The 143,196-nt window shown below is 39.4% G+C and overlaps 12 protein-coding genes across 14 annotated transcripts; 7 read left to right on the forward strand and 5 right to left on the reverse strand.

Annotated features, from left to right (window-relative positions):
• Positions 1-4,675: 4,675 nt before the first annotated feature.
• LOC104427309 (G-type lectin S-receptor-like serine/threonine-protein kinase SD2-5) lies at positions 4,676-7,192 on the reverse strand. The gene has a single exon (XM_039305128.1). The coding sequence runs from the start codon at positions 7,190-7,192 to the stop codon at positions 4,676-4,678; it is 2,517 nt and encodes an 838-aa protein (XP_039161062.1).
• A 1,520-nt stretch (positions 7,193-8,712) lies between these two features.
• LOC120289779 (protein trichome birefringence-like 43) lies at positions 8,713-23,142 on the forward strand. Its single transcript, XM_039305129.1, has 5 exons — positions 8,713-8,868; positions 21,456-21,626; positions 21,732-21,907; positions 22,513-22,708; positions 22,804-23,142. Exons 1-5 carry the CDS (start codon positions 8,713-8,715, stop codon positions 23,140-23,142), a joined length of 1,038 nt encoding a protein of 345 aa, XP_039161063.1.
• Positions 23,143-28,889: 5,747 nt separating this feature from the next.
• Positions 28,890-32,231, forward strand: LOC120289549 (protein trichome birefringence-like 43). Its single transcript, XM_039304600.1, has 5 exons — positions 28,890-29,434; positions 30,584-30,755; positions 30,861-31,036; positions 31,583-31,741; positions 31,828-32,231. The coding sequence occupies exons 1-5, from the start codon at positions 29,151-29,153 to the stop codon at positions 32,132-32,134; spliced, it is 1,098 nt and encodes a 365-aa protein (XP_039160534.1). The 5' UTR covers positions 28,890-29,150; the 3' UTR covers positions 32,135-32,231.
• Positions 32,232-48,522: 16,291 nt separating this feature from the next.
• LOC104427311 (G-type lectin S-receptor-like serine/threonine-protein kinase SD2-5) lies at positions 48,523-50,793 on the reverse strand. Its single transcript, XM_039305130.1, is given in 3 exon segments — positions 48,523-49,164; positions 49,167-49,568; positions 50,107-50,793. Coding segments are annotated over 3 exon segments (1,731 nt in total).
• A 3,331-nt stretch (positions 50,794-54,124) lies between these two features.
• On the forward strand, positions 54,125-63,108 carry LOC104425022 (actin-related protein 2/3 complex subunit 1B-like). The gene is made up of 15 exons (XM_039305446.1): positions 54,125-54,541; positions 56,108-56,193; positions 56,959-57,035; positions 57,142-57,236; positions 57,895-57,964; positions 58,654-58,723; positions 59,842-59,915; positions 60,024-60,062; positions 60,831-60,916; positions 61,362-61,450; positions 61,551-61,636; positions 61,830-61,893; positions 62,331-62,437; positions 62,704-62,762; positions 62,872-63,108. Exons 1-15 carry the CDS (start codon positions 54,472-54,474, stop codon positions 62,934-62,936), a joined length of 1,137 nt encoding a protein of 378 aa, XP_039161380.1. The 5' UTR covers positions 54,125-54,471; the 3' UTR covers positions 62,937-63,108.
• Positions 63,109-64,118: 1,010 nt separating this feature from the next.
• Positions 64,119-69,072, forward strand: LOC104427312 (glutamyl-tRNA(Gln) amidotransferase subunit A, chloroplastic/mitochondrial; the record flags this gene model as incomplete). Its single annotated transcript, XM_010040421.3, has 10 exons — positions 64,119-64,712; positions 65,999-66,310; positions 66,514-66,693; positions 66,803-66,897; positions 67,140-67,215; positions 67,369-67,446; positions 67,728-67,821; positions 67,912-67,961; positions 68,305-68,418; positions 68,581-69,072. Coding segments are annotated over 10 exons (1,686 nt in total), but the record flags the coding sequence as incomplete, so codon positions are not given.
• Positions 69,073-70,144: 1,072 nt separating this feature from the next.
• LOC104425025 (V-type proton ATPase subunit D) lies at positions 70,145-72,717 on the reverse strand. The gene is made up of 2 exons (XM_010037587.3): positions 72,556-72,717; positions 70,145-71,358 (listed from the first exon to the last, which is right to left on the reverse strand). The coding sequence occupies exon 2, from the start codon at positions 71,344-71,346 to the stop codon at positions 70,561-70,563; it is 786 nt and encodes a 261-aa protein (XP_010035889.1). The 5' UTR covers positions 71,347-71,358; positions 72,556-72,717; the 3' UTR covers positions 70,145-70,560.
• An 18,920-nt stretch (positions 72,718-91,637) lies between these two features.
• On the forward strand, positions 91,638-100,540 carry LOC104425026 (integrin-linked protein kinase 1). Its single transcript, XM_010037588.3, has 12 exons — positions 91,638-92,201; positions 92,515-92,589; positions 92,816-92,911; positions 93,792-93,877; positions 93,980-94,100; positions 95,134-95,213; positions 95,785-95,847; positions 96,070-96,188; positions 96,484-96,569; positions 98,039-98,160; positions 98,676-98,787; positions 99,798-100,540. The coding sequence occupies exons 1-12, from the start codon at positions 91,884-91,886 to the stop codon at positions 99,891-99,893; spliced, it is 1,374 nt and encodes a 457-aa protein (XP_010035890.2). The 5' UTR covers positions 91,638-91,883; the 3' UTR covers positions 99,894-100,540.
• A 984-nt stretch (positions 100,541-101,524) lies between these two features.
• LOC104425027 (ATP-dependent DNA helicase PIF1) lies at positions 101,525-103,060 on the reverse strand. Its single transcript, XM_010037589.3, has one exon. The coding sequence runs from the start codon at positions 103,058-103,060 to the stop codon at positions 101,525-101,527; it is 1,536 nt and encodes a 511-aa protein (XP_010035891.2).
• Positions 103,061-104,230: 1,170 nt separating this feature from the next.
• Positions 104,231-109,174, forward strand: LOC104425028 (zinc finger BED domain-containing protein RICESLEEPER 1). Of its 2 annotated transcripts, XM_010037592.3 has the most exons (3): positions 104,231-104,456; positions 106,181-108,207; positions 108,477-109,174. In XM_010037592.3, the coding sequence occupies exon 2, from the start codon at positions 106,204-106,206 to the stop codon at positions 108,193-108,195; it is 1,992 nt and encodes a 663-aa protein (XP_010035894.1). In that variant the 5' UTR covers positions 104,231-104,456; positions 106,181-106,203; the 3' UTR covers positions 108,196-108,207; positions 108,477-109,174. The 2 variants fall into 2 exon arrangements, with proteins under 2 accessions (XP_010035894.1, XP_010035893.1); XM_010037591.3 differs by lacking the exons at positions 104,231-104,456; positions 108,477-109,174 and adding an exon at positions 105,198-105,486 and having other exon boundaries at positions 106,181-108,292.
• A 9,339-nt stretch (positions 109,175-118,513) lies between these two features.
• Positions 118,514-127,961, forward strand: LOC104425030 (amylo-alpha-1, 6-glucosidase, 4-alpha-glucanotransferase). 2 transcript variants are annotated; one of them, XM_039304034.1, is made up of 9 exons: positions 118,514-118,677; positions 118,996-119,241; positions 123,214-123,295; positions 126,017-126,078; positions 126,164-126,263; positions 126,369-126,410; positions 126,707-126,760; positions 127,098-127,306; positions 127,729-127,961. In XM_039304034.1, the coding sequence occupies exons 2-8, from the start codon at positions 119,012-119,014 to the stop codon at positions 127,293-127,295; spliced, it is 768 nt and encodes a 255-aa protein (XP_039159968.1). In that variant the 5' UTR covers positions 118,514-118,677; positions 118,996-119,011; the 3' UTR covers positions 127,296-127,306; positions 127,729-127,961.
• A 4,088-nt stretch (positions 127,962-132,049) lies between these two features.
• On the reverse strand, positions 132,050-136,080 carry LOC104425031 (trifunctional UDP-glucose 4,6-dehydratase/UDP-4-keto-6-deoxy-D-glucose 3,5-epimerase/UDP-4-keto-L-rhamnose-reductase RHM1). The gene is made up of 3 exons (XM_010037595.3): positions 135,935-136,080; positions 133,019-134,601; positions 132,050-132,918 (listed from the first exon to the last, which is right to left on the reverse strand). The coding sequence occupies exons 2-3, from the start codon at positions 134,588-134,590 to the stop codon at positions 132,466-132,468; spliced, it is 2,025 nt and encodes a 674-aa protein (XP_010035897.2). The 5' UTR covers positions 134,591-134,601; positions 135,935-136,080; the 3' UTR covers positions 132,050-132,465.
• Positions 136,081-143,196: the final 7,116 nt, after the last annotated feature.

The following is a 143,196-nucleotide window of genomic DNA, read 5'->3' on the forward strand; positions in this document are numbered from 1 at the left end:
GTTTATAACTTTTTTCGTTCAATTAAGGCCGGGATTATCTTTGGTTGCAAATTTGGGAAGCAAGGTGGATCTAGAGGTGAGGAAAAATGCCAAGATGATCAATGATAGGTCAATTGAATTTATGAGGGCCAATTGAGGCTGAATTGAAGTGAAATAAGTGACCAATTGAAGCCATCTCTTTTAAAATTTGTGTGCCCCCTTCCCCTAGCCATTTTGGACCATTTGAGAGGTTGTGGAGAGTGCATTGGTGGCTAATTAATAGCCATGGAAGGCTAGCTTGATGGATAAGCTTGTAGGGGACAAGGGTGTGGAAAAATAAGGCCAAAGGGCCCTCCATCTCTCTCTCCCTCATCCTCTCTTCATAGCCGTCCACCCCATCCTCCTCTCTCTCCATTTGCTTTGTGCAAAACTAGCAGACCAAGGAGGAGTCGCCGGAGCAAGCTGCCAGCTGCCGCACACCAAGCCATCACCATCTTCGCCGTGTGCGCTGCCCACGCCAGTCGTGCTGCTGTGCTCGCCCAACTGCCCCTACTCCGCCTCCCTCACACCGTTCCAGGGCTGTTCCGAGCCTAGTCGGAGCTGTCTTTAGCCGTTTCTTCTCCAGTAAACCCCCATCTAGGCCAGGTTTGGCCTATTCCTTCATTCCCGAGCAATTCCCACCTAAACCGAGTTGATTTCCCTGCATTTACAGCCAAGAACAGCAACTATTTTTGTGGGTTTCCAGCAGCTTCCCAAGCCCTTTTTGAGGTGTTTCTGGGCCACGAACCTTAGGCCTGCTTTGGAGAAAAATGTCCCCCGCGGCGTTTCCGATGTTTCAATCCTAGCGGATTGTTAAATGGGTGAGTTTAGCTCACTAATTCTCACTTAGTTTACTAATGATGCTTAAGGATTGATTAATGTTAATTAAGTAGGATTAGATGGTTATATTAGTTTAGATAAATTAAATTAGTGCCTTAATGATGCATGTTAGACAAATGGTTAGTGCTATTAGCTAGTGAATAGTCTATAGTATTTATTGAATGCATTTCGGGATTTTTCTCGGCTTGTCTCGGCCTCCAACTATGCATTACGGGCCTAAATTGGATTTCTTGCAATTATTAATTAATTTTTGTAATTATTTATTAATTATTTATCTTTCGGAAATTAGACCGGGATAGTCGACCACCGAAATTTTATACTGATGATCATGGTGCAGTCCATTTATTTATTTGAGCTTTAATTTGTGTTGAAGTGTGGAATTTTAGGAATTATTCCTAAATTGAATTGATTTTGAGTATTTAATTGATGAATAATCGGGTATCGGTTGTTAGTGCCAAAAGTGTTTTGGTAGACTACGGATCATAGTAGAAGTTGTGGAAATGAAAGTATGTATGATGTATGCGACTCGATGACTAGGCATGTCATCTAGGGGAATGGGCATTTTGTATAGTGGATTCATAGTAGGATATATATCACCTCGGAGAAGGCACGTGGGCTCAGTTGGTCTATCACCTGAGAGAATGCACGTGGGCTTGGTGATTGAGTATAGCATCTTGAAAGAGACACGTGCACTCGATGAATTGATGCATTACCTCAGAGAATGCACGTGGTCTCAATGAGTAAATTTGGCATCTTTGGAAAGACATGTGGGCTCGATGACTTGATGCATCATCTTGGAGAATGGACGTGGGCTTAATAAGTAGGTATGTCGTCTCGGAGAATGCACGTGGGTTCAGTTACTAGGAGAGTTAATTTAGAGAATGTACGTGGACTCGACGACTAGATATTCCATCATGAGGAATGTTTGTTATAAATTAAATGACCAAGTTGGTGGTCGAGTTAACATGTAATCGACTAGGTCGATTGATCAATGATTTGATTTGTTGTCATGAATTGAGTGATTGATATGTCGTGATCGTGTATATTTAATATATATACTGACTTGCAGGATGGAACTGAGGCCAAGGTAAGTCTTCTGACTCGTGTTGTGCATAGACAATTCTTTTGGTGTATTGGTTGCCTAATCGAGTCTAAGGAGGATAGAACTCGCTGAGATGTAATTCCACTAGTTATTGTATAACTATTTCAGGTCCCTAGATGGCCACTCTTGAGTTTTTGGGACGGCCTAAGAAGATCACAGAGCAGACCTCTTACTTTCTGTTTCATGGGTGCCCTAGGGGCTAGACCTATGAGTTGGTGAGGTCTATAATTTGGGTTGATGTGGGTCTCACCCACAAGGTGCCCCATCGATATAGATCGTGGTACCGCTAGGCTCAAGATGGCTAGAGAGAGGGCCCCCTATCGGAGTCTGAGATACCTCTGTGTGTTCTGAAGGCTGCCTTTGGAAAAAACATTGTAGATTGCCCTTCGAGCTTGATCGTAGATGTAGCAAACCTGAATTTTGAAGATCTCGGAAGTTCGATGCGGTCTGCTGAAGACTCCAGTTGGAATATGGAGGATGATGATGAGGAGGACGAGGACCCGTAGTTTGTGGAACGCCCACCCCTGCTTGTAGACCTTATTTATGAACTTGTTGAAGTTGAACCCGACTTCGTAGTTTGCCCTATATATATGTACACTGGTTGCAATTGTTTGTAAAATTCTAAACACAAGTGAACGTGTCGAACAAGTAATATAATAATGAGAAAAAGTATCATCCCACACAGATCGATGATTAATAAACTAATTAAATACTAAAATAGATTAGTTCTAAAATTTATCTAATAGATCAAAATATAATTGAGAATAAATTAAAAACAAAATTTGGAGACTAAATGTAGTAAATCAATCAGATAAATATGTAAGAGTATCCGATTTCACCATAACCACTAGATATGAATTTCAGATTATTGTGGGTATAAGAACGATATCAAACATGTGATAGCAGAATTTCCTAACCTATTTACTATCTTATCTCTAGGTATAACAAACCTACTAAGCTTATTAGTCCACTATATCTCTATGTGAATTAAAATAAACATAAGTGCATTAAAAACTATGAATATTCTCAGCTTACAATAAGTCTTTTGGGTGACTTTATTACCAAAAGCTATACAAATAACGCAGTATATTTCTATCCACGTTTAATTCATGGTTATATATTATAATGAATAATTACATATTATCATTTTTCAGTCTCAAACATGCACATCAGATCATTCAAGTTGTAGCCAATCACTCAAAAGTATTATGCACAATAATATATAACTCACATGAATGAAATTAATAGCAAAACATAAAAATTATGAAATTCACATCATCATGGTTAGGCTACGTCGTAGCCTTAATAAAAAAAATTAGAACATAGTAGAATAAGAAATATAAATATAAATCAAACTCAGTATCTTGAATCAAACAAGTATTCTGTCACCACTTTTATCTTCTCTTCAAAATACTTGAAAAACTCTTAGAATAATGAAAAACGATCTAACAAAAACCTATATGCTCTTTCTCTCTCTCAATGTTCTCCCATTTAGAGGACATATCCAAGCTCAAGCAATTGCGCATAAAATCAAGGAGTAAATCAGAGGATTTTGATTTGATATCTTTCTTCCACTATTTCTTGATTTGAATTCCTGATTTTTTTTGCCATTCTTTTCCTTATCTTCTCCATATCTCATTATTCTGCATAAACAAGGAAAATTCAAATAATCAGAAGAAAATCAAAATATTTTCTCATAGATATTGCATTAATTGTTGCCTAAAATAGGTAAAATAACTCTATATTTATAGAGTTATCAGCAATGTATATAAGTGTGGTTGTTTTTTAAAGTTCTGAATTTGGCATTGCTTTTCTATCACATTATTTTATTGTCTAGGATTTATAATTACCCACATGTGCTTATTAAAATAAATAAGTCGGCGATATGTCCTAGGATATTGCTTTTAAAATCGACCAAGTGAATGATGGGTACGTGACTGGGGATCGGGGCGTGACATCGGCCTTACCGATCAAGTGAGACGGAGCCTCCCCATAGGCCGGTGAGGCTCCAGCTTTACTCTAGCCAATCATTAGCCATCGATGTGGTTGGCGACTTGGCAATGAAGAAGAAGAAGAAAAAGAATAAAAGAAAAGAAAATAATTAAAATAATTAAAATCGATTTAAAAAAATTATTGAAAGGGGTGCTTGTAGGAAAAATAAAATAAAAACAAAAACAAAAGTAAAAATAAAAACTGAATCAAACCGAACTGAATCGAATCGGAATTTCGATTCGGATCGTATTTTAGTTTGGTTCAATAAATTTCCTTATCGGGTTAGTTCAATTCGATTCGGTTTTTCAAAAGCCGAATTGAACCAAACTACGTACAACCCTACTTTTAATGACAGCAACTTCAAGGCCAGCCACTTGGAATGATTTTTCATTAAATTAATGCCACATTGGATTCTTTGATAAAGGAAATCATTAAAAATACTCAAGTGAATGTTATATTAAAGTTTGTAACCCTCAAATAATTTATTGAAAGATTATGTCATTAAAGTGATCGTCGTATGAAATCATTTTTTCCAAATCTAAATGCAATATAAGAAAGTCCATTCATTTGCAAGTAAAAGAGAAAATTAGTATCATGCTAATGAATTTATTGGGCTTGAAAAGAAAAGGACATGCTAGAGCATTCAAGATCTGAAAAGCTCAATTGCCTACATAATTTTACCCCTTGCATATAGAAATAAAAAATTTATATTAATTTACCATGTCATCGCGGACCACTTAGAATCGAGGGTGATAATGCAGTTGTAGTATTGAATTCTTGACCAAATTTTGCGGCTCCGTTAGTGGAAGGTTGAGTAGAGAAGTTGTAATCCAAGTTGTTTGGAACTTCCATAACACCCTCTAACACCTTGATGACCATTGACATCGAAGGCCTCTTTGCATAATTTCCTTGTAAGCACCATGCAGCAATCCTCATCATATTCAACACTTGTGGCCCAATTAGTTGCATATCCTGGTGATACTTATCCACAATGTCCAGTAATCGTTCCTCTTTTCCCTTTCTTTTAAAAAGGCCCAATAAATGCATATCTTCTTCATCTAGAGAGCAATCGAAGACTTTTCTCCCACAAACTATCTCCAAGATTACCACGCCGAAGCTGTAAACATCAACCTTTTCGGTAACTACTGCACTCAACCACTCGGGCGCTAAATAACCAGGGGTTCCTCTCATGGTTGTGATGACTAGGCTTTGGTTCCTATTGACCAACTTAGACAATCCAAAATCAGCAACCTTAGCATTGAAATTCTCATCCAAGAGGATATTGTGGGGTTTAATGTCTAAATGCAATATCTTTTGTCTGCAATCTTCATGAAGATATTTCAATCCATTCGCTATATCGAGAATGATCTTCCTCCTTTGTGGCCAGTCGAGAACATATTCATTGGGTTTACGAAAGATCCATCTATCTAGAGACCCATTCGGCATGTACTCATAGATCAGGAGCCTATGGGATTTCTCAGCACAAAATCCCATGAGTCTTACCAAGTTGATATGATGGATGCTACCAATAGTCTCAACTTCAGTTAGAAAGGATTTCTTGACCTGCCCAAAATCATTAAGGTGCTTTATTGCAACTTTTGTGCCGTCAATTAGAGTACCTTCGGAAACAGAACCAAAACCACCTTCGCCAAGCTTTTTATTGAAGTTGTTTGTAATGGCTTTCAAAGCATCGAATGTGAATCTTGTGGGCATTCCAAGCACTTGATCAAGGTTTATTTCCTCTGCTTCATTATCATCTCTCTTCCAAACAATTGAGACTATGACTACAATAAGAATCATCATGCCAAAGAGCACTCCGAAGCTGGACCCAAGTATTATAAGGAAACGGTTGCTCCTTTGGTTGTCGACCGAAGTATTAGGAACTTCCTTGGCAGGAGGAGCTTCAGGAGAATGAGTCGGAGATCTTGCAAAGTGCACATTTTGTACCTTTAGGTAAGTAGTAGAATAATAAGAAGTCGTTGTCTCACTAATATTCATAAGTGAAAACACTTGAGTTGGCAAGTAACAACTGCCATTAGTAAGATTTGAATAATACTTGAATATAGCCGCTTTGCATGAACAATTCTTTCTGCAGGCCTCTTTACAACTTGTAGCATCTATGTTCTCGAGATCTGAATTGAAAACGAAGGACATGACATCTATGAGCTCCAGAAGACTTTGATTTTGTGAATCCCCACAAGACAATGGAATATTCTCAAAACACCCAATATTAGGATGCTTATAATTTACTGGCTTGAAGTAGCTTGTTCCCCCAATCGAAGTAGGACAACTGCATTGCCCATTGGAGCAAATTCCATATAGTCCACATACTCTCGGACCACAGTCCGCGAGATAATCCATAAGATCAGCCGCTGCTACCCAGTGTGCAGGGCTAGGTCGAGTCATATATCTACGTTTATCTTTATAATAATACACTCTCAAATGCCCATCTGAGCCCAGCTTTATGTATTGTAGAGAAGATATTTGAGGGATAGAAAGCAAACTCACATTTCGGATATAATTTGAGAAGAAAGCCAAGCTTCCATTTACAAACTGAACATATGGAGATTCAATACTGGCATTCTGATTATCAATCAAATACTGGTAATAGATCTGAGGAGGACGAGTCTCCAATTGAGCTGTTAAACCGTGGCCATTCATGAATAGCGTAATCATACCGTCTACGGTCCAGTTTGTCTCAGAAACACTTGGCACCAATCTTTGACCTGCCTTCAACTTTTGTCCGAGGACAAGCGAGTCGGTTGGATGATCAAAAGACTGCCAAACGGTCATATTATTCTTATCAAACAACATGAGGTTCCCCAAATCTGTCAGGGTCAAGCCTGCAACGGATTTATAAGAAGTGTTAGTGGACCAAGCAACAGTACCATCAGCATCTTTCAACACCAGATCGCCTTCAGATGTGAGTTCTAACGTCGCGCCAATCTTTACAGGATTGTGTCGATTGGCAGACCATACTACTTGGGGACTGGCAAAAGTGGATTCATCATCTAAGCCGTAATGGTGGACAATGACAATTGCAAAGAGGTAAGTATTGCAGTAACCATCACAGTAAAAGCCGCAAGCGTAGGCAAGATTTGAAGCTTCTTTGCCTCTGCGTAGAATTAATCGCACAGTGACATCTTTATATTGAATGGAGTGATTAGCTGTCGCCTTAGTCGTCCACTGTGTCGAAAGCGTCGCCGTTGGATATCCAGAGTCTTGAGCTTGAACATCCATCAAATTTGAGAATTTCAATAGAAAAACAAAAAGAAAATGAAAGAAGAAAAGAATAGAGAGTGCAGAATGAGACCATGGCCTGGAGTGAAAATGTGACCAGAGAGAATATTGAGGAAGGAAGTGAGGAGGGAAGATGATGAAAATTAGAGATTGAAGTCGAAAGTTGAAGGTTTAAACGGAAGCGTCACGTTCATGCAAACAACAAAAAAGGGCAGGTCAACTTTTGAGGAATTGGGTTGCTAAGAAAATGGGAGATGTCGTGTTTCTGGGTTTGTGTTGTTGCTTTTCAAAATCAGAAGGCAAAACAGCTTTGGACCCCACCAATGTTTTGTTGCTTCTCTGAAATATCGGACTTGAGTTACTAAATGAAAGTGAGCAGAGTACATTGGAAGGAAAAACAGGACAACGCTCAAGCGAGTGGAACAGTGCCCATTGGTTATCTACACCAGAGGACCATCTCGGTATCCAGCATTTATTTAACGTAGTAGATCAATGGTCAGTTAATAGAAGTGGCATTTACACGTACTAGAGAGTGTACTTCCAGAGATTCAAGAAGAAGATGCATTTTTTATACAGGAACCATGTCTACATATTCATCTTGGAAACTTTAATCAGATTATAAAATCCTATCTACTTGTGCAGCAACTAATTATTTTCGCTCTTTCTTCCTCCCTTCGCTTGATAGAACATAAAATAGGGGAGTCGACCAACACACTCATTGAAGAGGTTGATAGACAACTTCTTTGAGAGCAGTACTCACTCGTGCTCTGCAGGATGAGCACAAGCATCAAGCGGCATAATTCTTGCAATGCTAACTGGATAAAGCTTGGCATAGAACTGTGCTTAAGCAATTTAACTTTGATATAAAAAATGAATTAAGCTGATCCTTTGCTCGATCACGTCATTTGTATGCTGTATGTGAGCTTTGACTGAACTAAGCAAACATAAATCTAACTATAGAGCCAAATTCATAATGTTAAGGGAAGATAATATTCAACAAATATTTAGGGAATATTTGTTATTCAGTTACCTTTAGGATCTTATCTCTTAGAGTCCTTTATATACATTGTATTTACAACATAATTATATACAGAAAAAAGGAATAAATTTTTTTAATTCGTTATCATAGAGTCTTTGGCGAAAGCCTCACTAATCCATGTCTGAAGAAACCTCATTTTCTTCATTTGCACCGACGCTACCATTAATGTCATCATCAACCGTCTCGAGTAACCCCACTCTCATGTCACCACCAAGTATGGGGAGAAGTTGACCGGGATAAACTTTCTGATCTAGAAAGCATAGATCTCGCCGTATTTATGAGCTGCCCGCTTGCTGTCCATTCTGGACGGCACTGAACCTAAGCTAGAGGAGACTATTGAGGAGATTGCACCAAGGAAGGCTGTTACGTAGATAACCAATCCAGCGTTTGAAAACTGGAAATTTTGAGAGTCCATTGCTTGGCTTTGAACCTCAATTTGTCGACCGCTTTGATAGTTGCCCAATCAATGGGTCACGCATTCATGACAAGTGTTTGGAAGTATCTTACGGACTTGTATGCTGCTCAATCAACTGCTTGTGTTAAGATCATATATCAACAGAGAGCAGATGATGCTGCTGAAACTGCTGAAGTTAGAACAGAGGATGCTGTGAAGGCTGATAAAGCAAGAAGAAAAGAAGTAACTGTGACTGATATCAGTGGAAATGAACGGCTAAGATAAAGAGTAATGAAGTTTGTGATCAACGATGGAAAATCTGTCAAAGAGGATAAACAAGGATTGCGGATTACCTCTATGAAGATATATGGAGTCGTCAGTCAGTTATAACGTAAAAAAACAGAAGTTAGTTTGTTCTGTTAGTCTTCATCTTCCTAAATGAGGAAGGTATATAGCTTCGTAGAGATAGAGAAGAGAGGTGTGTTGCAGAAAGATATAGAGAAAGATAGATGAGAGAATAGAGATTTTTCCTTTCAATTGATGTAAAAGATCTTGAAGTACATTGAGATCAAGTACAGAAGAGAATATACAGAGTTCTTCATTGATCAATCTCAATCTCTACATCTATATCTTCCTCTTCCTGCATTCTTCAATTCTTCTGTACTAGAAGCTTCAGCATTGTTGATTCTTCTGTATGAATGCATCATCTTCACAGCTTGCACATCTGCTTTACGGCTCCAGCATCAATCACTCTCAAAAGGTCACTGATCCGTCACGGAATTCCTACAAGAAGCCACCAGCCTCACGAACCGGTTAGCTACTATTGGTGAGCCTTTATCTATTAATGAATATCATACTCAAGTGTTTCATGGTTTGGGTGCTGAACTTCAGGGTCTCGACACCGCAATTTCCATTTTGACTCAAACCGGGTCTTTGACAATGGACCAACTTCATGCCTTAATTCTTAATTAGGAGGGAAGGCTGAAGCTAGCATCGGTAATGAATAATCAGCCCCCACCGGTGGCTTTTCATACCAGCCAAGGACTTCCTCCTTCTCAATAGACCCGTCACGAGTCCAACAACTTCCATGCAGATTTTAATCAATTTGAGAATTTTTCTGGACTATTTCATGGTCATGGCTCACATTATGGAAGTGTAAATCGCATAAGACACCGCAACGGAAGAGACCCATTTTGTCAGCTTTGTGGCAAGCAAGGCCATAGGGACAACACACGTTACCACTTTGTTGGATCAATCCAGCTTGCATAAGCCCACTTGACGGGTCTAGACTCATTGCCATAGTATTTGCCACCATCAAGTCTGCCCTCTACTCTCACATCTTCGATGCGGTTTGTTGATTAAGGTGCCACGCATCACATTATGGACAATTCTGCAGGATTTACAAGTGTCACTCTATATTCAAGTCAAAATTAGCTTGTCGTGGGTGACAGCGTCTTCTTATCGATCACCCACATAGGTACACTCGTGTCGTCTTCTCCATCATTTATACTTTGTCAAATTTTAGTTGTACCTAGAATCACTAAAAACTTACTTTTCGTGTCTCAATTTGCTCTTGATAACCATCGTGTTTTCTAATTTGATTCAAACTCATTATTGCCACGTCTATTAAAATTGGTCAGGAAATCCTCCACAGAGAGCTTGACAATGGGCTCTACTGCGTCACCCTTCCGTCCAGCCACTCTTTCACATCTTCTGCATCAGTTACTTCTCTCACTCTATGGCATAACCGCTTGGGACATGCCATCACCGATCGGCTTGTGTGTCTTCTCAATTCATCCAACATTAATTTTAGTTGTTCATTACCTTTAGTCTGTATGGCGTGTGCTATGATTAAAAATCACCACCATAGTCATTATCCTCCTTTGTCTAACTCAAAACATTCTTTGGAATTAATTCATTTTGACATTTAAGGTCCCTCTCCTGTTATTTCATTCAACGGCAATAAATATTATATTTGTTTTATTGATGATTTATCACATTTTAGTTGGTTCTATTCATTCTCATCTCGCTGTCAATTTTATTCCATTTTTAAAGCTTTTCACAAACTTGTTGAAAATCAACTTAACTGCAAAATTAAGTCTATTCAGTGTGACGAAGCACTTGAATTTGTTACACCCACCAAATTTGTCCAATACATTAGAAAGCATGGCATTCACCAATGGGTTTCTTGTCCTTATGCACCCTTTCAAAACGAGGCTGCGGAATGAAAACATCGACATATAGTCGAAACTGGATTGACTCTTCTTCATCAAGGTTCTGTTCCACCAGTGTTTTGGGAGTTTGCTTTTAAAATTGCGGTTTGCTTGATTAGTTGCATGCCAACACCAGTCATTGATAATATTTCACCTTGGGAGGCTTTATTTCACACTAAACCCAGTATTACGCATTCACGTGTTTTTGGTTGTGTAGTGTATCCATTTCTTCGCCCTTACTCGCCCAATAAGCTCGCACCAAGATCCAAGGTTTCAATCCTTATGGGCTATCCTTCGGGATATAAAGGATATCATTGCTATTGCCCCAAGGATAAGCATTTTTATGTTGTTGCGGATGCCACTTTTGATGAGGCTACTATCCTCTTGCTACCACGCCAAACTCCTCTTAAAATGCCTCAATACTGACACGTGTAGAACTATTTTTGCCTAGTGATTTGTCCCTATCAACCTCGACACCTACTAGACAACTTGAGTTTCCACAGGTTTCTCTACCAAAACCGGATGTTCCGCTTGTTAACACCACTGAAACTGCAACTGAACCTGTTGAGATACCACAAGAAACTCCTGTCACGATACCATCATCATCTTCACATCCTATGATGACTCGTTTTCAAGATAGGATCATAACTCATGGAACTTTAAAAAAAAATCACACCTCGACTCTTGTGGTTCAGTCCAGTATTCTTGAAGAACCCACTTCTTTTTCCAAGGATACAAAGGATGAGAAATGGTAGCTTGTAATGCAGTCCGAATACAAAACACTAATGTAGAATGGCACATGGGATCTTGTTTCGCTTCTCGCTCATGCTTGACCCATTGGATGCAAATGGGTGTATAAGATTAAACTCCAGTCCGACGAAACTATTGAATGGTATAAAGCAAAATTGGTCGCCAACTGTTTTCATCAACAAGAGGGTATCGATTACATCGAGACGTTTAGTCCAGTGGTCAAGCCCATTGCCATACGCACGGTCTCGTCTTGGACATATTCTCAACATTGGTCCATCCGACAGTTGGATGTCTCTAATGCGTTCTTACACGGATTACTTGAGGAGGAAGTTTATATGACTCCACTGAAAGGTTTCGTTGATGCAAGTAAGCCCGACTATGTTTGTGACCTTCGATGCTCATTATATAGTCTCAAACAAGTGCCTTGCGATTGGTACACCTGCTTGAGTTCCTAGTTGTGCGACTTGGGATTTGTCATATCCAAGGCCAACACCACCTTATTTGTCAAACACACAGCTAATTTCACCATTTACTTATTAGTGTGCATTGACGACATTATTTTAACTGGTTCCCCAAATGCTCGATTACATGATCTCATGCAATCCCTTCGGTCGGAATTTGCTATCAAGGATTTAAGGGACATTTGTTACCTTTTGGGGATTGAAGTGCTTCATACCAACGATGGATTACTTCTTCACCAGAGTCAATTTGTGAGGAAAATACTGAAAAATGCTAATATGCAATCTACCAAACCCACTGCTACTCCTACCAATTCCATGGAACCAAACACGGTTGCTTCTCATGAGCCACTTATAGACCCATTTCAGTTTCGAAGTATTGTGGGAGCACTTCAATATCTCACTCTTACGTGGCCTGATATTGCATACGCGGTGAATTCAGATTGTCAACATCTTCATGCCCCCACTGTAGCTGATTGGTAGGCCATGAAATGCCTTCTGAGTTACTTAGCCGATACGGTCTCACGTTGTCTTCTTTTTACTCGAGCGGTAGCCACTCAGCTCCATGCATTCTTTGATGCTAGTTGGGTGGGCGATTGGCGTCGCTCCGTTGGTGTGTTTTATGTCTACCACGGACCAAATCTCATCCCTTGGTCACCTCGCAAGCAATGAACCATGGCTTGTTCCAACACCAAAGCAATATACAAATGTCTTGTGGATACAACAGCAGAGTTAATGTGGCTTGAATATCTTCTTTAGGATCTTCATGTGCAACCACCCAAGCCGCCCACTCTTTGGTGCGATAATTTTTCTGCCATCTACTTACCCGCAAATCTCATGTTCATGCTCGAACCAAACATGTGGAAGTTGATTACAATTTCATTTGGGAACGCACTACTTAGAAACAATTGGTAGTCTGCTACATTTTTACCAAAGAACAAATTGCAGATATCTTCACAAAAGGCTTGCCTACCGGCTTCCTTCAATAGCGGTCCAAGCTGATGGTGCGGGGATGTTAAGAAAAGAAAATATTCAACAAATATTTAGAGTATATATATATATTTTTCTAATACCTTTTGTATCTTATCTTTTAGAGTAAGTAAATATCTAGGAATATTTGCTATTTGGTTACCTTTTTATATCTTATTTCTCAGAGTCCTCTATATACATTATATTTGCAACACAATTATATACAAAAAGGAATAAACTTTTAATTTATAAACTCCAACTTTAAAAAAAAAATTGAGGAGATAAAGGAGGGAAGAAGATGAAAAGTGCGAGACTGGAGTGGAGCGTTAGTATCTTGTGATTAACGAGAACAGATAATAAAAAAAATAAAAAAATAAAATAAAATAAGTGAGTCGAGTTTGGAGGAATTGGGTTGGTAGGACTAAAAAAAAATGAAAGATATCGTGTTTCAGGGTTTTAGTAGTTGATTTCAAAGTCAAAAAAGCAGAAGAGCTTTGGACCATGTTTTGGTGCTTCCCACAATATGGGTTATGAGGTGAGCAGATCTAGCTGGAAGGAATTACAGGACAACTCTCTAGGAAGTGGATCACTGCCATTAGTAGACCCGTCAAATGGGTGAGTCAAATCAAAAATGATCTAGCGAAAATTGGCCATCCCGTTTCGATATTTTTCCATACAATACAAATTTAATTATCTATACTCAACCCGACCTGTATTACTAAAATACTTCAATATTTAACCAAATTTAGAAAAATATCATAGCCAAACTAAGATGATAGGGCAGAGTAAGCGAGCAAGAGCAAGAAAGAAAGAAAAGAGAGTAATAGAGGTGAGTTGAGTTTAAGTAAGTTGTAAATTCATTTAACACTCATATTATTTTCGCTCATTGTCTATCTACACTTTTGAGGACCTTCTTTGGATTTAGCACTTATTCAAGGGAATAGATCAATGGTCGATTAGTAGAAGTCTGCTCTCTGTTTGATTGAAAGGCACTTACCTGCAGAGATTATTTTGCAATATATAAGAAGAGGATTCATTTTTTACACAGGAACCGTGGCTAAATATTCGTGTTCGTAACGTTAATTAGATTGCAAAATCTTGTCTAGTTGCAGAGCACTTAGGTAAGTTAAGGTAGCGCATGCAAACGTTTCTGTTCCGGGAAGAGTTTTTTTTCAGAAATGGTTCTTTTCTATTTCGCTCCTAACAATTTCTGAGTAAAAGAACCCGTTTGATAACGACACAAAATTTCTACTCTGGGAATAGAAAAGAATAGAAATGCGTTTGATAACGCAACAATTTCTTTTTGTATTTATTCATTTTTTAATCTTGCCGATGAAATGCCGCCGCCTCCCGCCGCCGGTCTCCGTCGCCGCCCGCCCACGCTGCCGCCCGCCGCCGGCCGCCGACCGTCACCGATGGGCTTCCGGCGGCGCCGGCGGCGTGGCGGGGCAGTGGTGGCGGCGGGCCGGCGACGGAGACCGGGCGGACGGAGGCGGCGGCGACGGCGGGCGTAGCGCGACCGGGCCGGAGACGGCCGCCGGCCGCAGCGGCGGCGGGCGGCGGCGGCGGCGGCGGCGGCGTCCGGCGACCGGCGGCGGAGGCGTCCGGCGACCGGCGGCGGAGGCGTCCGGCGACCGCGGCGGCGGCGACCAGCGGCGGCGACCAGGCGGCGGCGACCGGCGGCGGGGGCGGTGGCTCCGTGCGGTTCATGGTGGTCGCGGCAAGAAAAGAAAAAAAGAAAATTAAAAAGAAAATTAGCTTGTTTCTAGCAATTGTTCCGAACAAGAAGCAACTTTTTTGCTTCTTGTTTCTGTTCCCAAACCATTCCGGGCTAAGTTTTTATTCCCGAACAAAAAAACAATGTGGCGTTAGAAACAGGTTTCTGTTCTTTTTTGTTCCGGGAACAAAAGAACAGAAACCAAGAGAAACAAACGTTTGCATGCACACCTAAGTAAACCCAGTGCACTCTGAAGAGGTTGACGGGACAACTTCCTTGAGAGCAATAGTCACATGTGCTCTGTTGGCCAAGCGTGAGCATCAAGCTGCTTGATTCTTGCAATACTAATTGGTATTAGCTGGGCATCAAACTGTGCATTAGCAATTTAACTTCAATATAGAAAATCAATTAAGTCAATTCTCTACACAATGAAGTCATTGGTATGCTGCATGTGAGCTTTTACAGAACTCGGTAAACGAAAATCTGACTACAGAGCCCAAACTCATTAACAACTTTCAAGAATTTTTTTCTATAAATCAATCACATATTCACTTTGGTGACAAAAATGTACCTGTACCATATCGAGAAATGAAACTCACTTTCATTTGTCACCTTGGACCAGAAAGAACTGACGCCTAAAGTTCGCCTAAAAGATCATTTGTGCATTTCATAAAAGCTAATACTATTAACACCTAAAGTTCCCCTAAAAGATCTTGCGCATATCACAAAATATAAGGGATCAAATTCGTCGATAGCGAAAGAATTTGACCCCTAAACAAAATTATCGATTGTGGCATAGTGTTGGATTGGCATCATTTACTGCCTTTCTTTGCATGTAGTTACTAGAGAAATTTTCAATTAGGAATAGCATGTGCGGATCGAATGTGACATGGGCCCGTTTTGCGAATTTCATTCTGATTGATCTGAACTGCGTAATGAGCTTGGATTTAGAAGAAAATGGCTCTGAACTCATGCCCGGCCTTTACACGAATTTTGGCTACTTTTCTTAGCCAGAAATTATATGTACAATGCAAGTGATGTTTTATATTAGCAAAGTAAATAACACAAAGAAAGGAGTTTCTGCTAGCAAGGAAGGTGAAAATTATTTTGTCTCTTGAAATCCCAAAATCGGCGCCGCAAGGGTTGAACAAAAAGCAATATAGTCGCCCGTATGTTTAAACATATACGAAATGGGGTATATGCTCTCTGAACATACATGCATGGCCACGAGGATACGGGCACTAGCTTGAAGTCAGATTCTTGTGAGTGTGGAGACAGAAAGAAACAAAAGAAATAAGATGGAAAAAAGGAAAAATTTTAATAAAGAATCCCATAGATTCTGCGGCATCTCTATGTATATCTGTGGCGATTAAACGAGGAGATTCTCAGCACAGACAAGACAGAAAACGGGGAAGCCCCGGAGGACACGACAGAATGCGAGAGAGGAAGAAGTGGGTGGGAGGTTCTGACCAAAAGAGAGAAAAGACGAGAGCAAACCGGACGTATTGTGAAATTTACGCGGAAACTGATGATTTTGCAATTTAAATCAACACTAGGCTATTAGAGAAATAAGAAACAAAAGGATAGAAGATATCAAAGATCTACATGATTTGATCCAAGTGTGGTATCTATTCTGTGAGGAGAGCCGACAGTAAATAATGTACTAGAATTGGAGAATTAGAGTTATAATTACTCACACGCTCGAGTGTTTTCCATATCTAGATTAAATCTAAATCCAAATTGTTTACATATAAATTATTTAATTAGATGCAAAACTCACAGCACAGAATTTCTATGCTCAAACACATCTGTGCGGCCAAAGAGAGCGTATACTCTTCGCCAAATCAACATAGCTCTAATGCTGTGGCCTTTTTCTAAACTAGTTACCATGAGTAACTGTCATAAAAAAAAACGAAATTATTTTTTGGGTATGTTTAATTAAGTAGTGTTGCATGGTATAAAAATACAAAAAAGTTATAAAAAAAAAAAAAGCAATGAATGCATTTGGATTAAGTTTTGCATCTAGGTTTATGGATTTTCAAAATCATAAATTGACTCCCTTTTGGTTAATTATTTTTGTATACGCTCGTGGGGAACCATCCGACGGCGTAGTAATAAGAAATCAATTACGCCTGATTTATAGCTCGGGCTATTTACTTTTCCGCTATTCACTTGCCTTATTGTGGATCTGCTTAGTCTTAATTTGCCTGAGCACTGATGGATGGCCATTTGGATGCATGTTAGGAATAATAGAGAAAGATTCGCATACAAATTACTTTATGAAAGAGAAAAGAAGGTACTGATGACGTGGAAGGTCTCCTTGTGAAATCACCTTGCAAGCACCATGCGGCAATTCTTACCATATTGAAAGCCTTTTGTCCGTCTACTCGCATATCCGCAGTCCTCTGGTCAACAATGTTCAACGATCTTTATTTGATAGAATGGACCATCGACATATGGTTAAATAAGATTAATCAATGTAATAGACCATTGATGGTTAATTTGTTATCATGAGTTGATATTGTTATTAATCTTATACGAAAAAGTATTACTGGAAAGATATTATCTTTTATTGATAGATTGCGTATATAGTATTCTAGTTTTGAAATTGATTAAATGTGATATCATGTTTTGTAAAATGCACAATGAATGTTCAATCCGCTTAGAAGAGACGCATTACTCACTAAGTTGTTGTTACTCACCCATTTCCTTCCTATATTTTTCATATTTTGTCAACTATTGATGAGTAGTACAAGAGCAATATTGATAAGAGGACCTTTGGGAGTTGGATTGTAGTGGTTTAAGGTTAAATTCTGAAGGTGGAAGGACAACCGTGTCATTTTTCATGTTTGATGGTCTTGGGGTGTGACAAGAAGAGAGGAGGGGAGAAGATGAAAATGAGAGATTAGTAGAAGGTTCCCAAGAACGGAAGTGTTACGGGAGCATCTCGTGATTCATGGGAACAAATAAAGAACATGGGAGTCAAGCTTGGAGGAGAGTTGGGGTTGGTAGGACTATGAAAACTGGAGAAATCGTGTTTGCTGGTTTTTTTCCCCTTTGGGTCAGAAGTGTTTTCTAGTTCATGGGGTCGTTTCTGAAAGTCATAAAGCAAGACAGCTTTGGAGCCCCGTCCCATCCATTGGTCATCTACAATTTAAGGACTATCTCCAAATCCAGCTTTGGACAATCACTGTCTATTGGAGGGTAGAAGTTTTCCAAGAACGGAAGCGTTACGGGAGTATCTTGCGATTCATGGGAACAGATAAAGAACGTGGGAGTCAAGTTTGGAGGAATTGGGGTTGGCAGGACTATGAAAACTGGAGAGATCGTGTTTTCTGTTTCTTTTTTTTTTTTTTTTTTGGGGGGGTCAGAAGTGTTTCTTGGTTCATGGGATCGTTTTTGAAAGTCAAACAGCAAGACAGCTTTAGAACCTCGCCCCACGTAAATCACTTGCCCACTGGTCATCTACATTTTAGAGACTATCTCCGATTCCAGGACTTTCAGTAGTCAGGAGAATCTATCGGCGGAGGGACTATAGAAGAACGTGGTGATTTCGCAATTGAAATCGCGATGGCTATTGGATGAGAAAAGAAAAGCCATTGCCAGAATTTGACCGACCTATCTAACTAAACCAAAATTGATCTGAGAGTCATTTGGAAAGTAAGAACTTTGCAGAAGCGCGAGTTGAGAGCGACATTAGCAAACAGCGTGAGAATCCGCGACCTACAATCGACGGAAGTTGAGGAGTGGAGATGTGATATTGATAGAAAGCTATCACGCCAGAATACCTAAAAGCTGAGATTTCATAATGAAGGCAGCAGGTTGAATTGTACAGGACCAACTTTGATTAATGTAAAGTCAAGGGGTGATTAGTGAAGTGAAATCGAAATTAAGCCATAAGGCTTTCATGTGCTTTATGATCGTATTTACATCACCAATGGGAAAAAAAAAAACACCAGTAAAAAAGAAAAAGAAAAATGAAGTGTATATGACACATAGAGGGTCATTTTCATGCAATTTTCATCTCTCGCCCCTAAATTTCAAGTTGCCATTTCTCGTCGAGTCTCTCTCTTTCCCTTCTTCGATGTTGTGCTGTTTCCCCGAGTCCCAACTTTTCTTTTCTTTATTTCGATCAAATCAATCATTTTAACTTTTTATAGCTGTCCGATGGAACTTTTATATGATATTTCAACGAAACAAAAAACATAGAGAGTGCATAATAATTATTTTATTTCTCTATTTTTTTTATTTTTTAATTCTCGAGAATAGATTTGAAATAAAAATATATTTGGTCATACAAATTCATTTTCTATTTCGAAATTATATTTTTAGTCTAGAAAAGGGTTTGGAACAGAATTGAAAAGTAAAAATTTTCCATTTTTCTATTTCTTGAATAAAAAAAAATTCTTCACTCACCCTCGCTAATAACCGGCTACTTGGGAGAAAAAAAATTGTATCATTATTTAATGTGTATTTTTACTTAGAAATTCGTTTGGGGAATAATAAAAATATATATTTTTAACCAGAAATTGATTTATGGAATAGAATAGTTATCATCGGCGCACGTTATTTGAATAAGAAAAAGAAATATGATTGGAGACACTTCATCATCCTTTTGCCACAATGATCTTCCCTGACGGTAAAAAACATTTTATGCAATTGCAACACAATTAACTGGACTCGTACTTCTCATGTTGTATGCATCCCAACCAATTTTCACGTTTTCAATTGATTGATTTATTCGCTTGCGTGTTATGATTAAATTAAATGTCCTCAAATAGGCCTATTTTAGGAGATTCCCTAAACCTGGCCTTTAATAAGGCAAGGTTCTCCGGCTGTAAGGGCCAAAATGTTGAATGATAATGAATGCTCCGTTCATACCTCATTGTCAACGAAAATAAAATTTTACTTCCAAACTCTATAGTCTTCAATCCAATTTCATCAATGAATAGAACAACTAAACTTTTGGCGGATGGATGAATAAGGAGCTCTAATTTGGCAGTAAAATCCAACATTTAAGTGTTGGCCACGCATTGAATGAGTTGCTATTGAAAGGGGGTTGAGGATTTAATCTCTTCTTCCTCATGAAGCGGCGGTTTCCGCCTCGGTTGACTTCTACTTTCCGCGATATGTCGCCCTAGATAGAAGGGAGATCCAATGAGATCCATCTTGGGCCCCCTTTCAGTTGTGGGTTATGTAAACCTGTCATCCCTCCATTAATCACCTTCCCAAGTTCAATTCAATTCGATTCAGTTCAACCCCCTGAAAACATTCACTTTCTCTCTATAATCTTCCCCCATTGTCACTAATCTCTGTTGATAATCCCTCGGTTTCACACACATTTCAAGTCCCAACCAACCCATCTCTCTCTCTCTCTCTCTCTCATGGGTGTCTTCGGAGGTGCAATATTCGTGGTCATTTCTCTACTTGTGGTCCTAGCGGTTACAACGTTGGGACATGCTACGGGAAAGAGAGAAGAAACTGTCGAGACCGGTTCCTGCGATGCCTCCGCAGGAACGTGGGTCTATGACAGTTCATACCCTCTCTATAACTCATCCCAGTGTCCCTTCCTACAGAAGCAGTTCAAGTGCCTTGAGAATGGCAGGCTCGACTCAGATTACCTCAAGTACAGATGGAAGCCAGCCGGCGACTGCGACTTGCCAAGGTACGTTCCCTCACTCTCTCTCTCTCTCCCGCGTGGGTGCTCAACAACACTCCACTTCAGACCCGACTTGGCTACGACCATGTGAATGTTGGTGACATCTTTGGTTTCGTCGTTCTTGCCCGGTGTTAATGATGATCATGGTTTTGGAGGTTGCATAATGGAGATGCTGTTGCAGACATCGGGAGTTCTTCATAAAGTAAAAGTACAGTACTTATATTCCAGTATTTCAAGAGGAATAGATGGCATGGGATTCGCATCTATGTTCCTACATCAAGCGTTATTGATACTTAAACTTTAGTCAACCTTAAAGAGTACCAAAGTGATGTCAAATGCAATAGAAATCGAAAGGAACATCTCCATGAGACTCTGCATACGCGCTTAATTCGGTGTTGTTAAGCTATAGTCTTTGAAAATAGATTGAGTTAGCGAAGGATTTGTTCCCCTATGATTGTGATGCACATCTTGCATAACACGAAGTCTCCAAGTCACCGAACGTTGTTGCTTCCAAACAACCATGGTCCTACTAGTGTCATGCACTTTCCCTAAATCGGTCTTGGACATTTTCAGAAGGCACTTTTTATCATGGAAAGTATTCTATGCTTGCAAGAGACAGATACGACGAAAAGAGGCCAAAATGGCCCATATCGAATCGGCCAATCTTTTTGCCTGTATTCTTTCCCTCTTGCTAATAAAGAAACAAATTCAAATCATTGGGTGCACTTCTTTACGTATAGGAAATGTAGGTGTGACGTTGCTTTCATACTGTCCTTTATCAATGTTAGTTTGTGAGTGCACCTCTTCTCTTATTGTCTCTGCCTAACGAATTTTCAATATATAAAGGTAAGCATTAGATTCTTAAATAGTTTAATCTCGGATCAATGTGGAACGAAAAAGGAGGAAAAGTAAAGGGGTTGGATAAGGAATCTTGTATTGGGTCTCGATGGATAAGAGAAATACTAATCGATTCTCAATGAATCGATTCAAAAAAGCAGTAGGTTTCTAATTTATGTGCTTATAATATATTGTTGTTCCCGATTAATGAACGTTGCTTGGTCTAGGTTCGACGGCCGAGCCTTCTTGTTTGGATTGAGAGGAAGAGGCTGATGTTCGTGGGGGACTCGTTGAGCTTGAATCAATGGCAATCCCTCACTTGCATGGTTCTCACCGCGGTGCCCGAGGCCAAATACACTTCGACAACAGTTGCTGGGCTTTCCAACTTCTCATTCCCAGTGAGATCTTTTGTCTTGACTTGCTCTTTGCTCTTCACTCTTTGACTCGAAAAGTCAAATTAAAGTGATGAGACTGATGGTTCATCAACTTTGATACATGCGCAGGAATACGGAGTGCAGTTGATGTTCTTCCGAGACGCGTTCCTGGTGGACATAGTGAGCACAAGCACCGGGCGAGCTCTCAGGCTCGACTCTCTCCAAAATGCCAAGATTTGGGAGGGCGTCGATGTGTTGATATTCAACTCGTGGCACTGGTGGCTTCATGTTGGGAGGAAACAACCGTAAGTGTCCGTCTTTGCAAGCTTTGCATCAACTTAGATTCCAGATCAATTGCATTTCAAACAATCTATAAGACCCACACTAAATTTCATTAGTTAGCGCAAGTTCTCTTATAGTTTATGCACCATAATTATTTTCAGTCTAGAGGTGGTCAATGCACGGGCCCAAGTCAATTTGGTCCTAAATTGGTGCCCATGCCCATTCATAAGAACAATTATATAAATTTATGTAACTTTTGGGGTAGGACTTCACGACTAAATTACCTTACTCATGCCTATCCAGAAGAGCCCATGCAGGCCAATGGGCCTCCAAGCAAGCCTAACATATGCAAGACTTTCCGGTCGCAATTACTATGTCAGCAAGGAGATACTTTTGACGGATTGGCATAGGTTAAGACATTGGACTATTGTCACTTTGAAAAGAGTCCGAAGTTAGGTCTTCCCGTCACTAATTTATGTTACGGACAGTGTGGCTCCTATTAAGCATACTTGTCTACGAGTTATGCAATGATACGCCTTAACATGACCATTATTTATATTGCTTTTTTTCTTGTTTTGGTGTTTGAAGGTTCTGAGATTTTTTTAATTTTTATCTTGAGGTGATTCAGATGGGATTATATCCAAGAAGGGAATAAGACATATAAAGACATGAATCGCCTAGTGGCCTACGAGAAAGCACTGAACACTTGGGCGAAATGGGTGGACTCCAGTGTCGACCCATCGAAAACTACAGTCTTCTATCAAGGAGTTTCCCCCGACCATGCAAAGTACGAATATTTGTTGATGCAAATTCATTTTATACAAGTATTAATCCTTGTTTCATTTTATAATTTACTCTTTGTTTGGTTGGTGGTGTTTTGATTTTGTTGAATATATTGTACGCTGTTTTGCTAATCTAGCTCGTAATTCATCGATCCTATTCAAACCAAGCAGTGCAAGCGACTGGGGAGCCAAAGGCCAATGCCTGTCTCGACCAGACACGTCCGCTTGCCGTGTCGAGATACCCAGCCGGCCCGAGCCCCGCGGAATTAGTAGCAGAGAAGGTGATAAGGTCGATGACGTACCCGGTCCGTCTGCTCAACGTCACTTATCTCTCGCAGTTCAGAGTAGATGGACACCCATCAGTGTATGGCTTCGGAGGGCACAGGAACATGGATTGCAGCCACTGGTGTCTTCCTGGTGTTCCCGATACTTGGAATTTGATCCTTTATCGGTCCCTAGTAGCTAACAACTTTTGAATCTTTGCATCATTAGAATAAGTGAACCATCCAAATTCATATTCTTGTTCCATCATCCTAATTTAGGATATTAAAAATCCCTTTTTTGTGGGCGGTTCATATTTTCTTTTTCTTTTTTTTGGGGGTGCATAAAATTTATATTAAAACAAGGAATGAATTTATAAGCGTATCAAATAAGTTGGCTATGTTGCAAGACTTTTTTGAGAAATTAAACCTGTGATCAATATGTATATCTCTAATAGAAATTTGAAGTATTGCTTCGAAATAATTTTTGTGAAGTATTTCAATTTATCGCGCATTGTTCTTTTGTATAAGCAAGTAATCAAGTCGACCCCCATTTGAATCTGGACAAGTGCGTTGTTCGTTTGAAGAGCAAATTCCATGTCGCCCACAGACCGTCGGATAGCTGCAGTCGCCATAATCCCAAGCCGTAAGGTCAGCTGCCTCTTTCCTCTGACATTGCTCCCTATCAAACTCATATACTCTCAAGTGCCCATCATATTTCTGTAGAGAAGTAAGTGGATGTAAAAATAATTACTTTTATTATAAAACAATATTACAACTCTCTATTTTATCACACTCTCACAACTACTCATTGTACTTGTACTTGCTTACCCACTCCCTCACAAACCTCACACGGACACAACTCTCTCACACACCCACTTACTCTCTATTTCTCTACACTTCACGCCACCTACTCCCACCCACTCACACACTCACGTACACACTCCACTCACACACACAACACCCCTCACACACTTAAGGGGCCAGAGCCCCTATTTATAGGGGACAAAGTCGGCACATCCACCGACTCTCCTCTCCCACTATCTCTTCTACTTATTATTATTTTATTGCAACTTGTTGGGTCAACAATTGCGGCTGAAGCTGAAGAATTATCTATAGAAAAATCTGGAGGAGTGGAGAGAGATCCGGAGAACTCAAGAGAGAGAGGCGGTGCTTTTTCAACAATTTCAACCTCATAAACGGTGAAGCAGGAGAACATCCGGAAAGATGGAATGATTTCATGTGGAATTCGTGAACAATGCTAAGGTTCCGATGTAAATTCGACATTAATTGAGTTGTTACTCATGTTTGGAAAATTAAAGCGAACTGTAGATCGAGCACCAGCAAACTTTAGAGTGCAAACATTTTTATCTAACTGTTTAAACTTTTAAAACAGCTGATAGAGAAAAGAGTATCGAGTGCAAGCATAGCAGGCAAGGCAAAATTAGGGAATTTAAATAATAAATTACACTTTCATTTAATAACTTAAATTTTTAGATAACTTAAATTTCTAGAACAATCGGCTGTATGCCCACAAAATTTCACATAAATGAGGGAAAGAGAAGACTCAAAAGAGATCATATAATACAAACATTTTCATTTGATAGCTTAAACTTTTATGACAGCTAATAGAAAAAAAGAGAGTAGAGTGCAAACATGGTAGGCAAAGAGAAATTAGGGAATAAAAAGAAGATGAAAAGTTTAAATTTTTAGAACAGTTGATATCAGTCTCACAAAATTTCACATAAAAAAGGGAAAGAAAAGAGAGTGTAGAGTACAAACATGGCGGGCAAGGAGAAATTGGGGAAGAAGAGGAGGAGAAGAAGGGACTGAAGCATTGGGGTGCAAGACAGAATCCATGGACAAGGTAGTCAAGTTCGGAAAGTTCAATAATCGTTTCGTCTCTCGATGATGGCTTGTCGCAAAACAGGACACCTTCAAAACAAAAGAAAATTTTGACCCAAAAAAAAAGAAAAAAAGAAGACAATTACTTATATTTTTCGGAGCCCACGTTACACCGATTTTCATTTCTAGTGGACAATTTTGATTGAAAAAACTCGCATAATTAAATGATCGAGATATACAGATTTTCCATACTTCTACTTTTAATTTTGTAAAACAAAATTTAAGCTTTCAGAATCTAAATTTTAGGGACATAGAAAAGGCTTAAAGCTTTCTAAATACACTTAAACTCGTTGAAAGTATGAGTTGTAACCAAAGTATATCTTCTCAAAATTATGGACATATAAAGCCATATGTAATTTTTTCGTAATTTTTCAGATTATAAAACATCGCAAGTTTTCCTGCTTTTTCTTGTATCATGTTTCTTTTCTCATATGTTGTCAAAGCTTTCTAATGACGAAGCGATCTTCCTAACCTTGATTGATGAAGCCAACGGGTCGAAAGAGTCAAAAGCTAAGGTCCTGTTTGGTTCAGCATTTGGAATGCTCATTTGGACTCTAAAGTCCCTCAGCCAAATGCAAACGCGTTTGGTTCGTATTTTTGTGCGATTTTGGCAAGATGCAATTGCATCTCCAAATGAGTCTAAAGGCTTTTAGCCTAATGGAGCTCTTGAGGTGCATTGGCAAGTTGCATATGGGGAATGCAAGTCAAGTATTGTTCATCTTCTCCAAGCTACCGCCAATTGGAGGTTGATGACCGCCGGCCAAGGGGTCGCGCGCACTAGTGACCACCACCCGAGGGTCGCCCGACCCCGATGACTGTCGTCGGACCTCGGGCGATGGGGGTCGCGCGACGGTCGCCTAGTGTCGGGCGACGTCAGGCGACCATCGCTAGGGTCGCGCCCGGCCATACAGCCGCTAGATCCGGCGGTCTAGTGGCCGGACTTCAAAAAAAAAAAAATACAAATGTTTTTTTGTTTTTCTTTAATTTAATAAAGTCATTTACAAATGCAAATTTTACCAAATGGTATTTTGGCCAAAGTTGTATCTCAATGCAAATTTTACCAAACGATATTTGCATTTTGGAAAACCCCATTCACCCAAAGGTATTTGGGAAAAGCTGAACCAAACGGGCCCTAAGGCTTCATAATGAACGGTACGTATGCATCAGACAGGGGGAACTACGATTGAAGTCAAAGAGCTAAAATAGATTTAAATCAAAGATTGAAAAACACAGCTGCCAACAAGGTTTCCTGTGCTTTATTATCACTATGGATCAATAGCAACCGCTCCGATCTATATCTATCCAGAGATCGATGAAAGATTGACGTACTTAGATTGTGGACAATCAGAGTTAAGCAAAAAAGAACCCTAATGACAAGAAGACCTCCTCTAGAGAATCGGGGCATCGCTCCACTTGATTATTTAATTCTTTTTTTTTTTTTTTTTAGTTTAAAGGTATTTGAGTCGACTCTTGAAAACCTTGTCGAGCTCACAAATTCTATAGGCCCAATCCACCACAGTACTCATCCACTTTTTTGTTAGTCCTTCTACGATGTTGTGTGTGTTTTTTTTCTTTTTGTTAGAAATAAGCTTTTCATTTCGAAACAAAACATTACAGAATGAATGCAATACTTAGATAGAATGATAAATAGAAGAAGACTACTAATACAATACTTCTAACTCTAGATGAGAGATTGTGGAAAAGAATAGAAAATTCAGGCTTTGCTGGTTTCGCCAAAAACACTCCTTGAAAAACATTTTTCAAATTTTCCAATATTCATTTCACAAAAAATAAACTAATCATACAAAACATTTTCTACTAATTAAAAAAAAACACATTCAAAAGTGAGAAAAACATTTTCCGCTTTTTAGAAAGTGGAACATGTTCTCCATATTTTCTTTCACCTTACCAACTTACACCAAACACATTTTCCTTTTATTTTTATGTTTTCCCTTTTTTCCCCTCTTCCTCAGCTGGTCGTCGAGCACAAAGGCAGCAAGCAACTAGCCACAAGCCAAGTCTAGCTTTGTTATCTATGGTGAGTAGTTTCTTTCTTCTCAATACCTTTTATTGAATTGAACTACTAAATACCTGTTAGAGATCATATAGTAGATATAATCAAGAAGATTCTTTCTAATTGGTTAGGATTTGGTACACTTGTTAGTACCTACAAAGCATATCTATCGATTGGAGGACCAATGCTAGGCACAAGCTGACAAGGCTTGAGCTCACCAATGGCTCAAGCTCGCCTAGCCAAATCTGGTGAGACCCAAACTCGCTTGACTTGCCTCAAGTGAGCCGTGAGCTCGCCAACCTGCGTCTAGGCTGGTCATTGGGCTATTGGCCATCGCTAAGGCAAGCAGCTAGCGAAGGAAGGAGGAAAAGAAAAGGAAAATAATAAAAATTATTTTTAAAAAATATTATAAAAAATTTGATCTTTGGGTAATTTTTCCCATAAAATTAAATCAAATATCAAACAATGGAAAATATTTTCTAGTTTATTACTAAGTTTCAACTAAGTACCGAAAACTATTGTCATTTTCCTAAAAATTGGCTTTTTAGAAAACATTTTTCAGACACGTGATATTTTTTGCGAAATGAACAGAGCCTCAATGCCTATTTGATTAAAAGCTCAATTTACAAGCATATGAACATCTCCATTCTTGGGTCTACTAGTCCAAGCCAAGCTCTGACCAAGACTATGTTGAAGTAGGAACCAAGAATCTGCCATAAAAGGCCAAATGCTCCAAGGGCAAAGACCTTTTGTTAGATGGCATCAATTAAGACTTTGCAATCACTTTTTGGATGTGGAGGGACTAAGTATAATTGCAAGCAAGAAGGAGAGCAACTACTTCCGCTTCCATTGATGATTTCCAACGTCCTTTCCTTGTCCAAGCTTGGACTACTGAATCGCTAGCCGATTGTGCCATGATACCAATGGCTCCTTTGTTATTTTTACATGCACTGTCTATATTAAATTTTAATCCTTCATCTAACGGTGGCAATCAAGAGTCTGTCCCTTCCCCAATAGGATCGACTTCGAAACTCATCGCGACTATGTTCTCATCCCTAAACTTGTTTGAAAATTCCATGAACTTCTATAAACCAACTTAATTGCTAGGAAGAATTTGGAATAACTTGATCATGTAATATGTCATTCCTATAACACCACATTCTAGTACATAGAATCGCTACAAAGAGGGTGAAGAGTTTGCAATCGAAATCCATTCTCTGAGCAATCCGTTGTGGGTCAAAGAAGTGGTTATCATTTCCTTAAGTAAGAGAAGCTCCAAGCAGACGAGTTGATACCTCATAAACTCTATCTCCTTAAAATCTAGGCCAAAGGTGTGAATAGATGGACTGGAGTTTCTTCTAAATTTCCACTCAACAAGCATGAAGAATTTGGGATGATACATAACCCGATTAGTTTAGCTCTACAAGGCAAGACATTAGCTGTTGTCCTCTAAAACAGCATCCTGTGCCTCTCATGTCTTCACCTTTTTCTTTTTCTTGTGTCACTTATTATCTTCAAATCAATTCTTTCAACTTCTTCAATATGTGCAATCAAACCTTTTAAAAGTGGTGTCTCAACAAAACACGAAGAATAATTCAATGAAAGAAAAAACACAATTGTTGAGGGATTTGTCGTCATCTCTTGCCACCACGATCTTCGCCTAAGGGGAAAAAAATTTACACATTGGTTACACGATTAACTGGACGTGTACTTCTAGCTCTGTATAAATCCCAATCAAATTTCACCCTTTCTAATCAATTTTATTGTTATTATCATATTAAATGTCATCAAATAGGCCTATATAGGAGATTCCCTTATCTTGGCCTTCAACGAGGCAAGGTTCTCCAGCTGAAAAGGCCAAACAATGTTGTAATGCTAATGAATGCTCCGGAAGACCAAGGAACTATAATTGGGCAGTAAAATCCAACATTAAGTGTGGGCCAAACATTGAATGAGTTGCTATTGAAAGGGGCTTGAGGGTCAATCTCTTCTTCCCCATAAAGCCACAGTTTGTGTCTGTCTACTTCTACCTTCCGCAATATGTCGTCCTAGATAGAAGAAAAATCCAATAAGATCCAGTTTGCAACTTTCCTATTCTTATGGTATGCAAACCCTCACCCGTCCATTAATCAAATTTCCAAATTCGATTCGGTTCAACCCCTGGAAACATTCACCCTCTCTCTATATAATCTGCCCCCATTATCACTAATCTCTGTCGATATTACTCAGTTTCACACACATTTCAAGTCCCAACCAACCCATCTCTCTCTCTCTCTCTCTCTCTCTCTCTCTCTCTCTCTCTCTCATGGGTGTCTTCGGAGGTGCAGTATTCGTGGTCATTTCTCTACTTGTGAGTGACCTAGCGGTTACGACGCTGGGACATACTAATGGAAAGAGAGAAGAAACTGTCGAGGCCGGTTCCTGCGATGCCTCCGCAGGATCGTGGGTCTATGATAGTTCATACCCTCTCTATAACTCATCCCAGTGTCCCTTCCTACAGAAGCAGTTCAAGTGCCTTGAGAATGGCAGGCTCGACAGAGATTACCTCAAGTACAGATGGAAGCCCGCCGGCAACTGCAACTTGCCGAGGTACGTTCCCTCAATATCTCTCTCTACGCCCGTGCTCGACAACACTCAGCTTCAGACCCAATTTGCTACGACCACGTGAATTTGTCTTGAATTTCGTTGTTCTTGTCCGCTATTAGTGATGATCATGGTTTTGGAGGTGCATAACGGAGATGCTGTTGCAGGGATTGGAACTTCTTCATAAGTTGAAAGTACCCTACTTGTATTCCAGTATTGTCAAGCGTTATTGACAAACCTGAGTCAACCTTAACGAGTACTAAACTGATGTCAAATGCTCCGTAGATAACCACACTCTCCAAAGCCACGATCTTGTTATCTTCTAACCTATAAGCCACATTCCTCAAACTCTCACCTTGGACAAGATTTCCATTTCGGATATTTGATTCAAATTCATACTGATCGAGTCCATCTGTTTATAGTTTCATGTAAGATGCAAAGACAAATTGAAAAGAACATTTCCACAGGACTATGCATACGATCTTAATTCGTTGTCGTTAAGCAATAGTCTTTGGAAATAGATTTAGCGATGGATTGGTACCCATTTGATTGTGATACACATCTGGCATAACATGAAGTCTCCAAGTCACCGAACGTTGTTGCTTCCAAACAAGCTCGGTCTTACAAGTCTCATGCACTTTCCCTAAATCGTTCTTGGACATTTTCAGAAGGCACTTTTTATCATGGAAAGTATTCTATGCTTGCAAGAGACAGATAACGACGAATAGAAGCCAAAATGGTCCATATCGAATCGGCCAATCTTTTTGCCTATATTCTTTCCCTCTTGCTCGTAAAGAAACAAATTCAAATCATTGGGTGCACTTCTTTAAATATAGGAAGTGTAGTTGTGAAGTTGCTTTCATATTGTCCTTTAGTAATGTTATTTTTGTAAGTGCACCTATTCTCTTTTTGTCTCTGTCTTGCGAATGTCCAATATATAAAGTTAAGCTTTGGATTCTTAAAATTTTTTAGTCTTGGATCAATGTGGAACGAAAAAGGAGGAAAAGCGAAGGGGTTGGATAAGAAATCTTGTATTGGGTCTCGACAGAAATACTAATCAATTCTGGGAGAATCGATTCGAAAGCGCAGCAGGTCTCCGATTTATGTGCTTATAACATATCGTCGTTCCCGATTAATGAAAGTTGCTTGGTCTAGGTTTGACGGCCGAGCCTTCTTGTTTGGATTGAGAGGGAAGAGGCTGATGTTTGTGGGGGACTCGTTAAGCTTGAATCAATGGCAATCCCTCACTTGCATGGTTCATACCGCGGTGCCCAAGGCCAAATACACTTTGACAACAGTTGCTGGGCTTTCCAACTTCTCATTCCCAGTGAGACCTCTTGCCTTGACTTGCTCTTTGCTCTTCACTCTTTGACTCGAAAAGTCAAACTAAAAGGATGAAATTGACGACTCGTCAATTGTGATATGGTTGCAGGAATATGGAGTGCAGTTGATGTTTTTCCGAGACGCGTTCCTGGTGGACATAGTGAGCACGAGCACCGGGCGAGCTCTCAGGCTCGATTCTCTCCGGAACGCCAAGCTATGGGAGGGCGTCGACGTGTTGGTATTCAACTCGTGGCATTGGTGGCTTCACACAGGGAGGAAACAACCGTAAGTGTCCATCTTAGCAAGCGTTACATCGACTTAGATTCCAAATAAAATCGATCACATATCAAGAATTTGTGAGAACCACACTTGATCTCATTAGAGAGCATGAGTTCTCTTATAGTTTCTGCATCATAGTGACTTCTATCTAGAGGTGATCGATGCACAGGCTCGAGCTAGATCGGGCCTAATTTGATGCCCAGGCCCTCCTATAAGAGTAATTATATATACAAACTTTTCGAAGGGGACTTTCAACTAAATTACCTTACTCAAGCATGTCCATTGACTAATTTCTGGGCGGATTGATGTAGGTTAAGATATCTGACCATTTTAACCTCGTAGGAGCAGCAAAATCTGCGTAGCTCTACACTGGATGGTAATGGCGTGATTTGTTCAGAAATGGACATACTTATTTGATTCAGTTGGCAACAACGATGTGAAATAGAGCATTTACTTATATTAAGCATGCTTTTCCCTTATATATTTTTGCTTTTTTTCTATGTGCTTGAAACTTCGAAGCTTCTGACATTCCTTTTTTTTGAGGTAATTTAGATGGGATTATATCCAAGAAGGGAATAAGATTTACAAAGACATGAATCGCTTGGTGGCCTACAAGAAGGCAATGAATACTTGGGCCAAATGGGTGGACTCCAGGGTGGACCCATCGAAAACTACTGTCTTCTATCAAGGAGTTTCCCCAGACCATGCAACGTAAGATCTTTAGAGTTCGAGGACATATTGTTTGCTATTTTGCTAATCTAACTCGTGATTTATCAAATCCTGTTCAAATCAAGCAGTGCAAGTGACTGGGGTCAACCGAACGCCGACGCTTGTGTCGACCAGAAGCATCCGCTCGCTGTGCGGCGATACCCAGCCGGCCCAAACCCGGCGGAACTGGTGGTAGAGAAAGTAATAAGATCGATGACGTACCCGGTCCGTCTGCTCAACGTCACGTATCTCTCGCAGCTCCGAGTAGATGGACATCCATCGGTGTATGGCTTGGGAGGACACAGGACCATGGATTGCAGCCACTGGTGTCTTGCTGGAGTTCCTGACACCTGGAATTTGCTCCTTTATCAGTCTCTTGTAGCTCACAACTTTTGAATCTGCACATCGCTAGAATAAGTGAACAATTCACATTCAGATTTAATTCATCATGGAAATTTGTGGTATTGGGGAAAGAAAATTCCCTATTTGTGGCCGGTTTATATTTTTTAATTTTTTGTTGGGGTGGGAGGGGTGACAAATTTGAACCTATATTAAGAGGAAGCTAGATTTATAAGAGTATAAAATAATTTGGCGATATTGCAAGTTCGTAATTAGGAAATTAAACATGGGATCGATATTTGTATCCTTAGTAGAAATTTATTATATCACTCCAAAATCATTTACGTGAACCATTTTCAACATTTTGTGCATTGTTCATTTGTTTAAGCTAGTTTAATCAAGTCGATGCAACACGGTATATATATTGCAAACTAACGTTTACCAATATTATATATTGCAAACTAACGGTTACCAATATTATGAGGAATTAGTAAACCAAAATAGAATTTCCTTTTTTTTTTCTGTTCAGCGGAAGTAGTTAATGCAATACATCCTAGTGAACAAAGTGATTGAATGCAATGGTACCCATATAAATTTATTTTGAAAATGAAAAAGAAATTACAAATTTCAATGATTGTTACGCGTGGTTCGTGAAGGCTCAACATAATATAATGTGATTAGTCGACATTCCGAATGTGACATACACATGAGGCACAATTACATCATCCACCGTGCAATCTCAATCATTGTTTAATTCCAAAACCCTCAATGCCTACTCGTCCTAATTTTGCATGATCTGATCGAGTCTCCACCCGAAACGAGTGCCACGATTGAGAAAAGACAGGTCACCTATCGACGATCTATGGTGGCAGCGGCAGCGATCTCAACTGCATTGGCTAGATAGCCAAGAGTGCTTTGCCGGAGTCCTGAATATTTGGAATCATCTCCTGCGCGCGCGAAGCCCATGGAGGATCTCAACCACAGGTTGCCTCAAGTACAGATGGAAGCCCGTCGGCAACTGCGACTTGCCGAGGTACGTTCTCTGCTTATCTCTCCTCTCGTGCGAGCTCGGCAGCACGCCGCTTCAAACCCGACTCGGCTATGACCACGTGAACGTTGGTGATGTCTTTGGTTTCGTTGTCCTTGTCCGTTGTTAATGACGATCATGGTTTTGGAGGTGCATAATCCAGGATGCTGTTGCAGATATTAAAACTTCTTCATAACTTAAAAGTAACCTGCTTATATTCCAGTACTGTGATGACTCTGATGAGGAATAGATATCATAGGTTTCGCGTCTATCTTATCGTCTTCTTAAACTATATGCCACATCCTTCGGACCCTCACCCCGAACAAGATTTCCATTTCTTATCTTCGATTCAATATTAAAGGTGGACAGATCCATCTAATCAAAATTTTACGTAAGATGGAATACAAATCAAAAGGAACATCTTCTCGAGATCATGCATACGCGCTTAATTAGGTGTCAGTGAGCTGTAGTCTTTCGAAATAGGTTGAGTTAGCGATGGATAGGGACCCATTTGATTGCGATATGGATCTCGTATTACATGAAGTCTCAAAGTCACCCAACGTTGTTGCTTCCAAACAAGCATGGCCCTTACAAAGTCTCGTGCTCTTTCCCTAAATCGTTCTTGGACACATTAAGAAGGCACTTATCATCATAGGAAGTATTCTTTGCGTGCAAGAGATTTAGTACGACGAAAAGAAGCCATAGTGGCCCATACTGAATCGACCGATCATTTCGTCTGTTTTCTTTCCTCTTGCACGTAAAGAAACAAATTCAAATCATAGGGTGTACTTCTTTACATATAGAAATTGTAGTTGCGAAGTTGCTTTCGTATTGTCTTTTAGCGGTGGTATTTCAAAAAGTGCACCTTTTATCCTATTGTCTTTTTCAAAAATTGTAGTCGCGAAGTTGCTTTCGTAAGCTTTCGATTCTTAAAAAAGTTTACTCTTGGATTAGCGTCGGCGAAATGAAATTAAAATGAGAGAGAAATGTGAAGGGGTTGGATAGGAATCCGGTATTTGTCCTCGACGGATAAAAGAAGTACCATTCGGTTCTCGATTAATGGATTAAACAACCCCAATAGGTCTCTGATTTATGTACCATAACATATACAGTTGCTCCCGATTAATGAAAGTTGTTTGGTTTAGATTCAACGGTTAAGACTTCCTGTCGAGATTGAGAGGGAAGAGGCTATATTCTAGCGTGGTTCCCACCGCAGTGCTTGAGGCCAAATGCACTTTGACAAGAGCATTGATGACTCGTCAATCATGATACGTGTGGGGGAGTGCACTGCGAAAACTCGATACCTTCTTCCAAGGAAATCACTGAGAGAGCTCAAGTCTGTACTAGTTAATATATCCAATTAGATCTACTTTCACTTAAAAGCTTAAGGCAATAAGTTACAAGCCAATTAAGATATATTAATTGCTTTACATTACATCAATTCTCTAAAGTGAGCTTTTTCTAACACAACTCACTCACACGTATATCTTAATAATACGTATGCAGGAATATGGAGTGGAGTTGATGTTCTTCCATGACATGTTCTTGGTGGACATAGCGAGCACGTGCACGGAACAAGCTCTTAGGCTCGACTTTCTCCAAAGCACCAAGATTTGGGAGGGCATTGATGCATTGGTGTTCAACTCGTGGCATTGGTGGCCTCACGTTGGGAGGAAACAACGTTTAGTCTCGATCTTGACAAGCACTGTATATACTAAAATCATGTATCAATCGTAAGAATTTGTGAGACTCATATGAAATCTCACTAGAGAGAGCACTAGTTCTTTTATAGTTTCTACGCCAAAATTACTTTTGCCTAGAGACGATCAATGCACAGGCCCAAGCCAAGTCGGTCCAAATTTGGTGCCCATGCTCTCCCCCCCCCGGGGCGCCCAGCCCGCTGCCGCTCGTAAGAGTAATTATGTGTGAGAACTTTCAAGGCAGGACTTTATAACTAAATTACCTCAATCCCGCCCAAAAGTGCCCTTGGAGGCCAGTGGGCCTCGAAGCCAAAAATCAATAGCTCTGTCCGACGCATCACCGATAAGTATGCGCAAGAACTTAACGTTGCAGTCACGGTTTTACCAAGGAGAAACTTTTCGATGGATCAATATATGCCAAGACATTCGACCATTTTCACTTTGTAAAGAGTCCGAAGTTCAATCTTCTCGCCACTAATTCATGTTTCATGGCCACCCTTAGGAGCCGCAAAATCTGCATAGTTCTACAGTTGTAAGTTGCCGCATGACTTATGCAGAAAACCTATGTACTTGTCTGAGTTGCGCTCAACGATGCGAAATAGAGTTGATATTCTTCCAAATTAACGTGACTCCTATATATATTTCTCTTTTTTATGTTTTTGTTTATCGAAGGTTCTAATATATATATTTTTTTCTAAGGTAATTCAGATGAGATTATATGCAAGTAGAGAATAAGACGTATAAAGATATGGATCACTTGATGGCCTACAATATGGCATTGAACACTTGAGCCAAGTAAGCAGACTAGGCTGCGTTTGGGAAAGCTTTTGGGAAAAGCCTTTAAGGAAATGCAAATGCCTTTGGTCTAAAGGGTTTTGATGAAATGCAAAAACTGTTTGGTAAAATATAATTGAAAAGCACCTTGAAATGCAACTTTGGGGAAATGCTGTTTGGTAAACACTTATATTTGTAAAGTCCTTTAGCGAAACCAATTTAAATTTTTAATTTTATTTTTTTAAATTGAAAACAAAAATAATGACTTTTTTTTTTTTTTGCATTGAGATGTATATATAAAAGAGATATATTAACAAATTCAATGACTTTATATATATATATTTGCACTGAGATGTATATATAAAAGAGATATATTAATAAATTCATAAGTTAAAAAATACATCAAAGTGGACTTTTTCTCAATTAAAAAGAAAGAGTAATTTCATTATAATAAACATGATTACATATGCATCGAAGAAAGAAATAGGTTTATATTGAAAATTACAAACATCCTTAAGTATTTACTAAACTCATTGCTATTTGATCACGTAAACGCGCCATATCATAAGATAAATTGTCATTTGAAGTACCGGCCCCCTCATTTGTATCATCAATGTCAACTCAATATTCATAATTGGGATCCAAATCTGCTCTTGTAAAATGTCTATCATTGGCGGCGTTTCGTTGTATATAATTATGCAAAGTCATTGCTGCTATAACAATTTTTAATTGCTTCTCAAATGGAAAATTTGGCATATGCTTTAGAATTTTCCACTTCTTCTTCAAGACACCAAAAGCTCGCTCAATTTCCGATCGCAGCGAGGAATGAGCACGGTTGAATACCTCTCGATAGCCTGTAGGGGCAGGACCTTGTTGAAATTCTGGCAAATGATATCTAACTTCTTTATACGGTCCCAAATAACCCGTCGGATTTGGCTATCCAACATCTACTAAATAATATTTACCTGCACAAATATAATATAAATTTAATCAACATAGACTACATTAATACATATTAATGTACAAAAATCATTAATTAACAAACCTGGAGGAGGATGAGGAAATTGCACATCACGTCTCCCTAAAGCTTCATAGAAAATACGAGTATCATGGGCTTGGCCCTCCCAACCAGCCCAAACATACGTGAATTCCATATTAAAATTACACACCGCTTAGATATCTTGAGTCGGTATACCTTTTCGACCAATAAAACGAATCGATCTTGTACAGGTATCATCGCTAAGATATGAGTGCCATCAATAGCTCCAATACAACCCTAAAACAAAAACGTAAATATTATTATATAATCAAAATTTGCTTTAATTCCTTCTTCATATTGTATAATAAAAACATACCTTAAAATATGGAAAAAATCTTCGATTATTTTTTATCTTCTCCGGAACATCCCTAAATTGCCAATCAGCTGGTTGGATCAAATCTTTTCCCATTTCACATACTTTATCTAATACTAAGCCAAAATATCTACTTATGGTTTCCCCAGAACGCTGAAAACGCTCTTGTGTTAACCTATTACCTATATCATGTCCTAAAATATGAAGAAATATTCCAAGCATTTCTGTAACATCAATATTCCTAGTTCCTTTAAGACCATAACGTGTTACTAAATCATGCATTAAATTATTAAATACAATCTTATCCATTCTAAACATTTGATAACATTTTATCGGATTAGCATCTTCGTCCATCAACTCTCCAACCCATGCATTTCCTGTATATGATGATGTCCTACAAGGTTTTTTTCTCATTGTATATTGCTTGATAAGCGATTGCGGCTTGAGTAATTTCCACAAGTTGCCAATATTCCTCGTCCTCTTTTTCATGAAATTCTCTTTCAGAGAGTCATCCATATCTGTTTAAAATAACAAAACAATAAGAAAAGTGATGGGTAATCATCAATCAATGAAACAATTATCATCCATAATATATATGCAAACTCCATCCATTCAAAAGAACACAAACTAAAAACACAAGAATAAAAAATATAATTAAAAAGAGAGTTCACAAGTAGTGCAAATCACCAATCCAAAATGAGTTTCACGTTACAACATAGATTCATATAAAAAGCTCAAACAAGTAACTAGTATCCTAGCGACGACTATTATGCTCCTCCAACTTATACTTCAGCCACTCGACTTTCTCTTCATCTTCATCCAAGTTCATAAAAATTTGCCTATTATCTTTCTTTTTCGGAAAGATGAGAGAGTGCAAAGAAGAACAACTTTTTGTCTTCCTTAATCTCAGGAATGGCTTTCAATGTTTGCATAATCTCTTTGTAAGGGTCAAATTCCCTTGCAACCGATGTTGCATTGCTCCTACTTTCAACTGCTGAGCAAAGTCTGTCGATTTGCGATGCTAACTTAGCAGGCCCGGTCAATTTTCTCTCTCTCTTTCCTCGAGCTTCCTTTGTGGAACTTTGTACCGTTCTTTTATGGCTCTTACTTTGACTTGGTTGGACATTCGTTTCACCTACATTACACTCTAAAGTATCATCAATAGATCCTGCACAATCACCAATATCAACTTGTGTGGCCTCAGGATTCTCGGTATTGCATAAACCTTGTGCAGGATTCCAAGTAATACTTCCAAAGGGCAACCGTACTGAACATTCTGTCCAACATAACTTCCATATCTGGATGTATGTCTTTCGTTCGAAAGACTTTAAGCTTAGGATTGGCCTGTTATAATAAGATATTTTCATGAGTTATATCAAAAAAGAAGAACTTATAAAAAAAAAATGTGGCAAAAAAAAGATAAAACGCCTGAATCTTTCCCTCCCATCATCACTCGCATCAATCGTTTTCTTCCTTGGATCCCATCCTAGCCCTGTTTCCTTTTGAATCAATCGTTTCCATCTTTTCCATTCTTCCTTTAGATTATCCCACTTACTCTTCATTTGATTTTTATCATATTTTTTGCCCCTCAGCTCTTCAAACTTGGTAATTATAGCTGTCCATCCATCTCTTTTGTTGCTCGCGGGGCAATTGCCTTTTTCAATTTGTTCAATGCACAATCGACAAAATGTTTCTACATCTTCCGGCTCCAATGAGCCTTTTCTTTTGATGAACTCGCCATCTTCCAATAGAATAAACACAAACACATTTGAAAAATGAAAACAAATGAGATTAACTACGACCCAATTCCCTATAGATGAATGAACACATATATAGATAGAACTATGCATAGCACGAAGGTTGAGTTCGGGGATGTTCATTCTCCATTTTTAGCTAATTTCCTCTTTTAGATGGAAAGGATCCTTACAACTATGGATGCATTTAGTTTATCATAAGATTTCGCAAATTCACGATCTATTGAGCACATACCTAAAAACCATATGGGTGACAGGAAAAACATTGCAAACAAGGGGCATAATCAAGGTTGTTAATTGCATTAAACAATAAAGAAGCAAAAAAGCTTCACAGCGATGGATAGACAACATAGATACCAAACCGAGACGTTAACAAGAGAATTCTGATTATGATATCTAGTGTTAAGCATGCCTTGCTCTGTCACTGCAGCAATCTCAATGATCTCAAACACAAGTGTTCCATAAGATTCAGACTTTACAAGCAAAAACAAAGACTCCCTTAGACTAACCGAACCAACGACACATCAGTCGAACCCAAACAGCCCAAGAAAATGAACTCAGAGAGCAATTCTACAACTGAAAAAACTCTATGCTGCAATCTCACACCAATTGCTAGACATCATCATATCATTGAATTCACAGAGTTACAGCTACATATTCACATGGAACAAAAGAAAGCAAAAGAGTAAAAAGGACTGACCCGCCTCAAACAAAAGAACAGAGGAGCCTGCGAAAAGATGGGAACTTTGGAGAGACCCAGAAGAAAAAAGATCCTGATTTGCCCAAAAGAGCAGCACCGGAGTTTTCCTAGAGACGTTCTCGATCACGCCGTCCAATCTTTCTTCCACCCCTGATTTGCCCACAAGGTACCCTGCAAAGCAACCAGTCCCCGATGTGTTTTGACTCAAAATTGTTGTTACATACTGAAAATAGAAACATGACAAGAAAGTCAATATGAAAAGCTCAACAATGTGAACAATCGAGATGGAATATCGAGAGGAGGAAAATACACCAAGAGCAAGGTAACGATCTGATTTCCAGATTTTCTTTCCTTTTTGAAGAATCATGGTAAACCAGATTCTTGGAAAATTGCTTAGTAGGAGAACCACACCCCACCCAGGGTTTAGCACTTTCGGATAAGTCAATAACACAAGAAGAGTTTTCGAACCACTATAATAACTATGTTCAAGTAGCATCATCATTCTATCACATTGTAAATATTACTTCCGGTCCCAAAAGACAAAAAATTGCAGCTACTGTTCGAGGAAAATCCAATTACACGTGTTCACTCCTATGTAAATACCTCCAAGCAGAGAAATGTACATTATTGAAAATGCCTGTAAAAGGATTATCTTGAATAAGAAAGGTTCAAATGAGTGATTTGCAGACCAAACAGATGGAAAGATGCACCAAAACAGATGCATGTAGACATCTTGTATAATGCATCAATGAGAGTTTAACAAGAAGAAACTGAAGCATGCACTCTTCTACACGACATGAATTATAGGCATATTGATATGATGTTATAAACTTCACTTCCCCAATTTGTTTTGTAGCGCTCTCTCTCTCTCTCTCTCTCTCTCTTCTCGACGAGGCGTCTTATTGTCAACGAACTTTCAAGAGCGTGCGAGAAAGTTAGCTCTTTGGGAGATCGAAAGCAGCCGTGCACTGAACAAGAAAGGCAGGTGAAATATGCAATCTTTTAATCTCATTGAGCTTTCGTTAATGGGTATTCTCTGTACGTCAGAATATATAATGCCCGTAATATAATTCCTGCAGATGAAGTGAAGATTTAGGCATGCCATGCGTATAGCTTTAACCTAATCATTTTGTTAAATAGATTTTAACTGCACGCACAGAGTCGAATCTTAATCCCGCTCATGCGCACATTTCTCGCTCGCAAAAAGACGGCAACTGGAAAGAGGAAAGCGCGAGAAACTTGTTGTGGGTTCTTTTCGTCAGACCATAAATGGGAAGTCTTCACGCATGTTTGGGGAAAATCAATAATCGCAGAGCAAGTCCCCAAGATGATAATCGAAGGGAGGAACATAAACATGCAGGTGTGGAAAGAAAACGAGGGAGAGTGCTTGAATCAGACGCTCATTTAAAAAAAAAAAATACAGAGTGGTCCAAACCCAAAATCCTTCCCTAGTTTTCTCTGCATTTTCCCACAACACCCAAACAGAGAGCTTGCAAGCGAGCTAAAAAACACATCCGAGAAAGAAACCCAAATCGATGAACACATGAACAAGGAAAAGGGAACATGCTCGGGCACTACAAGATGAAATTCCCAACTCACCTAAAGACCAGACCTCCTGAAGTTTAGCTCCGAATGACGATTCTTGGTGCGTGCTCGTGGATTTGAGAGAGAAGAAGAAGACGTGGGTCAGGCTTGTGGATTTGAGAGAGAAGAAGAAAAGACTTGCGGGTGGGTAAGGAATGAAAGAGGAAAGCGTGTGCGTAGATCTAGGGTTTTCGAAAGGGTTAAACTTGGAATTTCGTTTAAGTTATGAGGGCAACCATGGCAAATGAATAAAAATTCATTAACCCTCCACCAGCTTACCGAGAAAGCTGAAATGCCCAAGGCAGGGTGGGCTTTCAGCCTTCGAAATGCAGGTTTTCAACTAAAGACACTTGCGAATGTTTTTGCCAAACACCCATTTTTAGCCCAAAGGGCTTTAGGAGCCTAAGTGGCTTACAAAAGCCAAATCCAAACGCACCCATAGAAAGCTACAGTCTTCTATCAAGGAGTTTCCCCGAACCATGTAAAATAAGAATCTTGACTTCAAGGATACATTGTTTGCTATTTTGTTAATCTGACTCGTGATTTATCAAATTCTATTCAAATCAAGAATTCATTACCCCTTTCATGGTTTGTACCATAGTCGATGTCTGTTTCCTCTCCTCTCTTTTTTTTCAAAATTAAAAATAAAACTAGCCTCTTAATTTTGTCAAGATTGATCTGATCTCCTTTAGGCTTTAGCAAACTCTACATTGCATAGTTGAATCTTGAATATCCAATCATCTCAATTCTCTATTTTTGGCAGACATACATGTCAATATAATCACAATGGATCGTTAGAAGTTGGAAGTCAAGATGATTGGCCGAGAATATTTCAGAAGTAATCAATAGAAGATGTCAGAACTCTACCCATGGTAAGCTTTTCCAATGATCTTTGTTGGTTTTAAGAATGACTTCGCAACGGATTAAATTAAGTCATTAACCTCAAAATGAAGAAGACCTGGACGGAAAAATCATTTCCGAAGGAGATCAAGTGCCGGAAAATGAAAGAGTAAATCAAGTTTGGATCCAAGAAATAATAAGGCTACTAAAAGACATTATCAAGAACTGACTTAGTTTTAGCAGCTTTTACACAAATGGCTCAACCGGTTCCCTCTTTTACGAGATGTATTCAGACGCTATGTTTGACACGAACCTGGTTGAAACATCAGCAACATCTCTCCATCACTCTCCGGCTGGAACTTGCAAGCGGATTAACGCAAGGGAAGTTAAGTTATGGTTTCTAAACTCCAAACTTCCATTTTAATGACCAGCAGAAAATCCATATTGCTATTGGTACTAACTTAATAAATTTGGCCACGACTGGACTCTACATAAGCAATAAAACCTAAATGCAATAAACTAACCAAGTCAATCCTTCCTAAATTCGACCCAAAAAAAAAAAAACAATTATTTTCTTAGATATGCCAAAGTCCATTCATTTGCGAGCAAAAAAGAGAACCGATATCATGCCATGGACTTTTGGGCCTGCAAAGAAAAAGACATACCGCAGCATTCAAGCTTTGAGAGGAAATTCAATTGCCTGCACAATTCTACCACTAGTTATAGAGAGAACCGATATTAAAGTGGCCAATTGACGTCTAAGCTCTCTCGTGTATGCGAGCTCTCTCTACCCTCTGGTAACGATGTCTCCTCCCCAAAACCTAGACTCAGTCTAAATACCACAAATCTCTACTCCTTTTTGTCCTTGTTACAGATTGATTGACAAAAAACAAAACCCTAAAGAATGTTTCGCCAGTTCTTTTTTGTCGAGTATGGTGGCGTTCCACTCTTCACATAGTGCAGTAGCCTTGCTCGATCGGCAGGATCTATGACTTATGTGGCTTCAATCAAGGTTGGATTTCCTCCCTTTCGATCTGTGGGCGAGTTAATGATGTCCGGATGAAGAAGCTCGTAATCTGGCTCGGACTTCCGGGCGCGCAGTGGTGGGTTGTTGAATACGATTCGATCGGAACAAATTCACCGTAGATGCTTCTGTGAAAAGGTGTGGATCCGGCTCTGATAAGGAGATATACTGAAAATCGTATTGAGCTCTTTGTCAGTAAGATGTTTGATAAAATGTCTGAGAGGGATTTCAGAAGTACTCAGAAATATTGATTGTTGCTATTAAGTTTTTTTTTATGGTTTTTACATAGCATGGATAGAAAAGATGGCAATGAGTTGCGGGTTGCAGCATTATGTAAACGATTAGGTCATTTGTGGTCTGAGGAAGATGTGGTTGAAGTAAACCCGGAGATATCATTACAGAAAAGAGATGAATGTAAGAGAACAATTTTGGGTAAACTTTACTCAAAACCCAATGTCAACTTTCCAGCATTCTTCACAACTATAAAGAAAGCATGGAAAGTAGAGGCGAAGAGAATGTGCACAAAAAGGACCGAGTCTCTTTACCTTTGTATTTCAATCGAGGCGGAAAAGGACAGAATCCTGAAATCTACACCTTGGTGTTATTCTAAATGTCTGCTTGTTCTAAAACAAGGCGAGCTGAAATTACGAACATTGTTATGATTTTCTAGAGCAGCCTTCTGGTAAGAATTGGAGGAATCCCCCCGGATGGAGGGTTGAAACAGTTTACCATGATTTGGGGAAAAAACTCGGCCAGGTCCAGGAAATTAAGCTTGAAACCATGGGAAACTTGCAGCAAAAAGGAGGAAGAGTCAGAGTGGAAGTAGACTTAACTACTCCTCTGAAAGCAGGAACCATCCTGGATATTGGCCATAAATGGCTGTGGGTTGAATATAAATACGAAAGATTACCCCATTATTGTTACTCCTGTGGAAGAATAGGCCACTATGCACAAGATTGTTCAGAAATACCTTATGTAGAATCTCCATGGGCAATCAACAAAATTGGCTCCCTACGGACCATGGCTGAAAGCGAAGTCGATGATCACAGCCCTTATTGGGAGGCCTTTTATGGCAACATTGAAGAAGACATTATAATAGAAGAAACCATACACGAAGAACCTTCTCCGGCAGCAAGCGGGATCTAATTATAAGAGAGAAAGATCCAGAAATGCGTCTTGAAGTATGCAGCAAAAAGAAGAGCAGAAAGTTCCATGGAGCCGAGATATTGGAAACCCCTATCACAAATTAGCGAGGTTATCAAAGATCATGGAAAACAGATCATTTGCTCAATGCTCCAATACAAAATTCTTTGAAGATAGGAAAAAGCAGCAAAAAGAATATGAAAGTGCGAGAAAACCAAAAAACAGAAATGCCTACCCGAACCTATACCTCTTATCATAGATGACTCGAGGCATGACGGAGACCCCAGTGAAGTTGCTTAAGGATGGCACAGATTAGGCTTTGGTGGCTAGCCCTAATAAGCCACCAAAGAAGACATGAAAATTATTAGCTGGAATTGTCAGGGGCTAGGCAACCCCCTGACAATCCAAGAGCTAAGAGCATTAATTGCTCTAGAAAGGCCTAGTATAGTTTTTCTAATGGAGACTAAAAACAAAGCAACGAGGGTGGAAAGTATATCCAGGAAACTTCAATTTCAGCACTTATTTTTAGAAAACCCAACGGGTATAGTAGGGGGGTTGGCGTTAATGTGGAATGAGGAAGTATCATTGCAAGTGCAAAGCAGTTCAAAACAATATATAGATGTCAAATGCACTGAACTAGCCAGGAAATCAGTGATGCAGATTACTTTTATTCATGCGTCCACAAATTTTGGTGAGAGGATACAACTATGGCAGCATTTGAAGACATTGAAACCCTACAGTTCCCACCCATGGATATGCTTGGGTGATTTTAACGAGATTCTATATGTATGGGAGAAGGTTGGGAGAAGGGAAGCAGATAATAAAAGAATCGCAGCATTTAGAGACATGCTTAATGAGTTATCCCTGATGGATATGGACAGTCAAGGATGTGCATTCACGTGGGCAAACAACAGAGAAGGGGACGATCTTGTTAAAAAAAGATTGGATAGGGCGTTATGTACCTTGGAATGGCGAGTACTCTTCCATGATGCAGAAATTCATGCTCTTCCAGCAATAGGCTCGGATCACAGTCCTCTTGTTCTGAGGCTATACCCTGCACAAAGGAAAAGAAGAAGAGAATTTAAAATGGAGGCTTTTTGGTTAGAAAATGAAGAATATCACGATGTTATTCACCATGCATGGACTAACACAGTCTATCCTCAGCCAACTTTCTCGGACAAGCTTCAGAAACAGCAAAAAATTGACACAAAGGAGTCAAAAAAGTTTGCTCATGCACCCAAAGAGGATAAGAGAGTTAACTCAGCCCTAACAAAGCAATAACCAATCAGTCACATTCAAACATAAAGGAAGAGAAAAGCATCATCCACCAGATCGACACATTAAGAAAGCAGGAGGAACAATATTGGGGATTGAGGTCGAGAATTAAATGGTTACAGTGGGGAGACAAAAATACACGTTTCTTTCATGCTACAACAGTCCAAAGGAGGTGTCGAAATCACATTACGATGCTGAAAGTGGAAGAAGACAGATGGTGTCGGGATCCAAAGAAATCGATTCACATTAAAAATTATTACAGCACCCTATATACAACAGCAGGGGAACGTCATTATCAGCCAGTCTTATGCCAATGCCATACTCCTATTGATGATCGCATAAATGCATCGCTGGTGGCTAATCCCACGATGGAGGAAATCAAAACAGCAGTTTATCAATTGGGAGCCTTGAAAGCGCCTGGCCCTAATGGGTTTAATGGTATGTTCTATCAAAATGATTGGGTTATTATTCAGACTGACCTATTCCACCTGGTACAGAGCTTCTTCAACACAGGTGTTTTGGATCCTCATCTAAACCAAACATATATTGCCTTGATTCCCAAAGTGAAAAACCCTGAGACAATTTGTCAGTTTAGACCTATCAGTCTTTGCAATTTCAGTTATAAAATCATATCAAAACTACTTGCCAATAGATTGAAGCAATGGCTGCCAGAGATAATCGAACCTGAACAGAGTGCCTTTGTACAGGGGAGACAGATCTGAGATAACATCCTAATAGTGCGGGAAGTGCTACACCAAATTTGCGCATCACCAAAAGAAAGAAGAAACATCGGGCGGACTTAAATTAGATATGCGAAAGCATATGACAGAATTGAATGGGATTTTCTTCGGGATTGCATGCTGCAAATGGGTTTTTCATAGAAATGGGTGGCTTTAATAATGCAATGCATCACAACAATGACTTTTAGTGTTAAACTTAATGGAGAACCTACCCCGTTTTTAGTCCTTCCAGAGGTCTAAGGCAAGGAGACCCATTGTCGCCTTATTTATTCATCCTAATCACTAATGTGTTAACTTGGTTGATGCAAAAAGCAGTAGGAGAAGGCAGCATACAAGGTATACAGCTCAACAGGTTCTGTCCTAAGCTTTCTCACCTTATGTTTGCGGATGATGTTATTTTCTTCATGGATGGGACTTTAAAGGAATGTCAGAATTTGACACTTACAATTAATCAGTATTGCTATGCAACGAGGCAAGCTCTCAACTTAAACAAGTCAGGCGTTTATTTTAGTAAGAATTGTCCCCCACTACTTAAGAGGAATATGGCTCAAGAGCTGAGAGTGCCTGTTTTTGACAAGACAGGGAAATACCTAGGTATCCCTACAGAATGGGGACAATCTAAAAAAGAATTATTTGCATGGATACTCACCAGAGTGAATTCAAAGCTAGAGGGTTGGAAGGAAAAATTACTTACCAAAGCAGGAAAGGAGGTCCTGATTAAGAGTGTGATGCAGGCCATCCCAACCTATGCCATGTCAATCTTCAAGCTACCCTTGTCCATCTGCAGAGCAATAGAAAGGCGAATAGCGTCATTCTGGTGGCAGAAAGGAGACTCAAAGAAAGGAATTCACTGGAAGAATTGGGAAGCTATGAAGACAAGAAAGGATGAAGGAGGGATGGGGTTCAAAGACTTAATTACCTTCAATTGTGCAATCTTTGGGCAAACAGTGTCCGCGTCTACACAAGTCCCCTGGATGCGTTATAGAGCAAAGTTCTAAAGGGCACATACTTCCCTTATGGAGATATATGGAGTGCACGGAAGGGCCAGCGATCCTCTTGGGGCCGGCAAAGTATCTTGTTGGGCGAGACTCTATGAAATCGATGTGAAATGGTTAGTTGGGGATGGTAAATCAATCAAAATAAGGGAGGATAAATGGTTATCATAAGAGTTAACAGGGAATCGAAACCCAACAAACCAACTATGGTTGAAGATTTGATAAACGAAGATACCCGAACTTGGAAACAAACTCTTATTCATCGGTACTTTTTTTAGAGAAAGTAGCAAGCGAGATTCTAGCTATTCCCTTGAGTAAAGATCCCAAACCGCAGTAGAATATGGACAGGAAATTGCAAAGGAGAATTCACGGTGAAAAGCGGATACAACAGATCCCAATCATCGACTATTAGACCAAATTCACATAAAGCCTCGTGTTCTTACCAGCCCCCACGATCTTTATGGACGCAGATCTGGAGTCTCTCTGTCCCACCGAAAATCAGAACCTTCCTCTGGAGCATTTGTCAAAGTGCCATTCCCACAAGGGAGAACCTCTACAAAAAGAAGATCAGCCCAGATCCATTATGTCAGATATGTCATACGCATATTGAAACCACCGAACATCTCTTCCTATTCTGCAGGTGGACTAAAGAGATCTGGAAAAATATCCGGCTACAGGGGACGAATATGTTGAAACAAATCAAAAGGATAGATCAGTGGCTTTCGGCAGCATTCGCATCACGAAAGGGTTCACCTGAAAGAGAGTTCATCGCAGGGATCCTATGGCAGATCTGGAAGGCTCGAAACGCACGGATCTTCAGAGGAAAAATCCCAAGCCCGACGAACGTCCTCGATCTCGCACAAACCCAGAATTTAGCTTTTAGCGAGAGGAAGAAAGAAAACACAAATCGAGACCACATCTCAACGCTACCGCAGGTCCGGACTCCACCGGAAAAGGTCAATTGAAAGTGAACGTCGACGCCTCATGGGTACCGGAGAAAACCTCTGTTCAATGCCGGAATCGCAAGAGATGAAGAGGATCTGTCGTTGATGGCTTTGCGGCGAGAGGCTAGGGCTTCTTCGTCGGCACAAGCAAGCGGAAGCCCTTTTTGCACGGATTACGCTTTATCTTGAACTGAAGTCGTCGCACGTGAAGACACGAAGTGAAGCAGTTCACCTTACCTGTGGAAAGCGGCGTTTAGCGGTGGTGAATTTCGTCATGGGCCGGGCCGAGATTCCATGGAATTTAAGAGAGATAATTCAACACTTTGCCGACAAGAGCTCTTTTCGGGCCAAAACGTAACAGTAATCTACTGTCCGCGGGAGGCAAATCAGGCTGCTGATTGGCTGGTACGAAATCATCGTGCAAAGAAACTTCCTCCAAATTGGGTTCATATACCCCTATCTCTATGGAATATTTTAGTTTCCGAATGTAACCCATCGTTGTGTTCTAAGACTACTTAAGATAATGCATCGCATCTTTTTTGACCAAAAAAAAAAAAAAATAGAGAACCGATATTATAAGTTTGCCCGTGTCATCATGCACCAGTTAAAACGAAGGGTGATAATGCAGTGGTGGCACTGATTTCTTGACTGAGTTTTGCTGCTCCTTTAGTGGACAGCTGAGCAGAGAAGTTGTAATTCAAGTTGTCTGGAACTTTCATAACACCCTCTAACACCTTGATGATCATTGACATGGAAGGCCTCATTGTATAATCTCCTTGCAAGCACCATGCAGCAATCCTCATCATATTTACCGCATGTGGCCCATTTAATCGCATATCCTCGCTAGACTTATCCACAATGTCCAACAACCGTTTCTCTTCTGCCTTTCTCTTAAGAAGACTTAGTAAATACATGTCTTCTTCATCTAGAGACCGATCGAAGTTTTTTCTTCCACAAACTATCTCCAAGATGACCACGCCAAAGCTGTACACATCAACCTTTTCGGTAATTGCAACATTCAGCCACTCGGGGGCCAAATAACCAGAGTTCCTCTCATGCTTATGACAACTTGGTTTTCGTCCTCTCTCAATCAACTTGGACAATCCAAAATCGGCAACCTTAGCATTGAAATTCCCATCCAAGAGAATATTTTGGGGCTTAATGTCTAGGTGTACAATCTTTTGTCTGCAATCTTCATGAAGATAATCTAGTCCTTTCGCTATATCGAGAATGATCTTCTTCCTTCGTTGCCGAGAACACATTCATTGGATTTGGGAAAGATCCATCTATCTAGAGCCCCATTAGACATGTACTCATAGATAAGGAGCCTTTGGGATTTCTCAGCACAATATCCCATGAGTCTTACCAAGTTCACATGATGGATACCACCAATAGTCTCAACTTCGGCAAGAAAGGATTTCTTGACCTGCCCAAAACCACCAAGCCGCTTTACTGCAACTTTTGTTCCATCAATTAGAGTACCTTCGAAAACAGAACCAAAACCACATTCGCCAAGCTTTTTACTGAAATCATTTGTCATGGCTTTCAAATCACCGAAACGGAATCTTGTGAGCATTCCGTACTTGAGTAAGATATTCCTCCTCTGCTTCATTGAGATCTCTCTTCCGAACAAACAAAACTATGACTACGATAAGAATTATTATGGCAATGAGAACTCCAAGGTTGGATTCAAGTATGACAACAAGACGGTTGGTCCTTTGATTTGGAGCTTCATTGGCAAGAGGAGAATCAAGAGAATGATTTGGAGTTCCTACATAATGCACATTTTGTAATTTTAGGAAAGCGGTAGAATTATAGGAATTCCTTTTTTTGTCAATTTTCATAAGTGAAAACACTTGAGTTGTTAAGTAACAGTGGCCAACAGTGGGATCCATTTTGTACTTAAATATAGCTACTTCGCATGAACAATTTTTTGCACAAGCCTCTTTACAACTTGAAGCATCTATGTTCATGAGATTTGAAGTAAGAGTGAAGTATGTGACATCTTTGAGCTCCAGAAAACTTTGATCTTGTGAAGCCTCGCAAGATAGTGGAACATTCTTAGAACACCCAAAATTAGGCTTAGTATAATTTTCTAGCTTGAAATAGCTCATTCCATCACTCGAAGCTGGACAACTACATTGCCCATCGGAGCAAATTCCATATTGTCCACACACTTTTGGATAACCACAGTCCCCCGCAAGAGACATAGTCAAAAGATCGGCCACTTCTGCCCACACTGCACACATATCCTCAGGTGAACTCCAATTAGGCCTATATGATAACTCATACACTCTCAAATGCCCATCCGAGCCCAATTTCATGTATTGTACAAAAGATGCATGAGGGACTGAAATCAAACTCAAATTATGAATAGAGTTTGAGAAGAAAGCCAAGCTTCCATTTATAAACTCAACATATGGAGACTCAGTATTTGCATTTGGATTATCAATAAGAGATTGGTAATAGATCTGAGGAGGACTAGTCTCGATTTGAGCAAATAATCCACGGCCATTCATGTAAAGCATAAGCGTACCGTCTATGGCCCAATTTGTCTCAGAAACACTCGGTATCAATCTTTGGCCCGCCATCAACTTTTGTCCTAAGACAAGTGTGTCGGTTGGATGATCAAAAGACTGCCAAACAGTCACATTATTCTTATCAAACAACACGAGATTCCCCAAATCTGTCAAATTCAAGCCTACAACAGACTTGCCAGAAGTGTTAGTGGACCAAGCAATAGTACCGCCAGCATCTTTCAACACCAAATTGCCTTTGGACGTAAGCTCTAATGTTGCGTTGATCTTTACAGGATTGTTCCGATTGGTGGACCAAACAACTTCTACAGATGCATCATTAGTCATAATACTTGAGCAAGGATGGAAGATGAAAACAGCAAAGAGGCAAGTGTTGCAGTTATAATTACAATAGAAGCCACTGACGTAGGCAGTGCCAAAAGTTCCTATGCCTCGGCGTAGAATTGACCGCATGATCAATAGGTCTGCAGATGAATGGGATGATTTACATAAAATGTAGTCTCCGTTATTTGTCCACCGTGTTGAAAGCGTCGCAGTTGGATAATCAAGATCTTGAGCTTGAGCATCGGCAAAGTTTGAGAATTGAGATAGAAAAACAAAGGAAAGAGAAAGAAGAGAAGAAGAGAGACAACAAAATGAGACCATGGCCCGCAATGAAAATTTGAGTAGAGAGAAGATTGAGAAAGGAAGAGAGGAGGGAAGCAGATGAACATGAGAGATTGAAGTGGAGGGTAGATGGTTTCTGAAATCGGAATGGTAGTGTTAGCATCTTGCAATTCGTGGGAGCAAATAAAGTGAGTCAATTTCAGAGGAATTGGTTTGGTTGACTATGAAAAGGTGGACATCAGGTTTAGGGTAGACATCGGGTTTAAACCCAAAAACCCGATATCTACCTTTTTCCTAGTCAAACTAGCCCAAACCAAAACCCAGAAAGACGATATATAGTTTTTTCTTAGTCCAACCAACCCAATTCCTCTTAATTAAGCAAAACAACTTTGGAACCCAACCCATGTTTTGGTGCTTCTCTGTAATATCGGGTATGAGTTATCAAATGAAGCAAGTAGAACAAGTCAGACGGACAACGACTGGATCGTTGCCTTGCCCATTGGTTTTCTACACTCGAGGAATATCTCTAAATTCAGTACTTATCTAACGTAATAGATCAATGACCAATTGAAGAATTTGTACGAATTACAGAGATACTTTGAGAGATTCAAGAAGAAGAAGCATTCTTTACGTTGGAAAAATGACTAAATATTCATAATGGAAACTTTAATTGGATTATGAATTCTTGTGTACTTGCACAGCCATTAATTACTTGGCTTTTTTTTTTCCTCCATTTGTCCGGCTAGAACATAATATAGGGGCGTTAACTAGTATTAACACCTGATTTTGCCGGCCAGGTAAATCGTCAAAATAGAAATAGCAAAAACAGATAGTTGGATAGACAAGCAAATTGAAATAGAATTTATTAAAAAATATCAAAAAAGTGAAATTTTTTTAATTAATTAAAAAACTAAATTTTTTTGTATTTTTAAGGAAAAAACAAAGCGGGCCGAATTGACCCAACCCCTTCTCTTCTTTCAACCCGCTTGGGCCGAGCCCGACGTCTTCCTTTTCTTTTCTTTTATTTTCCCCGGCCGAGCCTTCCTTCTTCCCCTGGCCCGACCCCTTTCTTCCCTTCTTCCTTCGCACCTCCGTAGCACAGCAATGTACAAAAGTAGGGCAAGGGCAGGACTGGGCAAATGGTAGCATGATTTTTGGGTAGGGAATCAGGCCGGCCGACAAGCTGGGGGTGGCAAAAGCTATCCGCGCCAGCCGGTGGCTCCTAAAAGCGAGAGAGGATGTTCAGCCAAGGGAGGTGCTCGCTTGAAAGAGGACAGGAAGTTTGAGAAAGAAACCGAGAGTGAGGAATTTGTTCCGCTTGCCGATGGCTTGCCTGAATCATCCTCCACCTTTGTCAAAAGCCAACTCACCCATCGTCATTCGTTTTAGCAAAGCTCTCGAACCAGGGAACCCTGGAAACGCCCATTCTTCTCTCTTGCTTAACGGGTTGGAAAATGTCGAACCAAATCGACGAGATTTTGGGCAAATTGTGCTAAAAAAACAAACTAATTCGTTGCCAATAATGTTGATTTAGAGCTTAATGTACTGAGTTTAAGCTGCGAATGACATTAAATTACTGCAAAGAAGGTGAAGAGTTTGCAATTAAATTCCCCTCTTTGAGCAATCCGTCATGGGTCAAGGAAGTGATTTATCATTTTCTCTAGTGACGAGAAGTTTCAAGTAGACAAGAGGGTACACCATGGACTCTGTCTCTATAAAATGTGGGTTGAAGGGCATCATATGGATAGATGGACTGAAATTTCTTCTGAATTTCCACACAATGAGCATGAAGAATCCGGAATGTGAAATAACCTATTTAGGTTAGCTCTATAAGACAAGACAATAGCCGTTGTCCTCCAAAACATCATCTTGTACCTCTCATGTCCCTATTTTTTTTTCCTTATAATCCTCAAATCAATTATTCCAATTCTTCATATGTGTAATCAAACATTTCGAATGTGGTGTCTCAACAAAACACAAAGAACAATTCCAATGAAAGAAAAAACAGAATTGTTGAGGGACATGTCGTCATCCCTTGCCTCCATGATCTTCGCCTAAGGAGAAAAAATTTACATACTGGTTACGCAATTAACTGGACTCGGTACTTCTAGCTTTAAATGCATCCCGATCAAATTTCTTGCTTTCTTATCAATTTTATGTTATTATCAACTTCATTTTTTGGTCGAAATGTCATTATCAACTTAAATGACATCATCAGACCAAAAAATAAAAAAAAACTTAAATGACATCAAATAGGCCTATATAGGAGATTCCCTAACGTTGGCTTTTAAGGAGGCAAGGTTCTCCAACTGCACCACAAAATGTTAAATGTTAATGAATGTTTCAGATGATTATGTAAGAGGTTTCCTAATGTGAACTATATTAATTTGGTAAGATCAGTTACGAGGCAAGAGAATTGCAGTGCAAAAATGAAGCTCCATATTTGAATGGCTCTCACTCGAAACAAGCGCTCCAATTGAGGAAAGATAAGTCACCCATCGACAATCTCCAGCAGTAGCAGTAGCAACGATCAAAACTACATGGAGGCTAGATAGCCACAAGTGCTTCGTTGGAGTCTCGAATAATCAGCTCCCGACGAATGAGGAGCTTGAGGAGGATCGATGAGCAACCTTGTCACATTCATCATACAATTTAAATTGATTAGAAACTTGACCATGAAAATATGGCTCGATAAGCATAATACAACATTACTCAAAGTCACGAGACTACAAAATTGACATGTGCTATGGCACACTTGATTTAAACTTACGATTGACATATGCAGTGATCCTTAAATCAAATCAGATTAGATTATTTATAATCAATTGTTTCGAAAAGAAAATGACAGGGCCCTTTTTCTGTTTACCATCAAAGTTATTGTCCTTAGTTCTTCTTCTCTTTTTCCTTTTTTTCTGTTGCCCCTATAACATCATCCATTTTCATTTCAAGGACATTGATAAACTAAAGATCCTCTTTTGTGAAAAACTACAGAAAATATTGTTAAGGACCGTGCGTTTTGCTAAATTCCCCAATAAGCCCCCAAAAAGAAGCCTGTGGGGGCGTCGGGTGGGCGGATCGTCTTCTTCCTCGTCTGGCCGAGCCGAACGCTACTAGGCCCGTGCGATTTAGCCGCCGAGCTTTTACTTCGAGCTGAAGAATTCCCTTTTCTTCCCCCACAATTCCCAGCTGAAAGATACTCTCGATCCAGCGCTTCTGCATTTTTGGATCTCGCGTCGCTTCGCGATCCCATCCCTTCGCGATCCCATGGCATGAACTGAAGGAGAAAAGAGGAGGAACGACATCGGGATCGGAGCGTGGAAGGCTCTAAGACGATCGTCGATTCCAGCTCCGAAGTTCAAGGCTTCCTCGCTTTGATCTGAGAGAGAGAGAGAGGCGAGAATGGCGGCGGTCGCGGTCCACCAGTTCGCTCCCTGCATCACCTGCCACGCCTGGAGTCCCGACCGCTCCAGTAATCCTGCTCTTCCCTCGATTTTCGCATCTCGTTTCGGTGTTGTTTTGATCGTTTTCGGAAATGCGCTGCGAAATTGGATGAGTTCTTTGTTGCTTTTTTTATGTGTAATTTCAAGTCGATATCTGCGACAAGAACGCCTCGGTGAGTTGATAGGCTGCTTGAGGGAGAGTGCTTTGATTTTTTCTGTACTTTTGGGACCTTGGCGCTGACGTAGTCGATCGAACTTATCTTGAGCCTTTGCCTATGGCACTGAACGATGAGAACAGAGGGGTATGTATGGTGAAGTGCTCATTTTGGAGGGTGCAAATCTCTCTGTCTTTCTCCTGAATGCTGCAAATGTTCGCTTGATGTGTTTCCCGGTGATCCTATCTTTCGTTGTCATTTGGTGAGTATCATGGAGTCGGAGTCCTTGTAGTTATCAACTATTATGGGGCCAAAAAGGGATTCCAAATTCTGGTTTTTGAAGGCAGTTCTAACAAGCAACAAGTAATAAATTGCACTGTGAGAGGTTAAGTATAAGCTAAGCATTCTAACAACTATGGATAGATAAAATGCGTTTTGAATGGCAGGTCTAACTTCTAACGGCTGATGAGGATCTCCGCCTTAGATAGATAAATACTTGCCATGAATGTGTCCCACTAATCGCTTGACCAGGTAAGACGCATCTCGAAATCTGAAAGGGTGACCAATGGTAATGGTTTTTAGTGTCGGGTGGTGAAGTATGAGGGAGTAAATTTTGAAGAAAAACAGGTACAGCGGAAGGATGATGTTTAATTTTGGTTTTTCATCCTGGGGTCCACAATGACTTCCTATTCTTAATCTCCTCAGAGCAGATGAAATACGAATAGCAGCTTTTCACGATTCTACTAAGATGCGTAATCACTTTGTAGTTAGTAAAAGTTGTCGTTACTTTTTAATGCTAATTATTGGCCTTTTTATGGTAATTGCTACTTCGTCATCAACTAGGTGTTTCACGCATGTTAGTAATATTTAACACTGTTGCCTTGCATATACTAATACTTGCTTCTTTAAAAAGCATAACTTTTCTGGCTAAATCTTAATAAAGTTAACCTAGCAAGTATATGCCTTGATTGTTGTCAATGGTTAACAAGCTTCCTGACTGGACAAATCTCGCATTAGTTTTTCTCCTTGTCAATACCTTGACTTAGTGTATTCTCAATATCCTACTTTATTCTTTCTAGTTGATGATCTTTTCGAATTAGAATGTTTTTCAAGCATCCTTTATGGATTTTTTTACATAGAATCCTACTTATCTTATCTGTCTTCTGCACCTTGCGCCATTTCAATTTGAGATCAAGCCCATACCTTTCAGTCTCACTTTAAACCAGGAATTTGTTAAATGTCAACAGATGTTGTTCATTGCCACATCATGTCATCAAGCATGCAAAACTAGGCATTAGATTCTTCTGATTTTCGATTTTCTATTTGTCCTGTTCTGCCATAATTTCTTTGAATAAAATCTCTTTATATGCTCCTGCCTCTATAGTCTCTGCATATCAGTAGATTGCATTAATGCTAACTATAACATCTGATTTCTTGTAGTGGTTGCATTCTGTCCGAACAATAGTGAAGTTCACATTTACAAACTTTCAGAAGACAAGTGGGAGCAAGCTCATATTCTCCAAAAGGTCATTATTACAGTACTTCATTCTTAAAGAGTAATTAACTTTGAATTTAAATGATTGAAACATGGGGATGACAGATGTACCATATGTTATTTATGATGAGCACACAAATAAAAGTTATAAACTATATTTACTGAAAGATAAGCAAAACCACATATGTGTTAGTTCTCTGATTTCTTGTCTTCAGCATGGTAATTCTCCTGCCATGTTTGTCTATTCAAAACTAAAGAATAAGGACCAAAAAACACTCTATTTTAGTTTTCCCCCTTTTGTATTGCTTGTCTCTTCTATTGTTCCTTTCTCTCTCCAGTTTATGGTATTGATGACTTCTTTCTCTACAATGTCAACTGTCATTTCTAAACAGTGATTTGATGACCATGTATGACCTGCAAGCTGGAGTTCTAACTAAAGCTCCACATTATCTTCTTTCCCCTTCCATGTTAGGGAAATGAACTGATGAGTGATGAATGATGATGCACCTTTGAAATTTGATGTTGCTTGTTTTATATTGCTAACAAAGCTTATCTCATCAACCAACAGATTTCCAGCATTTAATGAAAGATTCTAGCATGCACCTTACTGATGTTTCGTTGTCTTACCATGTAATAAATAAATGATGATGGTTTATTTTGTTCTTATCTAGGCTTGAGAATTTAATTTTGCATTCGCCAAAACAAGATTATTTGACTAAAGTCTATTTTATGCTAGTTAATAGTTTAAATGATAATTTTGTTCTTGGTGCTAACAATGGGGAATGTATTGTCACAGCATGACCAAATTGTTTCTGGAATAGACTGGAGTTCCAGGGCAAACAGAATAGTAACGGTGTCCCATGATCGAAACTCGTGAGTGCCTGTTTTATTTGTAAAATCACCTAATTGGAACCACCTTGTGTTCCACCTCCTTTCTGCATATATTCAAGTATCTAACGCAGATTTTGTTCTTATGTAGATATGTATGGAATTATGAAGGATCAGAGTGGGTACCCACCTTAGTTATCCTCAGGCTAAACCGAGCCGCACTTTGCGTTCAATGGAGCCCACAAGGTATGCAGAATCGTTGAGTTTGAAGACAGGATGATGTTGAATGTTCCCTGTCAAAGACTTCTTAGAGTATTTACATTGTATTGAAAAAGAATAAAATTCTGTTGAAATTGCTAGAAGAATTTTGTTTGGTCAATTGTTCTTAAAAGGTCACCTGAGCTATTAGACTCTAGGGAGCCATATACAAATATGAAGTACCAATAAGGTTCTGCATGAATTAAAATTCCTCTAATAGGTTTATTCTTCATCTTTCATAATATCGTTAAACAATTTCGTATAGTTTTATCTTTCTTGTTCTGACCTTGTGGTTTAGCTGGTTGTGGTTCTATTTTTGTCTATAAGTAAAGAGAAATTCACTATGAGGCTTCAAGGGGGTGCCGACCTATATATAAAAAGATCTGAAAGCTAAAAGAAAGTTCATTTACTACCCTATTGAATTAGTTGTGATCTCTGATTGTACTTCGAATTTGACCTCTCCCTGTGTTTCCAACTCTGTAATGGTCCTTCTAATCCTCTCTTCCCTCTTCCTTTCCTCCTCTTCACATGTTAGAGATGTTTTCACCATGGACTGCTAATTTATTCTGCTTGATTTCCTCTTGTCAAATGAACTGAGCATGATGAGCTAACAAATAATCTTGTTGTATTCTTCTTTTCCCTGCAGAAAACAAATTTGCTGTTGGGAGTGGGGCTAAAACAGTGTGCATATGCTACTACGAGCAAGAAAATAACTGGTATAAGCTTTATTTCTTGGTTTTTCCTCTCCATTGTTTTTTATTTTATTTTTCACATTCTTATGTTGGGTTGGACATGTATTCTCCTGATGTGCTTTTTAGTAAGCCATCACTTACTGCTCAAGGATTTATGGGTGATATATTTTCCAAACTTGGGGAACAAGTTGGTTGCGTTCACTGCATTTAAACTCATTCTTTTATGGTGGTGAAAGCTTTTAAATTCAGGTATGAGCATTGGCCAAGCATTGTCTGCTTGAAGTCGATCTAGGTCATTTCTCAGTATGCGATGCTCGTGGATGAGCCTTATGTAGTTGTGGAAGCACATATAAATGGCAAAACGCAGAAGTTCATGGTAATGACTTTGAAGGAACAAATAGTATTCTGGCAGGGTTGATGCTGTTGTGCTGGCCCATTCTTCAGTAGAGTTTGGAAAGCAAACTCCAACGGAGACTTCAAACAGCAGTGCTGTTGCTACATATATGAATCAAATATCCCTCTTGCAGTTCCTCCAAGAGCATAGCATTCTGTAAATGAAGACCCAGATTAGAAATTAACTAGTTACTGACATGCTCTTTAACTTTGTAAAAAAAATGAGATGGTTACATATCAAAGAGACAGGAGATTAATTCACTTAGTTTCTGATTTTGGTAGCTCTTCAGGAGCAGTTATTAATATATGCTCTCTTATAGGTGGGTCAGTAAACTCATCAGGAAAAGACACAATTCATCGGTAACAAGTGTTGCTTGGCATCCTAACAATGTGAGTATGTCCTCTTTCTCACATTTTTGTGATGTTGGACACTTGCAACCAAGCTTTGTATCTTTTTACTGGCTGCACACGTGAATGCCTTTTTTATTTACGGTCATGCCTTCAGCTTACAATTTATTTGTGTTACTGTTAGTTACTCTGTTTGTTTGAGTGTGAGTTCATGAATTTATTAGGGCGGAGTATAATCTTATTCTCTGCATACCTGCATATGAATGCTGTTAAGAATGGTAATCACTTTCAGCAGGAAATAGTTAAAAGGTCCAGTGCAGTGCTGGAGAAATAGACATGAAGACGGTAAAATTGAAATGGTTCACTAGTTAGATTTGCTGTTCCCTGATGAGGATTTCATATGACAAAATATAAGTCTGAGAGTAGACTTTGTGATTTGGGACAGGAAAAAGAGTTGATGAGCTTTCAGTCAGTCATTGATTTAGGCATTTTCTTGAGTTAATTCATCTAGTCAAATGTTATTTGAAAAGAGTTTGAGATAGGATTTGAGATTCAAAGTAGGAGAAGGGGATAAGTATGTACATGCTGACTCTTCTCCTTTCCTTTTAAATATCTAGGGCTGGCACTCCTTGAAGTTGATACCTTTATGCATTTGATGGTTTCATCTGCTGATTAATGATTATGATGATGTTAAAAAGATTTATTTGGTGTAGATTACATTTTGGTCAGTTCTAAATAAGAGGATATGGCAAAAGAAATTATATGTACATAATGTCAACATTTTTTTTAGATTACATTTTAACGTGGATCCATGCTTGTGAGATCAAAAAATATTTACATAATGTCAACCTGTAAAAAATATATGTACTTTTCTCATCTAGCTGATGTTTTCAGCCGTTGAAAGAAATATGGTCTGTTCTCTTTAACATTATTCCCTGCATCAGACAATTAAAAACACTTTTCAGGTATTGCCATTCGAGATTACTTCATATGCAGTTAGCAATTTATTTCTGTTTGTTCTATCTCCAGCAATTTGACTTTTCATCATGTGAATGCATTTTTCATCCATCTGCTGTTAAGCAATTTCACTACGTTGGGACACCTTACCCAAAAGCAACCATTATTTTGTCCTAGTGGTTACTGAAGGCTTATAATTGCAGATTCTTCTTGCCACAACATCAACAGATGGAAAATGTCGTGTATTTTCCACTTTTATTAAAGGTGTTGATACAAGGTAGCTTTACTACCTAGCCACTCCATCATTGAAATATTTTATGTTGATCATGCACACTCTGAATCTTAAAGTTTAATTATATGTGTGTGTCCAATGAATATGATCCAGGGATTCCAAAGCAGGGTCTTCATCTGACTCGAAATTCGGGAGGTAAATTTTTATTATCCTTATAGATTATGTGAACTTGCCAAGTTAGCAATGTGAATTAAGTTATACTCTTTTATACTATGAATTAGGTTTGCAACTCCTTTTTTGGGTGCATCAATGAATAGCTGGAAAATGGAATTCAGTACAGTGAAAGATTAGTTTGAAATAAGTAAAGTTTTTATTTGGTGTGCGTCTGAGATAGTAACTGCCTACTACATTTGGACTTTTTTTTTTTTTTTTTTTTTTTTTTTTTTGGGGGGTTTCTGTTCTACGTTTGACTAAGAAATGGTTTCAAGTTCTAGCGGCCACAAAGCTTTAGTCTCATGTTAATCAAATGATGTGACTTAATTCTTATCGCTACGACATTTACATTGCATGCATTTGTTCTCGTGCATTATCCTCTATTGGTGGGAAATGTCTTTGCTTGTATGGAGATGATACTTTTGTTTTATACAAATGTAAGCGCATAGCTTACAGAACTACATTAGCATCTAGCTAAGAACATATGCACAAGCATGTGGGCATTCGTTGGACTCTGGATTAATTCTATCCCGAAATGGAGACGTTGCTTACTTCAGACAGTTTGGATAGGGGGTACATGAAATAGTTGTCATTTCTTTCCATAAGTGATATCGTGAGTATCGTCTTTTATTTTTTGCAAAATGATGTCATTCTAGAACAGAGAGGCTTGTGTGTGTAGTTTATACAGTTGTACAGTTCTATTTTTGTTTGATGCAGTATATCGTAATTATTTCTTGTCCTATCGAAACAGCAAATTCTTCAACTGGACCTCTCATTCTCCTGGGCATTTGGTGTAAATTGGTCACCCAGCGGCAATACCTTAGCTTACGTTGGTGAGTAGTTTGTTTGGTGCTCGTGTTATGATTTCAGGATTGAGTTACGTAAATAAGTATTCCTCTATCATGTGCTTGTGAGATGTGTGAGTATGTTAAGGTCCTGACTACTGCATTTGCATGACACATTCTGTTATTAAAGTCAAAACATGCTCTGCATTACAAGCTCGCTTATAGTGTGTTTGAGTGAGGGTCAGTATTCCATTCCTGGCTTATTCCGAATGAAATTCTTATTCCATTGCTTGTGACGATTTCCAACTAGCTATAGGTACTTCAAATGGTCCATCTATTCCATTTAATGAATCAAACGAGTGGTTACTATTCCTTATAATACGATATTTACTATTTTTGCAGCCTGCGATTGTCTGTTATACATCGAGTTTGAGCAGACATGTGTACCTTCTAACTGATGAGCCATTTTTGATCCCTTTGGTGGAATTTACAGGTCATAGTTCTACGATTTATTTCGTGGATGATGTCGGTCCCTCCCCATTGGCGCAGAACGTTGCATTCCGCGATTTGCCCCTCCGTGATGTGGGTCAGCATCCTTCTTGTTTTATCTTGTTTTACATCTTAACTTTATTATATTTTCAGCTAGCATCTGAAACAGATAAATAATGTGCCTTTTTTGTAGGTGCTATTCATATCTGAGAAAGTAGTCATTGGTGTGGGATTTGACTGCAACCCAATGGTATTTGCAGCAGATGAAAGTGGCATGTGGTATGTGAAGTTTCAGATTATTTTTTTTTTTCACTTTTGTTTTTCTTTTAAAGATGGGAGACTTCTCCCTCTCCACTGCCACGACCCTTCTCTTTGAAAATCTCTTGTTCACAGCGAGGTTGCATCTGCCTAACATAAGTCAACAGATCTGTTTCTATCGACTGAATTAACAGTAAATTATCTTTCTTGCCAGGAGCTTTGTCAGATTCCTTGGGGAGAGGAAGACGTCATCAACTGGTCCCAAGTATGGTTCGCAGGTATACTCGTGGTTAAATTTTTCCCTTTTGCCAGAGCATTTGATTCCCACGGAATGTAGTCATCAATTCATTACTTGGCATCCTACTGCTACAAGTGGCTTATGATAATCAAAATGAATTGACTGAGATGGACAGTATTGGCCAACTTGCCTGCAACTTGAAGATATGACAATCTTTCACCAGAAATGATAAAGGAAGATCACCATGATTTGTACAATCGAGACTAATATAGGAACAGCATGTACGAGGACAAAGATTGTTGCATGTTGGCAATGTGGTGGTCTAAAAATTATTCCAATCCATGATAGATGCATGCACAAATGTATTTGTTTAGCAAATCTTATGCCTCCTAGAGGCTTTTAGAATATTCAGCACTAAAATAAGCAAAAGTTATCCTGTCTTGTTGAGATGACTTACCATCATCCTGTTTTTGACAGTTTTCTGAAGCATTTGGGAAACTGTATGGCCAGTCTAAGCACGGTATCAACAATGATGGTGTCGACAATTCAAGACAGCGAGGAGGGGTTCACGAGAACTGCATAACGTATCTATCAACACAATAACAATCACTTCTTCCTTTTTACATTATAAAGATGACAATCATCTTACAGCTGTTTTTCTTGTGCTTATTGGACTGCATGTGCGCATGTGTCGATGTATATTAAGCTTAAACTCTTCTCTGGATTTTTTTTCTTCTGGTATTTCCAAACATGAGTCCAGTAGATGATGTGGATTAGGAGAGTTGATGAGTAGAAAAGCCAATATCATGGGATGAATGACTTACGCAAGATTAATTTTGTGTGACTGCAGTTGTATTGTGCCACTTGGGGAGGCTGGGAGTTCGACCATAACACGCTTCAGCACTTCAGGTTGGCAAACAAACATACTTCTATCTCATGTTTCTTAATGCTTGAAGTGGATTATCTTTTCGCTTTCTTTTTCAAGAGGCCAACTGATTTTCTAATCCCTAAATGACAGGATTGGATGGTAAAGTGGTGATTTGGGACCTGGAGAGTCAACAAGACCTATTAGAATATCTATAGGAGCTTGCTTTCTCTGTAGCAGGGAGCGAGAATATCAATTCCGTGATGATGTATCCTGATGCTCTTTGTACATTGATATGATCCACATAATAAGATCAGAATAACAGTTTGTACTGTAGCTATTCAATTTCCTTCTGATGATGGTTCTTGAAATGAACCTCTCTTTCTCTCTTGTCCTCTTTCTGGGTTGCCACTTGCCAGAGCTTGCTAAATAGATTGAAATCTTCTCAATTTGCGTTACTCCATTTACCTTCATGAGATCATGGTACATATATCATCACTCCAAAGAGAATCACAGTGTTGAAACTACAGATTGGCCTCCCTGTTTGGGGTGACTTAACCAAGAGGAAGTCACGTGACCTCGTCCGATCACGCATCAGGCTGATTTGGCCACATGCTAGCTTACATTTTTTATATCGCGTTCCTACCAAATCTTACGCTGATCTACACTCCAATTACAAGATCATGGTTTGAATTAAGGACTTTAACGGAGGAGAAAATTCACAAGAAGGATATGTATGTCAGGGCTGATCATACTTTAATCCACTACTTCTCAATCTCTTTAAGATTCTTTTTTACTCCAATCACTACTATTCCTTGAAAGTCGCATCTTCAAGTAGAGTCTTTAACTCCCACTGTAAATTGCAAGCAAACGTTCCAAACAAAAAGCGAGAGAGGAGTTCAGAACTGTGACATATGAGGTCAAAGATGAGCATGAAGTTCGGATCTTTCAAGTTAGTACATGTGAGAGAGTCTAAATTTCTCAACCAACATCATTCCATTATCATATCGATTCTCCATCGAACCAAACATATGACTGCATTATGTCTCAAAATCGATGGAGGCAAGCATTCGAGAAAACTTTTAAACAAAACTTTGACATCAAAGCTAACAGAAGATTGGTTTCACTTAAGAAAACAGTCTATAATAAATTTCAAATAAATATTTATGAGTAAAGCTTCTTCTTTTTTAAAAAGAGTCCGGAAATTTGAATTGGCCAATTTAATTTCAAACAAGGTCTCGAATTATTGCATCGGCCAACAACATTCTCTTAGGAAAAAAGAAAAAACAGAAGTAATGTCAGTAAAATGACAAAAAGTGCCAAACGTTTACTAGTGTGTGCACCATCCTTGCATTTTATCCCAAGCCTGTGAACAAAAACCTCTCCCCAATCCTTAAACCCATCCTCCTCCTCCTCCTCCTCCTCCTCCTCTCTCCGGCGACGATGCTGTCGGCGACGGCCCACCCCAGCTCTGCCGCCTCCGCCCCGTCCCCGCCCTCAAGCCCCGCCCCCTCACTGCCGCCGCCGCCTCCTCCTCCCCCTCGCCGACCAATCTCCCCCCCTCCACGCCGCCGCCGCGGCCCTCCCCGCCGCGCTCCCAGATCCTCACCCTCCGCCGCTCCCTCCTCGCCCGCGAGACCACCGCCGTCCAGCTCGCCGAGTCCTACCTCGCCCGCCTCCGCCTCGTCGAGCCCCGCCTCAACTCCTTCCTCCACGTCTCCGACTCCGTCCTCCGGGAGGCCCAGGCCGTCGACGACAGGATCGGCCGGGGCGAGGTCGTCGGCCCCCTCGCCGGCGTCCTCGTCGGCGTCAAGGACAACATCTGCACCGCCGACATGCCGTCCACGGGAGGCTCCCGCATCCTGGAGGACTACCGGCCGCCGTTCGACGCGACGGCGGTGAGGAAGGTGCGGGAGCTCGGGGGGATCGTGGTGGGGAAGACGAATTTGGATGAGTTCGGGATGGGGAGTACCACTGAAGGGTCCGCTTACAAGGTTTGGACTTTGCGGAATTCTTTCCTTTGGCTTATCGCAAGTCCTTTTGGATGAGACTGAAGCTAGTTTGAATCGGTTTCGCTTTCTCAGAAGCTGAAAATGAATCCTCAGGGAATCAGGGATGGTTCTATAAAGAAGCAATTTCTTAGCAATGTCTGTTAACGGCTAGTCAGCTTTTGAAGTTGTTTACGTAACACTATATGGAGTAGCTCGACATGCTAATGATGTATATCAATAGCCTTTTGCTGTCTAGACAGCAATGTCCGTTTGGTGTCTAGTAGAGGGTTATTCATTTTTGTCAAAGCGCGACATTAACTTCTGCATATGAATGAATTTTATGTAGTTTTAAGAAATTCAAACTTAAAGCGCAAAAAGTTTCAAATTTGCTTCATTACCGAGACAAATATCGTGTGCATGTTGCATAGGAAAATACAAGAGTTGAGTAGAGGAATTACTAAGGAATTTCTTCTTTTCTGGTGACATATTTGAATCCCGAGCATTCATGCATGTCTTTTGTTAAGAAAGTCAATTCACCTTGCTTGATTCTTACTAATGGGAATTTCCAACGTGGAGATTGTGGCACTTGAGAGTTAGGTTAATCTTCACCCTTGACTATTGGGGTAAGCCCGTTCAAAAGAATATAACATCTGCTGCCGAATAAAGGAATGATGCTGGGCAACTTTAGTTTTTTCTCATGAGAAGAAAGTCTCTCTCATGGGTAGATAAAATCCAGATCCGTGAAATACTTACCATGAAATGCTTACTAACCTCATGGTCTAGAAAAAGTGAGCCCAAACTTGGGTTGATGGTATGGTTGTACTGAGCGGTGCGGAGATCAAACCTTAATCGTGCACCTAGTTTACATAACGTATCCATTGCTTGACCCGGATCAACCTAATGGAGTTAGGCACTTGGGAACTTAGGATGCTTGTAATCCCATTTGATGCTATTTAGGCCGTTGGCACTCTTGGAGTAGTCAGAACTGATCATATATTTTTGACATCCATTATCGTGCTTTTCACTTTGGATACTGTTTCTTGTTCATGATGGTATCTTGATATCCTATATTATTACATTCCTATATTCTTTGTCATCTTTGGTGGAACCACTTAAAAGACCATGTTTTAAGCTTCTTTTGTAATGGTTTTGCATTTTCACATTCTGTTAGAATCTACGATTTTAAGCATTTTGGATTGGGTAGTGCCAGATCATAACCTTTTGTTTTTGCTACTTCCATCTGGTAACTGTAGTTGGTTTACTCAGGTGATACGTCTGTTAATCATTAGGTGACTGCAAATCCTTGGGATATATCTCGAGTTCCAGGAGGATCCTCAGGAGGCTCAGCTGCTGCTGTTTCTGCTAGGCAGTGTATGGTGGCCCTTGGAAGTGATACTGGTGGGAGCGTTAGACAGCCGTCTTCATTTTGTGGCGTTGTTGGCTTGAAACCAACCTATGGACGTGTCTCAAGATATGGTCTCATGGCATATGCATCATCACTTGATGTCATTGGGTGCTTTGGCTCATCAGTTGCTGATACTGCAATTCTTCTAAATGCAATTTCTGGTCACGATAGATATGATGCCACCAGCAGCAAGCGAGTAAGCTTCTTTAAATAATTTTATGACGTTCCCAACCAATTTATTGACTTATCATTTACATTGTTTGCAAGATGCCTTGTTTAGGCAATTGATACATTCAAAAATATATATTCAGAAAGTCCTTGAATTTATGTCTCCATTTGACATTGCTATTATTAGCTTATTCCAGTCATGTGTTGAAGATTTCACAAATTCCTATTCAGGAGGTTCCGGATTTTATTTCTCAATTCACGGCTTCAAATACTTTGGAAGACAAACCTCTGGAAGGAATGCGGGTTGGTCTTATTTGTGAGACTCTTGGGAGTGGTGTAGATTCAGGAGTTGTATCTGTGATTAATGCTGCTGCTTCACACTTGGAAGAGTTAGGATGCATTGTCAAAGAGGTCCTCTTGTTACTTTGTTTATTTGTTATCGCTAAATGGATCCTTATATTATAAGTCTCTTTCAATGTCATACATTGTCATAGATTCTACTTTTGACTTCTCTTTGCAGGTGTCATTGCCATCATTTTCCCTTGGGTTACCAGCCTATTATATTCTGGCATCATCTGAATCATCATCAAACCTGTCACGTTATGATGGTGTAAGGTATAAAAACATCTGGAATGTTCCTTGCTGATTCCTAGAGTGACAATTTTATGGTTGGGGTCACTCATTAGATGGTTATTTTATTCAGTTCACAATGCAAATATTTGCAAATTGTTGTTCATAGAAAATGTTCTCTTTCTCTCTTGTTTGCACGCTGTGACCAAAAGCGAGACAGAGATAGATCTCTGTTTCAACTATGAGCTTTATTTAGTTCTTTCAAATTGTTCTGCAATGGTTGTCAGGTACGGGAGCCAAGCAGTTGCTGATGAGTTGAGTTCTTTATATGGTGTTTCTCGAGCTGAGGGTTTTGGCTCTGAGGTACATTTGATGTGAAGTTGCATTATGAATTCTTTGGTGTGTTGTTTTTTTAATTTCAGTTAGTTATAGCTTTGCTTTTGACAGTGGTTCACTAGCAAATTGCTATTGTTCTTGCCCCTTGTGTCTCTCTGAAATGTGCCTTCATGTTAATAGGTCAAGAGGAGAATCCTCATGGGAACATATGCCTTATCTGCTGGTTATTATGATGCGTACTACAAGCGTGCTCAGCAGGTACTAGGATTTTGTTATAGATTGGTTCTTTATTCAACTTGAAGAGTGTGAATTCAGTGGGCTGAAGATAGCATTATGCTTCATTGCCTCCATGTTACCATTAAATTTCACTTGCTTGTATGCATATCAGCAAAACAAGAAAGGGGGAAAAGGGAAGATAGCATTCAACACCTATAAATGAAGATAACCTGTGTATTTGCATTTAATGTGATTAAGAAATTCTAGATTTGGTTAAGGTTAATCCATTAGAGGTCCTTTTTTTTTTCGTTTTTGTATTTCAGGTTAGGACTATCATCCAGAAAAGCTTCAAGGCTGCGTTGGATGAAAATGACATCCTTATTTCTCCTGCAGCCCCTTCAGCTGCTTACAAAATTGGTATGTAGCTATATCCTTTTGCGTCTGTTCCACCTTGATTGGTCTGATTACTCATCTTACACTAGACTGCGTGTTGGCTTTGAATTATAGGTGAAAAGAAGAACGATCCTTTGGCTATGTATGCTGGAGACATAATGACAGTAAGTATTCATGCCTTGCCCTGCTCTTTTCCTTGCCTTAAGTTTTCTTCCTGTCCAAGCTTTGTATAAAATGAGCTGAAAAGACCGAATGCAATTCATACACTATGTCCATGGTCCCTGACAAGGGAAATGCTTTCTTTCCTTGATTCAATACACTAAAATTTAGACATATTATAAATCACGGGGACTTTGCTGGAGTCCACAAATTGTATAGAATTGAGAGCTATGCAGTTTAGGCCCTATTGACCTAGGAATGGAATTGTAAATTTGGGGTACTGGACTAAATCACTTATCATTAATTATTATCTTCATGTATAGACAGAATAATTTATGACTGGAACAGGTGAATGTTAACTTGGCTGGTCTACCTGCATTAGTATTACCATCTGGATTTGTTGATGGAGGACCCTCCGGCCTTCCTGTTGGTCTTCAGATGATTGGTGCAGCATTTGATGAGGTTTTTTGCATTCCTATTCATTCAAATTTTTTACTGGATGCTGAAGTTACTTGTCTGTATAGTCAAGTCCACAGCTCTTCCTGTCCTTTCCTTCTAGAAACCTGTCATGCTTTATTAATTTACCTGTGTTTTTCTTAAGACAATATGTTGATTTCTTTGCAGGAAAAATTGCTCAAGGTCGGGCACATCTTTGAACAGACCCTTCGCAGTCATAGATTTGTCCCTCCAATCATTGAGGATGACAACACGTGCTAGTTTCTCTAATTTATAAGGGTGACAACCAAAAGCTAGTGGATTGAATATCAAGGTTGTGCTTATGGGAGGATGAAGTTTGAAGGCAATGAGACGACTTTGGTAGAAGTCTGTGAGGGTGAATTCAATTTATGTGCCGCTTGCCCCTCTGCCTTTGTACTGCCAAGTGGGACGCGGCACAGTTGAGTTTGCACGGGAGACATGTGCCCAGTTTTCGCCCCCTCACATTTGAAGGACTCAAGGTTGAGATGGGTCAGTGATGAATGCAAATACTATCTTTGATAAAGACGATGGCCATCCCTGCCATTATCTTAGCAAACCTCATAGATTAGCACCAATCATTAGGGACTGGTATATTGTTGTAATTCTTTTCTTTAATAAAGACTCGCCTGTTTTTCTTTTCCTGTGTGCGTTAAGTTTCTTGCGTTACTCTTGGTTATGAAATATGTCAAATGTGGACAAATCATCTTCCTCTTTCTTTTCCTTGTACTCTCTTTCCTGCTTAGGATTCGGAAGTGTGCACAAAAAGCGTGTCCTAACCTCTTTCCTTCGTTTCGACCAAAAAAAGAAAGAAAAAGAAAACCTCTTTCCTCTGGCGTGTCACCCTGGACAGTTGTGGAGCACTTAATGAGAAACTTCCTCTAGTCTTCTTTACTCGCGTGAGCGAAGCACTAGGACCGAACTGTCCGGAAAGCCACTATTGTCGTATATTTCTTGTACGAAAGCAAGCATCAAACCCTATTGACCATCCATCCGCATACTCTTTGCTTGTTTTTTTTTTTAGGCTAAATACTCTTTGCTTGTTAATTTCAAGTAAAATAAAGCTGGTTAATAACACTTAGAATTCGCCCGTTGGTGTGGGTGGACAGGAAGGTGATTGTAAAGCAGTCCTAAAGATTTTCGATTTCGAGGCCATCTAATTCTAGACGCTGTTGTTTTTGCGGAACAGTTTAGCATATAATTACTGGGCTATAAGTATCTTCTGATGGTACGGGGATTTTCTCACGTAAACTACGGGTAAATTTCTTTTCTATATCACAGAAAATTTCTTAGAACACCAGACCAAATGACGAAACTCCCTCCCTAAACAGAACATCTCCCTCTTTCGCCGACTATGGCTACTAGACAGAACAAAGCGATATAATCTGCCCCAAATGGACTTCACTATTCAGCTCAAAAGCACAAAGCAAGTATAATTCCAAAGTAACCACGTTCAGGGTATGACAGTGACAGTTGCAATCATCTCTATAGAGCTCATTAGGAGCGGGATCGATGATATTCTGCTGAGCGCTGGTTTGATATACACATGCGGAATTCTACAGAACAAAGTCCGAGACGTCCATATGTGGCCGTGAGGGACAGCTATCTGCAAGAAATCCACAAGGACTCTGTTCATTCAAAGATCAAACATGAGCCCCACTCAAAGAAGAGAAAATCAAAGCTGAGTAGAATAACCTGTCACACTGCAACAAAAGAAGGGAGACACGGTGACATGTAGATATTTAAAATGGAAACAGACCGATTTCCCAAAATCTACGTACTACTTCAAAACTTACATCAAGGAGAGCAAACTGACAATTCCAATGATGGCTCCGCAAGCACCAGTAGCAGCAATAGTTTCAGCGTGCATATGACTGGCTCGACACACATTGGTTGTCATAATAACTGATTCTCAAAGGAGAAGCTCTGTATTCCATGCTTCAAGAGTCTGATAACAACCATATTACAAGATATGTGAACCACATCCCAGCACCACTCTTATTCCCTATAAACATATGTGACATCAAACAGCCATCTAAGTCATACCCAGCAATTCTAATTTTAAAAGAGCAGCAGCACATCGATAATACCATATTGACATATGACACTGACTAGAATCAGGACATCAGATTAGAAAATAATATCCTCATCTCTCTCTGTTCCTGCTGATAACAAGTTGTGAGCAGAGTTAAGAGATATGCCCTCTTTCAGAGAAACCTCCTCAGCGAGCTTCTCTACCGCATATTGATTCGCTGACGCCATCTGTCTCTCAAGCTCCCTCTTCTTGTATCCCTGTATCTTCTTCAACCTGAAGAAATCCTCTCTTTCAAGCTCATCCAGTTCTCCCTTGATATAGCTGATAGTGTTCTCCAATCTTGGCTTCACAACATTCTCCAGAGCATTAACTCTCCGATTCGTTGTCTTTATTGCTTCATCAAGTGTTAAAAATGACGTTTGAAGTGAAGCAAGCTCAACAAGAAGCTCAATTGCTTTGATATAAGCAGCTCGACATAGCTGGACTTGCTGACCACCTCTGGCCAGTCCAGTCAGGTCATTCTTGGTGTCAGATTCAGTGAAGTATTCAAACTTAGGCAGCTTCACACCAGCAATATTCTCTTGCTTTGATCTGACTTTGAGAGATGCGTTTTGGACATTCTCAAAAACAATGTGCTTAATATTCTCCCCAGCGACATATTTAGCTTCAGTCAGGGCAAATGCAGATGACTTCATGATCTCTCCCATTGATTCTTTTGTAGAGACAATTTTCTTAAGGATTTGACGAAACTGCACTGTCAAAGCATCGCTCTTCTTCTTGAGCAGAGCATGGCCTCTTGTAGCGCCAACAAGGCGAGCTTTCATAACTCCAAGCATTGTGACAGTGGGAACTACATTCAGGCGCTGAGTTTGACCCGACATTATTGGAAAAATCTGTAGAAACAGAAACAGAATCAATGTACACGGAAGAAACCCCAAGAGACTTTTTTGCCTGAACACAAGAAGTTGCAGAATACCATGGTCATTGATATCCCCATGGCGGGGACAACAAAAGATTAACAAAAGGTCTCACTGATAAGAAAGCTTCACATTAGCTGTCTACCGATGCTTAAAGGTCCATTTTCTATAGATATAAGGCAAGATTTTTCCACAAATATAGACCAAGCCCCTATGCTAGAGCTCCAAAAAGCGATTTAAGCATTGAGTATTTCGCCCATCTATTGAGATTAGAGGACATCTCAGATGCCGGAAATGGGAAAGAATTAGCTCAAGACCTCATCTAATATGGAACAGTCTAGTGGGACAGATCAACAAAGAATCAGCCCAAAACCCTAGGTTCTGTGTGATGTTCCCATTTTCTTGCTTAGTAGTAGTAGTTGTCCTGCAGCCTGGAGATTTGGCCATATAGACCGTTTCCTTTTATTTTTTCGTGTTTTGGTGAACCACTTAGTTTTAAACTCTAACATGCTTTAGTATGCAACTTCGAGTTGCATCAAATGAAACCCAGTTGCATAACTGAGGAGTGCCGAACAAAGATCACCCGTTCCAGTCAAATTCACGAGCGGTTCTTCGTCGATCGATCTCAAAATTCTGTATAACAACGTGACACACATACTCGCACGCACTGAAGCATACGGGTCTCATTCAATCTCCATGAATTCTTCAGCGAAATCATCATATGTTTGCTTCACTTCACCAAGATGACAGGTGACAATCAAGCTAGCAACCCAGAAACAAAATTCAAGCAAGCACTAACAAAAAGAGAAGGAAAAAACAACACACAAACGTTCCGTGATTCAAACATCTAAGTCCAGTCAAAGAACAGCAAATTAGACCCTATCTCAGCCATCGCAACAAACGCAGCAGCAAAGGAAAAAACCATTACTGTCCCTTCCTACGCACACTCTCACGCGATCATCCGGACATAAGATAAATAAACAAACACGACCCATTTTGGTTGCAGCAACAAAAGCAAAACTTGCGCCGACCCAAATCCAATCCGAGGCGGTCCAACGCAGAACCGACGAGACACAGAGAAACCCGAAGTAACAACGGTCCGCGCGCACGTACACAGGCCGCGAGAGAGAGACGTAAAGACGGACGGACGGACGGACGGACGGACGGACGGACCTGTTGCTGTTGACGGCGAATTTGCCGGAAAATCGACGCCGGACCGTAGAGTGGTCGGACGGACGACGGTTGGGAGAATCGGCGGGAGGGAGATGCAGTGAAGATGCGTACTGCTTTTGATGTCTATCTTTCTTTTGGAGGGGTCACGACAGCTTGGTTGGAATTCCTTTTTAAAGTACTGATTTTTATTTAAGCAAAAAGGTTTTGGATTTATATGCAAAAACCAAAACGATATTATTTACATAAACGATTTTTTCATACTATTCTAAAATTTTCGGCCCAATTTCATAATAATAGAAAAGATCCCAATTAGGATCTAGAGTTTTCAAATCTAACAAAAATTCATCTACTTTAACTCGAATTCCACTTTTGTCCCGAACTTTTTAGTATATAAAGAAAAATTGGAAACTTTTAGATTCTACCCAAATATAGCCAGCGTCAAATTCCTGTCCAATGATGCTTGGTAGAGGCCAAATTTAGGTAATGATTCAATATGCCATTCCACGTATACACAAGATCATTGGATGGAACCTTGGTAGAGGCCAAATTTAGGTAATCATTGAATTTTTTTTTATTTTTTATGATATAAAATTATTTGGGTCAAATTTGGAACCCCACCCTAAGTCACTACTTTTATGTGACAACAAAACAATGGGGCTAAAATTGGGACCTGAACTAAATTTAGTGCTTTTTCACAAGATTAAAAAAAAATAGAAAAAAGTGCAAGCTAGAATTAGATTTATAGGCCTAAAATTCTCAAATGTAAACTGCAACTTAATTTGTGTGTAGAACTATAGATCGGAATGCACCATTTAGATTTATAGGGTAATATTTCTAATTTGGAATGAATCGATAAACTCAATTAATTTGATCATCATATGAACTATAAAGTATGAACAGCGGTCAATAATCTATTTTACTCATAATAGAATTGGAGACAAAAACTTATTGCTTTTTCGTAAGGACTTGCTTATAAAGATAAAAACATAATAAACTTGACCAGCGCCTAGTTTTTTTTAGTTATTTTTTTATTCTTACTATCTTCCATATTTTCTTGATGACATGAAAAAGATGGAAAATGCAATGCTTTTTCTTATAATTGATTAACTAGATCGTGAGACGTGAAAAAGTTTACAGATGAAAAAGTAAATAGTGCTCTTATTAAGAGGGCCATTGGATCACGTATTTACTATATTCAAGTGACAAAAAAAAATGTACTTTTCTCTCTGAAAATGAAGAAGATCTTTCCATGGTGGAATCCAGATATCTATATCTACCAAATTCAATCCCATGGCCATTTAGTTCAAGATCGATAAGGTTGCCCGTTTGGTTTGATTGAACTTTTTTAATCCCGTCTCGCTAAATACAAACAATTTGATATTTAAATCACTCTATCGGATTTTCGTACTCAACGAACTCGACAAGATTATTCGCACATCCATCACCGCTGTTTCAACACATCATCCAAAAAAAAAAAAAAAAAAAAAAACCACAAAGTGATGACATTTACAGACTTATTTCTCTAACATAGCATCCTTGAGAATCTCCCCTTCTCAGACATGTACAATCGCAGTCCTCAAGCGGATCATGTTATCTGCTCCGAAAGATTTTAGGAACCTGCAATGACACACAATTTCCATTGCTATCCCAGGAATTTACCAGGAGGATGGAACTAAAAATCTGAATCACCAAAACGAGCTCCGATTATGGTTTATTCGATCCTAGCCTTGTTCACAATATTCGGGATACCGCCCAGATTATAATTTCACATTTTGTCCATCGCAAAATTTCGACGAGGGGATTCTTGATGCAATGGATTCAATCTACTTGTGAACTACCGGATACGACATGTACAGTACCAAGTCGAAACTCGGTTAATTTCAAGTTGAAGGTTGTCATTAGTCCGGCTATTACGGGGATTTCGAAATGCAGTGCCCATTATCGTCATCATTAGTAAGAGCACAAGTGCAGTGCATAACTATCCAGATGCATGGTATTGCTAACACGAAATCGCGCTAAGTGTATGATGCATGGTCGAGCAAGATGGGTTTAGCTTTCGTGCTCGGTAAAAATAATCGCAAAGATGGAAATATCTGGACTAGTTACCTTTGACGGAGTCCGCCGATCATCGCGGTTTAGGATCGGGCAAAACAAACGCTCCTTTGAGTCTCGCCGCCGGCCTCGGCTCAGGCAGGATGATTTCTCCTTGAAGTCGCACCAGCCCATCTTCGCATTCTTTCACTCTTCTCGCGACGTCGACAATGCGGGGACAAATCTTCATAGCCTGATCACGGAAGCAGAGCAAAAACGTGAAGAGCGAAATCACATCCATTCGACGGGCGACTCCAAATGAATAGGCGGCAGGAACGATTGATCAGCGAAGCCGACCGCATTCGGGTTTCTAAGAAACCTGCTGAAAATCCCTGAGCGCTTCTCTGAACTTCCTGATGGCAAGATAAGCCACCCCGCGCATGTAGTAACCCTGTAACGATGCTCGATTGAGAACGCTTCGGGCGCATGGCGGGGACGAGAGGATCGAGGAGGCGAAGCTATTTACCTTGCAGTACGCCCCGTCGAGCTCGAAAGCTTGTGAAGGGTCCTGAACGGCGCTCGCGTATTCCTCCAGTTTGATGTGGGCGTGCACGCGGTTGGCGCAGTACACGGCGTTGTGCCGATCTAGCTCGCCCGCTCGAGTGTAGAGTTCGATAGCCAAAACATACTTGCGGCCTACGACAACATGAACGAATTAGCGCGGCGCGACGACAGTACTCTGCAGGAGCTTGTTCGGACGGAACGGCAAAAACTTGTCTGATAAGACAGACGCAGCATACGGCATGTCCGATAATCCAGTGGTCATGAAGAAGCTGGAACCGACCCTCGAACACGGCGATGGATTGCGACTCGAGAGCGAACGAAAACGCGTGTCGCCGGCGTAAGAGAGGTACTCACAGCGAAAGGATTTGTTAGCGAGGTCTCTCAGCTCCTCGGCTCGGACCACCTAGACTCCATAAGACCTGGAGGCCCAGCAAATATCTGAACGCGCAGAGTTCCTTTCGTTTCCTCGCCGTGCCGCTTGGCTCTGCCCTGAGATCCGAGATCAGCAAATCAATAGCAAAGATCAACAGAGCGCCGCCGCCGCCGCCGTCAAAATGCCTAAAATCTTTGCAAACCCAGAAAGGGTTTTCCTCGCGTGCCGAGCGATTTACTCCAAAACTTTCAAACGTTACTCAGCGGCAGTGCTCCGTCGCGCCTGTTTCAAGCTCCCCGGCGGGATAAAATGAATCGGCGGCGGCGAAGTGCGACGTCGGCAGCGGTAAAAACGAACGGGTAGGTGTTCTTTCTTCAGAGAAGAGAGCCGGGACGTGCGTGCATGCATGCTGGCTTGCTTTTACTGCTGACGTGGATTTGGTAAATTAGCTGCGTGTGAATGTCACGTATCTGTTTCTTTTCTTTTTTTGCTAATGCATAAGTTGGAAGATAAACTTCACCGGAAAATGCGCAGATTCTTTCTTAGTATATTTTTCTTTTTCTTTTTTCCTTGTAAGTCCATGAAATACTAACATAGCATTGGAGTCAAGTTAGGCCATTGAGGAGAAAAAATATTGGATAGCCTAAAGGGACCACGTCATCGGTGCTCTAAACGAGTCAGGCTTCAATACTGTCCGCTGGGAGGTCCACGTATGCTCTCTCTCTCTCTTCTCTCCCACATCGTTCCAATTCAAAGCGGGAGCGTTCTCTCTTTCCTGTGTCTTACCTTCTCTCTCTTCCGACAACAACGCTCGACGCTCTGAATGAGTTCTCTACCCAACGCAATGAACCGCGCCATCTAGAACTTCCTCCAACGGCCATCGCTCCCTCCTGACGAACTAGAGCGCAGGCGGGCGTTCTCTCTCTCCTGTGTCTTACCTTCTCTCTCTTCCGACGACAACGACGACGCTCAACGCTCTCGGTGCACTCTACCCAACGCATTGAACCGCGCCATCTAGCGCTTCCTCCGATGGCCATCGCTCCCTCCTAACGACGGCCTTTCTCTCTCCACTCGACGGCCTCATCTCAGATATGCATTCTCTCGACGCACTCTACCCCAACGCACTGGCGTCATCCTCAGATTTGCATTCTCTCGGCGCACTCTACCCCAACACACTGAACCGCCCTGTCTAGCGCTTCCTCCGACGGCCGTCGGTCCCTCCCGACAACGGCCTTTCTCTCTCCACTCGACGGTGTCATCCTCAGATCTGCATTCTCTCGGCGTACTCCCGCGACGTCTTTCTTCTAAAATCGCGCTCTCTCCCGATCGCAAGACAGGTTTGATTTTATTTCCCAAGCCCTAAATCTAGCTTTGTCAATTGACATAATCTGGTGATTACGAGTGAATTTTGTTTTAGTTTTGACATATCCCAAGCCCTAAACTATGGTTTGATAGTTCATTAACAGTATTTGGAAAAAGTTAAGTCTCAGTTGCCAAGATGGAAATTTAAAAAGCGCATTCACTTATCTCTTGCTTTTCTATGACAGTTAGGAGTCACAAGGATCATTCATGGAGTGTTTTTGTATTTGCAACCTATGATAGTTCAAAATATGGCAACCATCTAGGGTAGCAATCTTTGCAATAAAGAGGGTTTAGGAATAGGTTGTGAGACATTGTGATATGATAAAATATTTGGTTGTCATCAACCATGGTTGTGGCCCTTGTGGGGGTAAGGAAGTGCTTGAGTTTTGTTATACTAGTACCTAGCATGGTGAGCCCACGACCTCTAGAATTGAATTACATGATTCAACATGCAAGGTAGTGTGCCTAGGACAACAACAATGACATTTTTGGGGTGTTGGGGAGGTTGTGGGGGTGGGTGTTTATTACAGGTTTGTGATATCATAAGTCTCACTCTTACATAGAGAAAAATTGAATGTAAATGTGATATTTAAGTTGAGGCCCTCTCCTCATTGAAAACTTTTAAAAATATTTTTCTCCAACTAAGCTAACTTATGGAAAAATTATGATTAGTTTGGTTTTTGCCTCTATACACCAGTATTGATGGCAGCACCTATTTAATGTTTAAAGTCTGTTTAGTATAAATTCCCCTTAAAAGCTATAATTATGAAAATGAGTGTTGTGGCTTTTATAACGTGTTTGGCAAATTCTTCTTAACTCATTATGCCTCACAACTACAATAGCTTATAGGAATTTTTAGGAAGTTGCCTCACCTACTTTGAGATGTTGCAGTTTTAATATTAGACATTTCCAAAAATGCAAGTTATGACACTTCATAGCACAACCAAGTTCAACACAGTCACAGCACAACTAAGTGTAACTATTACGGCACAACCATAGCCATTTTAAGCAAACGCTTAGATTAAAAAGTTCATTTATTTTTATTTAGATAAGAAGTAAGGTTTTTTATCAGTGGTTCCGTTTGTATTAGCATTTTCTAACTCTTGTGTCTTGTTTCAAGAGAGGAAGTGGGGGACATGGTTTTTTCAATGGTGCTGGAGAAAGTGAGCTCCAACTCCAACAGAGGAGGTATCTTATTGAGTGCAATTGATACTTGTATTATCAATTGAAATTGCTTCTTGTATTAGTCTGTCTTTTTGTGTGGAAAAGTTATCTTCCTACTTGCCAAAGACAAGGCTAGTGAACTATTGAACCTAAATAGAGTTTTAAGTTTTCTGGTGTGCTTCTAATGATAATGTGTAGAATTATGCATGCTTTGTTGGTTTTAATTGGAGATAAAGCTTATTCTTGACAAAGTAATTGATTGAGTCAAAAGTGATGAGCAAAAACTTTAGTTAGATGTCAAAGGATTGACTTTTTTAATCATATTATGTCCTCATTGCACTATACTATGTACATTGGTATAATATCCGATTCAGCCTTCATTGCACTACCCAATAGTATATCAATTTGTATATTCCACATCCAATTTTACTTTGAAGTACTTGTTGTTTTCACGCATTACATGTTCCTTTTTACATGTTCCTTTTTTTTGGGTTTTCAGAAATTTTTTTGGTTTTAATTTGTCATTCACTAGTGCAATAAAGAATTGGTTTTCTTGAACTTAGTAAAGAGTTTGTTGCTTTACCCTTTTTTGATCATCTTCTGTTTAATTTTTCCCTTAATTCACTATTTGAGTGACATTGTCGGCTACTTTCTTTCTGTCATCTTCTCCAACATTGAGAAAGCTATTGAGAGCTAGGAAAGCACCAAGTCAAATCTCTCTCTCTCTCTAAGTTGCATTTCAATTGTACACGTGATAATTCAGTAATCTTATGAGAAAGATTTATTAAATTACAACTACAGGAACATGCTCAACTGTTTTTGAATAGCAGTAAACCATATTTAGATTGGTAGATGTCCAAAATTTATAGGAAAATAGTCCTCTTTTTTATTTTTTTTTTCTTTTACAAGAATTAGAAGTCCTCTTTATTCTTATTGTCTATGCTTATATTTGCATAATTAGTTCTAGTCTAACCTTGTACCAAATCTCGTGAATTTCACAATTGCTTTTTCTTATCGGACTAAGGCCATTCGAATTCTATCTCAAGTTGTGCAAATGTGTTATGTAGGGGCAATTCCCATTCTAGAGTTTTTTCACTCTCTTGAAAAGTTGAATTTTTTTTGCATTTGGATGAATTTGTTGATGGTGTTATCTGATTCATTATATGTATTTTGGTCCTTCGGTTGAGATTATGTGGGATGAATATGTTGCATTATCAGTTCTCATATTGCCATTTTAATTTGCTTTATGATCCAGTTTATAATTTAAAGAAATGTTAGTTTCACAGGATTTTAGAACGCCGACGTGTTTTGGAATCACAAATTGAAGAGGTCCGGCGCACAAGAGCTTCACAAACTGCATAATGGACCAGGAGGAGCCTAAGGTCAACTATGGGTTATTCGGAGATAAAAATTTAGCTAGTGTTGGGCATGAAATTGAAAGGGTCTAATCTTTACTTGATTAAACTTGGTGATTGAGTTTGACAGTCATTCACTCATATGATATAATCTGATGTATTAATTTTTAGAATTTTTTGGGTGACTTACTTTCAAGAATTGTAAACTTTTCGTCAAGCACATGAACAAATGGCTCTCACTTTTCACTTGTTACATCTTTCCTTTAAAATGTTTTTTGTCATTTGCCTCTTTATAAGACATATTTTCTTCCAAATTGGAGATGTTTGTACGTAGCGCTCGATTACAAATTATAAGTTTAATTTCGAATTATGGAAGTTTGGTAGACCGAAATGAGAAAACTTATGTTCTTTTTTCTTGATGGTAGATTTATTTTGTGGTATGTCAAGTCGCAACAATCTTTAAGACGAAATAAACGACATTGGTATATGGCTCACAGGACTAGAGCTCTTTGAGGAAACTTGCTATCTATTTGAGAAATGAACATTCAGATGGCTGGATTAGAAGTAATTTTTCATGCATACTATGTGAAACCTATTTTGCTATCTTAAGTAACATGTTGGATGATATCTTGCTCGTAAAAGTATTACATTACTTACTTTTTATTTTTGAACTTGCAGCATGAAACTTCTCATCTTGCACACGTAATGCGTGATATTGAAAACGATTATGAGTTTGCGATAGGAATGGTTTTTCCAAATGAACTTGAAGCATATCATATGTATGTAGCTTACACAATTGGCAGAGGATTTGGAGTGAGCAAGGATAATTTGTTAAGAAATCGTAAAAGATAAGTAACTTAACGGACTTTCGTGTGTAATTGTGAGGGGCATCCTATCAACTTATATCAAAAAAAAGAAATTTGAAAGGTTTGAAGTTAGATATAGTTGTCCTGCTCATATCAAATTTAAGGTTGACAATGGTATCTACGAAGTCATCGAGTATGTTTCCGAATATAATTATCCATTTATTCCGGACGGTCAAAAGCATTTAATTAGATGTGGAAAAATGATATCCGATACTTGTAAGGGTGTTATAGTTGATATGATTAAAACTGGTATTGAGGGGATTTCGACATACAAGTTTTTAGCAAATGAAGTGGGAGAAAGCAAACACTTGAGTTTCAACTTACGTGATTGTCAGAATTTTTCACATACCAAAAGATCCAATGACATGAATTTGGGAAATTGTTAAAATGTTCTAAATCATTTTCATCGTATGCAAATGGAAAACCCGATGTTTTTCTATGCCGTACAAGTAGATCAAGATGGTAAAATGATAAATATATTTTGGTGAGATAATTTATCCAAATATGATTATTACTATTTTGTTAATGTGCTTGTGTTCGATACCACGTGTTATACCAATAGATATAACCTAATTTGTACGTTATGGCAAAAGTCATTATAATTGTGTTTCCGAATAAACAATACCGATTATGCATTTGGTATATTGGGAAAAATGATAATCAAAACATTCCAGATCTTTACCGTAAACCGGGTTTTAAGAATAAATATTTCTTAACGCTTATGTATAGACGCAGATCGGAGGATGAATTTGAATCTACTTGGAGGGAAATTGAAGACAAGTAGGGTACTAAGAATAACAATTGACTTCGAAAATTGTACAACCTTAGACATAAATGGAGTTTAGCTTTTGTTCGTGATACGTTTACATGTGGTATGACATCGAGTCAAATGAGTGAGAGCACTAATAATGTCTTCCAACATACGGCGACTAAGACATTGTTTGTTGTAGCATTGGTCCATCACTATGAAGAACAACTGAAGCACATGAGAAAAATTAAAAGTTAAGATGATTATAATTCTCGTGGGAAGCCAAAGTTGCAAGTTCCTAAAAATGGGATCTTGGCGCATCCTGCTTCAGTGTATACTTGTACCATCTTTAAGAAGTTTAATGCATAATTTGTGCAAAGTCTTGGCTAATATATTTCAGGTACTACATTCGATGGATTGATTTATTTATATACTTTGAAGTGTTTAAGGATTGAATGTGAAAATGTTGTTAGACTTAATTCTGTAGACTTTTCAGTTTTTTGTTATTGCAAATTATTTGAATCGTAAGGGTGGTTGTGTCGCCATGCCTTGAAAGTGTTGAATGATAACATATCAGTTACGAGTATTCCATCTTCTTATAATTTGAAAAGATGGACCAAGGGTGCTAAAGAAGGAATTGTGAATGATGAATGTCATCAAATGTCTTCGGGTCCATCTATATTTCAGGTACTACATTCGGTGGATTGATTTATTTATATACTTTGAAGTGTTCAAGGATTGAATGTGAAAATGTTGTTAGATTTAATTCTGTAGACTTTTCAGTTTTTTGTTATTGCAAATTATTTGAATCGTAAGGGTGGTTGTGTCGCCATGCCTTGAAAGTATTGAATGATAAGTTTGGGAGCCAAAAATGTAAATACTATGACTATAGTGAGGATGAACATGAAAAAAGTGAAGGCTGAAATTGCATCATACAAAGCAAATGTTATTGTCACTGATGATGCTGTTGTTGATAACAATGATGATATTGAGGATTCTTGCGAGATTTCAGTTTTGGACCCCATTTGAAGGAAATGAAAGGGAATAAATTATGGAAGGCTCAAAAGTTCACTTGAGAAAAATAATAAAAAATCTAAGAAAGGAATACGCCCCATATGAATAAAAAATTAAGGTGAGTAATGTATTATTTTACTTAATGTGATTGTTAATTTCTTCACTTATGTTATATAATGCTAATTAATATATTTATTACTTTGTGATGTAGAATTGGCTATCCAAGCGACACATAATGAAACTCATTATCCAGACTATTCGTGTAATTCAAATCAATCTCAAAGTGCCTTTTATCCTAACAATGTCGGCGATCTTTCAGTAAATCTAAATTTTCACAATGATATATTGCTATTAGTTCACAATTTGTATTTACATCTTACTAATTTGTTAATTTTTTTTATATAGGTGCAGCAGCCACCATATTTCATGCCTCCATGAATTATGAATGGGTTTTGCCTATTTCCCAATCAGGTTTATTTAGTAGTTTGATGTATTAATTTATCTATAATGGATCGTGCCTTTCTACAACTATAGATAACATATCATTTATTTTATGTAGATGCAATACTCATATATTATGCCGCCAGGGAATATAAATGGATATTTGTCATTCACTAATCAGGTGCTTATTATAAAATCACTTTAGATCCTAATGTTATATCATATTATTTTTAATATTGTAATGTTTATTGTTAATGGTTTCTTCGAATAGATGTTGGAGTACTATAATAGATCTCACGGAACCATTTTAAGTTAGGTATAACTTGCGCTTTCTCTTATGAAACCATAATTTAGATCTCACAATTTATTCTTTGGCACCATTGGTTCATCTTTTCAAAATATAAGAATATGGAATACTCGTAACCGATATGTTATCATTCAACACTTTCAAGGCATGGCGACACAACCACCATTTCTATTCAAATAATTTGCAATAACAAAAAACTGAAAAGTTTTCGGGATTAAATCTGACAACATTTTCACGTTCAATCCCTGAATACTTCAGAGTATATAAATAAATTGATCCATCGAATGTAGTACCTAAAATATGTTTGCCGAGACTTTGCATAAATTCTACATTAAACTTCTTAAAGATGGTACGAGTATACACTGAAGCAGCATGTGCCAAGATCCCATTTCTATGAACCCGCAACTTGGGCTTCCCACTAGAATTATAATCATCTTGACTTTTCAATTTCTCTCATGTGCTTCAGTTGTTCTTCATAGTGATGGACCAATGCTACAACAGACGATATCTTAGTCGCCGTATATTGGAAGACATTATTAATGCTCTCACTCATTTGACTCAATGTCATACCACATGTAAATGTATCATGACCAAAAGCTAAACTCTATTTATGTCTAAGGTTGTACAATTTTTTAAGCCAATTGTTATTCTTGGTACCCCACTCATCTTCCATTTCCCTTCAAGTAGATTCAAATTCATCCTCCGATTTGCATCTATACATAAATGTCAATAAATATTTATTCTTAAAACCCGGTTTACGATATATATCTGGAATGTTTTGATTATCATTTTTCCCAATATGCCAAATGCATAATCGGTATTGTGTATTCGGAAACACAATTCTAATACATTTTGTCATAGCTTGGTCTTGATAAGTGAATATAGTTTTTGGAGGCTTGTTTTCCATAAATTTTCAAAATACCTCAAATAATCAAATAAATGATTATGCGGTCTAATCTAGTAATAATGCACAATCGAACAAAATATTCTTCCAATGGTGATTAACCCCAATAAAAGGTGCACAAATTAAGTTATATATGTTGGTATGATAAGTGGTATCGAACACAAACACATAACCAAAACAGTCATAATCATATTTGGATAAACTATCTCACAAAAATATATTTGTTATTTTACCATCTTAATCTACTTGTACGGCATAGAAAAACATCGAGTTTTCCATTTGCATGCGATGAAAATGATTTACAACATTTTGACAATTTCCCCCACTTATGTCATTAGATCTTTTTGTCTGCGAAAAATTCTGACAATCATGCAAGTGAAAACCCAAGTTTTTGCTTCTTCCCGCTTTTTTTGCTAAAAACTTATATGTCGAAGTCCCTATAATATCAGCTTTAATCATATCAACTATAACACCTTACACGTATCGGATATCATTCTTCCACATCTAATCAAATGCTTTTGATCGTCCAGAATAAATAAATGATTATGTTCTGAAATATACTTGATGACTTCGTAGACACCATTGTCAACCTTAAATTTGATACGAGTAGGACAACCACATCTAACTTCAAACCTTTCAAATTTCTTTTCTTGATCAGATGAGTTGATAGGATGCCCGTCACAATTACACACGAAAGTCCGTCGAGTTACTTATCTTTTACGATTTCTTAACAAATTATCATTGCTCACTCCAAATCCTTTGCCAATTACGTAAGCTATATACGTGTGATATGCTTCAAGTTCATTTGGAAAAACCATTTCTATCGCAAACTCATAATTGTTTTCAATATCATGCATTACGTGTGTAAGATGGGAAATTTCATGCTGCAAGTTCAAAAATAAAAAATAAGTAATGTAATGTTTTTACGAGCAAGATATTATCCAACACGTTACTTAAGAAAGCAAAATAGGTTTCACATAGTATGCATGAAAAATTACCTCTAATTCAGCCATCTGAATGTTCATTTCTCAAATAGACAGCAAGTTTCTTCAAAGAGCCCAAATCCCGTGAGCTAAATACCAATGTCATTTATTTCGTTTTAAAGATTATTGCGACTTGATATACAACAAAATAAATCTATCACCAAGAAAAAAAAAACATAAGTTTTTTCATTTCGATGTACCAAACTTCCACAATTCAAAATTAAACTTATAATTTGTAATCGAACGTTACGTACAAACATCTCGAATTTGGAAGAAAATGTGTCTTACAAAGAGGCAAATGACAAAAAAATTGATGAGATTACACACATTTTAAAGGAAAGATGTAACAAGTGAAAAGTGAGAGCCATTTATTCATGTGCTTGACGAAAAGTTTACAATTCTTGAAAGTAAGTCACCCAAAAAATTCTAAAAATCAATATATCAGATTATATCATATAAGTGAATGACTGTCAAACTCAATCACCAAGTTTAACCAAGTAAAGATTAGACCCTTTCAATTTCATGCCCATAGCTAAATTTTCATCTCCCAACAACCCATAGTTGACCTTAGGCTCCTCCTGATCCTCTATGCAGTTTGTGAAGTTCTTTGTGAAGCTCTCGTGCGTCGGACCTCTTCAATTTGTGATTCCAAAATACGCCGGCGTTCTAAAATCCTGCGAAACTAACATTTCTTTGAATTATAAAATGGATCATAATAAGACCAAAAGCAGATTAAAATGGCAACATGAGAACTGATAATGCAACATAATCTCACCCGAAGAACCAAAATACATATAATGAATCAGATAACACCATCAACAAATTCATCCAGATGCAAAAAAAAAAATCAATTTTTCAAGAGAGTGAAAAAGCCTTAGATTGGGAATTGCCCTACATAACACATTTGCACAGCTTGAGATATAATTCGAATGGCCTTAGTCCGATAAGAAAAAACAATTGTGAAATTCACGAGATTTGGTACAAGGTTAGACGAGAACTAATTATGCAAATACAAGCATAGATAATAAGAATAAATAGGACTTATAATTCTTGTAAAAGGAAAAAAAAAAAAGAGATGACTATTTTTCCATAAATCTTGGACATCTACCAATCTGAATATGGCTTACTATTATTCAAAAACAGTTGAGCATGTTCCTGTAGTTGTAATCTAATAAATCTTTCCCATAGGATTATTGAATTATCACGTGTACAATTAAAATGCAACTTAGAGAGAGAGAGAGAGAGAGAGAGAGAGAGAGAGAGAGAGAGACCTGACTTGGTGCTTTCCTAGCTCTCAATGACTTTCTCAATGTTGAAGAAGATGACGGAAAGAAAGTAGTCGGTAAGGTCACTCAAATAGTGAATTGAGGGAAGAATTAAACAGAAGATGATCGAAAAAAGGTAAAGCAACAAACTCTTTACTAAGTTCAAGAAAACCAATTCTTTATTGCACTAGTGAATATCAAATTAAAAAAAAAAAAACTTCTGAAAACCCAAAAAAAGGAACATATAATGCATGAAAACAACAAATACTTCAAAGTAAAATAGAATGTGGAATATACAAATTGATATACTATTGGGTAGTGCAATGAAGGCTGAACTAGATATTATACCAATGTACATAGTATAGTGCAATGAGAACATAAAATGATTAAAAAAGTCAATCCTTTGACATCCAACTAAAGCTTTTGCTCATCACTTTTGACTCAATCAATTACTTTGTCACGAATAAGCTTTATCTCCAATTAAAACTAACAAAGCATGCATAATTCTACACATTATCATTAGAAGCACACCATAAAACTTAAAACTCTATTTAGGTTTGATAGTTCACTAGCCTTGTCTTTGGCAAGTAGAAGGATAACTTTTCCACACAAAAAGACAGACTAATACAAGAAGCAATTTCAATTGAGAATACAAGCATCAATTGCACTCAATAAGATATCTCCTCCATTGAAGATGAATCTCACTTTCTCCAACACCACTAAGAAAACCATGTCCCCCACTTCCTCTCTTGAAACAAGACACAAGAGTTAGAAAATGCTAATACAAACGGAACCACCGATAAAAACCTTACTTCTTATCTAAATAAAAATAAATGAACTTTTTAATCTAAGCGTTTGCTTAAAATGGCTATGGTTGTGCCGTAATAGTTACACTTAGTTGTGCTGTGACTGTGTTGAACTTGGTTGTACTATGAAGTGTCATAACTTGCATTTTTGGAAATGTCTAATATTAAAACTGCAACATCTCAAAGTAGGTGAGGTAACTTCCTAAAATTTTTTATAAGCTATTGTAGTTGTGAGGCATAATGAGTTAAGAAGAATTTGCCAAACACATTATAAAAGCCACAACACTCATTTTCATAATTATAGCTTTTAAGGGGAATTTATACTAAACAGACTTTAAACATTAAATAGGTGCTACCATCAATACTGGTGTATAGAGAGGCAAAAACCAAACTAATCACAATTTTTCCATAAGTTAGCTTCGTTGGAGAAAAAGATTTTTAAAAGTTTTCAATGAGGAGAGGGCCTCGACTTAAATATCACATTCACATTCAATTTCTCTCTATGTAAGAGTGAGACTTATGATATCACAAACCTGTAATAAACACCTACCCCCACAACCTCCCCAACACCCCCAAAAATGTCATTGTTGTTGTCCTAGGCACACTACCTTGCATGTTGAATCATGTAATTCCGGATTCTAGAGGTCGTGGGCTCACCATGCTAGGTACTAGTATAACAAAACTCAAGCACTTCCTTACCCCCACAAGGGCCACAACCATGGTTGATGACAACCAAATATTTTGTCATATCACAATGTCTCACAACCTATTCCTAAACTCTCTTTATTGCAAGGACTGCTACCCTAGATGGTTGCCATATTTTGAAATATCATAGGTTGCAAATACAAAAATGCTCCACGAATGATCCTTGTGATTCCTAACCGTCATAGAAAAGCAAGAGATAAGTGAATGCGCTTTTTAAATTTCCATCTTGGCAACTAAGACTTAACTTTTTCCAAATACTGTTAATGAACTATCAAACCATAGTTTAGGGCTTGGGATATGTCAAAACTAAAACAAAATTCACTCGTAATCACTAGATTATGTCAGTTGACAAAGCTAGATTTAGGGCTTGGGAAATAAAATCGAACCTGTCTTGCGGTCGGGAGAGAGTGCGATTTTAGAAGAAAGACGTCGCGGGAGTATGCCGAGAGAATGCAGATCTGAGGATGACGCCGTCGAGTAGAGAGAAAAGGCCGTTGTCGGGAGGGACCGACGGCCGTCGAAGGAAGCGCTAGATGGGGCAGTTCAGTGCGTTGGGGGTAGAGTGCGCCAAGAGAATGCAGATCTAAGGATGATGCCAGTGTGTTGGGGTAGAGTGTGCCGAGAGAATGCAGATATGAGATGAGGCCGTTGAGTGGAGAGAGAAAGGCCATCGTGGGGAGGGAGTGACGGCCGTTGGAGGAAGCGCTAGACGGCGCGGTTCAGTGCGTTGGGTGGAGAACTCGTTCAGAGCGTTGAGCGTCATCGTCAGAAGAGAGAGAAGGTAAGACACAGGAGGGAGAGAACGCTCTCGCTCCCGCTTTGAATTTGAACGACGTGGAAGAGAAGAGAGAGAGAGGGCGACGTGGACCCGCCAAAGAACAGCAGTGTCAAAGCCGATCGTTCGGAGCACTAATGACGTGATCCCTTTAGGATACCCAATATTTTCTCTCCTCAATCGCCTATTGATCAACTTTCACTGTTTTCTTTCGCAGCCGTCTGGAAGGCTATGGGTTCGAAGGCCACTTCTCACTTGAAATACAAAGATTTTTCTTTGATTCCACTAATTAGCAACTGTATTTGATTTGATATGGCATTTGGGGAAAGCTCATGCATAAATGCAAATTACGTTAAATGAAGGAGCAGTCTTGAAATGCAAAAAGTGTTTTTGGTAAAGCATAATTGAAAATGCATTGAGAATCTACTTTAATTTAAATATAGTTTCGACGAAAATTACCCTTATAAAAGATTTCAGTTATATTTTTTAGATTAACAAATAAAAGAAAAAGTAAAACTCCGTCGATGCTCGAATGGCATCCTAACTTTGATGAACCAGATCTAGCCGCAGTGACCTAGGGTCACGTGACCCCCCCCCCGCGGCTATCCCAAGCCGAGGCTGCTCAGGGTCGCATTTCGAAAATGCTCAAAATCTAAAGTTGGGTAGGATCTATATTTGGTCGAGAGACTTTAAGCTTTGGAAACTACCAACATTTTTTAAATGGGCTTCAACTACCAAACATTTCGGCATTTGTCCTGGAGTCTTTAAAGCCCGAAACTCATTCCCAAAACCGAATTGTCCACGGCTCAGAGCAAATTAATTGATGCGGCAACGTTGTCGAGCATTTGCACTTGGGATTCCTTTTTTTTTTTTTTTTTTAATTTAATTTTTATTTTTTCCTCCTGTGGGGTGGGATGGGATATTTATTGGGATGTCATTATTCCCAACATGAAAATGCTGTCGCGTGAGCCGTGTCTGATTTCGGAAAACGACCCCCGCCCTCCTCATTCGATCTTGCCGGCCAAGCAGCACAAACGATAAATCTCGGAAAAATACAAAACACCGAAGCTGATCCTTAAACTCCTCCAAAATACCCACAGTTTTGCCGTCGCCTATCCGATTTCTTTTTCTTTATTTCTTAAACCGCTGCGATCCCATAATATTCCGACATGAAGTCGTTGAATCTATTCAATTTTTCTCCTGATATCTACTCCAGTGACTTTGCCTGCCGTCATCTATTTCGTCCAGCTGATTGATTACGATTTTGATTTGGACTTTAATGAAATATTTTTCCTATATAATAATAAATGTATTCATTATTGACTATAATCTATATCTAAAAATGATGAAAGATATTTTTGTTTGTTCATTTTTGTATAAGATTGTTTTCTAAGACATATTTTTTGTCAAATGTGTAATTAGAAAGAAGATTTTTCTAAAAATAATCAATTGCTTTGCTTACAAAATTGAATTAGCGAAAAAATTTATTCACCATCCGTAAAAATATTTAAACATGGATCGTTGTTCGATGATGATAATATTATATTATTAATTAATTATTTTAAGTGATATAAACATTTTTTTAAATTATTTATTTTCATGGAACATAAGGAGTAATTTTTTTTTTTTTTTGTCTTTCTTTCTTTCGTTGGATAATAAGGTGGAGAATAAAGTCACTGAAGCCACGGCAGACAAGCGAAGAAATCAAATCATTGCACCGTGACCGAATGTGCCCCCCCTCGTCCCAAAAAGTCAATCGACTTGCCTGATTAATACTCAGCACTAGCGGATAAAAATCGTGACAGGTAGCACGCAATTCACGACTAATTAAATCCGATTTCCTTTTGTTAAATCCTAGAAAGGTAATTTCAATGTTCATGTTGTCACGTTTTTTCGCGGAGCACGAAAAGCCCATGTTCACTGAACCCCACGCGCAGCGGAGTACACGTCGGTCACGCAAAGCGACGCGATCGATTCGCAAATTAATTAAATCATATTTTTTAATCAAGCGATGATTGATGTTAATTATATTTTTAAAAAAAATTGGAATGTGTCGCGACGTGCTGAAAAGTGGCGGCTGCGGATTGAGTTGCGAAAATTTGCAGCACCCGTCGCTTTCATATGTCGCCGGAACAGAATCTATCTGCCTGGATCCATTCACATAAATTAGGGCTTAGTCGGTTTCGTGAAAATTTAAATAACTTGAAATATATATATTTTTAAAATGGCACATGACTTAAAATAATTACTTGATAAAAATATATTCACTATCGATAATAATTCGTTTATAAATTTCTCGTTTATTTATTTATATAACTAGTATATCTAATAGATGATGTGTCCTAAAAATAAATAATGGAAGATGACAACTACTGAAAAATATAATGATGGAATGGATAAGTACGTCCAACCTTTGATGCATTTTTAACATTTTTGAATCACGAAAGGGTCATACATCCAATGCACCTAAAATAAGCCTTATCCATTGGCTTGAATTCTTTTGAAATCACTCTTTCGTTTCTTCCATAACCAAAAAAGAAAAAAAGAAAAAAAGCATTGAGATAATTCTTGACGAATTCAACTTGATATCTGAAGCTCGGGTCGCTATCTCAGAAGATGAACTCGAGTTGACTTTGAATCATCCTATTTGGTCAAATACATAGCTGACTTGATATCTTTTCGTTACAATATTTCCAAATAAGTTCCTAGATAACAAGCCTAATTTTTTTTTTCTAATTGATGATATCGATATTAAGGATAGTGACGATATTGATTGTGACCTTGATAAGGAGCTGGAGCTTCTAATTAGGATGAATGCAGAAATCGAATTTAAATCTAACATCCCCTTGCAAAATCCAAAATAACCAAAAGATTTTTGTTGTTCACTTTAGGAAAATTGGAGCAAGGATGGAACCGTTTCATTTATTATCTATTTTTATTTTAGGTAGGATGTGGATATTAATGTTAATTAGCGAATCGTAAGATAATTGTCAAGGAAATCAAAATAAATAAATAATGAAATACCTCTCGGAGGCTAGATAGAGAGAGCAAGAGAGACGACATCAAGGCTAAAATGGATACAAGAAGAAAAAAAGGTCGAAATAATTTTCGAATAAATTTCAACTTAATATCTAAAGATCGCATTGCCTGTCTCAACAAACAAACCCGAGCAACTTTGAACCAATCGAGAATTCAAATTTAAATCTAAAATTCCCCCGGAAAATCCAAAAAAATCAATAGATTTTTGCTGGTGGCTTTAGGAAAATTGGAGCAGGGATGGAAATATTTATTTTAGGCATGATGTAGGATATTAATGTTAATCAGCAAATATTGCAAAGACAATTGCCAAGGAAACCAAAATAAATAAATAAATAAATAAATAAATAAATAAATTCCTCTCCAGAGCTAGAGAGAGAGAGAAGAGCTAGAGAGAGAAAGAGTTTCTCCCTCGATTCTCCCTTTCCTTCATCTCTGCACTTTCCTTCCTTTTCCCTCTTGAGAATAATATATATATAATCCCTACTTTCCCCAGATTCCGCTCCTTTTCTTCTTCTTATTCTTCTTCCTCCACTTTCTCTCTCTACTCCCACCACGATTCCGGAGGAGAGAGAAAGAGAGAGAGTGAGCTCGCCGGTCGCCGAGCTCTCCGCCCCCGCCGTCCGGCCATGGACGCCAGATCCCAGCCGCGGTTCCCGCCCGGCCGGCAGTCCTCCCTCGCGCCCGACGAGGCCCCCGCCGACCTCGGCGACGGCGGCCCCGGCCCGGAGGCGGTCGGCCCCGGGGTCCGCCTCATGTACGCTGCCAACGAGGGCGACCTCGACTCGATCCGGGAGCTCCTCGACTCCGGCGCCGACGTCAACTTCAGGGACATCGACGGCCGGACGGCCCTCCACATCGCGGCCTGCCAGGGGAGGACCGACGTCGTCCAGCTGCTGATCGACAGGGGCGCCGTCGTCGATCCTAAGGATCGCTGGGGAAGCACGGTAAAATCGGTTTTTTTTTTTTGGTAGTCCCCTTGTTGCTTTGCTTTGCTCGCGGTTTTTCGATTGTGCGATTTCGAGCTTCAGCGTGCATGGCGTGTTAGCCTGTACTCGATTGCAGTCGGTTATAGGTTGGAGTTCAGTTCAGCTCAGTTCAGCTCAGTTCAGTTATGCTTCGCTGCCGAAAATCTTCTCTGCCTGACGTGAAATTACGCACCTTGCGGGGGCATGAGTCATTTGAGCACGAAATTCCTCGGCAAGCTGTCGTGATTTTTTGTTGCCGTAAGTCGTGATTGATTGTCGTTTGTTTCGACAGCCTCTTGCGGATGCGATATATTATAAGCACCAAGAAGTGATAAAGCTCTTGGAGAAGAATGGCGCGCATCATCCGGTACGTGCGGCTTACGATTTCACAATTGGCGTTTGTTGTTTTGGGGGTCATTCGTGGTAGAAGCATATGCTTCGTCTGAGAAAGTTATGGTATTATACGATGGTTCTGGAAATAACAAGTTTTAGAGATGTTTACCAGGGTATGCGCACATAAAACCCGATGGTGAAGGTGTCGTCCTGTGGTGTTGTCGCGTTTGTCTTCTTGATTTTTGTCGTTTAATTTTCAGATGGCTCCCATGCACGTCCAAAATGCTCGGGAGGTCCCTGAATACGAAATCAATCCAAGTGAGCTTGATTTTTCGAGTAGCGTGAATATAACAAAGGTAAGATGTTCTTTTTTCATGTTCCTTCATCATCAAGTTTGCTTCTTGTGAGCACCCAAAAGTTTTCTGTTAAAAAGTATTGCTATTAGTGTATGTTCATGAGCTGGTCCATGTAAGGAGTGCCATGACTCACTTTGCTCTTTTGATTGAGAAGAGAGAGTTCGTTACTTCCAGGGCATTAATATCTCTGTCTTTACTTTACTTTAAGATACTCCTTCCATTTGAAGGTGAAGTCTTGCTGGTGTCATGAGTTTGCCTTTGACAGGACGCCTGGTCTCTGATTTCCTTCTCCTTTCAATTCATTTAGCCTTATCCCCCTTACTGGGACAAGGCTTATTTTGTTATTTGTTACAGGATCAGATTTTTCTGCTTTCGTATTCTCTCATTGCAATTGACATAGCAATTTGATTATAGTAACTACAGACGAACAGTGACTTGGATGCTGGATTGTCCTTCTGTTGGATAAATCTTTTATTTTGACTGCCAAATACGAAATAGATTTGCGTGAATGGGAATTTTTTTATTATATTCTTTGAGCATTCTTTTGGTTGTCCAATGTCTACGTTGTAGATATAAATCCAGCACTCCTTATTAATTGGAGCATATAGAGTTTAATCTCAGGTGAACAAAGTTGCCCATAATGGATGGAGTATGGTTTCGGTTTACATGTACGCTTAACTTTCTTTCGGAAAAAGTAAAAGGAAGATGCTTCACTTTCTATTGCAACGTGAAATCAGAAATGCAATATTCATCTCCTTTTGAATTATTGCGGTAAATAAATGTATTTTGATGTCAAGATTGGTAAAGACTACACACCCTTCTTGTGAAAGAAAAGTGGAAGAAGCTTCGACACTACTTTAATTTTCTGAAGTTTTAACAGGGAACTTTTCGAAGTGCATTATGGCGTGGAATCCAAGTTGCTGTCAAAACACTAGGGGAGGAAGTGTTGAGTGATGAGAATAAAATGTGAGTTAGTTTCGCTATTGTCTTTTGCTCTAGACTGTTGCTTTAACTTGCCTTTTGCTGTGCAATCTGATGATATATGGTTTGCAACTTAATGTACCACAGAAAGGCTTTTGGGGATGAGCTAGCACTTCTTCAGAAGTTGCGCCATCCAAACATCGTCCAATTTTTGGGTGCCGTCACACAGAGCAGTCCCATGATGATTGTCACAGAATATCTTCCACAGGTTTTGTCTGGAATTTACAGCTTTCATAATCACAGCTATTGCTTGTATCTAAATTGTCAACATTACTCATGTTTGTGTGACTGGGTTGGTGGGTGTATGGTTTTTCATTCGGCACCTACCCCTTTATGGAGAATTTCTGGAAATAATCGGAAGTGGATATTGTATCCCGGGCAATAAATGTTAGGACAACTGTTTTAATAAAGGTACATAGATTCGTGTTTTGGATAAGTGCTTGTTAAAGTTCTCCACAAGAACAGGGTTCTCTGTCGCCAATGTAACCCGAAAAGTTGTGTTGTTTACAAGAGTGATGCGAAATCTATTCACAGGGACAGTTTCAGTAATGTCAATATTCTACTCAGTTATATTCTGATAAAATCAAACAGAGAGTTCAAATATTTTGTCCCTTTTCTTTTGGCCGTTTTCACCAGATGCAAGGGCTTGGCCCGTCACACAATAATGTGCTTCTGAAAGTCTGGGTTGATGAATTAAACATTTAGTACCCATCTGAAAAAAAAAAAAATTTCTTGGTGAATCAAACATTACCTTGCCATAAGGGTTCGGTTCCTATTGAAATCACTGATACAACTCGGATTTTAAAGAGGCATATCCCCTGAGAGATCCTTTGCCTTTGATCATTAAGAACCACAAAAAGAAAAGATGAAAAAGAAAAAGAAAGGTCAATATCTCCACCTATTTTTCAGCATATGGTAGAGACTGCTGACTAAATACATTATCTATTAGAGAAAGATGTGTCAAAGAGCATATCTTGCGAACTGGTTTGGCCTTCGTTATATTGTGGCTGCAGTTTTCTGAATGTTGGATCTGTCATGGTGTACATGTTGAATGCAATCTGATGAACACTCAATGCAATTAGCTTACCCTCTCATTTCCTGTGTCTAACCCTTAGTTTTGGGATTTGGAAATGGATATGTCAAGTTCTCGAGTTGTCTTTTCTTTTTTCTTTGTTTGGTAGAACTTTTGAGACACGCTGTATAATTAGCAGCTCCTCTAAATTGTCTCTCTTCCATTGCAGGGTGATCTGAGAGCATATTTGAAAAGAAAAGGTGCATTGAAACCCATAATTGCTGTGAGGTTTGCACTGGATATTGCAAGGTCAGTTATCTTCTATGTTTGCATGTTAAACATGATAGCAAGCTCCCAGGTTGGCATGTTCAAGAGATCATGCCTTTATTTTCATCCTGGAATTTGATTTTTGTTGGAACGTAGGGATCTTATAAATACTTCTAAATGCAATAATATGAATGACAATCAAATATAAAATTGTTTTCCTCATTGAATAAGGAGAAAGTACAATTGCTCGTTTGAATATGGACCAACTGTACTGTTGGCTAGGAAGAATGAAATAATCGCTGAGTTTCCATGGTGACTGAAAAAAGGCACTGTTATGTACCAGAGCGTATTCTCAAAATTTCAATTCCACAAGGATACACTGCCAGCTTTGTTGGTATCGCATCTTGATTTTGGTCTTTGATTTTGTAAATGTAAATGCAAACATGATGCAAGAAATCATTCTTTTCATTTTTAGACTCTTGGGCTTCTCTGATCATGCTCACTGACCTTGTTAAATACAGCAAATATTAGATTCTGGAAGAGTCCTCAATTGGCATTATTTGATATTCAGGAAATGCATATTCTTATATAGCTAGCACTTTAATTTGGCCAGGGGAATGAATTATTTGCATGAGCATAAACCAGAAGCAGTAGTACATCGAGATCTGGAGCCTTCGTATGTTCTCTCTCTCTCTCTGTGTGCGCGCATGCACATGCATGTGTGTGTTTTCTTTTCCCTCTTTTGACGAGGAAATATATTAAGCTATGAACGTATCATACTTATGTGCATATGAATAGCACGTATTTTCCACATGCATGATGCTTGTTGGCATTGAATAAATGCTGTTGTGGTTAAGGGTTTTGAAAGCTTCTTGATTCTTCATGAGTAAGATAACAGAAATATACTGCGGGATGATTCTGGGCATCTGAAAGTTGCAGACTTCGGAATCAGCAAATTGCTTAAAGTTGCAAAGACAGTCAAAGAAGATATAAAAGTTACTCGTCAAGACACTTCCTGTACGTTTTCTTCCTCTGTCAAGGTTCTTAATTGTAAATAGATGCAAAAGTTGCATGCACTGAAAGATTAGGACTGCTGAAATCTATTCTATGGCAACTCCAGTCTTCACTGCTAACTTTCCATGATCTCTTTTATTGGATAGTGTTAGTGGCTGCTGACATACTGTTTGAATATCCAATCACCTTTCACTTTCGGGCTTTATGATTTGCAACATGCAAAACCAATTTAACTGATCGCATTTTGGATTTCTTCTTAAAGATGATATTGTACTTATCTATGGATGCTTATGCTTAGGGCGATATGTGGCTCCAGAAGTTTATAAAAATGAAGAATATGATATTAAGGTGGATGTGTTTTCATTTGCTTTGATCTTGCAAGAGGTAAGTCTCTCTCTCTCTCTCTCGTCACTTGTGGACTTTGTACATGTGAGAAACGAAAAATAAAGGAAAGGTTTCAAGCAATTATTGAGAACATGTACCTGTATAATATTGAGATGCAAACTTTGCCTGTGATTGACCTGCGGTGCTAATTTAGTATTTATTCAAGGTGTGAGATTTAATTCTAGATTAATCCACAGATAGAGTATGCATATTTATAAGCATATGAAGCTGCATGATTGACATGTTAATGTTAAGTCTTTTTTGTGCAGTGCTATGTCCTGTAGCCTGTCAGATCAAGATGATTTTTCCATTTTACTTTGATCAATAGCTCAATAGCTTGTGTCACCAAGACGTCAGAGATATGCTTTTGTATTCACAAGCTCTTAAAGACTTTAGGCAAGTTTAGAAAACTTGAACAAAGGGTGGAACCTGTACTCATTTCAATTATTGCTAGCATTAGTAATTGTAACAAAGGAGAAAATTGCAATTCTTGCATCTAAGTTTTGTATGATGTTACTATTAAAGTGATCTTCCCCATTTTTGGGTTATGTATTCTCCACATGCCTTCAGAATGTGTCTTTTGCATTTACGTGCTCTTAATAACCTTAGAGAAGTATTGAAAAATGAATGAAAAGCAACACCCATACTTGATAGCTGATATAAATAAATATGGAGACAAGGAGAACGTTGCTGCACTTGCAGCAAAGTCTTATGTAATTTAGCTATCCTAAGTGAATTTTTTCGCTTGTTTGGGCCAAATACTTTTATTATACCTTGGCAATATGGAAAGGCAAGATATTCATATACTTGAAAGATTCACAAATTTTCCTTCTCATGCTTCATTTTGTAATATTCAAGACCAAGTTTGTCATTGTTTTATAAGTTTATCTTATGTAGAAAGATATATGAGTGCACATGTCTTGTACCTCTTTGTCTATGTCCACATCTGTAGCTGGCACAGATAAATTGACAATCACTATGTATAATCTTAAAATCAGAGCTTTTATTTTGTTTCTGGCATATGATTTGTTGTCGTAATTCAGAATTAGCCTGGCCCCATGGTTGGATGGCACATTGTAGATTGAAAGGTTCAAGTCGCGACATGTCTGATTATAGATGTTCACCTTTAGCATCGTTTGGATGCAAGTAGGACGAATCAAGCACTCAGTCCCCTGAACTCTTTCTTATCTGTGATTCAAGATTCTGGTTTAGGAGATTGTCTAAATTTTTGTTCACTCTCTTCCTGTTCGTTCTTTGGTTGGTATGGCTGAGTTGGCTGATCTAATTGAAATAGACAAGATGGAATCTACCTATCAAATAAAGTCTCGATATTTTGTTTCCAATTCATATCAAAAGACCACTCAGTCTTTCAAATTGAAACTAGTTGGATGATTTAGATAGATGCTTTGAGCAAGATATGGGCAGATCTTGAGCTGATTGTAATTGATCTACTTAATATTACGTTTCAGATGATTGAAGGTTCTGTGCCGTTCCCTTCAAAAACAGAATATGAGGTTCCTAAATGTTATGTCTCAAATGAGCGTCCGCCTTTTAAAGCTCCAGCAAAGCATTATGCTCATGGTTTGAAAGAGTAAGTCAGCGTGCAACCTCTCATATTTGACCTAAAGGATTAATGTTCTTGTCTGAATGTTGGCAGGTGATGGCAGCTGTCCATATACATGGAATATTTTTACATAATGAAACTTTTTCCTTTTATGCTTGCTCTTGTCTTAAGCTGGTTATTTTTTTTGTTAGGATCCCAGTAGTAGACTTATGTAGTGTCCAATATATAAAATGTGACCAAGGACTTGATGTGCAGTATGTATTTAGATAGATATATCAATTATTTGCTCCATTTTTCTGTCAGATTATATGGATGGATTTTGGCCATGTCAATGTGGTTCTCTTGTCCACATTGTGGTGGCTTGAGTGAAAAATGTTCAGAACAGAGATCTAAGTTGTCTTATTGATTTTGGTCCTGCTCCATCTCTACTTTTGTAATTTGCATAGGTGCAGCTTTCATCACAAATCAAATCTTATTGCATACTTAAGCTACATTGATCAAACTGTATTCTAACGAATTCCCTGGTTACATATATTTGGAAGTTTAATTGAAGAATGCTGGAATGAAGAGCCATTGAAGAGGCCAACATTCAGCCAAATAATTAAGAGATTGGATCAAATTTATGTCCAGCTTAATCGTTCCAATATATGGAAGGTCTCTCTCTCTCTCTCTCTCTGTGTGTGTGTTCTAGAAAGGCTAACCTTTCGTTTATCCATAAACTTCAAAAGATGCTTGCATTTACATATTGTGTATTCGTAAAAGCTCATTCCAAATCAGTTCATGTCTTTTGAAGGCTATAGATGATTTATTGGTTGAGTGCTTTTGGTTCTTATAAATTGTGTTTCCTGCTCAAATGGACCATGCTGAAGCATGATCCAGAATCATGTTTTGTGACTTTCTGTTTCTCTTAGACCAGGCTTTTACTTGCATTTCTTGGGAGGTTGGGATCATCATTTCTTGTTCAATGGGTTGCAACCTATATGTGTTCAAGTTCTGGAACTTAAAAGGCCTGTTAAGAAGATGATGGAGCAACTCCTCGCCATAGCAGAAAGTCCTTGAATAGGAAGAGCGGGAATAATATGTCTAGTCAATTGATCTCATGAGGCTGGTTGGGAACGAGTAGGCTCAGTGTTTTAGTCATTCTGGGACCTACAATTGGAGATGGCAAGCTGGAGGCTATGAAAGAGATATCTATGATTGTAGTTGTAGTAGGGTTGCTACTATATATTTAATTCTCTTCAATGTTATTCTAGGATGTCTAATCCCCTAAGAATAGGTTATCGTTGGTGACGCTGCAAGGTGCTACCAGTGGTTACCTGGATTGGATTGGTCAATAATACTTGATGATAGATAGTACATGGTTAGTATGGTGCCTGGGAGGACCACACAACCAGAAATGTTTTCTTTCTTAATTTGGCCTCAGAATCTGGCTCAAAGATAAAGTTCTAAGAAATAGTCTCTAGATGGGATTGGCCTGCCATGGAGAGGTTATTCTGAAGCACTTCTTTCTCAGCTGCACAGTTCGCCGATTAAATTCCTATGAACTTTTACACTGCACTTACTAGACATTGTATTTCCTGATGTCATTCTACAGCATCATTTTCCTGTCTCATCTGAAACTTCGAATATATTCTTAAACTCATGTTTTGAAAACTGAATCGCAGGTGAGACCCTTCGAATGTTTCCAGAACTTTCGGGAAATTTTTAAGAGGGATCGCCTAAATCCAAGCACTCGATCTTCTCGCTACTCAACAATGTGAAAATATCGATCACTCCATTTCTCACAGCTTTGGTGCTGGTCCTGCTGGACGAGCAATCTTTTTGGCAGATCTTGTCATGCATGCAGCACTCTGTTCCTTATCATTCCATCAATGCTGTTCTGCATCTTGATGATTTGAATTTAACGCCCCATCATCATATGCTTTCAACATGTGTGCCAAGACATTGTACAGATTTTGCGGGCCAGTACCTGCCTTCTCTGTATAGTCATAAAGAAAATGATTTTCAGCTATTTCTGCTTTGTTCTCTATAAGCTGCTTTCAGTGAGTTGAGGCCTGCCTCCATTCACAAAAGTCATTGTGTTGCAAGATACGTCCACCGAAATTGAATGCGGAGCTTGGACTAACTTTGGATTGACTTTGCCGTGATGAAGTGCAAAGAGAGCGAGTAATTCCCGATGTCGGTCCTTGGGCATTTGACTGAGTTGGATTTCAATTGTGGATTGGAAGCAGAGTTCTCATCTTTTTTCTCTTTTGTCATGGAACTATCTTAATCGTGTTCATTCTGTTTCGTATTTGGCTCTGTAATACACTGATCGGTCATCAACAAGAGGCTGACTGTTAAGAGGTGTGTACAATCGGAACCTGACGGGGAGTTCATGTTATGATCGATAAACCGTTGTTGTGTATTGTTGTGTATTGTTGACTTTTTTCCTAGTTCAGAATGATTGGATCAAGTCAAGTCGAGTCAGTTTATCACACAAACTAGACTTTAGAGGTCGAGGTTCTATAATTGGCTTGAGCTTGAACCAAGTTGATCTTATAAAGCCTCGGTTTGGATTTCGACTTGGACTTGTGATACATTTGGATCGCAAAGCATGGTGCAGAATGTGCTCAGTTGAACCATCCCAGTTAGTCTATTGAACCATCCAAGTGAGGAGCTGAGATTGAAACTCACGATGTTCGCTCTCGTGATTTCAAGCGGACGAGCAACGGTAGTATCATTCTCGAGTTAGCTCCTCACTGCACCAGGGATACACCCTGCAGCATACCAGGGATGTGCACCGTATGAAGATGCACCTTATGCGGAGTTTGAAATAAATGGACAAGAACACAATCTATAGGAACTAGGAAGGAATCAAATGCGAAAAGAATCAATTGAAATCCTTGTATCAATCGAAATCGAACCACGAGTTTTACACTCTCCAGCTCAGAGTTCGGTTCCCTATTCTCCCCTTTCGCACCTGAAGGAAGCACAAATCATACGGCTTTACCTAGTTGACAGATACAGGCACCCTCTCACATCGCTCACCAGACAATTATGGGGCTGCGACAGATCTAGGCAAAGTTTAGGAGCAGGCAGAGCGTTGGTGTCGCCTTGTTCTCACCGCAAGCTGACCTTGTCAGTCTCTGCATCACGCCTTGGTGAAAGTTTTTCATTTTCATATTAATTTAGAAGCTAATTCAAGGAAGAAGGCAAACGGCTCCTACGCAGCTGTCTTTAATAGCACTTTCCAGGACCAGAAATGCTTCCATCATTCATCCACGCTTAGTCCAATTCAACTGGACTGTAACAAGCACTTTCCAGGACTAGAAAATCCTCGGAGACATGCGTTCCACTTGAGATGTGGAAGAAAGTGACCAATTTTCTCCTCCACCCGGACAATAGAAACTCAGGAAGAGTGATCAACCAAGTCACTGCAACCATGCTCTTCCTCGCTTGAGCCGTCATCCTCGCTCCTTTTGTTGTGCTGATGAGCTAGACGTTCATAGAACTCCAGCGCTTTCGGGTGCGCCTTGATGATGGTGGGATCGAAGCCAGATAAATGGAGCCCGCTCAAGCTCCTCACTCGGGACAGAGCGACATAAACCATCCCGTACCCGAAACTCCTGGTTAGATCAGTATGGAGACTGTCCAGGCTCATGCCCTGGCACTTGTGGATGCTTAGAGCCCAAGCCAGTATGAGGGGAATCTGCTTCCTCTGAGCAACCACGGAATCTCCATCCACCACGTACCACGTCTCCAGCTCGATAACCACTGTCCTGCCGGAATCGAACTTCACCACTGGCAAGACACCTTCGGAACATAGTTCGGAGACGTCCCTATCCTGTGGCTTCACAAATTCAACTACTGTACCGACAGCACCGTTCACGAGCCCACGCGAAGTGTTCTTGTTCTTTATCAGCATCACCCTGGCGCCTTTGCAGAGAAAGATCTCATCAGGCGCCATGCCCCGCTGGACTTGCCTCTTCCAAGGATCACTGCCGCTATCGGCTGCTGTAAAGAAATAGCCCTCTGCTGCCAGCTCTTCAATTCTGGAATTGTTCACCTCATTGACATCCTCGTTCCGTGGATATAGCTGAACAACGGAAGGATCTGGCTCATCGGATGCACAAGATTCTTCTAGGAATTCCCAGTCGTCAGGACTGATCTGGCCTTTCCTTATGCCCTGAAGCACCTTAACGAGCCTTTCATCCGATTGCCTGAATACTTTGGTAAGCTCAATCTGCAAGTCGAAGCTTGATTGCCAACAGTCGGCTTCGAAAGCGAATTGTTTCCTCGACATGCAATTCCCATTTCTTGGTATCGGCGGCAGCTGCAAGAAGTCCCCGGTCACGATGAGCTGAATCCCTCCCCAAGTCTCGCCCGATTCCCGCACCTCTCTAGCAATACATTCAAGATCGTCGAACAGCTCGCCGTCCACCATACTGATCTCATCTATAAACAGGGCCCGGACCTTCTTCCACCTCTTGCACGCCTTCTTGTCCATGTAAATGTCCAAAGCCGAAGCTCTGTGGCTGGGGTTCCTGATGCCCGCGAAGGAGTGCAGGGTCTGCCCGCGGAGCGCGCAGGCGGCCACCCCGGTGGACGCAGTCACGAAAACCCTGGACCGGCCCAGCGAGTCCTTCAACAGCTTGATGATATGCTTGAGCAGGGCGGTCTTCCCCGTGCCGGCCGACCCGGTGACGAAGACGGACTGGCCGCCGGAAACCGCCGATATGATTCGGGTCTGCTCCTCGGTCCACTGCAAATGGCGGGTCCTGGTGGAGGTCCTGGCGGCCCTGGCGCCTTTCGGGCGGTCCTTCTTGCTCCCGGCCTCGCGCGGCTCCTTGCCCGGAGCGGGTTTCCTAGGGGGCGCCGCCGGGGTCTTGCTGCTGCCGTAGTTTCTGTAAGCGCACTTCAACGCAGCAAGAACCCTCATCCCCATCTCGCCGCCTCTTCCCGAAACTCTCCTTTTTCGTTTCTTGGGTTCTTCAAGAACTTGGAAACCCGGGAAGAATCTGGAGCTGACCCGACGCAGCGGAAAGAGAGGGGGAGACGTCCATGGCGATGGCGCGAGGATCAGCTTGCGGTTCTTGATGATGCGGATGGCGAGTGAAGAGAGAAACTCGCCATCGGGGAAGAAGGAGATGCGAAATCTTGGACGACGACGGTAGGCATATATTGGGTTTTGCTCCGGTGGTGATGACGGGAGGTATCCCTACTTTGAAGGAATATATATGCATATAATCAGGTAATTTAATTCAAATTTTAATAGCTCAAATGCATTAAATCTCCAGCTCCGTTTTTTCACGGAAAAGAATGATATTTAATAAAATATTTTTTATATTGCTTGAAAAATTAATTAATAATAAGCATTATTTTTTACAAATATTTGCATTTTCTTTAAAAGAAAAAAGGGATCATTATGTATCAAATTTCGTTAACCGTCTAATCTCATTTTGGAACTATTTGATTTGATTCAACCATTGTTTCTAAGTTGTTCATCATCTTTTGGATATTCAATAAATAGGCATCAATTGAAATCGATATTAGATATAGAAAATTTAAAATCATACGATTGAATTTTTTTACGTGACACTTTACATTATAAGAATGATACAAGTTCAATTCCTACTCTTAATTATTTTACATCAATTCGACAATTGACACTCCTAATTATTACAATGATTTGTTTTTGGCAAGATGAAATCAATCAATTATAAGCGGAATTGATACCTCAATTCAAAAGCAAAACCATTATCAACCAAGGCAAATTTTCCATTTCTTGTTAGAAATTCAAAGCAGCTTTCAAATTTTGACAAAGAATTTAACAGAAGTCTCAAATTTCAAAAAACGAACAAGTCAAAATACATGAAATACATCTCGATTAAACAAAATAAAAATCGAAAAAATCACTCCAACTTCTTTTTTTTCATGGAAAATCCAAATTAAGGAGAAACGAAAAATTTCCAACTTCTTATTTTCATGGAAAAATCCCGAAAGATCTTCAATTTTTTTTTTCTGTCAAAATTCAACCGGGTAAACATTAAAAAAAAAAAAGTCGGCCAATTTTTCTTATTTTAACCTAATTTTATTTCTGTCGACAAAAGAGGGCGAAAAAATGAGGTGAAAAGTTCGCGCTTCATCTCCTCCGCGCTCCGTTACGCGCCTCCCCACCGGATTCCTCCCTCCCTCTCTCTCTCTCTTTCTCTCGAGCGTCAATGGCGTAAACCCTAGAAATCGGGCGATCCCCCGCCTCGCTTCACCCCGCTCCCGCGCAGTTCCCCGATCGCCAGCAAGCAACCAAGCAACCGAGCAGGAGCTCACTCCGGCGGCACCTCGTAAGTCCCCTCGACCCTTCCCCCCTCGGCTCTCTCTCGCGTCGCTGAAAAGCTCTCGCCTTTCGCCCGTAAACCCTAATCGGGTCCGTCCTCCTCTCTGTCCTTCTCTCCCTCTCTCCCTCTCTTTTCTTTTTTTGTTTTGAGCGGAGCGCGCGGTCGGATTCTGGGGCGATTTAACACTCCGATCCGAAACCCATTTTTAGGGTTCTAAACCATTAAAAATGGCCCCGTCTTGACCCGACCCGGATCTCCGCGCGTGCCCGTTGTGCGTGCTTTGTTTTTTTCCTGACCTCGGTTGGTCACGGTGACGGGTTTCGGGTTTCGGGTTTCGGATTCCCCCCCCCGACCCGTCTCCGGCCCTTCCTTCCTCGTGCATGCTGCTGCTGCTGCTGCTGCCGCCGCCTCCTGGCGCCGGGGTTTCGTCGGTCCTCTGGCTCTGGCGCCGGTTCGGGGGACCGAAGCGTGCGGCCTTGTCGTGAATGCTTCTGTGCGTTCTTTCCGTTGCTCCGTCGTTCCTACATCGTGGGTGTGCGGTTTTCGCCGGGTGAAGTGGGAAGCGCGAGTCTGGTGTTTCGGGTTCGAAACGGCCCGATGGCCGATGCGATATGATGATTCGATGAACATGGCGGCGGTCTCAGTTTCGGTGTCGTTTCTGCCGAGGGTAGTATGTATGAGCTCTGTCTGTGTTGAGATCGTTAAGCAGGGAAGTGGCATTCTCGTTAGGTCCTAGGTGGGTTCGGTTTAACTGGTTTTGCAAAACGGGCTTGACCATCTGTGCTCTGAGAACCCAGAAAAGCTGGGATGGCAGGCGTCTTCCTATGGGGACATTTCCATGACATTCCCCCCGGGTTACTGCTGTTCAGGGAATGCCAATGCCTGTTAAATTATAAAAGGACTTGCGAGATGCGGCATTTGTATGAGGGAGCGAGTTGCTGTAACAGTAGTCACTTGGACCGAATCTGTCTTGTGTAAACCACACAGAAGAAGCAACTGGTGCATTCCGGCAGTATCGTAGTTGAAGTAGATTTTGGTAGAATTCATGTCTTATCATGCATACAACTTTTAGGTTCTGAACTTCCGATTTGTCTTTTTCTTTTGAATGCATGGTTTATATCAATGACCAATTACAGACTGGTCCTATTCAAATATCTTTGGAATACTTGGTTTGTTTTCCTTTACCATTATCTGATTAGAATATTGCTGTTAGTGAAAGACCTTCCAGGTTGTATGGACAAATTAATGATTGACTTGGAATCTGCTGAGATTTTTGTTTACGTAACTTATGTGTCAGTTGCTTTCTTACTCTGCGTGAGAAAGTGGTCTGTTTTGCTTTGGCCTTTACTTATGCACTTTCCCTACGCTGTCCTATCAGTGATAAATCAAATTGATGCACACAAAAAGGCCAGCATCATTTTTTTTTTTTTTGCTGATGTCATTTGCTTATGCTCAAGATGAAATTGATTTTGTTTCTAACATCTGCTTTTGGGCAACATTAGAGATGTTGAAGTTAAATAGAAAAGGCCTACCGAATCCAAAGCCAAAGTCTGGAGAAATGGATGAACTCTCATAATTCTTGAGGCTGATGCGCTGCATTTCATGAATTCTTGGTCATGTTTGAATTGTTTGCTTGGTGGAATTGGGCTAGATGATTCAAACTTCCTTTCCTATGTAGTAAACTTCTTTCATTGATTTAGGGATTGACTTCTTTCTTTTTCCGTCTGCAGGTTATTCAACTTAAGTTCATGTGATGGACTTGTCAGATGCAGTTATAATTAATTCTAGCAGATTAAAATCAGTTGTCTGGAACGACTTTGATAGAGTTAAGAAAGGTGATCTCTGCGTGGCTATATGTAGGCACTGTAAAAAGAAACTGAGTGGCTCAAGTACTAGTGGTACTTCTCATTTGAGAAATCATTTGATCAGGTGTCAGAGAAGATCTAATCATGATATTACTCAACTCATTCCGGCAAGGGAAAGGAAAAGGGAGCGACCCCTTGCTATTGCAAATTTCAGTTTTAATCAAGAGCAGAAAAAGGATGAAGGGCTAAATCTTGTGAATATCAAATTTGATTCCGACCAGGTGAAAGATGATAATGCAAATGCTGTGACTGTGGGTAGTAACTACGATCAAAGGAGAAGCCAGTTTGATCTTGCGCGTATGATCATTATACATGGCTATCCTCTGAATATGGTTGAGCATGTGGGGTTCAAGGTGTTTGTCAAGAATTTGCAGCCTCTTTTTGAGCTTGTGACAACAAATAAAATAGAGGCTGACTGCTTGGAAATCTACGAAAAAGAGAAGCAAAAGGTTTTCGAGGTCTTGGATAAATTGCCTGGTAGAATTAGCCTCAGTATAGATGCTTGGGCTGGTTCTGGTGATGTTCAATACTTCTGTTTGGCTGCTTATTTCATTGATGAATCTTGGCAGCTGAAGAAGAAGATACTGAATTTTGTGTCAGTGGACTCTTCTCACACGGATGACATGCAAGCAGATGTCATCATGACTTGTCTCATGGACTGGGACATTGACCGTAAATTGTTTTCCATGACTTTTGATGGTTCTTCTTCGGACTTCTTTGTTCTCAGAATCAGAGATCGTCTATCACAGAACAGGTTTCTTTATGGTAGTGGCCAACTTTTTGAAGTGCGATGCGTCGCTACTGTTCTCAATCAGATGGTTCAGGATAACTTGGAAGCGCTAGGGGAGGTAATTTACAAAATTAGGGAAAGTATTCGGTACGTCAAAAGTTCACAAGCGATGTTAGAGAAGCTCAACAAGCTGGCCCAACAAGAAAGTATCGAGACTGAAAAGTGCTTATCTCTTGATAACAGCTTCAGATGGGACTCGACTTACAGGATGCTTGAGGTTGCCTTGGAGTACAAGACCGCATTTTCTCTTCTGAGGGAACTGGACCCGCTTTTCACAGTTTGTCCTTCTGATGTGGAGTGGGAGAGAGCCAGCGCCATTACCGGTTACTTGAATGTCTTTCTGGAGGTCATGAATGATTTCTCCCGAAGCAGATACCCGACTGCAAATATATACTTCCCTCTGATATGCGATATTCATTTGAAGTTGATAGGGTGGTGTAAGAGTTCAGATGATTACATCAGTTCTCTGGCCTTGAAGATGAGAAGCAGATTCGACGAGTACTGGGATAAATGTAGTTTGGGACTAGCTGTTGCAGCCTTTTTGGACCCTCGATTTAAGATGAAGTTGGTAGAGTATTACTTCCCCCAAATTTATGGTAGTACTTCCCTCGAACGCATTGATGAGATATCCAGCCGAATCAAGGCGCTTTACAATGAACACTCCATTGGATCTCCATTATCAACTCTTCATCATGGTCAGGCATGGCAAGTTGGTGGCAGTACCGGGAGCTTGTCGGGTCCTGGGAACGACGCGAAGGATAGGCTGGTCGGGTTCGATAAGTTCCTCAATGAAACTTCTCAGAGTGATGGCACGAAATCAGATTTGGACAAGTACTTGGAGGAGCCTCTCTTTCCTCGGAACGTCGATTTCAACGTGTTGAACTGGTGGAAAGTTCACACCCCGAGGTATCCCATATTGTCTATGATGGCACGAAATGTGCTTGGCACTCCGATGTCGAAAGTTCACTCGGAGTCGGTGTTCAACATGGGTGGCAGGGTGCTCGAGCGGGACCGCAGTTCTCTCAGCTCAGCGACCTTGCAAGCACTGATGTGTTCCCAAGATTGGATAAAAAGTGAACTAGAGAGTTGATAACAATTAAAGGTAATGCACTCGGTGACTGTCGTCTTTCTCACTGAGATTTTGTATCTAGCTGTTTAAATCAATGCAAGTTAGCAATTATGTGGCCCGGACGGTTTCGGGATGCTCCTAATAATCAACTAATGTCTAACAAAATTCAATGCCCGCTCAATATGTTCCTAAAAAATCTGATTGGTTTTACTTAGAATCTCCACCTAGTTTTGTGACTTTCCAATATATGATTAAGTTGCGCTACAGAGGGTAATAGGAGGTCTATATATGGATATGTGCAGGCTCGTACTTCATTGGGCTGGGCTTGGCTTTATTCTTTCTCTGAAACCACAGCTTGCTCGAGCAATCAATTGCATGCGCTAAAATCAAATTCTTGGCCAATGAAATTTGCTTGGAGCATATTCGATCGGTCAAATCCGTGGATCAGCTGCCGCTTTGAGAGAACATCTGGAGAGATTATGCTCACCCTTTTGTTAATACTTCTGGGCTAAACAAGATTATGGTTCTCTTTGCTTGGACAACTATGGCAAAGATCTAGTTAGCGAACAGAGACAGGATCATCGAATACGAGCTGTGGCATGGTACGTTGGAATTGGCTTTAGTCAAGTTTGGACGTCAAGAATTGACTAAGTTGTGACTTCTATACCAAAGAAGACATCGAACTTAGACGAGGTGAAAATCATACGTGATTCTACGTGACAACATTCGCACGTTTCCGCATTGAAATAAACTCGTAGTGCAGGAGAGAAATGCCCGGGTCCTCTTTTCTTCTTGTTGTCCATTTCGACTTAAATAAAGTGATGGTGACGGGGGTTGATCGAGCATTTATGGAATTAGGTTTGTGCATTCAATTCGGCATCTTTCGCCATCATTCGTGACACGAGTCCACCTTGGGTAGCATCCTTGGTCCCCACCCCCAAAGAGAATGTTGTTATAATTATTTATTAATGTTATAAATATTAGGTTTACAAAAGCTGAATTATTTGTAATGCATCTTTTTTCCCCCTTTTCTGGGCTTTAAACCTCAAAAAGCAAAGTGCCCTCTTATTAGGGCAATGCCTCTTATCATGCTTAATTGCTTTGCTTGTCCATAACCTGCAAGGTGACGAATTCCTCAGCATCTGTCTGCTTTTGTAAGATCTGGTTTAGACTTTTGTTCTCAGATCACAAAGATAAAGCACGCATCCAATTCCTCTTCAACAATTTTTTTCCCCTTAAATGATTTCTTCCGTGATCGGAGGAATCATAGACTATGATCAGCTTCTCGATACTTTCCAATCAGTTTCGGCAATCATGCAAGCAATTGATTTATGGGACTGTCCTTGAAGCTATCCTGACATTGTGACATGGTAAAAATTTTGAGGGAGTGCGTGATCGGAACATCGTCGCCAATGTCGTAGGTTGCGCTCTCAATGTCGCCTGTTTGTTACTTGATAGAGAATCGATCTTTCTACAGAGCTAATTGGATAATGTGTGCTGCCATTCCTATCGCCTACCTTTACTGTCCCATTGAATCGTAGGGAAGAAGTTTTCTTCCTTCTCCAACTTCAATACCAAGATCATTATCTAGCTTTCAATCATTTCGTCATTGCGTCAAGCAGAAATCGTGCGATTGGTTATTTCTACGCAAAACCCATTGATGCAATGCTATTGTGCGCTGTATTACAGTCTAAACTATTTACTTTGGAATTTCCGTGCTATGTGAATCGGTAAGCATCGGTTTACATCTTCATGCAAAACATTTTATAGACAATGCAGTCGCTTGCATTCCCTGATTCTGCAGAATTCACTTCGGGAGAGTGTAGCAGTGTTAGTCGCTAAGGTACAAACTTCCAAGATTTGCTCTTGCATCAATAGGCAGTTTAAAAAATGGGGAAAAGTGCCAGAAAAGTCCTAAACCTTTTGTATTTGTACTAGTTTAGTCCTAAATATTTTTACTTAGTGCTGATTAAGTCATTTTCGGCCAATTTTGACTGGATTTTGCTGATTAGATGCTAGCCGGCTGACGTGGCCTAATCGGTCTTTGACATAGACTACTTTTAATAATATTTTAATATTTTTAAAATATTTTTTTATTCTTTATTCTTTTTATTTTTTATCTTCTCTCCTCCTTCCTCCGACTGCTGGCCGGTTGCTGTGGTCGGCCAGCGGCTGGAGGAAGGAGGAGAGAAGATAAAAAGAATAAAAAAAAAAGAATTAAGAATAAATAAAAAAATAAAAAAAATATTAAAATATTATTAAAAGTTGTCTATGTCAAGATCCGATTAGGCCACGTCAACCGGCCATCATCCAATCAGTAAAATCCAATCAAAATTGGTTGGAAATGACTGAATTGGCATTAAGTAAAAATGTTTATGATTAAATTGGCCCAAAAAAGAAGAAGATTTAGAACTAAATTAGCACAAACACAAAAGGTTTAGGACTTTTGTAGTTCATCAGGGTAAGTTGTATCATTGGGTCATTGCAGGCTGATGGCACATATATGATGAGCACGGTTTGATTTGGGAGAGATTCTTGACATAACATGATGAGCACGGCTCGGAAAAAAAGCTTCAACACAAAATGCGAATTAGAACTATCAAGATCAGAACACCCAAAGGAGTAAGTTTGGGTTCGACTTCTCACCGTTAACCTGAAGTTTACAACACGATTCGACAGTACTATACTGTTGCAAGAAAGAATGGATTCTCTTTTCCATGCTCATAGATTTGAATTAGTAAGTATTGGAATACAGTTGTTAGAAAAAGTTACTGGTTACTCGATTTTCTCGTAATTTGTTAGTTACTTATCAACGGTTTTGGTGAAATTACCATTTTTTTTGACAATTAACAAATTATCATTTTTTTGTGTATTTTTTACCAATTTTTCTATGTCTTTCTTACCAACGCTTTAAGTGTATCAACCTTGTATCAATGTACCAATCTTTATTTGAATGACACGATGGCTTTTTTCTCAATTACAATACTAACTTGTTTTTAGTTACCAGCTCACATTTGGATTACCTACTATTGTCGATGTTTTGTTTATTTCTAATTTGTCAAATTTTGTTATCATTTTACCAATTTTTATCTGTCATTCTTAAAAGTGTCTTAGATTTATTAACTTTACATGAATTTACCAATCTTTATTTTCCAACTAGTTTTGGTTTACTAGCTCTCATTTCAGTTGCTTACCAACTTTTATATGTCTTAATTATCAACCCGTAAGTTTTATTGACTATTTTTAGAAATTACTAAACTCAATTAAATTGATTATCAACTTTTCTCCAAATTAATTTACAAACTAGTTTTGTCTTTCTAATTCTTATTTAAGTTAGTTATCAACATTTAATTGGTTTTACCCACTCATGCATGGTTGCGCTGGTTGAGGCCTAACCTCCTCACCACCAAATCGGGGTTCGACTCCCGAGTTCACCACAATTTCCAAAGCGGTTACGTGACTTAAGCGGGGGCCTCGGTTGGTGGGTTGCTAGGTTAGTCTCCCCCGAAGTATAATCGGTGTATGTTCCCGTAAGATGAGCTAGGTTAGATCCTCGGCATAAAAAAAAAAAATTTTAATTGGTTTTTATAAATAACCAATTTCTTTAATTTATCAATTAAAAAAGGTTTCTTTTATCTTTTACAAAATTTTATTTGTCTTTCTTACCAACATCTTAAATTCACCACACAACATTAAAAACTTTTATTTAGTAGCTTACCAATCTATCTCTAATTAAGTTATCAACTAGTTTTTCATTATTAACTCTCATTTGAGTTGTTTATTTGCCTTGTTTGCCGACTTGTTTGTAGAAATTACCAACATCAAATAGAGTGATTACTATCTTCTTTTCGATTAAGTTATCAACTCTTATTTGATTTGGTTACAGATATTTATTTGTTTTTTTAGATCACCAACTTGTCTCACATGTAATTTATAAACTTCTCTAATAATTCTAATTATTGACTTTTATTTACCTTTTCACCAGTAGCTTAAATATTTTGTTTAATATATGAAATAACACACCTTTATTAATGTGACTTATCAGCTTTTCTCCAATGAGGTTATTAGCTTGTTTTCCATTACCAACTGTGATTTCAGCTCCTTACTATTATTTGTTCTTTTTTCTTAAACTTACCAACTGAAATTTTCTATTTTGTCTTACTTATCAAATTTTTGAAAATTATTGATTTTTTTATGAAATTTCCAACCTTGATGAGTTTGATTAGCGACTTTATGCAATCAAGTTACCAACCTGTTTAATGTTACAAACTCTTATTTTAGTTAGTTATCAATGTCGGTTTTTTAATTGCCAACTTGTTTTAATTTTGACTTAAAACTTTATCTTATTTCTTGCCATCTTTTATTTACCTTTTCTTACCAGTGCGTCAAAAATATCAACTATTAAATGAAACTACCAATCCTTTTTCTTTTTATTTTTTATTTATTTTTTTATGTTTGACTTATTAATTTTCTCAATTTAAGTTGTAAAACTAGTTTTGTATTACCAACTCTTGTCTAAGTTGCTGGCCAACGTTTCATTGATTTTCCTTTAAGGGTTTGTTTGTTTCGCGAGAAACTTACGTTTTGGAAAACATTTTCCTAAAAATAATTGGTTATATCCTTTACAAAAATATATGAACAAAATGAATTGTTGTCAATAATAAAGATATTTTTTGTTGGCTCGCTAAAACGTTTTTCAAATCATTCATTTTTTATTAAACAAATGAATGCTAAACTATCAACTTTCTATTGAGTTACTGCTTTTATTTGCTTCACTTACCAACTTTATCTACGTTTAAATTATCAACTAGTTCTTCATACTACTCTTTTTTTGGAGTTATTGACGAACGTTTATTTTGCTCTTCTCAAATTACCAACTTCTCTTATCTTCAACCAACGAAGGAAAGGAGAGACCTTCTCTTATCTTTATAACTTTTTTAATTTCTTTATACTAGTACTTCTAATTTACCAACTGTTAAATAAGATTATCAACTTTTATTTCGAGTGGCTTATCAAATTTTATTGATTTCGTAACCCGATGGAAAAACTACTACATTAAAAAAATAACATAAATACTAGTAACTACCTCAAATAGATATGGGAATTACAAAACTAACCAGTAACTTAATCGGTGAAAAAATTGATGAATCACTAACATTGAAGTTAGTAAGTTCATACACGAATTGCAACTTACATTGAACCGAATAAGTTCAGGTACTCAACTGAATAAGACATTTGATTCTGAAAATGGGAAAAAGGTTCAAGGCCTTGTGGCGTCATTGTTCCTAAAACTAATACATGACGACAACGCTAGACATACAAAGACTCATCAATAGACTTTAGTTATTCATTAAGTGATGCGATGAATCGACCATTGCTTTTTTTGTATACCACAAACACGAGCGAAAACAAAGGCGTGAGACGCTTGAAAACTAGGGACAAACATGGAGGTCGCCCCACCGGTCTTGTAGCCAACCAATTAGGTTTTCTATGGATTATCCTAATACAAAGGCGATGCATAAATTCTGGTGGACAATGTTCAACGTCTAAGGGTCGCCAAGGTGGGGTTAGATCTAATCACGCTTTTGGGGGAGACATGGCGCCTCGATAAGGTCACATTCCAAATAATATTCTCCATGTGGGTCTAGAGCTCTCTCTCTCTCTCTCTCTCTCGCTCGCGCTCGCGCATGAACCAAGAGTACTCTAGTACTTCCCCAAATGTGGTCCTCACCATACACCATTCCTAAGAGATTTTCCTCTTGCGATGATTGATGTAGAACTTTGGCCCCATCGTTGAGTCACAAGCGCATGAGGCGGGGCCAAAGGAGTAGAGATGGAGGAGGGTTTCCACAGGACATTGAAATATCCAGGCATGGAACATGGCAGCTCATGAGAAAATTTCTCAAAGGGTGAATGCAAGATGTCATCGCCTGTGGATCCAACTCAGTTGTCTAGCTAGGGGTAGGTAGAAGAAACGTCACAACGTTATGGTGAGCATCTGGGGATAAAACATGCTGAGGCAAAAGGCTGAATTCTTTTCTTGGGCCTTAGAGGAGTTCTGTCCAGAGAATTAGGCACTGTTTGGTAAAAATTTTGTTTCCTTCTTTTTGTTCTTTTGTTCCGGGGAACAAAAGAACAACATAAATATATTTGGTAAAAATTTTATTTCCTGGAATAAATTTAGAACATAAACAAAAAGTAGAAAAAGTTACTTTTGTTCTTGGGAACAATTTCGATAAACACTTTTTTTTTCCTTTCCTTCTTCTTTCTTTTGGCTAGTCGTCGGCCTCGGCCATGGCGCCGATCGGCCGATGAGGGCCGGTGACCTCGCCGAAGTGTCACCGGCCCTCGGCAAGGCCGAGCCTCGCCAAGCCACCGCTAGGTCAATGTCGCCTAGCGGTGGCCCAGCGAAGCCGAGCTTGAGCTTGCCCAGCCAAGGTGAGGCCAAGCCTCGCCGTGAGTTGGTGACCCTCTAGTGAGGTCGCTGGCCCTTGTCGGTCGGTCGTCGGCCATGACCGAGGTCGGCGACCGGCCAAAAGGAAGAAAGAAGGAAAAAAAAAGAAGAAAAAAAGGAAAAATATAATAAAAATATTGAAAAATCAAAAGAAACAACAAAATTATATAAGTTCACCAAATGCATTTCTATTTTGAAATATAAATGTTTTGCAATTACCAAGCGCATTCTTAAACTCAGAAATTATTTCCGGGAACATGAATATATAAAACTATTTATATTAAAAAATTATTTCTCGGAACAGAAACATTACTAAACGCGTCCTTATTTTCTCTCTCAAGAGAAATTACTTGCCCAAAAAAGGGTAATGCAAAACCATAGATTTTATGTAGCAGAAGATTGATGCCACGATGTATTTATATTATGCTATTGAGAATTTAATTGATGCTACATCATGAAATGGCATGTGATATGGTAGGATCACATTGTTATGCACGCATTATCAGTTTGTTGTACATATGCTCTCGGTGTCATTTGGACCTCTCCGTTTTGTGTGACGTGGACAAGATAAGGTACTTTTTGTCTTCTGTTTAGGGATTTTTGGATTTAAACCTCTGTACTTTATGAAAACAAATAAACATTCCTTCCTAGAAAGTCAAGAAATATGTTTTATTCACATTATTGGTGTTTTATTCGAGATCTTAAATTTTGGGAGAAAATGGTTCAGATAACATTGAATCAGAACATAATAATCAATTTGAATATCTATTGTTTTATTTTGTTAGTTACTATTAGTTAAATCAGATCATTGAACGGGTTGGACGATGCCCCCTTGAGTTCGAAGTCTGCATGGATTTGCCCTAGCTCACCAAAGCTTGAACTTGCTGGCTTAGTTAAGCACCCAAGCCTAGCCATGAGAAGCATCATGTAATTGTCCAATTAGCCCAACATTTACTATTTACCGATTCAATATTAAACTTTTCAATTTTTATCAATTTAGTCTTAAATTATTGTGTAAAATTCAAATGTAATAATTTCGGTTGATTTTCGCTGAGGTTTAAACCCCGGAAAAAAAAAAAAAATTTGCCCCAGCCGGACTACCAACGGCAGAAATTAGGGCCAAGCCTGCTCATTGGTGGAAGAACCAGAGATTGCCGGACCCATGAGCAGATTTGCTTCTAATATTTCGCAAGTTTTCCTTTTTGTTGCCGTTATATTTGATTGATGTAGTTACACAGGTGTACTTCACATGTCGGATTTGGCTCCCATGCGGGATGTTGAAAATACTATACTTCGTTGACCCATTTTCTAACTCTTCAATTTTTTTTTTTATTTTTTATTTTTATAAAAATTGTTTGACTAACAAAAATTTATCTAAAATAGTTTAGAAGCCAGGAAAAGTTCATAATGACTTGAAATGCTTACAAGTTGATGTTTTTAGAATTTGAGATGTTGAGTATGAACAAAACTCAGAATCCAAATGTACGAAAGGTCAAGAGGTATTTAATAGCCATCCTAAACAACTCCAAGGCTAGAGATAATTACCATTTTCTAGTCATGTCCAGTGCTTTCACATTCTTTCTTCACTAATCTGCATGGGAAAATAAAAAAAAAATAAAAAAGTATATGTTACTTTTTTAGGGTTTCATAGCTAGTTTTGCATCATATTTCCACTTAAACTGTTAAAACTTTGTACATTCCACCCCCATGTTTTTTTTCTTTTTTCAGTGTAGACTGTGATTCATCATTTATTTTTGCTCATTGAGGGAAATTTTTTCATTTGTCAATTAACTTTTGCAAATATGAAAATATAAAAAGAAAATATTATTTTTTGCAATATGAACATTGAATAAAAGGAGTGGCACGTATTGGCTTTTTTTTTTTTTTTCGGGTTCGGTTGCACGTATTGGTTATTGACCGCCAAATCAACAAATTGATAGAAATATGTAATAAATCATTTGTAATTTTTTCTCCTCTTAAAAAATTAACCACGCGGTTTAGGATGGTCTGAGGCCGCTTTCTTCTTTTAGCATTTCTGATGTGTAAGATGACCATAAATTTCTGGCTCTTTTTAATATATGCTCAATTTTTAAAAAGTCAGTGACACGTGTCATTATCTTATACATATGATATGAATTGAGTTGCTCCATTAGATGTCGTTCCATTACATTGTGAGAATATATCATATGAAAGGGTGATATTGTGTGTTATAGTAACGCGGTATCACCACATCAATTATGTCGCTCTAAATTTTAAAATATAAGATAGGACAATTGTTAGTATGGGCAAAATGGAGGGATATAATTGTCTTGATAATATCGCATGGTGCTATCGCAAAAGCATGACACTATATTTTCCACCCTCTAAATTATTATCAAGCTCTCACATCTAATATAAATAAAATCTTAAATATCAAATTGTGAAAAGCATAAAAAGTGCAACTAAGTACGTCCGGTTTCTTTAACAGCTAGCGACTCCATCCACCCACCCACTTCATCCACTTCCTTCGTCCCTCGTAAGCGCCAGACAGGAGACAATGTTGCTGCTTTACTTTCCGATGCTTGGTTTGGACCTTCAGCTTTGAGATAAACTTTTCGGTGATGAGGTAGAGGGGAAGATCCCACCCATGTCCTACAATTGAAAGAGGGCAATCCATTGCAGGTTTGAAGATGAAATGTACAGTCATGGGCCTCCTCCCTTGTTGCCATAAATGAACTCAAGAGCGTGATGTGAACTGGACCTCACATGGCAGTCACCCTCACCCACGTCGCACTCCTCATCTAATTCCCAACAAAAATGCCCTAGAGGCTATCGCGTGGACTTGATCTGTTAAATCAACCGGATGGGTACATAGTAATGAGGTAGTAGTTTATTGACTAAGAAATGAAAGCGGACTGGGTATACAATGCGATATATGGATTTGGTTCATCGTGTCTACTAAGTGCTGAAAAATCATATATCAGGATCATTTGTTCAGGTTTTGACTCATATGTCACTTAATCCATGAATTTAGTAGGTTGTTTTATTCTCTCGTGGTTTAACTACCAAACATAAGCTTGCTTATCATAAGAGAGAAAGGGGATCCATACCGGCTCGTGAATTAAATGTATGCCTTTTGATAGATTTTTGAGACATATTTCCATTGGTTTTTAACATGATATCATTAACACAATTTGTATATGCACATGTTGTTCTATAGTAAAACACTCTGTAACTATATATGCAAGGGAGATAGAGAGATTTTATCCGGTAGTGAATCACTGGCAAATATATACCATAAAGGGCATTGCTGCATATCAGATTGCCAAATAATAATACAAGAAATGTTTTATATACACTAAAGTTGTTTATAGAATCGGTATACCTTGTGATGTTAAACTGTTAGTGGAGGATAAATATGACACAACTATCCAAACTTCAACTGCTCGCTTGCAGTATACTAAATCACTTGGAATACCGATTTGTATACACCAATTTTACTATTCTCAGCATAGCACTGCTCCCAATTTTATTAAATCCTATTTTTTGTTTCTCTATTCCTACCCTATTTTCGGTGGAAGGAAGAAACATGGGCAAGGCCCAATGGCATCGCGCATCAAACACCATTAAGGGTCACTTTTTTCAAAGATCTCTTTGATGATCTCCCACACTCTTTTGCCTATACACGAAGTAATGGACCGCTAATAAAGGAATCTGCAATGTCAAAAGAAAAAAGATACCCTTTTTCCCATAATGCTAAAGCCCTAATTCCCCCCAAAAAAGATTTTCCCCGACAAAACAAGAATTCCAATGGAGGAAAAATTAGAGGAGAGTATGGCGTATAATGACAGCGCAAAGCTGTTTTTGACTATAGTTGCACGGTCCATTTTCTCTGCCCATAAATATCCATCTGCTGTAACCTACCTGCTTCCATTTTCTGCAACCTCTCTCTCTCTCTCTCTCTCTCTCTGGTTCAAGAACACACCAAAGAAGAGAGACCCATGTTAAGCTGTTAGTATCTGGAGTCTTATTCTTTTCATATTTTTCTCCAAAGCATCCTCGTCCCCAAGGTTGGTGTTACGATTTTCTCTCAACTTCATTTTCTACTCTTTCTATTTTCTTGGATGGTTCCTCTCTCTCTCTCTCTCTCTGTGGCACACGATCACACCAAAGAAGAGAGACCCAAGTTAAGCTTTTAGTTTCTTGAATCTTATCTGTTCATATTTTTTTAAGCATCTTCAAAACCAAGGTCGGTGTTACGGTTTTCTCTCAACTTCGTTTTCCCCTCTTCTTGTTCTTGAATGCTTCCTAGATTCAATCAAATAAATTGCTACTTTCCCCCTTGCTAAAATAGACGGATCTAAGTGAATTTGCCCGTTTGTTTTCAGGTTTTTTTGCGGCAGTATGGAGTTCCCGAGTGAATTTTCAGAGGCCTCTTCACAGAAGAGAATCGGGGGGAGAGGGAAAATAGAGATCAAACGGATCGAGAACACGACGAACCGGCAGGTCACCTTTTGTAAACGCCGGAACGGGTTGTTGAAGAAGGCTTATGAGCTATCGGTGTTGTGCGATGCTGAAGTGGCGCTTATTGTCTTCTCGAGCCGTGGCAGGCTCTATGAATATGCTAACAACAGGTTTTGTTGCCATTCACGAATAAACTCTCTTCAAAAGCGATCTTCTTATGGTGTTTTCAGTGCTCTTCTTCTCATTTGGATTTTCACCTTTTAGGCTGAGATTTATGAATACACAATCACGAAGTTGTCAAGGCTTCTGTTTTCAGACGAAACTAACGATTAGGAACTTATAATTTCATGAGCATAACCCATCTTTCGTCTGATTCTCTCAAATGACTGTCCTCCCATGAGCTGCAAAGCGTCTATTGTTTCTCTTCCTAGCAATGTCTGTCACAAGATCGAGGTGTACGCCTTTGAAGAGATCTACTCAAAGAGAGAGCTCTCTCTCTCTCTCAAAAAAAAAAAAAAAAGCTGCGACACTTTCAAAGGCCATTTCACATTTTCTAGACGTTTCCTAGGATGAAATGTCATTTCCAAAAGAAAAAATCTCGGGACAAGTGCCTTAAACCCATCAAAATAGGGTTCAAAATATCCCATATGGCACACATCTGAAGAGTTACTTCAAGATCTTCACTTCAATCGGCCTGTTAAAAAGCTGAAAGGGTTCGGCTAAGCGGGTGTCGCTGATTTTGTCCCCTCATAGTCTTGCTGATCGTCTCTCTCTCTCTCTCTCTCTCTCTCTCTCTCTCCCTAGTTAAAATCGAAGTGGAGAGAAAGGAAAGTTTTGAGATTAGTTAGGGTTTTGCATATTGTTTCTGCGCGAGTGAGCTGTGTGTATCATGTCTAATTAGTAACAACAGCACGTACGAATCTTTGGTCACGTCGGACATGATTTTTCAGTTGCTCACTAGGGACAAGGTGAGAGAGTGTATGTGTGTGTGTCGTGATTCCATTGCTTGGTTTCTCTGCTTCTTTTCTTCTTTTTTTAAGTTCTCGTTCTCTCTCTCTCTCTCTCTCTCTCTCTCTCTCTCTCGTCTATTTCTGTATCTAAGGGCAAGAAATAATTGGTCCGTATAAATTTTCTTTCTTCTACTTTGGGATCTGTTCAGCGCTTTTCTTTTGGATTTGACCGATTTAACGGGAAAGAGACCCTTAGTTTTGGCGATTTAGTAAACAAGGAAAACAAGAACAATTTTAGGAAAAAAAAAACCCACCTCAGATTTCTCCACAAATTGCAAGAAACCCAGAGAGCTTTCATCTTTAAGGAAATCCCGAAAGCAAAAGCAACCCTGTTTAGATCTTCAGAATCTTATGCACATACTTGAGAGAGAGAGAGAGAGAGAGAAAGCATCTCAGAAGAAAGTTTTCTGGGTGTAACCTGAAAAAGGAATAAAGAAAACAAGAAAAGAATAATTTTTCTGGGATTTAATCTGTGGTTTCATCTTCATGTGCATCCAGTCACTTAAAGTTTAAACATTGAGAGCAGTTCATGCATTTCTGTTTAGCACATAACCAATTGCTCAAAGCAGACCTAAGATTAATGTCAAGTTAGAGAGAGAGAGAGAGAGAGAGAGAGAGAGAGAATGAGAGAGAGAGAGAGAGAGAGAGAGAGTGGGATAAAGTTGAAATTGACAGGGTGATAGCAGAGAAGAGAAAAGCGAGGGGTTCTGTACGAACCAAAGAGAGACTCTGCAACTTCTTTTAGTGCTTCTCACCGCATTGCAAATTGGTTTTTTTTTTCTTTTTCCTCACACTGACTTGGCTAGCATGTAGACAGACAACTGAAAATAATTTTTCTTATCCCTTTCTCTTTATAACCCTCATTCATAGTATGGTCACAAAAAGGACGGGCCTTTGAAAAAGGATGCTTCGTCTTGGGATTCTTCCCTGCCGGAAGGAAGAGTGTCTTCCTAGGGTTATTAACCTTTGGATAATCCTGGATTGCTTACACGTGGCATTTGAGTGGTTTCAACTTAAAAAAGAATGTTGGACCAATCATATGATGGTATCTTCTGCCAGCTTGGCAGGGGGATACCCAATCATTCGGTGGTTCGACGAAGTTAAGGAGGCAAAATTCTGTGTAGTTTGATTAGCACTCGCCGTACTGCGGAAACAGACAAAAAAGTAACTTTGCCGTCAGGTTCGTCTTAGTGTTATCATCATATGCTTACGGTGATTGACTCAAAAGGTTTCTCTTATAAAATCTTACTAAATGAGATAACTAAGTTAAATGATTACTGCTGTTTTCCAATTTAATTGGTGTATGATAGATAAACAAAATTTTAGGAGTCTTTGATGTTGTAAATATTCCGTCAATGTTATTGAAAATTCATGTATTAGGGGAAAACCGATGTCGCATTAGGAATCATATAGTGCTCGACATTTGTTTTTTACAAGATAAATAATAAAAAAATGTTGTTTACTTAGGTCCAATTACTTTTTCAAAACTTTTCAACATCACAAGAGTAAAGCGTCTGTCATATACATGATTTTTGAACTATTTTTAATTTGATTGGATTCTTTGTAAATTCCCTTATACTAATTAAAGATGTACATACCAACCATTCATCTATCAAGTTCTCATGACTTCATTATAATGTAGAAGCTGAGGTGACATTTCGAATTAGTACATGCATATTTCTTTGCACAAAATGTTTATAGGGTTGAATTAGAAATAGGTTAAAAGAAAGAAAGAAAGAAAGAAAAAAGTGTCTTCGTACCTAGTACATTTAATGTGCATTTTGAGACTCATAGTGACTCAATGATTTCAAGGAAATGATCTAAATGGCTTTGGCGTTCCAATGTATGATCCTTTTTCTCAAAATGTTAATCATTCACAAATTTAAGCTGTTCAAATAGTATGTTCAAAGGTATCAAATAAATATTTTCATCCATGTAGTTTGGTTCTTCGCAACTCTTTGTCATGATAAATCTAACTAAGGCTGGCTAGATTTCATAAGCATGCATTGGTTCTTTAGAATGAAACTATGAAAAGGTAAAGTACAAAGTTCTCGATATCCTACGTAGTCTTTTAGATTGAGATTATCTACAATGAGACACATTATTTGCTCTAATAGCTCATCAACGAATTGATTGATGTAATTACCAAATATATATGTCATTCATGTAAAGTTAAAAGACGTCGTAGTTAGAGTGAGATCTATGAATAAAAAGGAGGAACCTCAAGAACAAAAATCATTCACAAATTGACGTGCCAAAGAAAAGCTTACTAGACTATAGAGCAGTGAGTATTTTATATTTGCAGATACAAACTTGCTCAAGGCTAAATAAACTTGTGCTTTCTACTGTTTATACATATTATCGAACTACTAACCGCTTAACTAGATCGCTAGAACTACTCATTTTTTTGCTAAATCAGAATGGAGTTGTAGAAGGAATCATATTTCTACGACACTAGATTCCGTGATATCTCGTTCTATCATTTGGTAACTATACACGAAAGTGGTAGTGGTGGTAATTGATAGTTAGCAAGAGGTAATGGAGTTGGTGGTGGCGGTGGTGGCTATGGTGGCGATGGTCATGCATGATGATCGATCCAGTTGGTGCAGTTAATGGTGAGCTAGAGGTCTCTAACATGTGGATCAATGCATGATTTCAGAGGAATTCATCTATAGTTAGGAGTTATGATTTTAGGTATCGTAATCCTGAACTAATCGAACTTCAAGATGATCCGAAATGTATCGCTATAGTTTCTTATAGCAAGATAGTCCTTTTACGAGTAGGAAGCTTCAACTGACCATTCCACATCTTCAATGGACTCTCATGTATGGTAGCAATCCGAAAGGAGAAAGAATTTATGCTCTTGATGAAATTCAAGACTTTATAAAGACTCCTTGATGGCATTTATGCCCTTTTATTTCGATACTGGTAATTGTATATCTCTTGATAAGGGTTGTGTCTTTCTTGATCCACTAGTATAATATTATAAATCCCAGGAGATAAGTTAATTGACCCTTTGATCATTCTGAAAATTTCTAGCTTAATTCTTAGGCCAGCTGATTCTCAATTAATGTAACAACTACAGTTCCTTTTCTTTCGCTTTTTAATTCTTATTTTCTGTAATTTTTGCAGTGTCAGAGGAACAATTGAGAGGTACAAGAAAGCAAGCAGTGATTCCTCACATCCACAGTCCGTTTCTGAAGTGAACACTCAGGTAGAATTCATTATCTCCTTTTTTTTGCCACTTATTGCAAATGTAGTCCTTTTACGAGGCTAAACTATGCCATTCAACTGCGAAAATAAATTTCTTCACTTTCCTCTGGTTTGGAATGATGGCAAACCATGAGGAGCTTAAACGTTCAAATCTTCTAAAGAATTTCGCAAAGTCATTTACTAAACTTAGATATGCATGGCAAAAGGTGGTACAGTCTCTTGAGGACCGATTTGGATTCACATGTCATAAGCTTGAAAACCTAAGGATTTGCACAGTTAGATATAGTAACGTGTATGTCAAATTACGATGTCCTCGTTATTTAAAATACCCTTTCCATAGAGTTTATATATGTGTGATAGTGTGGTATTATGTGCCATTTGAACATCAAGATAACCTTAGCAATGCATCGCTACAACAATTGAGTCAAATGAGTGGATGTTCAGATACTTCTAGAGTACACTTCATTTTCTCACATGCTATTAAGGGTGAGCGTGGTTTCAGGGCAGAATCTAGAACCTAAGAACCTAATTGGTGGGAACCTATCCGGTACCAAGTTCCAAGATGTACAGGTAGGTTCCAAGTTCTAAAAATTAAAGAATTTGTTTCGATGAGTAAGTTTTGGGTTCTAGATTCTAGGTGGACCTAGAATCTAGAATCTGAAATAAGTTTTTATATTTTTCTTGGTTTGTGTATTCACGTGATTCTATACTATTCTAAGGCATTCGATAATTATTGTATTATTTGGAACCACTAGTCTAAGTTTTCATTTTATGACTAACATTTTTATCTTGTTAATGTTTCATACTTTTCATGTGTCTATATATAAGTTATCATTAGTTGATTGTAGCAACAAATGTTGGCAATAAAAGGTGATGTTTAATTGCAATCATTCAATTAATAATACAGGTGAAGCTTGGATAGACCTTGGAATCGACCCTGAAATCTATGATAGGGTAGGTTCAAGGTTTCGGGATATGTAGATAGGTTCCGGACTCCAAAAAATGAGGAACCTATTTCAATGGATAAGTTCCAAGTTTCATGTGCAATTTGGAAACACTCACAGCCTATATGCTATAAACACTCATATAGGGTGTTTATTATGCGTGAAGTGAGAAAAATCCCACAAGAGCATGTTGTTGTGAGATCAAGCAATGTTTAGGAGGTGCGCAATGTGCAATTCGGCAATTGGAAGTGCCCTACATAAGGATGTAATCATCCAACTTTGATTCCACCATTTTTTTTTTTTTTTTTTTTTTTTGGACCGTAAAAATTTTGTATTCACTTACTACTCAAAACCAAAAGAGCCCATAAAAGGGGCATCATTACAAAGCAAAGCCCATAGGGCTTGAGGTGGGTAAGATAACCAATTCCGTGGGAGATTTTTTTTTTTTTTTTCCTTTGGGCTCAAGCGAGCCAATCGACCACATTGTTAACTTTGGTTCCACCTTCAATTGGCTTATTTTGCTTTGTTTTTGCTGTGTTTTGGTCAAGAACTTATCAAGAAACTGACGCAAGATCTGATGCAATATTATTTGTTAATTTGTTGTGTAATATCACCTCCCGCATTCCCACTCACCCAAGAAAAAAAGCTTGAGTGGAAATCGAGAAGCCTATTGGTGGTGAAGGTAGACAACATGTCAATACTTTGTTGCTAGCTACCATCGGGTAGGGAAGTATAGTAGCTCTCCACACCTAGGGTGAGTCAGGGTTCATTCAAAACCATTGCAGGGTGAGCGGAGCTTCGCTTAGGCCTATCAACTGGTTGCTCACCTTTTATCCCTGGTTGATAGGCCTGAGAGTGAAGACCGTCACCTATTGAAGTTAGGGAACCATAAGTAATGATAGATTATTAAATGCCTAATAGTTTGCAAACCGAATGCCAGACGACTACTCAGGTTAAGCGGACAACATTAAAAGTCACATCATTTACGCATTTGGTTTTTGGTTGGAAACCTAAAGGAGTGGTTTGACCTAGTGTTAAACCAGAGTTGAATTGCTTGATTTAAGAAATACTAGGTATAACGACCTTCATAAAAGAAGGCGGTAAGTTTGAGTTGCTACAAGAGCAGGTTATCCAGATAATTGGCGTTGAATCTTATCTTGCATGCTATATCGTTACTCTCTACTATCAATGTCACTCACAGCTCACTAATTCTCCTCTTAGAAGCATAAGTAAAATGCTGAGTTTGTAACCCTGACAATGTTAAGGTATTATTGACCTAGTTCACATATTTCAACCTAATAAGAACTTGACAGAATTAAGACAGCTAGCTAGATCACTATCTTCCTTGGCACCTTTATGTAAATTCACTATAATAATCTAATTAGATTACATCCAAAATTAGTCCTTCTTTTGCACCTTTATTTGAGATCACTATAGTAACCTAATTAGAACAGTTTTGTCGAGATCTTTTAGCCCTCAGTAACCCAAAGATTATATGATTTGGGTCATACCAGTGTCCTGAGTTAGCAAAATTTGCCTATGGTTTATTTAAATTTATAGAGATATGGCACGTAATGACGTTAAATGCTTGTGTATATCAGTGGTAATACATCAACATACCTTTGTATCCATGTGATATCACCTATTTTGATAACTATATGGTACATCGTGGCATATAATTGACTGCTAAAAAGAGTTCGTTCTTGTTATTTTATGAATAATAAACCTTACTGATACGCCAAGGTTCTTAGATGCTCACTGTTATTATGATGATTCAGTTTTATCAGCAAGAAGCATCCAAGCTTCGGAGACAGATAAGAGAAATCCAGGTCTCAAATAGGTGAGAATGCAAACTAGATTGAAAATGAAAGATGCTTCATTTATTTACTTTGAGGATTAACATCAAACCGAAACTGTGTGTAAAGGCATATTCTAGGTGAGGGTATAAGTGATTTGAGCTTCAAGGATCTCAAGAATCTCGAGAGCAAATTAGAGAAATCGATCAGCCGAGTTAGATCAAAGAAGGTAAATTTTCACGTCTCTCCGTCAACTGGGATCATTATCAGAACTTGCACTTAAATTATTTTCCGTGCATTTATTGATAGACTTTGCGAATGCTAACTATTGCAGAATGAGATGCTTTTTGCCGAGATTGAGTACATGCAGAAGAGGGTGAGTAACTATCTTTTGAAATCTCTAAGACTTGATTCTAGTATATTCCCAACATGGTGATGAGCAAATTACTAAGTGTTCTTATTGGCTTTTATGAGACCAACATAATGTAAAACAACGGTCAAATTGAGTTCATTCGTAACAATGTGTAAGGAAAAGCACCTATAGAAGATCCATTCTGTACACGTATAATTTGTTGGTTCTAATATGTATTTTGGCTTTCGCTGTGAATATTTTTTGTGGCATGCTCAATTACTTCGACCGTTTGCTTATCTTCTCATTCCAAGCTACTTAAGGGCCTTGTGCAGGAAATTGAGCTGCAAAATGATAACATGTATCTGAGAGCAAAGGTATCTCTCTCTCTCTCTCTCTCTCTCTCTCTCTCTCTCTCTCTCTCTGTGCCCATGCATTCGCATTCATACGTAACTTGTCGTATAGACATGGTATTACCAAACCAATCATATATCTCTAGATTTTACAACATAAAATCCGGATGGTTATAACAGTCAAAGTGATGTCACAATGAAGAGATGCGATTAGTTGAGCTATGTCACAGATATGCAAAGGCGGGGATAACTTGAGCTGCAGATAATCATGAAAAAACTAAGCAATTATTAGAACTTGGACATGGACAATGACTGTAGTGAGATTGAGTAGACTGAATTTTGTGTTTGTGATGATATATAGATAGCTGAGAACGAGGGAGCACAACAGCAGCAGCAGCAAGGGAGTGATCATCACTTCAACATGCCGGGATCGTCGTCAGTGTACGAGGCGCTGCCGTCTCAGCCTGCATACGATCGCAACTTCCTGCAAGTCAATGTCCTGGAACCAAATCACCAATCTTATTCTCGATCCGACCACACTGCCCTCCAACTCGTCTAATTAAAGCTCAGGTACACTCCCACTTCTTTTCCTATTCAACTACAGTATTAGTAACAAAACTTTCTATATATACATGTCCGTGAACATGCCAATCAAGCACAGTTATATATGATCAATCCCCTACATAATTAGAAAAAAGAAGATTATCATTAGGGAAATCAATTTTGTTCCCAAAAGGATAAATAACCGGCAATGGACTCATCATGTATATCAAATACATGTCTTATTTCTCTTCCTTGCTATCAAAACACACTCTGTATGAAGGTGCCGAAAACTATAGGTTCAGCTTATGGAGGTGAAGATGTCATGAACTGTTGTGACCAGTATTTTGACTACGCTCTTCATTTTTTATCCTAATCATAGTCATATCACTAATCATGTTTCTTTTGTTGAATTATCGTATAATTAGTTTCTTTTTCCTTCGTGGGTGCAGTTAATATGTAGCACTAGCAACTGGACGTATTGGCACTCTAGATTATGCTTTTTAATATGCTAGAGTTAGTTGAAAGAGGAATCAATGAACTGGGGAGAGACCCGCATGATGAGTTTCGCCTAAACAGTGGAAGAACTCTCTGATATTTCTCTTCATCACTCTTCAAACTCTTCTGATGAATCGTGTTGTACAAGGGTTATTGCAATTTTTATATAGTACTTAAGATCTCTCTCTCTCTCTCTCTCTCTCTCTCTCTCTCTCACTCTCATGCACACATGCTTGGACTAATGAAAAATGAATTTCTCAAGGAAACATCGTAGGATTTTGCATCTTTGTATGCCTTGCGCCTGTTCCCATGCAGATATATGTCAAAATAGAAGTTTAAGATTGCATGGGTTCGCAGTATAAGAAAGCAAAATGACCGTTGTACAATGTTTGATTCGGGGATATTATCATTAGTGACGGTCGTAGCAGTGGTGTGTCACTGTTGCTGATGAAGGCGAACCGATGATCTTGGCAATGGTTATGCTGTATTAGTTGTGACTGTAGTGACTGACGACTGGTGGTGTTGCGGTGGTTGTTCAGTCCTGACTCCCAATCTGTTTTGGCTGACAAATGCTTCACGTCTCCATTACCATGCGAAACTAAAAGCACGAATGGCTGCGAAGGAAATTGATGGATGTAACGACGAACGGGTCATTACGCTTCTTCATAAATTTATAGACAGATAGTGATCGAAATTCACAAAAAAGAAAAATTACGCTCCTCTAACCAGTAGTTACATTCTAAAAGCACTTAACCGTGAAGCTGTCACCTGACTAGGGAAAACAACAAGCCGAAGATGCCATCAAGTGGAATAAACACTAGAAAATCATAGAATTAAGGTCATGCACTTGACAAATACTAGAGAAAATGATGATGAAGAAATCCAAGGACAGGATAATCTAAATCCCGGTACGTGACCACCCTGCTGGGGTGCCGGTTGCATGCAGGAAGTGCGGAAGCATGCTATGTGCTAAGTTCAGGTTCATGGAAAATGAATATTCATGTCTAATTGGAGGAAACCATTGCAAGTGCAAGGTAAGGGAATACTTAATATCTGATTGCCTTATGATCATTTTATTACGAGGGACGATTGGCATTGCTTTATTGTTTCTATTGCATTATGATGTGCATCACATTGATAAGTATATTACAAGCCTGTATGTTAACTTGAAGTAGGGTTGGAAACGGAGCACAGCCCGCCTAAAAAGAAGACTCTGAGAACTGTCCGTGCTAAGGTGAAGCTATGGCACCTGAATTCAAATTTGCAGCCTCCTCCTGACTTCACAACAAATGAACAGCTACACGACATACTATTAACATCGATGACCAGTCGATCTAAGAAGAGGTGTCAAACTGGCCCAACTTTGGGGGTAAAAACACAAATTACTCGATCCCCAGAGTATAGCTGGAACCGATGCGGAATCGGGTTGGGGAATGCCTTTAAAGAGCCTAGTTTGCGCCCCTCAGAGCTGCAGAAGTTCTCTTCAGAGCTGGCTTTTGAGCGGATGAACTGCCTTTTGAACCATGAGGATTCTAGGACGGCGAAGCAGTGCTCCAGAAACATCTCCCCACCAATCTTGATTGCCGACATACCCCTCCATCGTCTTCCCTCAAGACCTCCTCCTCCTTAGCCGTCCGTTCGAAGTTCGAACCTTCCCGTGTTCTTCAACCTTCGATCCATCTGGCAACTCCGGTCGTCGAAAGGCCCGTTCCCCGCAGACTTCATCCGCGTGTTTGGAATCACATTGATCACCCTCCTCTCCTCCTTAGCCGCTACGTCGCAAAACCGACCCGGTTCGCTCTGCGGCATCCTCGCAGTGGAGAAAACGGCGAGCGTTTGATCCATGCCCGGGGTTCGGAAGGGCGTGTCCTATCATGGCCGGTACGATGAACCTCAGAATCACCTTCTTCGGGAATCGGTGAGGCGCATAGATGTTCTTCTCCCGGGCAGTTGTGACGGGTGATCCATCTGTTCGCGCCATGGGCGTTCATTTCCTAATGTTCGTCAAAGTCCAAACAGTATTCATCCCTCTTTCAGATATTGCCCCTAATTCAACGTCACTCTCAACCGCTGTAAGGTGATGGAGATCATCTTTGTAAAAAATATTTACTGTTGAGATTATAGGGTTTTAAACTATATGTTTACTATTTTGACGATCCTATGATAAGTTTATTTGTTCAATTGATTACTTGCCGTCATGCTGTATGAGTTTTTCCGTAATGATACGAGCTCATTCATATTTATATCATTCACTTGCTAACTATGGTCTATCACATTATATGGTTCGTTAAATGATCCTTCGACCATACATGAATTATCATGTTGAATATATAATTTTGCTATCACGTGATGGGTATCCACACGAGATTAAACTTTTTCAGAACTCATTATAATAATCCTCATTACGGAAACGAGTCATAATCCCCAACGATCGCTCTCATAGAGAACATTGTAGAATGCGACATTTCCACCCGCCCCATGCTTCAACTTGTACAATTATATGCCGGAATGAAGAGTTCAAGCTGGCAATTTTTCGCGCTGCAACAAAGCAATAATGACTGGTGATGTTTGTCGACATGAGAATTCGATCATTGGTGATGGCAGTGGCAGCGGCGTGTTGCTGTTAATGGTGCAGGTGTTGTTAGTTTAGGATTTTAAACAAGGATGGAAGTGGAAGAATGTGAATATGAGAGTGGGACACTCATTGGAACGAAGAACAACTTTTAGGAACAGTAATACAGATGATCCATGAACTTTGGTTCAATATACAATATTGTCTTTTAATTTATCTAATATGAATCATAAACTTTAATTTAATTTGTAATATCGTCATAAATTTTAATTTGTTGAATATATTTTATAAATTTTTGGTACATGTTCAATTTAGTCTTTGAGTAGAAAAAGTGTTAAAAAAGTTCTAAATATTTTACATTTGTGTTAATTTAGTCCTAAACCATTTTACTTAGTCCAGCTAAATTTGGCCAGATTTTTCTTACTAGGCGTCGGCCGGCTGACGTGGTACGATTAGCGCTAACGTCGACAAATTTTAATAATATTTTAATATTTTTAAAATTTTTCTTTTTCTTTTTTTTTTTTCCTTCTCCTCCTGCGTCCACCAATCGGTTGCCGAACATTGGCAATCGGCCAAAGGTGACAACTAATGAGGATTGTGAGGGTGGCCTTGTGGCCTAAGCAACCTCGAGCTGGCCTCGCCCATGGCTAGTGAGGCTCAACCCTCATCGAGTCCGAAGCTCGAGCCTCACCAGCCCTACGTGAGGCCGCCCTCGCGGCTTCGGCCAAGGTAGAGCCTCGTTGCCCAGGCCATGAGGGCAGCCTCACGCCAAGCTGGCGAGGGTTGCCCTCATTGGATTTGGTGAGGGTGGCCTCGCCAGCTGTCACCTCTGGCCGATCGCTAAGGTTTGACAACCAATTAGAGGAATGAGGGGGAAAAAGAAAAAGAAAAAGAATAAAAAATATTAAAAATATTATTAAAAATTGTTCAAGTCAACGCTAATTGAATTGGTTGGAAATGATTGAATTGGCACTAAGTAAAAATGTTTAAGATTAAATTAGCACCAAAAAAAGGTTTAAGACTAAATTTGTACAAATGCAAAAAGTTGACTTTTTTTTAACACTTTTCCCTTTTTGAGCTATATGAATATATCTAAGTTTGTTCTTTCATTTATTAAAGTTTATGGAAGTTGCTGATTTGATTTCCAATCCGGTTCGTTTGAACAATGGACAAAAACAAAATGTTACGTGTAAACTTGAAATAATAAAAGGAAAATATAGGAATATTTTCATATAGTTTAGGGACTAGAAAAACTTTGGGGCCACATTAAATATATTAAAAATTTAGGGACAATATTACACATTAAGCTAAAGTTCAATGATCACATTGAATAAATTAAAATTTTAGAAATGATATTGTATATATGATCACAGTTTAAGGACCATTCGAGTAATTACCCTGAATTTTTATCATTGTCACTTGAGTTTTACAAGGAAATATGGGTGGAGGCTTTCTTCGGGTTGGTTTATTCTGCGTACGCAATCGAGCATCTACCAAGACTATATATGGGATGTCTATGACCTACAGTCGTCGGCAACATCTCTGAACATTGCATCAAGAGGGGTGGAGGATCTCTTGGCTTTTCCCGAAATTGATCGCAACCCAACAATCTACTCGGCAGTGGCAATCCTGTAATCGGATCGCATAGAGTAATTGGATCGCATACACCGACAAATGCATCGTGAATGCGTTATTGCACAAGGTTCAAAAATACTGACTCGCTACAAATGTGATCCACAGAAGGTTATTACACTTCTTGAATGCGTTATTACACAAGGTTGAAAAGTACTGACTCGCTACAAATATGATCCACGAAAGGCTATCACGCTTCTCCGTGAATTCTAGACAAATCGAAATTTGCAAAAAAGAGTACACCCCTCTAGCCTGCAGTTGGCTTCACGAAATGGGTTACGATCATAATAAACGATCAGACCGAAATTCTATGGAGTGATAGAATTAAGGTCGTGCTTGACAATTAATGATGAAGATAATAAACGCGTACAATTCTACAATCACCCATGATAAATTAATAGCAGGAACGATTCATGCTTCAGCTTGATGAATGCTTCCAGTCACAAAAAATTCCTGACAGCTACATTCCTCATGGCCTAATTGCCGCTCAGGCGATAGAAGTTCTCTTATTGGGTTCAAAGACATACTTTATGAGTGAGTCCTTAATGGATAATAACTCAGGGAATTCCCGCTTCAGCTTTGACGCGTCCATCTCGTTGTTGCTTCGTGGCGCGACAATCACCTTGGCCTGCTCTTCCAAAGTGAAGTTGACCCACTTGAAATCAGGGTCGATGTAGGCCTTATACATCTCCAAGATCTCGTTGTGGCTAACCGCCCCGGGATTGGTGAAGTTCCATATACCCCTCAAGTTCCTCTTGGCCATCTCAACTGAAATTGGCAAAAGTTCATCCAAGATGGTCATGCTATTTGGGATGTTGACCACCTTGTTGTATCGCGAAATCTTTGTGATAAAGTTACGGGGATTGCTCAAATCAGAAGATATTGGCATTCGCACTCTTAGAGTGCAAACATTGTCATATTCCTTCAGAAGCTCTTCAACCTGGCACAAAAATAAATAGAGTCAGATTAGTTGACATGCATAGTCAATCGCATCAGATGAGTAATCAGAGTGAGCTTTTCTACATTAAAGGAGGAGTTACCATGGCTTTGGTTTTAGAATAGAAGGAACCAATGAAATTTGGCTTGTCTTCCTCTTTAAAACCGATTCCTGACCCCAACGGGTGTGTTTCATCATACTCAAATATACAGCCAGTAGCATAATTCATCATTAGGAGCCCACGCTCTCTGCACACATCAGCCAAGGTTAGCGTGCCAACGACATTCGTGCGGATTGTCTCAGGTTTGTGAGTTTCACACCAATCAACATTTGGTCTCCCAGTCACTCCAGCAGCATTGAATACATGTGTGGGCTTTACAGTCTGAATGTCTGCCAAGATCTGTGCAGCGTTCTCCAATCGTCCCTTTCCATACTCGAATGGAATTCTTTGCTTCTCACAGATCTTCCCCAGTAGGCCACCGATCCAACCCGTTCTGCCATAAATCAAGAACTTCAAAGTGGGCTTTTGAGCAGAGGGACTGCTCTTCGGATCTCGAACCACCATCCCATTAGGAGTATGATTTTCCACCGCATAGGAGGAAGAGTTGTTGACATCCGGCCCATCAAATTTTCTTTCGATCCCCGGGACCATGAGCATTTTAGGATGAGGAAGCAGTGCTCCAGAAACATCTCCCCACCAATCCGGATTGCTGACGTACCACTCCATTGTCTTTCTTAGGCCCTCCTCCCACACGGTCCGTTCAAACCATCCCAAGTTCTTCAACTTTTGGTCATCTAGGAAATATCTTTGGTCATTGAAGGGCCTGTTCTCCACAAACTTTATGTGTGTATCAGGGTCCATCTTAAAAAGTCTGCAGACTTCCTTGGCCACATCAATCACTCTCCTCTCCTTCTTAGTCCCAATGTTGTAAACATGGCCCACCTCACCCTTGTGGAGAATAACTTCAAACGCCTCTGCAACATCCTCACAGTAGAGATAACTACGTACATTCGATCCATCCCCATGAATTGGAAGGGGCTGTCCTTTCATGGCAAGCAAGATAAATTTTGGGATCAACTTCTCAGGAAATTGATTGGGGCCATAGACGTTGTTCCCTCTGGTAGTTATGACAGGTAGCCCATATGATCGCCCATAAGCCATAACAAGCATTTCTGCACCTGCTTTTGTGGCAGAATATGGGTTTGTCGGGAGCAGTTGAGAAGCCTCATGATTACCAACCACGGCATCCTCGTCAGTCTCCCCATAAACTTCATCAGTGCTCACATGGATGAACCTCCTGATCTGGCCGGTGACTTTGCATGCTTCTAAAAGTACATGGGTTCCATAGATGTTATTTTTGGTGAACTCAAAGCTGTTACCAAAAGAGTTGTCCACATGGGTCTGGGCTGCAAAGTGCATGATGGTGTCAATGGACTCAGTAAGGAGGATGAAATTGACAAGATCAGCACTGGCAATGTCCCCCTTGATGAACTTGAAGTTGGGAGAGGATCGCGATGGAAGCAGGTTTTTCAGATTCGAACAATAATCAAGCTTGTCCAGGACCACAATCTTATAACCAGGGTAGTTCCGAATAAGCCGGTTGCAGACATGGGATGCAATAAAGCCGGCAGCCCCAGTTATGAGAATGTTCTTTGGTGTGTATGCGGTAGCCATAGCGAAAGACTCTGTACATGCGTCGTAAGAATTATAGAGTGAGACTGAAAGCTGAGGGTAATAAATTAAGCAAAATTACCCGAGTCAAAGCAGAAGGCAGAGGATATGTCATTTTCAGAACAAATTCAAAAGAAAATGTCAAAACTTCACAAACATTTCGGAAAAGTTAACCGGATCTTTTGACTCTTGATCTATTGGTGACATAAAGTTCATGAACCAAAAATGGAAAGACGGCACCAACAAGTTTCTTTCACTATGCAACTTCCCTAGCTTCCTTCGCAAACGGGACCATAGACAGTTTTAAGGATACTTTAACTAAAACCTTAAAGAAGACATATTAACCATGTCATCATTCAGTTTTTTAACATGCGTAGGCACCAGATCTCTGGTCCACGTGGAGACACAACCTCAAAAGGAAAGGGATATGAAAAAGAATTGGGAATACAGAGAAAAGGCCATCTAGAGGGCCAGCAGTATACTTGAACCTCTCAAGAAATCCTTCTTCAGAGTACCCAGATAATACCGGTCGCTCGGCTTCCATCTAACAGAGATATTCGAACGTAAATTTGTGCATCCATGTCGTTCCCACACATACACACAGAGAGGATGATCTTTCAAGAAGGCTTTTTGACCGTTAAAAAGATGAAATTCGAGATGATGCTTTCACATGGCAATACGAAAACAAACAAGAGATCATCACCGAACAACACATCTCCAACAAGATGCAAAGAGCGAGATTCGCCGAAAGAAACACAGAGCAGAGAAAACCACAGGAACGATCAATATTCAAGAGAGGCACGGAGATGACACGGAGTCATCTGCGTGCCACGAAATAGCAAGGAAGAAAACGGTAATGCAAAGGCGCAAATCCGCGTTGCACCGATCATCAAGGAGCTCTCCACAGCGACTGTTCCGGCCAGCCCTGTTCCTCCTCGACGAGGAACGCCAGATCACGTCACGAACCGGCGAAGCGCGACACCACATTGCCAGATCTGGACCTAGAACGCCCCCAGATCTCGACCGCGGATCCCCATCCTGCCCCCCTCGACATCCGCGGCCATTCTCAGCAGGATCGCATTCACCAACGCCCAAACCCAAAAAAAAAAAAAAAAAAAAACGGCCGAAGAAAGAGAAGAAGCGCATTGCGCGATTCCGAATCGCGAGGCGCGCTCGCGAAACCGCGCGCCCGCCGCGCGATCTATGGGGGCTCGATCGACGCGCCGCGGCGAAATCGGAACTCATAATCATCGCCGACGACGGCGGCGGCGGCGGGCGGCGGCGGCGGAGAGATCCACATTATAGACAATGAGAACGAAGGAACGAACGAAGGGCGCGAGCACTTACAGGGAATCCGGCGAGGCCGCGGGCGAGGAGCAATCCACCGGCACTGGCGATCCCGCAAGGCTGTAACAGCTCGACAATAATGACGACGACAAGAGAGAGAAAGAGAGAGGGAGATCTGGGGGACAGTGAGACAGGATGTGGAAGGTAGTTACACTGGCTATTTATAAATATGCGTGGCGGTTTTCACTTCCCTTAATTATGTTTTTTTTTTTCCTTATAATTTAATGTTTATGTTTTTTTTTTTTTTTTTCCTTTTCCCTCCCTGGTCTCACGTTTTAATTACGAATGATCAACTTAATCTGCTGCTAGCTGCTGCTTACAGTACCTCGAAAGGAAAAAGAAGGGGGGTGGAAGTAAGTAACTGCGTGGCGCGGCCCAATGGGACGACGATCGTCGCGCCGAAAAAGCATGCGGGCCCCCGATGCCATAAAAGGTCCAGGGCCGTGTGAGGGCGATCTCATTGATAACCGGTCGTATCATTTGCGATAGGAACAATCAATTCTTGAGTAGGTACATTCACGTTTCAGGTTCGGAATCTACCCTCTCAATATCAATTCGCAACTTTTTTTTTTTTTTTAATTTAATGATTTTTCTTTTCTTTCTCTCCCTCATTGGGTCTCTCGTTTTAATTACGAACGGTTAACTTAATCAGCTGCCGCTGACAGTATCTCGAGAGGGAAGGGGTAGATAAGTTTCACGTATTAGGTCAGGAACCTAACCTCTCAAAACCGATTTGCAACTTTTTAAATGTGAAACACATTCTACTTGTTTTGGAATCGACTTTGAAACCCATTTTGTCTTATCGATGAGGTTCCAAGGTTTACTTGAGAACCTTCTTTCCTTTTGTTTTTTTATTTATTATTTTTATATTTTTATAACAAAATAATATGAGTGATGAATCGGTTTAAAGTAAAAGATTAACAACCGAGCAAAGGTGAGCCAGTAACAAGCAAGGAACGTGAGGCTTAAACAAGCAAGGTCGAGCCGTAAGGAGGAGGGTGAGTCGCGAGCAAGAGAGAAAGAGAGTTGTAAAGTATTGGAGTGAAAGTTAAGAAGAACCAATCTCCAATTGGGGATGATGTTTCTTCTTTCTCTTCCCAAAGGAGTACCTTGAATTTTTACGTTTCGGAGTTCAAACATAGCTGTTTAATGTATTATCAAGGACAATGAGAGAGAATAGAGAAAAAGATGCCAAGAGAGAAATTAGGAACTAATTTCAAATTTGGTCCGGTTCTTCAAATAGAATCGGAAATGTGAAACCAAATCAGTTTTCAGGATTGTCAATCTGGTTTCCAAATTGATCCCATTTGGCTGCGCACTACTAATGCCCAAGTCCCGAAGATTTACTCTATTTGTCTTTTTTACTATTCTTTTATCAATCTAATTAATGGGGGATTAAATTTAATAAGTTGCATCAATTCCAGCATTAAATTTGTATTTTTTTTTACGTGGGATGTCACGGGTTATCCGAGCATCACGTGGGAGAACTTCTGGTAATAATTGTTGTCTCCCTAGGTGCTCTAATTTTCAACATTCCCGGCTGTTTAATGTCCTTTGCTTTGCTTTTCTTGTCCCATTTCGAGGTTACATTGATTAAACCTTGTTTAGTACTCTAACGATGCCAGGAGGTGTTAGGTTCGATGCCAAGAAATTTTTGGTAGGTGCGTTGAGCTATAACGATAAGGAAATTTTAGAGGAGAGAGAGAGAGAAATCTTTATTCGAAAGTTAGGCATGTTTGTTTTCGATTAAATTTAATCAGGAATTTTTGGTTTTCTCTAATGAATTTCAAAAAAAAAAAAAAAACTATGGAAATAAATGTACATGGATTTGCACATCGACACTTATAATATCGTGAAAGTTCTCAGATATTTATGATTGAGAAAAAAAAATCAAGTACTTACTGAATGATTACGTCATCTGTCCACCAAATCGATAATATAATAAGAAAAGTCAGTCACTTGTTTATTTGTTGAAATGCATCATACCCTCTAGTTAATGAAGCGGATGGGCAATTTAATTTTTCGAAAGGCTGATTTTGTGCATTAAATGTTCATAAGTCGTAACTTTCTATTTTTATTTTAGCAAGGGTTTAGTGTTGTTAAAAAGCCATTTTCTCTCGTTTTCACTGCCCTAATTGCGAATAAATGAATTGATGATTAAGAATGTTTTGGAAAGGAGAGGATGTGGTCCATATTAAGTTAATGCAACCTACCCACAATGCATTATGGATCTTTCTTTAAATTCATATCATTATTATTATTATTATCATTATCATTATCATTATCATTATCATTGAAAGCTATGGGGATCTAATGCTCCGATTTGGAATTCACTTAGGTCACATGGCATCGCGCGGGCAGCATGAGCGGAATCCCTTTACACCACGTGATGGCCACTGTGCCAACCATACTCCGTCCACATTATTATCTCCACCTCAAAGATGGGACCAGAAATTCAGTTCGAATTCAATTTTTGTACAAGTCGGGAACCCCTCCAGCTTTACGGCACTTCCGATCGATTTGATCATGCTACGTGAAAAACGATATTATATTCATACAATCTACTTATATATATATTGTTACATTTGGGTTTTTACTCGAACTGTGATGTTCTTAAGGCATCCCGCGTGCTTAGATAGTTGGGAATGGTAGCTCGCATCAGCTAGCATGAGTAGAATCCTTTTACATCACATGATGGCCTCTCTACTAGCTATAGTCCTTCCACATTATTATCTCTACCTTGAAAATGGGACTAGAAATTCATTTCAAATTTAATTTTTGTACGAGATGGGAACCCCTCCAGCTTTACGAGACTTCCAATCAATTTGATTCCGCAGATGGTCGAAAATGAAATAATTGATCTTGGCTCAGTTCACTCTATTAGAACTTGTTGTGTGAAAACGATATCGTATTCGTGTGATTTATTTATATTTTGTTGGAGATATAGTTGAAGATTGTGATCGTGAATTGTGATCGTGGCATCCATCCTAATTGCGGGCCGATTGATTTAGTGAATATGTGATAGTTTTAGTAAATATGAAATTTATAATTCTTTGTATATTATTTCTTTTTCTTCTTTTTCATTCTTGCACTATAAATGAATTAATGTACTTGTATACAATGAGATCAATATACAGAGAAATTTCCTCCTTTTTTTTTCCTTCATTTTCTGTCATGGTATCAAAGCTAGTGTTCTTGGCCTAGCTTCCGCATATTTAGAATTGCCTCTAGTTTTTTTTTTTTTGGACTATTGTTGCACGTTCTAATCCTGCAATATAGATCAGCAAATCGATTAGGAATTCGACCCTTTTTTGATACCATGACAAAGAACAAGAACATTGAAAGCTCATCAACAGAGGAGACACCCACCTCACCTCAAAACCAAACCTCATCAGATCTGATTACTCTTTTCGACGAGGAGCGGTCCTCTATTTAGCAACCGGAAGAGAGTCAAGATCCAGCAAAGTTCGTTCTTGCATTGGGCCAAATTTTCGGCCCAATTCAGTGGCCTCCCATAGTTCCGCCAGTTAATTAGTATCAGTGGGGTACTGGGCCAGGACCCAATACCCATTCGAACTTGCGCCTTTTGTAACTAGCTCAAATTGAGGAATTGGGCCAAACGAATCTGCGTCAGGGACTCGAATCTATGTCGGGTTAGGGACTCGAACCTATGCCGGGTCAAGGGACGAATCCCTACCCGACATTTCAACCCGGATACATGCTGCTAGTTTTTTGCCGGTTGGCAGCGGTAGTCAACCTGAATCTGGCAACCCCCTTTACACATCGCCAGCAGACGGCCTCAAATTACGTCTTATCAGCATCCAACTAACCAAACTGGAAAGCTACTCCTCGTGGGCTCGGGATCTCCGGCGGGCTCTTGTGACAAAAGACGGCAACATGCTCACCCCCGATGTTGCAACTAGGCTGCCACTTACTGAGGATTCCAAGCAAATTTGGGACAACATCAGAGAGATGTATGGCCGGCTCAACCGAGCACAGCTCTTCAGCATCACCTAAGCTTTGACTGAGTTGAAACAAGGGAACCTCTTAGTTACGCTTACTTCAACCGTCTCTCCTCCCTGTGGAACGGAGTGGAGTCAGCCGAGGAACGTCTACAGGGACCCGAGGCAACGCTGAGACAATACAAAGAGATACGAGAAAGAGAAAAGGCCACATGGTTCTTACTCATCCTCAACGACTCCTATTTAGCCTTACGAACTTAGATCCTCATGATGGAACCTCCGCCGCTGCTCAGACGCATTTACTAACTTGCTGTCCAGGAGGAAAGTTGGCGCCTCGCCGTGGCCGAACATGCTCGAGTGGGAGAAGGATTGAGTCTTGCGGCCTTTCTGTCCGACGTGGGCTCACGAGATGCGGTGGTCGAAGGTAGCAAAGTAGCCGGACACTCGGGATACCCAAAAATGGGTAGTGCGGCTGCAGCAAGAAGAAAAGATGATGGAAACCCTAGTCCATTTCGAATGGACGGATGGGATTCACGTGGGCAATCTAACGGCTTGGATTCATGCAGCCCTTTGGACGATTCAATTCAACGCAGGGGATCGGACGATTTGGATCAACATGCTGCAACGGACGGCTATAGATCAACCATCATCTTGGCCAAATCTGAGGGCTATTATCAAGCCACGTTAGCCCCTGTTTATAAGGGATCCTACAATTCACGTGGCACCACATCATCATCAGGAAAGGTTAATGGGCAAAATAGTAAATTTAAAAATAAATATTGTGAGTATTGCAAACGTCAACACTATATTGTTGATTTCTTACCTTTTACCAACAAAAAAAAAAAATACTATATTGTTAATACATGCTGGAAATTGTATGGAAAGACTACTGATAAAAAAAGAAAAAAGAAAGAAAAAAAGAGTCATCAACTTATTAGGTCTCGACACAAAGGATTGATGGGGTACAACAAACAATTTCTCAAGATCGATATCAGAATATCATCCAAATTTTGAATCAGTTGAAAATGGGTGACAAAAGTGCTGGGTTCTCAAGTACTTTCCTTTACGAGGAGAATTCTTTTTCTTTCAATGCATGGATAATTCATACGGGAGCTAGTGACCACATAAAATGTAATGGGCATCTCTTTTCCCATGTTGAAAAAGCATCACAATCTCCCATATCAGTACGTCTTTCAAATGGAAACATCACTCAAGTCACCAAGATTGGTATTGTTCACCTTGGTCCACATTTTGTCCTCATAAATGTCCTATACATTCCTGATTTGAATTCAACCTACTCTCTATCTCAAAGGTCTACATAGATAGTTCCTGTCGTGCAATATTCAATTCCAACAATTGTTTCTTTTAGGATCATTTGACTAGCAAAGTGATGGGTTTGGGTAATGTTGCACAAAGACTATACTACTGGATTGATTCCCCAGGAGATCTAGAATTACTAAATAAATGCATTTCTTATAATGCTATCAGTCGAAATAAAAATCTCCTTTTTCATAAGAGATTGGGTCATAGTGCACGTTTCCCTCATCCTAAATGCTCAGTAAGTCCCTTGGCCAAACAATCTCGAGCATCTTTTCCAAAGAGTACATCTCAAGCAAATAGAATTTTTTCTTTACTTCATATGGATATTCAAGGACCTTATCATACCCCCCATCGTGATGGCTCCCGCTTCTTTCTCACAATTGTAGATGACTATGGGAGGGCCACTTGGGTATATCTTATGCAATCAAAGAGCCAAACATTTACTCATTTGTCGAATTTCGTTTCCTTGATTAAGAATCAATTCGATCAATTTGTGCAACGAATTCGTACGGATAATGGGCATGAATTTTTCACCTCTGATTGTACAAAATTCCTATCTCCTCAAGGGATACTTCATGAAAGTTCTTGTATTTACACTCCATAACAAAATGGGATTGTAGAGCGTAAGCACAAACATATCTTAGAAGTAGCACATGCATTAAAATATCAAACCTCAATCCTGAAGGTTTCTGGGGAGATTGTGCGGTGATTGCTGCCTATTTGATTAATCGCATGTCAACTTGTATCCTTGATGGGAAAACTCCTCTTGAAATGCTTTATAATAGCCAACCTAACAATGATCATCTCCGAGTATTTGGTTGTTTATGTTATGTGACAAATGTGGATCCTATGGATAAAATGGGCCCCCGTGCCACTCAATGTGTATTTATGGGATACCCGCCGCTTCAAAAAGGCTATCGAGTTATGGAGATTTCTACAGGGCATTTCTTCATAAGCAGAGACGTCATTTTTCACGAGGATGTATTTCCATTTAAGGATATGATATCCTCATCGACTTCATCATCATCCCAAAGTCATAGGCCTTTTCTATGCGAAGAAGATTTATCCATGGCTTCTCAATATATGTTCGTTGCTCTAAAGCCATCCATTTCTATCTCGAATGACACCACTATTTCTGAAGACGGTTTACCCTCAAAATTATCTGAGGATTCTTCTGCATTGGCTCCATCAGTAACTACTTCCAAGTCTTTCCTAGCACTTGAACCAATAGTAGTTAAGCAGCCTTGACATTCTAGATGGCAAACTCGCCCACCCATATGGACAAATGACTACATTTGTTCTACATTGCGTTCTCCATGTACGAAGTATCCTGTTTCTTCACATGTGTCTTTTAACTGGCTATCACCGGAACATATGTGTTGCATTAGTCGCCTCTCAGAAAAGCACAAACCATCTTCTTTCCATGAAGCATCACGTGATCCTTGATGGCAACACGCAATGAAATCGAAACTTACTACCCTGATAGATAATCATACTTGGGACATTGTCCCACTACCTCCACACCGGAAACCAATCGGATATAGGTATATAAAATCAAGTTTCAGGCAGATGGTTTAGTTGAACAGTATAAAGCTCGGCTAATGGCTAAGGGGTTTACTCAGAAAGAATGTTTTGACTATCATGAGACCTTCTCACTTGTTGCCAAAGAAGTCACTGTCCGTTCCTTCTTATCCATTACAACAATTCGAAATTGGTCATTACATCAGATAGATGTTCACAATGCCTTTCTTCACGGTGATCAAGATGAAGAGATCTATATGGAGCTTCCATAAGGATTACGCTGACAAGGGGAGTCTCGGGCATGTCATCTACACAAATCCCTATACGGATTAAAATAGACATCTAGGCAGTGGTACACCAAATTCGCTACTGCGCTGACTAATGCAGGATTTCGGCATTTTAAGCATGACTATGCCCTTTTTACATGGAATGAAGGTAATTCATCAATCTATTTGCTGA

Source organism: Eucalyptus grandis, chromosome 11 (assembly GCF_016545825.1).
Source record: "Eucalyptus grandis isolate ANBG69807.140 chromosome 11, ASM1654582v1, whole genome shotgun sequence".
NCBI classification, from domain to species: domain Eukaryota; kingdom Viridiplantae; phylum Streptophyta; class Magnoliopsida; order Myrtales; family Myrtaceae; genus Eucalyptus; species Eucalyptus grandis.

Excerpts from the sequence above, each read along its gene's own strand:
- LOC104425030 (XM_039304034.1), top strand. The coding sequence starts at position 119,012 with ATGGAGTTCCCGAGTGAATTTTCAGAGGCCTCTTCACAGAAGAGAATC. Across the intron at positions 126,411-126,706 it reads TTGAGTACATGCAGAAGAGG|GGCCTTGTGCAGGAAATTGA; the intron begins GTGAGTAACTAT and ends AAGCTACTTAAG. Across the intron at positions 126,761-127,097 it reads ACATGTATCTGAGAGCAAAG|ATAGCTGAGAACGAGGGAGC; the intron begins GTATCTCTCTCT and ends GATGATATATAG.
- LOC104425031 (XM_010037595.3), bottom strand. The coding sequence starts at position 134,590 with ATGGCTACCGCATACACACCAAAGAACATTCTCATAACTGGGGCTGCC. Across the intron at positions 132,919-133,018 it reads ATTCTAAAACCAAAGCCATG|GTTGAAGAGCTTCTGAAGGA; the intron begins GTAACTCCTCCT and ends TTTTTGTGCCAG.
- LOC104425025 (XM_010037587.3), bottom strand. The coding sequence starts at position 71,346 with ATGTCGGGTCAAACTCAGCGCCTGAATGTAGTTCCCACTGTCACAATG.
- LOC120289549 (XM_039304600.1), top strand. The coding sequence starts at position 29,151 with ATGGGTGTCTTCGGAGGTGCAGTATTCGTGGTCATTTCTCTACTTGTG. Across the intron at positions 31,037-31,582 it reads CACACAGGGAGGAAACAACC|ATGGGATTATATCCAAGAAG; the intron begins GTAAGTGTCCAT and ends GAGGTAATTTAG. Across the intron at positions 31,742-31,827 it reads GTTTCCCCAGACCATGCAAC|TGCAAGTGACTGGGGTCAAC; the intron begins GTAAGATCTTTA and ends CAAATCAAGCAG.
- LOC104425026 (XM_010037588.3), top strand. The coding sequence starts at position 91,884 with ATGGACGCCAGATCCCAGCCGCGGTTCCCGCCCGGCCGGCAGTCCTCC. Across the intron at positions 92,590-92,815 it reads AGAATGGCGCGCATCATCCG|ATGGCTCCCATGCACGTCCA; the intron begins GTACGTGCGGCT and ends TTTAATTTTCAG. Across the intron at positions 95,214-95,784 it reads TTTGCACTGGATATTGCAAG|GGGAATGAATTATTTGCATG; the intron begins GTCAGTTATCTT and ends TAATTTGGCCAG.
- LOC104425022 (XM_039305446.1), top strand. The coding sequence starts at position 54,472 with ATGGCGGCGGTCGCGGTCCACCAGTTCGCTCCCTGCATCACCTGCCAC. Across the intron at positions 60,063-60,830 it reads TCATCTGACTCGAAATTCGG|ACAGCAAATTCTTCAACTGG; the intron begins GAGGTAAATTTT and ends TGTCCTATCGAA. Across the intron at positions 61,451-61,550 it reads GCGATTTGCCCCTCCGTGAT|GTGCTATTCATATCTGAGAA; the intron begins GTGGGTCAGCAT and ends CCTTTTTTGTAG.
- LOC104425027 (XM_010037589.3), bottom strand. The coding sequence starts at position 103,060 with ATGGGGATGAGGGTTCTTGCTGCGTTGAAGTGCGCTTACAGAAACTAC.
- LOC104425028 (XM_010037592.3), top strand. The coding sequence starts at position 106,204 with ATGGACTTGTCAGATGCAGTTATAATTAATTCTAGCAGATTAAAATCA.
- LOC120289779 (XM_039305129.1), top strand. The coding sequence starts at position 8,713 with ATGACAAGTGTTTGGAAGTATCTTACGGACTTGTATGCTGCTCAATCA. Across the intron at positions 8,869-21,455 it reads ATAAAGCAAGAAGAAAAGAA|GTTCGACGGCCGAGCCTTCT; the intron begins GTAACTGTGACT and ends TGCTTGGTCTAG. Across the intron at positions 22,709-22,803 it reads TGCAAATTCATTTTATACAA|CTCGTAATTCATCGATCCTA; the intron begins GTATTAATCCTT and ends TTGCTAATCTAG.
- LOC104427309 (XM_039305128.1), bottom strand. The coding sequence starts at position 7,192 with ATGGATGTTCAAGCTCAAGACTCTGGATATCCAACGGCGACGCTTTCG.